Source organism: Ciconia boyciana, chromosome 24 (genome assembly GCF_034638445.1).
Source record: "Ciconia boyciana chromosome 24, ASM3463844v1, whole genome shotgun sequence".
Taxonomy (NCBI): Eukaryota; Metazoa; Chordata; class Aves; order Ciconiiformes; family Ciconiidae; genus Ciconia; species Ciconia boyciana.
In genome coordinates, this window is record NC_132957.1 from 5095462 (window position 1) to 5211942 (window position 116481).

The following is a 116481-nucleotide window of genomic DNA, read 5'->3' on the forward strand; positions in this document are numbered from 1 at the left end:
GGCAAGTGATGGGGTGCGTTGGGTGCTGGCTGCGGGTTTCGGGGTGGGCTCGGTGCAGATGCAACGCTGCTTGCACCCAGGCTGGAGGGTCCATCCAGCTCCGACAGTGCCCGGGAGGCAGACACAGGGATGGAAACATCCCGGGATGGCTCCCTGGCAGGCGAGTGGGCACGGTGAGAGCCCGTCTCCGTGCGGGATGTATATCCCTGTGGTGATGAGCGGCCGGCAGGGCCGGTTCAGCTGCTTCTTGTTACCCCGGACCCCCGCCAAAAGGGAATAGCAAAGCGGGGAAGGGAAAAAGCAGCCGGGGAGCCGGCAGCTCCCGTCCCACCCCACCAGCAATTAGGGATGGCCGGAGCCCAATGTAAATGAGCAGGACTGTGTGCCGGCACATCGGCACGTCCTTCGGTGCTGTTGGGGCCCCCGTGGCGAGGATGGGGCTGCCGTTGGCTTAGCCCCCCCAACAGCATCCCCACATTGGGATGCGTCCCCCCAAAATCCCCACTGGCCCTATGGGGAGGGGGGAGCCGGGGCACGGGCAGCAGGAAGGGGGTGCCGCCACGCTGCACCCCACGAGCACGTCCCGGTGCTGGCCAGGAACAAAAGCTGCTCTGAGCAGCAGCCGGGAGCTGGAAAGCGCCTTGGGAAGCTGCTCGCTTTCTTTCTTTTTTTTAAATAATGGAAAATATAATGACAGTGCCTAAATTAAAATAATAAAAGAAACCAGCCGAAAAGCCAAACCAAAATAGGAGAGAAACCCACGTTTCAGGCTGAAAGGGAACAGGCGCAGGCAAGGGATGAAAGGGAAAAGCAGAGGCGCTGTGCCTGCCCGGGACCCCCCTCTCAGCCCCCCCGAGGGGCTGGGGGGGCCACGCTGCCCGACACCTCCCCGGGGCCAAGCCATGGGGTGAGGGCTGAGCGGGGCACGGAGCATCACCACTGCGGCAGGAGCTGCCCCCGCGTGCCGGCCCCGGCCCCTGGCAGCCCAAAAATGTCCCCCCCTACGTGTCCCCTCCTCGCTGGCTTCGCTCCTTTGCACCACACCCAGCACTGCTGCTTCAGGGGCCGCATCCTGCCCAGGCCTCCAGCCCCAGGGGGTGCAGAGGCATCTCCTCCGCCCCCTGCCCTGAACTGGAGCATCCCTGGGGACCCCAAACCCAGGCATCCCTGGGGGGCCCAAACTGGAGCATCCCCAGGGACCCCAAACCAGAGCATCCTCAGGCATCCAGAGCATCCCCAGGGACCCCAAACTGGAGCATCCCCAGGGACCCCAAACCCTAGCATCTCTGGGGACCCCAAACTGGAGCATCCCTAGGGACCCCAAACCAGAGCATCCCCAGGGACCCCAAACTGGAGCATCCCCAGGGACCCCAAACCCTAGCATCTCTGGGGACCCCAAACTGGAGCATCCCTAGGGACCCCAAACCAGAGCATCCCCAGGGACCCCAAACTGGAGCATCCCCAGGGACCCCAAACCCTAGCATCTCTGGGGACCCCAAACTGGAGCATCCCCAGGGACCCCAAACCAGAGCATCCTCAGGCATCCAGAGCACCAAGCACCCCTGGGGACCCCAAACTGGAGCATCCCTGGGGACCCCAAACCAGAGCATCCCCAGGGACCCCAAAGTAGAGCATCCTCAGGCATCCAGAGCATCCCCAGGGACCCCAAACCACAGCATCCCTGGGGACCCCAAACTGGAGCATCCCTGGGCATCCGGAGCATCGCCGAGCGCCCGGCTGCGGGGGGACACAGGAGGTGCCAGCTCTCCCGTCTCTGCCGTGATGGCAGGGCCGGGTCGGATCCAGCTGCCGAATTCCAGGCCGTCTGGCCAAGAGACGCTGCTCCGCTCCCGGCGCTCCCTCCGGACGACCTGCCGGAGGAGGAAAACAAACGGTCCTCGAACACGGACAAGCGGGAGGCAAGAGACCCCCGGCCCCTCCCAAAGCGGGGGCACCGGGGGCTATCGCTGTGTGTCCCCCCTGGGAAAGGGGCCATTGGAAGCCAGGATTTGGGGGAAAACAGTGGGAAGAGGGAGGGGGCTGCCGGGAGCACTGACACGCGTTCTGAAGCGAGCCCGAGCCAGGACACCACGGGGACGGCCGAGCTCCACCGCGCCGGGGCGGCTTCAGGGCAGCCCTCGACGATGCACATTCCTCTCCCAGTTGCTTTTTAGCTATATTTTTTTGAGTTGCATCTCAATATCTTGCTGTTCAAAGTGAGCTGGTTCTGGAAAAAACATCCATTCCCGTTTTGCAAGCTATTTTTGAAACCTTTGGCCTTCGTTCCTCTTCAGGTTCCAGACCATAAATAATAATAACAACATATTTAAAGCCTTTACACTGACGGCTCACCGAATCTGCCAGAGCCTTTTAATTCTCCAGATGTTGAAAAATCTGACTCAAAAACTTGAAGTTTGGTAAATATTTTGTGTGTTTTTAATTTCACAGCCATTGCTTTTTATATCACATGAAGCAGCAGCATAAAAATACTAAGTGGAACAGCTATTTCTGGAGCTGGGAGGAGGAAAGGTGAGGCGGTGGCCGCTGTCTCCGCATGCCAGGATGCAGCTGGAGCATCCCTGGGGCTGGGTTGCCCGTGCCAGGGCTCTGTGCCGGGGGTGTCGGCTCCCCGGCACAGTCGTGGTGGCAGGGACGGTAGCACTGGCACGGCGCTGGCTGCGGAAACTGTGACAGCAGGACCCCCCGACCCCCTGGCTCCGACCTGGCCCGGGCTGCTCCCGGCAGGCACCACCCTGGGCAGACTGGGATTTATTTGGGTGATCAGCTCTGGTGTCAGGCGCAGTGACATCCCCAGCTGCAGAGTGCCACCCCTACCCCGCATCCCACACTCTGCGTCCAGCATCCCATATCCTGTCTCCCATATTCCATAGCCCATATTCCTGCATCCAGCATCCCACATCCTGCATCCCATATCCTGCATCCCATATCCCATATCCCATATCACATGGCCTGCATCCCATATCCCATATCCCATATCCTATATCCCATATTCCTGCATCCCGTATCCCGCATCCCATATCCTGCATCCCACATCCTGCATCCTATATCCCATATCCCATATCCCATCTCCCATATTCCATATCCCATATTCCTGCATCCCATATCCCAAATCCTGCATCCCATATCCCAAATCCTGCATCCCATATCCTATATCCCACATTCCCACATCCTATATCCCATATCCAGCATCCCGTATCCCAAATCCTGCATCCTATACCTCACATCCTATAGCCCGCCACCCATATCCACATCCTGCACCCCACATCATGGATCCCATACCCAAATAGCACATCCCACATCCCATACCCCACATCCCGCTCCCCCCACCTCCTCCCAGCCCCACACAGCGGCAGGGACAGGACCTGGGCAGGCCCCACTCCCCGTCCCCCCAAGTGTTTCGGGGTCCCTTGGGGCAGCGACGGATCGGCCACGTTGCCTTTGCTCGGGGGACGTTTCCCTGCCGAGAACCACCAGCAGGAAAAACATTAAAAACCCCAGGATTTTAGCACAACTCCTGGAAAAAAAAGAGCGTTTCGAATTTCTCCCCAACAGAAGCCGAGCGGGCGCTGGCTCAGCCCCGCTCCCGGCCTCCCGAAAACCGGCCCGTGCAGTGGCTGGACCGCGATGCTCCCCAAGGCCGGGAGCGGAGGGCTCGCAGCCCTTCCCCACCCTTTAACCTTCCTCCTCCCCTCGCCAGCTCTTCCCCCGCTAAAAACCCTCCCAAACGGCAGCCGAGGAGTGTTCTGGATGGGGACATCCCGTGAAAGCCTGGACCGGAGAGGACATCACGGGGCCAAGCGCTTGCCAGAAGCCGGGGCTGGAGCCTGGCCCCAGCAGAGCCCCTTTGCCCAGCCGGAGCCGGGCAGCCGTGCTGGGCAGAACTGGGCGGGGGGGGCTGTGCTGCAGAAGGGTTTGCAGACTGGTACCGCCTACCCCAGTAACCCCACACCCAGGTACCCCACACCCTGGGTACACCTGTACCCCAAATCCCCCATACCCCTAAATCCCCCACACCCCGAGTACCCCACACCCCAAATCCCCCATACCCCTAAATCCCCCACACCCTGAGTACCCCACACCCCTAAATCGCCCATACCGCTAAATCCCCCACACCCCGAGTACCCCACACCCCAAATCCCCATACCCCTAAATCCCCCACACCCCTAAATCCCCCATACCCTGAGTACCCCACACCCCAAATTCCCCGTACCCCTAAATCCCCCATGCCCCAGTACCCCACACCCCTAAATCCCCCATACCCCTAAATCCCCCATACCCTGAGTACCCCACACCCCTAAATCCCCCATACCCCTAAATCCCCCACACCCCGAGTACCCCACACCCCTAAATCCCCCATACCCCTAAATGCGCCACACGGCGAGTACCCCACACCCCAAATCCCCCATACCCTGAGTACCCCATACCCCAAATCCCCCATACCCCTAAATCCCCCACACCCCGAGTACCCCACACCCCAAATCCCCCATACCCCTAAATCCCCCACACCCCGAGTACCCCACACCCCTAAATCCCCCATACCCCTAAATCCCCCACACCCCGAGTACCCCACACCCCTAAATCCCCCATACCCCTAAATCCCCCATACCCCGAGTACCCCACACCCCTAAATCCCCCATACCCCTAAATCCCCCACACCCCGAGTACCCCACACCCCTAAATCCCCCACACCCCTAAATCCCCCATACCCCGAGTACCCCACCCCTAAATCCCCCATACCCCTAAATCCCCCATACCCTGAGTACCCCACACCCCTAAATCCCCCATACCCCTAAATCCCCCATACCCTGAGTACCCCACACCCCTAAATCCCCCACACCCCTAAATCCCCCATACCCTGAGTACCCCACACCCCTAAATCCCCCATACCCCTAAATCCCCCACACCCCGAGTACCCCACACCCCTAAATCCCCCATACCCCTAAATCCCCCATGCCCCGAGTACCCCACACCCCTAAATCCCCCACACCCCTAAATCCCCCATACCCTGAGTACCCCACACCCCAAATTCCCCGTACCCCTAAATCCCCCACACCCCGAGTACCCCACACCCCTAAATCCCCCATACCCCAAGCTCTCCATGCTCCGGGTACCCCATTTTCACCCCCAGGCCCTCCACACCCCCGTTACCCCCTGCCCTGGGGATGCTCGCCTCTGTCACATCCCCCTCGCCGTGGGCACTGGCCCCACTGCCAGCTCCGTGGCACCCACAGCCCCTCGGCTCTGTCCCCCACTCCCCAGGACACGGGGCCGGGGTCACCCCCTGCAGAAGGCATGTCCCCCGCGGCATCTGCCCCAGCCCTGCCTGTACCAGCCCCGGCGCAGGCAGGGGCACGGCGCAGCCCCGTGAAAGACCCTGGCAGCCCAGTGGCCGTTCAACCCCCCGGGTGCTGCGTGCTCACGAACCATGTGATTTCCTGGGAAGTCTCACTGTTGGAGAAACGAAACAGCTCGGTTTTGGCGCAAACCTCGAGCTCCCTCTCAGCCCCGTGTGTTTTTGCCCAGACAGGGCAGCACAGGCGGGATGGAGGGCTGCCGGCTGCCCCCACGCAAGCGGTGTTGGAAGACATACATGGCCATGGCCCTCGGGGTGGTCGTCGTGGTGCTGGTGGCAACCCTCCCCGCCGTGCTCTGCCAGCTGGCCACGGGCTCCATGATGGTGGGGAACTGCTCGGCGAGGCTGGCACAGCTGGAGGAGGTGGTGGCCATCACCAACCAGTCCCTCGCCGAAGCCCGCGGGCAGTGGGACGGCTGCAGCAAGCAGCTGGTGGGTGCCAGGGTGCTGCTGGCGGGTGGGGGGCCAAGACCCCACGGGAAAACCTGCAGCCCCCAGCCCCAAGTTGGCTGGGTTTGGCTGGCGCGAGGGAGTGCCCGAGCCGGAGCCTCCCACCCTTTCCCTCTGCCTGTGCTCAGGGTGCGCTGGAGGCCAAAGTCTCGGAGCTGGAGCAGGAGCTCGGCAGGGTAACGCAGCTGCAAGGTGAGTCCTGGGCAGGGTGTGGCGTGCAGGGGGTGTGGGCACGGGCAACGGCCCCTGGGCTACCCTGATCCCCGTCCGCTGGGTCACCCTCATCCCCATCCCCTGAGACACCCTGATCCCCTTCCCCTGACACCTTCATCCTCGTCCCTTGAGACACCTTGATCCTTGTCCCCTCGGACATCTTGATCCCCTGTCCCCTGGGACACCCTGTTCCCTGTCCCCTGGGTCACCCTCCTCCCTGTCCCCTGGGACACCCTGATCCCTGTCCCCTGAGACACCTTGATCCCCATCCCCTCGGCCACCCTCATCCCTGTCCCCTGAGACACCCTCATCCCCATCCCCTGGGACACTCTGATCCCTGTCCCCTCAGCCACCCTCATCCCCATCCCCTGGGTCACTCTGACCCCCATCCCCTGAGACATCTTGATCCCCATCCCCTGAGACACCCTGATCCCCGTCCCCTGGGTCACCCTCGTCCCTGTCCCCTGGGACACCCTGATCCCCACCTGCTGTCACCTCCCTGCAGAGGAGAACAAGGCTCTCAAGGCAAAGGTGGCCCAGCAGCAGGAGCAGCTGGAGGACCTGCAGAGCAGCCGGTGAGCCCCCCGCTCCCCCTCGCCACCCCCAGCCCCACGCTCGGTCACCGACTCTCGCTGTCCTCCCCCAGGGACGAGCTCCAGCTGCAGAACTGGCGCCTGGAGAAGCAGCTCCAGGACATGAGGAGCCAGCTCTCGGGTGGGAACAGGCTCCCAGCCATGTCCCTCAGCCTCCTGGCTCTCCTCCTCCCCGGGATGCTCCTCCTGCGAGCCTGAAGCAGCAGGAACATGGGCACCCCCTGATTCTCTGTCCCCCGACGTGGGGCGAGGAGGGACCGTCCCCATCCAGCCCAGCGGGGTCTGGGGGTGGCAGCGGGCACAGTGCCCATTGCAGGAGCCTGGTGCCTGTTCAGCCCGGGACCACCTACGCTTCCCTGTACCCCCCTGCACACTCTGCTTGCCAAACTCCCGGAGACGTCCCTGGGGAGACGATTTCCCTCCGGCCACCAAGGGCTGTGCCCAGGGTGAGGGAGGGGACAGGGCATGGGCATGAGGGGACAGACATGTAGCACTGTGCAGGGCTGCCTCGAGTTGAGGGGCCCGCAGGGATTCCACGGTTAGGTGATTTATAACCAAATCCCAATAAAACCTTGTGAAAATCCAGTGTTTTGTTGCTCCAGCAGTTCTTGGGGACCTGGAGACCCAACTTTGCTGCACGGTGGGGACAAGGGGCTGCTCCAGAAACCCCTTGGGCAGATGGCAGCCTCGGCATCCCCAGCACCCACTGGACCCCAACCGCATCCCCGCTCATCCCCGCAGTTGTGACCCACGGCCGGGCGCGGGGGCAGAGCGTCCTCCCACCTCCAGCACAAACAAAATCTATTCTGGGCTGTGACCTGGGAGAAACCGCAGCCCAAAGCGGTGTTTGGTGAGAAAAAAAACACACGCGGCAATTACAGCAACCCAGGGAGCGACCTGCCCCGGGGACACCGGCACATCCCGGGCAGCCGCCACCGGAGCGGGCGAGCGGCCCTGTGTCCCCCTCCAGCATGGACCCCGCCGTGCCCAAGGCCACCCTGAAGGTGCTGGGACTGTGCGCAGTGCTGCTGGTGCTGGTGGCGGCGGTGACGGTCTCGGTGGCGGTGATGGTGTGGCGCTCAGAGGCGGTGGGGAAACTGCGGGGCTGCCGGGAATGGGCGGCCAACGAGAGCCGGGAGCTGGGGAATCGCTTGGCCGAGCTGGAGCGGGAGCGAGCCCGGCTGCAGCGGGCAGCGGCAGCGGGCGCACGGGCGGAGGATGCTCTGCGGCGGGAGATCACCCAGGCCCGTGGTGACGGCAAGAAGCTCAATGCCAGCCTGGCATCCTGCCGGGAGCGGGCGGTAGGTGCTAGCAGGGATGGGGACGGGGGGGGGGGGTCCTAGGTGCTGGCAGGGATGGGGACAGGGGGGTCCTCGGCCACCCAGCTGCATGCAAGGGGAGAGGGATGCTGGGGCGGAGAGGAGGGTTTCCGCGGGAGCTCAGTAGCCAAGCCCAGGGTGCTGCTTTGTCCCCGGGAGGATCTTGACCAGGCTCGTGGAAAGCCCCAGCGCTGACGGGAAAGTTGCTGCAGACGGGCAACCCCCGGAGAGCAAAGGCCGGGATGCAAAGAGGAGCCGGAAAGCGGGGGAGAGGCAGCCCCGGGAGAGGGGGGGACTGGCAGCACCCTGGGGGTGCACGGCCGCCGTCCTGCATGGGACGCCCCAAAAGGGGAGCCCCGGCTGCTCCCGGTCCCTCGGCACAGCCCCGGTCCCGCTGTCTCCCTGCCCGGGTGCCCATGCCCAGCCAGGGCCAGCTATTCTTAGCCGTGACCGAGCTGCTCCGCACACATATAATTACCCCGTCCCAAAGCAGCAGCGGAGGCCGGAGCCGGTGCGGAGCTGCCGTTTCTCTCCTCCCAGGTATTTTTAGCTGTGGCCCCGGCTGGGAAAGGGCCTGGCCCCAGCGCCGCGGCCGCAGTCCGGAGGAAGAGCCGGGTCCCGCCGCCCCTCCGGGCTCATCCGGCTGAACAATGGCCCGGAGAGGCTGGAAAAGTGCTCTGGCTTCCCAGGGCTGGCGCCGGGAACGGGGCTGGGCTATGCAGCCTCTTGGGGACCCATCTGGGGGGAGCCCTGTCCCCTCCCAGGCACCGGGGATGTCACCCACGGGGAGCTTGAGTGGCGTGGGACTCCCGTGACATCCCCGGTGCACCAGCATCCTCACCAAGCTCAGGCTGAGCCATCCCTCCAGGGAAGAGGGATTTTTCCCCAAAGCCGTGTCCCTACCCCTTCGAGAAACGTGACGGGGGGGCGGGGGAACCTAAGGCCACCAGGAGCATGGGGACAGCTTGGGGACACGGGGAGGTGGTGAGGAGGCCTTCGGCAGCAGATGAAGAGACAGGAGGACACTGCCCACCCCCCGTCCCCACGCCGCCGTGTCCCCTCTCCCCAGGCCACGCTGGAGGCCAACGCGACGGCGCTGGGGGACGAGGTGCTGGCCCTGCGGCGCGAGCGGGCTGAGCTGGCCGGCGGCAAGGCGGCTCTGCAAGGTGAGGTCTGTCTGGACGCCGTATCCCTCCGTCCGTCCCCTGGGAGCAGCGGCACGGAGCGCGGGTCCTCCACCACCCTGTGCAAGGAGCCCACCCGGGGGGGGGGGGGTCCCGCAGCCGCACGCCCTTTGGGGGGCAACGCGTGGTGGGGGAGGCTCGGGTTTGGGGTGCTGGGGTTTGGGGTGCGCGGGTGACCCCACTGTCCCCTTCGTCCCGCAGAGGAGCTGGCGCGGGGCGAGGAGCAGGTGCTGGGGCTGCGGCAGCGGCTGGAGGAGGCGGTGGAGCAGCGGCGAGCGCTGCGGGCGCGGGGGGAGCAGTGCGAGGCCCGGCAGAAAGAGCTCGAGGCCACCCTGTAAGGTCCTTGTCCCCCGCCACGGGCTGGGCACCCCAGAGCATCCAGCCCCACACCCAGCCTCATCCCAACCCTCCATCCCCATCCCTCCCCATGGGGACCCTCCGTCCCCCATCCCGGGGCAGGGAGACCCCCCCCCCCCGACGCGGCTTCGCTCTCACCGCAGGCGGGACTACGCGGCCGAGGTCGACGCGCTGCGGCGGCGGGCGAGGGACCGAGCGACCGGGCGCAGGTGCCCCCCGTCCCGGTACTTTCTGTGGGTGCTCCCTGCCTGCGTGGCTGCGGGGTGGGGGGAGATGGCATCGGGACAGGGAGGGGGCTTCACCGGCGCAGCCAGCCCGGGTGCTCACGGGCACGCTTCCCAGCACGTGCCATCGTCACCGGTGTCCCCAGGGGAGCAGGACTCACTCCCTGCCCTCTCCTCTTTTGCAGGAAGGGCTGAAGCCCTGCAACCTCCCCTTCCCCGACCCCCTCCCTGCCGGGGGCTGGGGGCCGGGCCCCCCCCACCCCGCTGAGCCCATTATTCCCAGTCCCACACGCCCCTTAGCACTGGGACCCAGCAGCGGCTCAGCCCCGGCCGTGTCCGAGCGGAGCCAAGCGCATCCAGATGAACGATGCTGGTGGTCACCAGCTGTCCTGATCCCACCGTGTGTCCCCATCCTGCCGTCTGTCGCGACGCTGCCGTGCGTCCTGATGCCACCGTGTCCTGATGCCACCACGTGTCCTCATCCTGCCACCTATCGCGATGCTGCCACGTGTCCCCATCCTGCTGGGTGGCCTGATGCCACCGCCGCAGCAGGACGGCAGGACCGGAGGGGTCGGTCGTCCAACTTTTGGGCAGAGTTTTAGCTCGACCAAGGGATGGTTTCCCCACCGAGTGCTTGGAGCTGCTCTTTCATCAGCTCCGGGCTTCAGTGCCACCTTCCCAGCGTGCTCCAGAAACTGGGAAGACTGGGAAGGCATTTGGGCAATAAAGGCTGCTCTGCTCACCGGGATGTCTCCCTGTGCCACCAGCCCGGCCGTCCCCCTGTTCCCCTGAGCCCAGCAAGCCCCCCACCAAGCCCAGCTGTCCCCCCAAGCCCACCATCCCCCTGAGCCCAGCCGTCCCCCACCAAGCCCAGCCGTCCCCCCGAGCGCAGCCATCTCCCCCCGAGCCCAGCCATCCCCCACCAAGCCCAGGCGTCCCCCACCGAGCCCAGCCATCTCCCACCGAGCCCAGCCGTCCCTCACCGAGCCCAGCCATCTCCCCCCGAGCCCAGCCATCCCCCCGAGCCCAGCCATCCCCCTGAGCCCAGCCATCCCCAGGGCTTTAACCAGGGCTGCCACCGCGGTGCCCAGCGGCTGCCCCGGCAGGACCCGGCTCTGCCAGGGACCCCGCAGGCACCCCGAGGGGACCCAGCCAGGGACGCTGGGCCGAGGCCGAGAAGCAGGGGGGGGGACGGGACACGGGGATCAGCAGCTGCTGCTCTTTTGCAGTCGCTTCCCAGCATCTTTGATCCACTTTGAAGAAGGTTTCCAGGAAAGTTGCAGATTTTCCTGCCGCCGCCGCCGCGGTATCCTGTGCAGAGGGCAGGCAGGCCATGCACAGGCATCCGGCCTCCCACTGCCGGCGAGCCCCATGGGGGATCACCCCCCGGACCCCCCGGCTCGGGGGGCTGGGGAAGGTGCTGGCAAGCGGCTTTCGAGGTGAAAGTCGGGGGTCCCCAGGCTGTGGAGCCCGTGGGGGGGGGACACGGGACCAACCCTGTTCCCACACCCCAAACCCCGTGGTCCCAGAGCGGAGACCCCAGCCCCGTAGCAGCTTGGGACAGGGAGGGGAACCGGGCAGAGCCATTCCCATGGCCCGACCTCAACGCAGCGCCGGCCCTCGGCATGGGAAGGATTAATTATAGCCAGGAGGTTAATTGGAAAATGGGACGGAGGCAGGGTCTGCAGTGCCGGGGGCAGGGGGGGGACGCCCCGTCGGGGTCCCTGGTGACCCCGGGAGGCTGCGGGGAGCCCTTGGGGTGGGCTGCCAGAGGGAGCATCCGACCAACGAAGCCGCCGGCACGCCAGGGTCCCGGGGTCAAGGGTCTGGCAGAGCCCCGGCAGCGTCCCCGCAGCGGGGCTGGCGAGGGGGGCCGGGGGGGTGACTCACCGTTATTTGCAGCTCAGGAAGGAAACGGCAGTAGCTGAGAATGGATTCGGGACCGACACCATCCCGGCCATCGCAGACACTTCCTGGTCCCCAGGGACCGCGGCGCAGCCAGAAGGCAGGAAACAGCAAGCGGCTCGGGGTCAGCGCCCAGCGTGGCCCCACACCTCGGCCCCCCCAGCCAGCCCCCCACCCCCTCCATCCCGGGCTGGGCATCCTGCAGAGCTGGGGGCATCCCGAGTGCAGCCGGCCCCTCCACCGCAGCCCAGGGCTCCTGCGGGATGGGGACGGGGTGGCAACGGCCGTGGTGGCAACGGCCGTGGTGGCAATGGCCGTGGCCAGGATCCGACCGTGGTCCGGCTCAGCCCAGATGCCCCATCTGTGGTCGCCGGCGCCGAGGGTTGGACGGGCAGCATCCCCCTTCCCTCCAGTCCCTGCCATGGTGCTGCCCACACCCGATGCAACCCCTTTTCCCTGCGCTGAGGAGCCCCTTCCATGTCCCCAAGCCAGCCCTCACCCCCCAGGCTCCCCCCTCAGCCTGGCACAGGGCCCAGGGGACCCCAAACCTGGAGCGGGACGGAGGAGACGGCTGCAAACCCACAGCTCTTTCCATCCGTGCGTGGCTGGGCTGAGCTGCCGTGGCAGCGGCACTGGCACGGGTGGCCGTCCTCGCACAGGGCCAGGGCCACCCGCGCTCCACGTGCTCGGCCGGGGCTTCCTCGGTAGCCTGGGCACCCGGTGGTCCCGCAGGCGGGCAGGCAGAGGTCTGGATTTGCCCCTTGCTCCCCTCCACCGGCTGCTCTCTGCCCAGCAGAGATGTCCCCGGCGGGGGACAGAGATTAGGAGCGGCTCCCCAGGCCCCACGGCAGGATGGGGGCTCTGCGGAGTGCCAGCACCCACGGGTGCCGCAGCCGCAGGTTCCCACCAGTGGCTTCATCCCATGGCCCCACGTCACCCGCCCCAGCCCACTGCCACCCTACCTGGAAGCCAGGGCCTGGCCACATCCTTACCCTGCCCGCGAGCCGCCTGCAAGGTGCAGGAGAGCAGACGTGGAGCATCGGTCCCTGCGTGTCACCCACCTGACGAGCAGCGGGGTCCGGCAGTGCCGTCGCGTGCCACCATCCCACCATGAGGACGTGGCACCAGGACCAACCCGGGGCCCCCAGTGCAGGCGATGGGATCCTCCTCCGTCACCCCACCAGCGAGCGCCGGCAGCCGCAGCCCACCCTGCCTGCCCCCGGGGACTCATTCCCCGGGCATCCCCCGTGCCCGCCGTGCCGGGGGCTATTTCGGGGTGAGAGCTGGTCCCGGGGGAGCGCCGGGCCCCGGCACAGGGAGGGGGAGCAGGGTCCCAGGCTTCGCCCTCATCCATTAGCAACCGGGAACAATAGTTCCCCCGCAAACAGAAGCCGCGTTGTGATAATCTGGCGGGTCCGAGGCATCCGGAGAGGCAGGAAGGAGCCCAGCAGAAGGAAATATTAAATAGAGCAATATAAACACGGCGGCAGGAGTGAGCTCCACCCCGGCGTGGCCCCGTTGAAAGGGGCTGCCGCGGGGTGGGGTGCACAGAGCATCAGCGGGATGGAGAAGAGCAGCTACGCCATGGCCAAGTTTGGTCTGGAAGCCAAGGAGGCGATGCCCAAGCGGGACTGTGGTTTTTACGTGAAGTATATCTTCCTCTTCACCTCCCTCATCCAATTCCTCATCATCCTGGGGCTGGTGCTGTTCATGGTGTACGGCAACGCGCAGGCAGGCACCGACACGCATCTTCGGCTGCTGGAGGAGCAGCTACAGGATCGCTACAACAAGATCATCACCCTCAGCGGGAGGAACATCAACCTGACGCGTACCCTCAACGCCACCCTCAAGGAGAAACAAGGGCTGCAGGCCCTCGCCCAGAAGGTGCAGCGGGACCTGGATAAGTGCAATAGCACCCAGGCTCCCAACTCCATCCCCAAGGTGAGCCCCCCCCTCCCCGGGGAGGGAAGGCGAAGCCCCTCCTGGGTATGGGGGGCAGCGACCCACCCATGGGTGCTGGGGGATGCAAGGAGCCGGGACCTCGCTTCAGCCCTGCAAGCTTCAGCAGGGATGGATGAGAGGGTTTGGGGGGGGCAGATCCCGCTGGTGATGCCGACGTGCCCCCCCAGCCCCGGGGGGCTCTCAGCCCTGGCATCCCAGAGGCAACCGCTGGCCGAGGGGGTTCCAATCTCGCAGCCCCCCCTCCTCATCCTCCCCAGCCCCCCGCCAGCCCCCAGCGCTCTTACTACCACCCGGGGGGAGCGAGGCGATGCCGGGGGGGGGGGGGATGTCCTTGTGGGACGCTCTGAACCCCCCCTCCTCTTCCTCCCCGCACCTCAGCTGCAGGACACGATGAAGATCATCTTCTACCAGAAGACGAAGCTGGACGAGTGCCACATGACCATCAGCCTCATCAACGCCAGCTGCAGCGGTAAGGGACACCCCCCTCCCCGGACCCCCTCTCCCAGCCCCCTGGGGACCCCCAGCACCCTCGGGGACCCGCTGCAGCCTGTGCAGGGGGTCCTCCCCCTCCCCGGACCAGGCAGGGGTTGTGACCCCAAGATGTGGGGTGGGAGTTGGGGGGCAAAACCATGCACCCCAACCCCATGTCGTCGTCCCCCCCCGCAGCCGAGAAGGCGTTGCTGCGGAGCCAAGTGGACCAGACAGCCTTGACCAAGAAGGAGCTGGAGGAAAACTGCCGCAAAGCGGGTGCCACGCTGACCAAAGCCACCCAGGAGCAGGAGAGCTGCCAGCGGGACCTGCTCACCACCAGAGCCGTCTGCGAGTCCACCAAGATGAACCTGGACCTGCAGAAGCACGAGTGCAGCTCCTTGAAGTCCGACGTGAGCTACACCTTCCAGCGCATCAAGGACATGCTCCGACCGTACAGCTGCAACGACGTCCACGACCAGCTCGCCTGGTTGACGCAGCGGGCAGAAGCGCTTTTCCTCTGGCAGCAGGAACGGGAGACCAAATACGTGGGGAAAAGCGTCTGCGACATGAACGTGCTCCAGTGTCGCATCAACTGCTCCGGGGAGAAGCAGGAGTTGGAGAAGCGGCTGCAGGATGTCGAGAAACAGGTCAAGGGTGGCCAGGAGGAGAAGAAGAAGCTGCTGGCGGAGAAGGAGCAGCTCGGGAAGGAGCTGGAGGAGAAGAGCAAAGCTGCCGCGCAGGCTGGGTACTTCAAGGACCAGCTCAACATCTGCATGGGCTCCAAGGTGAGGGAGCCGCTGGGGCATGGGGAGCTCCCCGAGCACCCTCCGCGGCCACGCCGGGAGCACACGAGGCCGGGCACGTGCATCTTGCTTTTGCACACGCAATTTTGCACGTACACCTTCCTTTTGCACACGCAATTTTGCACGTGCACCTTCCTTTTGCACATGCACTTCCGCAAACGCACCTTTTTCGCACGTGCATTTTCTTTTGCAAACACACTCCTGCACACGCGCTCCTGCACGGCCGCGGGTGCACCCCAGGCAGGGACAAGCCACCGCAGCACCCTCGGGCCCCCTTCACCCAGAGGTGAAGCAGCGGTGCCAGCGCTGACCGCCACCGCCCGCTCTCCTCCGCAGATGGACGCCTTCTTCGACATCACGGGCTCGCGGTCGCCGGGGGCCGGCGGGCGGCTGGGACCCTTCACCAGCACCGGCTCCTACGCGGATGTCCTGAGGAACCAGGGCATCTTCGGGAATATGGGTGAGTCCTGGGGGGGGGGGGGGTGCTGTGGGACCAGCCCCCCGGCACGCTGGGGGCCACCGTGTGTCCCCCCGCCGGCACCCAGGCCGGCTCAGGCCCCGCTGCTCCATCCCACCAGGCAAAATCAACACAGAGGAGATCCAGCGGTCGGTGCAGAAGATCATGGAGCAGTACACGTCCATCCTGAAGAACCCCAGGTGAGGGGGGCCGGCTTGGGAGCCCACCGGGCTGGGGCGGGGGGGGGCAGAGGGTGCCGGGGGCCTGATCCTGCCATCTCCGCAGCGGCTAACGGCCGAGCGGCACACGGAAAACAGCGGTGAGGGGCTCGAGGACAAGCCCAGGAGGTGCTTCCCGCAGCATGGACAGCAAACCCCGACCGGGAGCGAGCGGCCGGCACCGCTGCCGTCCTCCCCCCGTCCTGGGGGAGCCGCCAGCACGGCGGGGGCCAGGACCACCCTCCCCTGTCCCCTTCTCCGAGCCCCCGTGCTCTTCCCCTCCCGCACGCTCACCTCCCCTGCGCATGTACCCATACGCTTGGAGCCGGGGCGGTTGGCAGCTGTAAATACAGCCGGCCCTGAGCACTGACACAGCTCGCCACACGTGTGCTCGGATGCCTACGGGGGGAGTGCAGAGGCCACGACTGGGATGGGGAGCGGGAACATCCTGTCCCAGCTTCACGTGCCCCTTTGGGGGGCTGCAATCGCCCCCGCCAGGAAACCCAGCCCCGGCAAACCCTGGCCCCGGGCTTTCCCTGCTGGCTAGCGGGAAGCGCGCGAGGCCAAGCGAGCGGGAAGCCCTTGACCACCGAGCCCCGGCAGCCCCATCCTGCCACGGAGCCCCCTCGGCACGCCGGGGCGTGGGGCCGGGGCACAGCGACGGGCACAGGACGTGCCAAACGCAGTGATTAATCACCAGCTGCCGCTCGCTGATTTATGGCCACACTTCCCACTCCTTCCTGTTGAAAGAGCCTTTCCTGCCTGCCGCTCTGCCCGCACGCCATCCCCTGCCAGCACCTCATCGGCCGCACGTAGTGCACCCATCCCCATCGCCATCCCCAGCCAGCACCCCCAGGTCCCATTCGGGTCCCCCAGGTCCCATTCGGGTCCCCTGAGCCGTGTCCCTCCCGGAATACGTGCGGCCACACGCTCCCGCCACACGCTCCCGCCACCCACCGCTGCCCGAGGATGGGGACGCCGCCGGGTCCCCCTGTCCCTGGAAGCGCACGGTGCCAGGGTGGGATTGGGGTGACGGAGGGACTCCCCCGGGGACCAGCCCGGCTGGGGAACTGGGGGGACCCGCTCGCTGCCAGAGGATTTCCTGGAGTTCCGCTGTAACCGTGGAGCGCCAGGCAATTCCCGAGGCTGGGAGCCCCGGCCGGCAGGCGGGAGAGCAGGGGGCCCCGTGGAGCCCCCCACCTTCGGGGTTGCAGAGCCGAAAGCTGCCAGGTGGGTGCGAAAGCTGGGGGGGATCCCATGGCTCCCCGGGCTGGGGCTGTGCCCTGGGGGGGTGGGGGGTGTCAAGATCCCCACGCTGCGTCCCCGGCGCTGGGGGTGGAATTGGGGCGCCAGGATGGAGCCCATCGGGATGCCGAGCCCTGCGTCCCCCATGCCACGGCGCAGGGGGATGCCCCGGGGGGGGGAAGCCCAGAGTGGCTTTTCCCTTCCAGCCGCTCCAGCTCCTCGTTTGTCCTCCTGGCCAGGAAACGGGGCCTCTCCCAGTGGTTTTTCCCATGTCTGGGGCTCGGGACATGCTCCCCCCCCCCGGCCAGGAAAACAACGCAGCCCCACGGCACCAGGGACCAGGGAGGGGGAAGGATGCCAGAGCCGCCGAAGGCACCACGGTTTAATACCAGCGCGGAGCCAAGAGCTCCCCCGCCCACGGTCCTTCATGCTGGTGGCACTGCGGCTGGGGGACCCCCCCGCCGTGCCCCTCACTTGCCAACGCAGAAGTCCCTGAAGATGATGTCGAGGACGTCCTCGGCGCCCACGTGGCCGGTGATCCGGCCCAGATGCCGCCGCGCCAACCGCAGCTGCTCGGCCGCCAGCCCCAGGTCCCGCCGGCGCTCCCGGCCGTAGCGTGCCAGCGCTGCCACGCAGTCACCCAGGTGGAGGCCGTGCCGGCTCTGCGTCAGGCTGGGCGAGCCTGCCAGGGGGTCTCCGCATCTGGGGGGGGGGGGGAGAAACCAGCCTGGAGCACCCCCCCTCCCCGAGCCGGGACGGGGGGTGTCCGGTGTGTGTCACCCCATGTCCCCCCCACTCACAGCCGCGCCAGCTGCTGTGCCAGCAGCTCCAGGAGGCGGTCGAGCCCCTCGCCCGTCTTGCAGGAGAGGAGGGCGGCGGGGGGCAAGGGGTCCCCCCGGGTGCAGGCGTCACGCAGGGGTCCCCCGTCCCCCCGCAGCAGGTCGGCCTTGTTGAGCACCAGGATGCAGGGGGGGGTGGTGGGGGGCAGCAGGGACCCCAGGGCGGCCCCCAGCCCGGCCGGCTCGGCAGGCACCGCCGCGGCGTCCAGCACGGCCAGCACCAGATCCGCTTGCCGCAGCCTGGGTGCGGGGGGGCAGCAGGGTGGGGCATGGGGCCGCATCCTGCCACCCCCCAGCCAGCCCGGCCCCTGCGGTGGGGGGTACCCCCCGCCCAGCCTCACCGGTCCCGTGCGCGGCTGACCCCCTCCTGCTCAACGGGGTCGGTGGCATCGCGGAGCCCGGCCGTGTCGCTCAGCACCAGGGGGTAACCGCCAACGTTCAGGGCCACCTCCACCACGTCCCGCGTTGTCCCCGCCACCGGCGACACGATGGCTGCCGGACGCTGGCCTGGGTGGGGGGGGGACACGACACGACACAGCGGACGATGCTGGGGACCCCCCTGCCCTTGCGGTGTCGGGGACAGTGGCTGCTGTCCCTGGGGAGGGGGAACCTCGTCCGGGCTGCGAGCAGCCCCCCCGCCACGTCCCACTCACACAGCAGGTTGAGCAGGCTGCTCTTGCCCACGTTGGGGGGGCCGGCGATGACGGCACGGACCCCCCCGCGGAGCAGCTCCCCACGGCGCCCGTCACGCAGGTGGGCACCGATCTCCTGCTCCAGCGCCCGCACGGTGGCATCCACTGCGGGGAGAGAGCAGGGGGACGTGGCGGGGGGACGACGACGACAACAGCGGGGAGGGGGGTGTCCCAGCCCCCATGCCACCCTGCCATCCCTCACCTTGGGACAAGACCTCTTCCTCCACGTTGTCATCCTCACTGAAGTCGATATAGGCTTCAAGGTGGGCGAGAGCCTGGGGACCAGGGGGGGTCAGCGGGGACAACCTGGCCCCACGTCCCCAAGCCACCGTGCGCCAGCAGAGGAACCTGGGTGGCCGGATCCAAGCCCGCGCCCCACCACCCTCACCTGGGTGAGGGTCTCGCTCCAGCGCTGGTAGAGCTGGCCCAGCTCGCCCTCCATCTGCCGCAGCGCCTGCCGCCGCTGGGCCTCCGTCTCTGCCCGGATCAGGTCCCCCAGCCCCTCGGCCGCCGTCAGGTCCAGCTTCCCGCGGCGGAAGGCTCGGCGCGTGAACTCCCCAGGCTCGGCGGGACGCAGCCCGGGCAGGCAACCTGCCAGCCCCGGGGTTAGCCCCCCTCCCCGAGCTGGGGGCACCCTCTGGCAGCACCCCGGGGGGCAGGACCCGAGGGGGGGGCAGGAGGAGGGACGGGGGGAGCCTCACCCAGCGCCCGCAGCACCCCGCTCACCACCGCCGGCCCGCCGTGCACGTGCAGCTCGGCGCAGTCCTCCCCGGTGAAGCTCTGGGGACCTGCAGAGCCGGGGCACAGCTTGGACGGGCACCGGCTGAGCCCACTGCCGCGACCTCGCCCCCGGCCGCATCCAGCACACCCCATCCCTTCCCCTCCCGTGTTAGCATGCGTGCTTCGACCCCGCAAGGGGCTTTTGGGGGGCTCAGGAGAGACCCCCCCTCCCCCCGCTAGCAGCTGTGCCGCAGCTATATAGGATCGGTGCAAAGGGGCCAGCGTTGAGCCGGGACCATCCCCGCTTAGCCGGTTCACAGTGCCGGGGAAGCCAAGAGGGGCTTGGCTTGGCTTGAGCCCTGCCTGTGCCGGGCACCGAGACCCCCACCAAGCACCGAGACCCCTACCAAGCACCGAGACCCCCGCACCAAGCACCGAGACACCTACCAAGCACCGAGACCCCCCCACCAAGCACCGAGACCCGATGCCAACCCCACCTGGGAACCAGACGACGAGGCCGCGGTCCAGGGGCTCTGCGGTGGCGGGGTCACGGATGCGTCGCAGGGCCAGGACACGGGGTGGGGGCAACTCGGGGTGCCCGGTGAGGCTCTGCAGGGCCCCGCGGCTGCCCGGCCCGCTGGTGCGGATGACGGCCACCCCGCATCGCCCGTGTCCCGAGGAGAGGGCGAAGATGGTGTCCCCCCATGCCGCGGAGCACGGGCGCTGCGCCCACCTGCGACAGGGCAGGCAGCCCGGAGAGGGGGTGCAGGGGTGGGGGGTCCCCTATCCACCCCCCCCCAGATGGGGCAGAGAGGGTGCAGGGATGCACAACCCCCCATTCGCCCCCCCGGGACCCCTCCCCGTGCACCCCACAGACCCAAAGGGGCTCCCACTGGGGCTCCCCCTCCCCTCTGCCCCCCAAGATGTTGGGGTGCACCCCCTCCTTCTGCACACCCCCCCGCGCACCCTGCCAGGCCCGGGGCGGGCAGGCAGGCAGGGTGCAGGGGTGCACCCTTCTCCCCCCACAGCTCCCCCTCCTGAAGGTGCAGCCCCCCCCTCCGTGCACACACACCCCCGTGCGCACCCCTCCGCTTTGGGGAGCATCCCCACCCCACCCAAAGGTGCACGCCCCCATGCACACCCTCCCCGTGCAACCCTACCTCCAGGTACTCCCCTTCCCATGCACCCCTCCCCAGCTGCACCCCTCACCCCAGGTGCTCCCCCTCCCCATGCACCCCTCACCCCAGGTGCACCCCTTCCCCATCCGCCACCCTGCACCGGGGCAACTCCAGCCCCAGGCCCACCCCCGCCCGTGCACCCCTCCCCAGGGTCCCACCACCCCAGGGTGCCCCCACCCCGTGGGAACCCCCACCCCGGGGTGCCCCCACCTGCGCCCCGCCGCGCTCAGCGCCCTGCGCAGCGCCATGAGGCCCCGGCGCACACCGCCCACACCCCGCGGCGGCCTCAGCGCAAGGGCCTCGCCCCGCCCATCCGCGCGCGTCGATTGGCCAGTACACCAGCGGGGGGCGGGATTCATGCGGCGGCCCAGTTTTTGATTGGCCAACGGGGCAGCCATGATGCCGGGCCGCCTGAGGGCGTGCAGGAGCCGAGCGTTTCCGCCCGGCGCAGCGTTGCCCTGCCCGGGGCGGCCGCGGGGGTCCCTGCCTGTCGTCCCCCCCCCGGCTCCCTGCCGGTCCCCGCCGGGCGGGCGGGGCTGCAGCCGCCCCCCCTCCACGGTCCTTCCGAGGCACTGCACGCCCGCTCGCCCCGCCCGGGTGCTGCCCCCGCGGGGTGCAGGGTGCGGGGGTTGCAGCGGGGCCCCCCCCGGGGTCCCCCAGGTATTGCGGGGCCACCTTGCGGGTGCGGGGCCGGGCGGGAGCCAGACACCCGCGACCCCTGGCTGCACCCTAAAAATAACCCCCAGCACCACAGCACCCTGAGCTGGGGGGGGCCCCGTGCCCGGAGCAGGGGGGGCAGCACCCACGTCCCCCCATGGCAGAGCCCACCCCTGCTTAGTCCCTGTCCTACCGTCCCCTCTGCACCCACTCGTGTCCCCATCCTTCGGGGGTGGGGGTTCCCTTGCCCCCACTCCAACACGGGCTGTCCAGGAGCGCTTGGGCTTTTTGGGGTCCCCTGCTCACCCTGGGGGGGGGGGGGGTCCCTGCGCTGGGCACCCCCAGACCCCGAGGCGGCTGAGCCCCGGCTCCGCACCCAGCCGAGCTGGAGCTGCTCTTCCCCCAGGGAACACCCACCATGTCCCGGGGGTCTCACCCCCACAGCGGGGACCGGGGCTGACCCCTGGGCTGCAGGGTGGGGGGGTCCCACAAGCCGCCCTCGCCGTGTGCGCCGGGAGGGGCCCACACCCACCCGCGGCCCCGACGTTCCGTGAACCATAGAAATTTTCCCCAAGCAGCGTCACGGCACCGTACCCGCTCCCCATCCCGCTCCCCACCCCTGCCCGGGGCTGGGGGACCCCAACCCTGTCCCCATCCCACCCCCTCCCGCTCAGGGCCCGAGGCTTGGGGGGCCCAACCAGCCGGTGCACAGGGGTTGGGGTGTGGGCAGCCAGCATGATGGGGTTCCCCCCCCTTGCTCTGGGGGTCTCCCTGCACGGTCCCCAAAATCTCCGCTCAGTTTGCAGCAGTTTTGGGTCGGCGGGGGCCTGGGGAGGGCTGCGGGCCGCGGCGGTGGCGGGGGGGGACAGGGAGGGTGGCCGTGCAGACAAAGGCGCTGGAGCAGGGAGGAGCGAGCAGCAGCATGGCCGGGATGCAGGCAGGGATGCAGGCAGGGATGCAGGCAGGGATGCAGGCAGGGGTGCTGGAATCCCTGGGATGCTGGAGACCCATCAATGTCATCTCCTGGGCTAAATCCCTGCGGACCCCCCCAAACCCCCTGACCCCCCCCTCCCATGCTCTGTGGGCCAGGGACGAGGGTCGGAGGAGCTGGAGCAGAGAGCATCGCCTCTGGGGCTGGGGCGGGGGGGGTCTCCCCGGGGGCTTCGGGGTCCTCGGGTGCACGCACCCCACACGCACAGCCCTGCGCACCCCTGCAAGACCCCGGGTGCCCAGGCCAGCCCAGACCCCCTCCCCACGCTGGGGTGCAGAAGCTTTTCCTTGTGCCCCCCCATCCTTGCCCCCCCAGCTCTGAGCAGCTCAGCTTTCCCCTCCCTGCCGGGCAGCTGGGCTCGGCCCAAGCCGGGGACGGTGGCCAGGCCTGGCCTGGGAGAGGTGCCAGCCTGTCCCCCCCCCTCCAGCTGCCGTAACACGGATGCCAGAGGAGGGGACGGCTCCTTGTGTCACCCTTCAACAGCGCTGGCACCCAGCCCCTGCCCCAAAATAGCCACGGGCATGCGTGGAGCTGGGGGGGGGGGGGGGCAAGCGGGACCTGGCAGAGGGGATCCCCCTGCCCCAAGGCCTGTGCTGCCGGGGGGCTCGCGGGGTGCCCCGACCCGGCTGCGCTGCACCCCAGGGCCCTCCAGCCCTGCGGGGGGGGCTTGGGTGGGGGTCCCCCCCCGAGTGACCGGGGGCGGGGGTGTGGGGGGGGGGGCAGAGGAGGGCTCCCGAAAGGTCAGGGAGGCGGCGTGCAGCCCCGCTCAGATTACCGGCCTGTCCCCCCCGCCCCGGGGCTCCAGGGAACAGCGTGCCCGGGGGCTGGGTGCCGTGACGGGGCGGGGGGCGGGGGGATGGGGGCAGCCCCGGGGCGACCAGGGAAGAGGGGGTTGGGATGCAAAGGGCAGCCCGGGGGGGGGGGGGATGACGGGGACGTGGGGCAGCCCCGGGGGGGCGGGGGGGGGGATGCCGGGGCCGGGGCAGGTCCAGCAGCCGGGATGCTCCGTGCCCCCCCTCCCCGGCGGGGTGTGGGGGGGTGGGGGGGCCGTCACCCCGTTCCCCGCAGAACCACCCCACGGGGCGCGGCCGGACACGCGTGGCCGGTGCGACCGGCGCTGGGGAGACGGCGGCCAACCAGACAATTAAAGGGGCCGGGAGCGCGGCGCTCCGCTCCGCCGCCTTTGTCCCTCCTCCCGCCCGGCGGCACCGGCGGCACCGGCGGCACCGGCCCCGAGCCCGGAGCCGCGGCAGCGGCCCCCATGCACCGGCCCCCGCCGCCGAGCCGCCGCGGAGCCCCGCACCATGCCCGAGCCGCCGGTGGCAACGCAGGACGGCGACCGGCCCCGGCGGGCCCCGACCGGCGAGGAGCGAGCGGAACCGGCGGTCCCGACCGGCGTCCTGGGTAAGGTGGGACCGGGCGGGAGCGGCCCCCGCCGCCGGGCTCGGGTCGGGGCTGCGGGCGGCGGCTGCGGGGGGGGGTGGGGTGGGGGGGGGACCGCTCCCTGCGGCTCGATGCGGATGTCGGCGGGGCTCGGCCGGGATGCGGCTCCCCGGCGACGGGGGTCGGGGGGTCCGTGCCCCCGGTGGGGCTCTGAGCACCCCCCCGGGAGGGCTCCGTGCTCCCCCCAGGGCAGGCCCGTGCCCCCCCCCGGGGGTCCCGTCCCTGTGCGCCCCGGGGGGGGGTCTGTGGTCCTCCGGGGATCGGGGCTGTGCGTGTGTGTCCGTCGCCCCCGTCCCCCCCCCCCCGCCCGCGACCGGTCCGTGCCCCCCCGGGATGGGGTCCACGCACAGGTCTGTGTCCCCGAGGACGTGCCAGTGACCTCCCCAGCATCGTGGCCACGCACCCCCTCTGTCACCTCCGGGCCATGCAGCCCCCCGGGAGGGTCCGTTTGCCCCCCCCCTGCCAGGACAGGCCCATGCTCCCCCAGACCAGCTCTGTGTCCCCTGGGGCTGGACTGGGGCAGAGCTGGGCAGCGGGTGCAGGACAGGGGCTTTGGGCTGGGGTCCCCAGGCTGGGGTTGGGGTCCCCCCTGCGTGGCCCTGGTGGCAGGTGACGTCCCCACGGCCATGGCCGGGGCGAGTTGGGGTCCCCAGGGCAAGGCAGCGCAGGCAGGGCCTGCTGCCCGCCGTGCAGCCGAGCGGGACTCCTGCCTGCATGAGGGTGACCCACTTTGTGTCCCCCCGGGACGCGGCCGCCCGTGGCAGGCGGCATTGCCGCTCCCCCAAATGCCTCCTTCCCCGGTGGCCGCGGGCTCCGCTCGGCGGTGGGGCAGTGACGTGCCCGTCCCCGGCACGCTGCAGCTCCGGTGACCTTATCCCGGAAAGCCAAGGTGAGCGGCACGGCCCTGGCGTGCTGGGGGAGCGGGTGGCCGCGGGGATGAGAGGGGACGCAGGGCTGGGATGCTGCGGGGCTCCATCCCCATGCTCCGCTGGCGGACCCCTCGTGCCGGTTTGGTGATGGCAGCGGGCGCCAGGAGGGGGCTGGGGGCCGCTCTCGCTGGCAGCGGGGCGAGAAGGACCCCGTGGCCGGAGCGGGGCGAAGGCAGGGTCGGGCCCCCCCGTGCCCAGCCAGGGTGGGGGGGCAGGAGCGGCGCTGGGGACCCCTCTGTGGCTTGGCCACGTCTTTTCCCATGACCTTGGGCAGGAAAAACCCTCCTGCACCCAGAGCCGAGGCCTCGGGGTGGGCGCCCGCCCCGTGTACCCCCCTGGCATCGCCCCGGTTTGCACGCCGGCGCACACGCGTGTGCAGGCTTTTGCCGGCTGCCTGCACCGCTGCCCGGCCGTGCCCGCCGGCCGGGCCCCCACGGTGCCCCCACCCCGCTGCCCACGCTGCCGGCTGGCTTTCACCGCTCCCGGCAGGGTGTAAATAATTCAGGGTGGGTGAGCTCACCCTGCCGGCATCGGCGAGCTGCCCGGCGAGCACGGCCGAGCCACCGCCACCAGCACCGCGCACCCACCCTGGCACCCCGGCAGCGCTGGGCCCGGGACGCGGGACGTGCCCCGGGGTGCAGGATCGGCCCCGCGCCGGGGGCGGCTGGCTGGCAGCCTGGCGCCGGCCCTGGCTTTCGCCCACGGTGCCAGGACAGGGCGGCCTTTCAGAGCCCGGCACTGCGGCCCCTTCCCGACGGCGGCTCAGGCGATGAGTTTGTCGGGTCTCAGCTTGGCTGGCGGCGGGGGGGGTGGGGGTGGGGGTGTCTGCTCTGCTCCCCCAGTCCAGGGGGGTCCAGGGGTGCCCGGAGCTGGGGTGCATCCCCCGGGACGAGCAGGTTTGGCATTTCCTGTTTTTCGGGGCTGGCAGGTCCCAGTGTGAGCAGCGTTTCCGGAGCCCCGGGACCTTCCCAGCCCTGGGGCAGCCGGAGAGGCCGTGACTTCCCCCGGGCTTCGGTCCACCCGCCCCGTCCTGGCTCTGCCACCCTGGCTTAGGAGGGGAAACTGAGGCAGGGAGGTGGCTGGGCACACTGCCGGTGTGGGGCAGGGAGAAATGGGGTCCCACGGGGGGACCCACCCCAGCACCTTTGGGGAGCCTCATCCTGCCCTCTCTGCCAGCTCCGGGCAGCGTTTTGGGATGCACCCGGTCCCCGTCCGCCCCGAGCGGTGTGATGGTGACGCTGGGCGCGGGGATGGCATGTCCCCGTGGCGTGGGCACCCCACAGCGGGACAGGGGCCGTGTCCCTGCGCTGGCCCCCGCTGGGGGGTGACGAGGGGACCCTGGGGACCGTCCCCATCCCGCCTCGCCGCGGCGGCGCGGGGCCTCCCCGGGTTTCCATGGAGACCGGCTGCTTTTTCGCTCTCCCCATTTTTCCTGCCGTTTCCCATCTCCCGGAGCCGCGGCCTTGCCGGATCCCGGCCCCAGCGAGGGGCTGCGGGCAGAGGTGAGGGGTGGGGGGGCTGCAGGGGGGGACCCCGGGGCATCTCACCGCAGCCGGCGTCCCAGGGGTGCCAGGACACGCTGCCGGCTCCTCCCCAGCAGCTGCCTGGGCCTTTTTGGGCACCCTGAGCTGCTGGAGGAGAAACCCGAGCCGGGGCCGGCGTCACCACAAGTGGGGCCATGACCTGCTGCCATGGCCACTGCTGGGGACAGCCACCGCCGGGGACGTGCCCGCACCCATCCCATGCGCCGGCAGCTGAGTCGTTGGTGCTTCGGGGTCCGGTTCCCAGTGCTGCGGGTGGGGGGGTGCCCCGCGGGGTCCCGCGGCTGCTCACCCTCCCTCTCCCTCCCTCCCTCCGGCAGATAAGCTCTTCGGGAAGCGGCTGCTCCAGGCTGGACGCTACATCATGTCCCACAAAGCCTGGATGAAGACGGTGCCCACGGAGAACTGCGACGTGCTCATGACCTTCCCGGGTAGGGAAATGCCCGGGGTACCCGGGGCGGGGGCCGGGGCTGACAGTGCCGGCGTGGAGCACCGGGATGGCGGCGCGGAGATGGATGCAGCGGGGATGGGGGACGTGGGGAGGGATGGGGACCGGGATGGGCTGTGCTGGGAGACGTGGACACCCTGGTCCCCGCCACGGCGCTGACCGGTGCTGTCCAGACACCACCGACGACCACACGCTGCTCTGGCTCCTGAACCACATCCGCCTCGGCATCCCCGAGCTCATCGTCCAGGTCCGGCACCACAAGCACACCCGTGTCTACGCCTTCTTTGTCACCGCCACCTACGAGAGGTAGGGTCCTGGCCGTGTCCCCAGCCCCTGCCGCGTCCCCCACTGTGTCTCCAGCCACGTCCCCTCTCCCTGTAGTTTGCTGCGTGGGGCCGATGAGATCGGGCTGCGAAAGCCGGTGAAAGCCGAATTCGGTGGAGGCATGCGGAGCTTCTCCTGCGAGGAGGATTACATCTACGAGAACATCGAGAATGAGCTTTACTTCTTCACCTCTCAGGTGGGACGCAGAGGGATGAGGGACATGGGGCAGGGATGCAGGGATGTGGGGCAGGGATGCGGGGATGCAGGGCAGGGATGCAGGGACATGGGGCAGGGAAGGCAGGCCCTCTCCCCCTCCCCAGGTGAAGAAGGGGATCAGGGAGCCCCAGCCCAGCTGGGGACCAAGCCAGCCGTCCCCCAAGCTGGGGACAAGGCGGGTCCGGAGAGGGGACAGGACAGGGGCAGGGGCTGGGGACACGGGTGTGGGGACCCGTGGGACCATCGCCCGGGGCTCAACCCGGCCGCGGTGCTGCAGGAACGGCAAAACATCATCAGGTACTGGCTGGAGAACCTGCGCGCCAAGCAGGGCGAGTCGCTGCACAACATCCACTTCCTCGAGGGACAGCCCATCAGTGAGTACGGCACGGCACGGCACGGCACTGCCACCCCACTGCCCCGCTCCTTCTGCCCAGCCTGCGCCCGAGTCGTGCCGTGGGGACCCTGGAGGACACAAGCCCAGCAACGGTCCCCTGTCACCCCCTGTCCCCATCCCTGGGGCCGTGTGCCGGGTGGGGTGGGTGGGTGCGCGGTAGCTGTGCCGTGCTGCGGCCGGGCAGTGCCGGGGTTGGGCACAGAGCCCTGACGTGCCACGCTCACCCCAAACCCCTCCTCCCTGTTGTCCCAAACCCCACCGTGCCAGGGCCATCTGGGGACACGCGTGGGGGGGCCGGGGCGGGCTGGCAGCGTCGCCGCAGCCCGTCCCTCACCCTGTGCCGCGCGGCGCAGTCCCGGAGCTGGCGGCCCGCGGCGTCATCCAGCAGGTCTTCCCGCTGCACGAGCAGAGGATCCTCAAGCGGCTCATGAAGTCCTGGGTGCAGGCGGTCTGTGAGGCCCAGCCACTCGGTGAGGTGTCGAGGGGGTGGCGTGGGGGGGGGGGGGAGGGGGTCTGGGGGTCCCAGCCCCGCTCACTCCCCCCCGGTGGCCCCCGCAGATGAGATCTGCGACTACTTTGGGGTGAAAATCGCCATGTACTTCGCCTGGCTGGGCTTCTACACCTCGGCCATGGTGTACCCCGCCGTCTTCGGCTCCATCCTCTACACCTTCACCGAGAGCGACCAGGTGAGAGGGGTCGGGAAATGGGGTAAATCCCCGTGTTTGGGGCCATGGCGGGGGGTTTCCATCCCTCCTTGCTCCGGGCTTTCCCTGTGATGCTGTAATTGCATCACAAATTACAAAATTGTAATTTCCCTGTAATACTGTAATTGCTGGGAGCTGGGAGGCTCCCGAGCCCGTGGTGGTGGGGCTGGGGCAGCACCGTGTGGCTCCCCGGGGCTGCGGGGGGGTGTCGGGGGCGGGAGGGGACCGACCCCGGTGCGGTTGGTGCCATCCGTCCCGCAGACCAGCCAGGACATCTGCTGCGTGGTCTTCGCCATCTTCAACGTCATCTGGGCCACCCTCTTCCTCGAGGAGTGGAAGCGCCGTGGGGCCGAGTTCGCCTACAAGTGGGGGACGCTGGACACCCCGGCGGAGTCCATCGAGGAGCCCCGGCCCCAGTTCAGGGTGAGCCCTGGGAGGGGGGGGGTCCCTGGAGCTGGGGTCCGGCTGAGTTCCCCCCCGACCCCGACGAGCCACCGGGCTTGGTGCAGAGAACTGGCATCTTCGTGACACCCACCCACCCCTGCACCCCGAGCGGGTCTGCACTGGGTCCCACCAGCGCTGGGGTCACGGAGGGATCCCGTGGGGCTGCCTGCTGCGGGGAGGGTCATGCGCTGCCGTCCTCCCCCCCCCCATTAGGGCATTAAGAGAATCAGCCCTGTGACCAGCGCGGAGGAGTTTTACTACCCGCCGTGGAAGCGCCTGCTCTTCCAGTGCCTGGTCAGCCTCCCCGTCTGCCTCGCCTGCCTCTCCTTCGTCTTCCTCCTCATGCTGGGCTGCTTCCAGCTCCAGGTGGGTCCTCATCCCGCCCTCGCTGGGCTGCCAGCCCCCTCCACGCTGAGCCCGTCCCCGTGCCCATCCCCGTCCCCGTCCCGGCAGGAGTTTGTGCTGAGCATCCAGGAGCTGCCCCGGATCATCCGTTTCCTCCCCAAAATCGTCCTGGCCGTCATCGTCACCACCTGCGACGAGGTTTACAAGAAGATCGCGTACTGGCTGAACGACATGGGTGCGTGGGGGCGGCACCTGGGGGTGCTCCTGGCAGGGTTGGGTGCTGGGGACCCCCCCGAGCCCCATCCTGAGCCCCCCTCCTCTGCTTTGCAGAGAACTACCGCCTGCAGAGTGCCTACGAGAAACACCTCATCATCAAAATCGTCCTGGTGAGAGGGGACCGGGTGGCTCTGGGGGGGACGGAGGGGACCGGGGGGGTCCCAGCAGCCACCTCGTGCTCACCCCCCTCCCCCTCCCCCAGTTTCAGTTTGTAAATTCATACCTGAGTCTTTTCTACATCGGTTTCTACCTCAAAGACATGGAGCGGCTGAAGGAGGTAAGGGGCTGTGCCCGGGGGCGGTGGGGCTGGCCTGAGCCCCCCTGGCATCGCCCAGATGGACAGACGGATGTCCTCGACCCACCCCTGCCATCGTTCCGTGTCCCCCCCACCCAACCCATGTCCCATGCCCTCCCGGGGGGCCGGTGTCCCCGCATGCCCCCGCCGCGGTCCCTGGCTGCCGCGCTCCCGGCCGGAGGCTGCGCCGGGTCCCCAGCTCCTGCTCCTGCTCACGGTCTCTCTCTGTCTGTCTGTCTGTCTGTTCTTCTGTCCCTTCCACAGCTCCTGCTCATCTTCTCTCTCTCCCAAAGCCTCGTGCGTCAGCTCAAAGAGGCTCTCCTTCCCTTCATCCTCCTCCACCTCCACCTCTCTCTCATCTTCTTTAAGGGCCTCCTGGGCTTTTGCTGGAGACTGGGAGTATCCAAAGTAGGACCGGGGGGGGCCGGGCATCCCCCCGCACCCCACCCCTCGCACCCCACCCCGGGACCCCCACTGCCCCCGGGAGGGACACGGGCAGCCCCAGCCCCGGCTCTGCTCCAGCTGGCGGTGGCAGACGCGACTCCAGCGCTGCTGAGGTCCCACGCCATTAATTGTCACCGATGGGGGGGTCACAGGAGGTGGGGGGACACCGGGCTTGGGTGTCCCGCTCTGCCAGCGTGGGAAGGAGCAGGGACCCCGCGGGGGCAGGCGACGGGGATGCAGGGACACAAGCATACCCCCCCACACGCACCCCGAGTGCTGTCCCCGCCGTCCCCGGGTGACAGCGTGCGCCCCGTGTCCCCGCGCAGATGCTGGCCACGCTGCTCATCACCCGCCAGTTCCTGCAGAACGTCAGGGAGGTGTCGCAGCCCCACCTCTACCGCCGGCTGCGCCGGGGGGACCTCAGCCTCCGCAGCCTCCGCCAGCTCGCCCACACCATCCTCCGCCTGCTTGCCCCCCGCCGCCACCCCCCGGTCCTCCCCGAGGGGTCGCGGGGGGAGAAGAAGTGTCTAAACGGGGGCTGCGGGGTGCCGGAGGAAGAGGAGGAAGAGGAAGAGCGGCGTGAGTCAGACTCGGAGGAGGAGAGCGCCCTGGATTGCGGGTTGAAGCTGAAGAAGGTGAGCTTCATCGAGAAGGCGGAGCGGCGTGGCGGGGAGCCCGGCGGCCCCGAGGACGAGAGCTTCCTCGAGGAGGGCAGCCCCACCATGGTGGAGAAGGGCATGGACCCTGCGTCCGTCTTTGAGCTCTGCGAGGATGAGGAGGAGGCCGAAGGTCCCCCCGGCAGCCCAATCAAGGCGGCAGAGCCGGCGGTGGTCCCGCGGGCCGGCCGGAGGAGACGGGCGGTTGACAGCCGGGAGGAAGAGGAGGGTGAGGAGGAGGGGCGGAGGCGCAACCGGGCGTCGTGGATCGACCCGCCGGAGGAGGACTACTCCACGCAGCTGACGCAGGCGGAGGTGGAGAGCTGCATGAAGAAGTACGAGGTGAGCGGCCCCAAGGGGGGCCCAGGGCCGGGGGGGTGAGGTGTACCCCCCCCCCCAGCCCCCTTGCAATGTGCTCTTCCTCCTCCTCTTCCTCCCCAGGACACCTTCCAGGACTACCAGGAGATGTTCATTCAGTTCGGGTACGTGGTGCTCTTCTCCTCCGCCTTCCCCCTGGCCGCCATGTGCGCCCTGGTGAACAACATCATCGAGATCCGGAGCGACGCCTTCAAGCTGTGCACGGGGCTCCAGCGTCCCTTCGGCCAGCGGGTTGAGAGCATCGGGCAGTGGCAGGTGGGTTGGGGGGTGGTGGGGGGTCCCGGCGGGGGTCCCGGCTGGCCGGGGGCTCATCCCCAGCACTGTGGCTCTTGCAGAAGGTGATGGAGGCCATGGGCGTCCTGGCCATCGTGGTCAACTGCTACCTGATCGCCCAGTGCGGGCAGCTCCAGCGCCTCTTCCCCTGGCTCAGCCCCGAGGGAGCCATCATCTCCGTGGTGGTGCTGGAGGTACGGTGCTTGCGCCGGGGGCTTGCACCCACCGCCCGCTCCACGGCCATCGGTTATTGTAGGGTCTGCCGGTGCGAGACAAGGCGGCGTCTTGGCTCAGCCAGCCAAGGGCTCCCGCAGACCTTCCCCTCCAGGGAGGGGGTCCCAGCCCTAAACCCCCTGCTGCAACCCCAGCGGGTGCTGCCAGGCAATGCAACGGGGCCCAGAATCCCCCAGGCTCTTATTTTAGGGTCTCTCTGGGCCCCCATCCCTTGCGGGGCGCATTTTGGGAGGGGATGGCGGTGCCCGCGGGGCCGGGGTGGGGATGCTCAGCCGGACCCGCATTCCTCCCCCCGCAGCACTTCGCCCTGTTCCTGAAGTACATCATCCAAGTGGCCATCCCCGACATCCCCGCCTGGGTGGCCGAGGAGATGGCCAAGCTGGAGTACCAGCGCCGCGAGGCCTTCAAGGTAGGCGATGCCAGGACGGGACCCTCCTTGGGGCCGAGCATGGAGCTGGGAGCCCCCCATCCCCGGGGCCGGTGGGCTCCCCGAGGTGTCCCCGGGGCTGACGTGCTCCCCGTCGACAGAAGCACGAGCGGCAGGCGCAGCACCACTTCCAGCAGCAGCAGCGGCGCAAGCGGGAGGAGGAGGAGCGGCAGCGGCACGCCGAGTACCAGGCCCGCAAGGAGCGCGAGTCCAGCCGCGACGAGGCCAAGCCCGAGGCCGCCGGGCAGGACCCGGCCCACGAGAAGAGCCAGAGCAAAGGGAAGGGTTCCGGGGGTTCCTCGCACGACAAGCCCAAGCGACCCAGCTCCCTCCTGGCCACCAACAACGTGATGAAGCTGAAGCAGATCATCCCTCTGCAGGGCAAGTTCCTCTCCGGGGGGGCCGGGGCCGGCAGCACAGCCACCGCCAGGTCCCCCCAGTCCCCCACCGGCAGCGAGAACAAACTCCCCGGCTTCCTCAGCTTCAAGTTCCTGAAATCCCCCGAGACTAAGCGGGACGCGGGGACCGAGAAGGTCCAGTCACCCACCAAGCCATTCAATCCCAGCAAGCTCTTCAACTTCGGCAAATCCGAAGGGGCCGGGGGCAACGGTGCCGCGGCCAGTGCCTCCCCCCAGCCCCGGCCCGGCCCCTCGGTGGACACGGGCGAGCGGCCGGTCCCCAGCAAGTCCCATCTCAATGGGGTGCCGGAGGAAGGGGGCCGAGAGGAGCCAGAGAGCCGGGCGGAGGAGGAGAGTGGGGGCTATAAACTCTAACCGGATCTTTTGGGGGAGCGGGAGCGAGCGGGGCTGCCCGCTCCCCTCTTCAGGCAGCCGTGGACATCGTCACCCTCTCGCCTCCCCTCGCCGTCCCCTGCCGCAGGGAGCGCGGGGCCGGGCTGAGCCCGCCGGCTGCCAGCGCTGGCCCCTCGCTCTGCACCGTCCCCCTCTGCCGCGTCCCCTCGCGTCCCTCCAGCCCCTCCGCTGGGACCCGCTGCCGCCCCGGCTCCGGCTCCAGCGGGGTCTGGCCGCGTCCTGCACCGAGGACACCTGCGCCAAGCGCCGTCGGTGTGAGCAGCAGCGGGGTCTGGCCGCAGCTTCGGATGGAGCATCCCAACGGGTTTCCCTCCTGTGCCCCTCCGCACGCTCACAGGTGGGAGATGCCCCGGTCCGGCACTGCGCCACGAGCCCGGGGTCCCGGCCACCGGCACCCACCGCCCCGAGGAGTCGGCACAGGGAGATGCCGCAGTCCAGCCTCAGGAGACGCAGAGGAGCTCGGTGCTGCCAGATCCACCAGGACCAGCCCATCGCTCGGCACCGTGTCTCTGATGGCGGAGGGACGAGACCGCGGTGCTTGCGGGAATGGCGGCAAGAGGAGCCCAATTCACCCGTGCCTACAGCCCCTGCCGTACAGCCATCGCCCGGGGTCCCGCCGGCACCGGGGCCGTGCCCTGCTCCCAGCAGCCTCCGTGTGGATTCCTTCCCAGCGCCGGGACATTTTCCTGCCCGCAGCCCGGACGGCCGGGAGGGAGGGGGGTGAGCAGCGAGCGTCAGCCACCCGGATTCCCATGCATGGGCAACATTTCTTGCACTAAAACCGAAACAAAACCCAACGCAAGTGACTCTCTCCCCTTCTTCGTCGACGGCTCGAGGCGGCGGAGGCGAGAGCTGGCACCGGTGCCACGGTCGGCAGAGCCTGGCCGGGCGCGGGCAGCGGCCCCAGCGACTGCAATGCGAGCCGGGACGGTCCCTTCCCTCTCCGCTTTCTTATTTCGTGGAATTATTTCGCAATAAGGCACTCGCACACGGAGGTCACGCCGGAGCCCGGGAGAAGGAGCGGGGCCGGGGGGGGTGGAAAATGCGAGCTCTCCGCAAGGGCGGGGTGGGGGGGTGGGAGCAGCTTCGCTTCTGCCGGGGCGAAGGTTTTGCCGTCGCTGGGTCTAGTCTTAGTGCTTTAACAGCCGCCATCCTCGCTCCGGCTGCGCGGGGAAGGGGCTGCGACGCGGCTGCTCCTCGCTTTTCAGCGGCTCTGCTCGGTGCTGCTTTGCTTTAAGGGACAGGACGGGGTGGTGGCACCTCAACGCGGTGCCCACGGGTGACCTGGCTGGGGACATCCAGCCCTGCCCGCTCCCTCCTGCCCCTCGCCACCAGCTCTGCGCTCTGCCTGCCAGCCACCAACCATTTCCAAAGCAAGGAGGGGAGAAGTGGGGGGCTGCCAGGAGCCGGGGGGACGCCCGGGGGGCTGCCCCATCACTGTGCCTGGCCCAGGCGGGGTCTGCGCACCCCTCTCTCCCCAAGGCCTGGGCTGTAGAAAACATCAGGTTGTTTTTTTGTCCCGTCCCCCCACCCCGTCTCTTTCCACACATCACGTAATTTTTTTTTTTTTTGGTCTTTGAATCAAGCCATTTTATACAGCAATAAGGGCAGGAGAGGGCAAAAAGGCTTTATCTGCTGCTCCGCTCACCTCTGCTGCTGCCAGAGCAGGAGCCAAGGCATCTGCCCATGCCAAGACGCTCTCCGGGGCCAAGGGCACCGTCCACAGAGCCCACCACCGTGGGCTCCGGGCGCTGCAGCGGGGACAAGACCCCCGTGTCGGCTGGGGACAGCCCTGAGCTCTGCCATCGCCGGGACGGCAGGGCCAGGGCTGGCTCCCCGCGGAGGTCGGGCAGAGCCCTCCCCGGGGCACACGGGGCCGCTGGTCCCCCCTCGCCCTCCCACGCCAGCCGTGCCCGTCTCCCGGGCGCAAGGAGCGGAGGACGCGGGAGAGATTTCTGGGGCGAGGCCAGGGAAAAAGGGAGCGCCGGGAAACCGGGGCACACGGGCCCTCAGAAACCCACCGAGACCAGCAACCGCCGCAGCCGTGCCCTGGAGCAGGAGCAGCAGCGCGGTTAAACGACGGCAGGAGAAGAGACCCCGGCCCTGCCTGGGGTACCGGGTAACCCAAAACACCCCACGCCTGCCTCGGCTCAGCACCCTGCCGCGCCGCTGCCCGGCCCTCGGGGCTCACCCCGCGCCCGGCTGCCCTGCCTGCACGCACCCCGAGAGCGGGCAGGGCTGCGGGCAGAGGCACGGAGCGCTCTCCCCTTTCTCCGTTTCATTTTGTTTCTCTGCTTGGGTTTGGCTGGTCGGGGCCAGCTCTCATCTCTGCCACTGTTGAACATACGCTGGTCTTAAAGGAAATTTCTTTTATCCCATTTCCCTCCTGAGAGTAACAGTCCTGGTACCATCTATTCCTGCACCGCTTGCCGGAGGAGGGGGCAGGGTCCCGCTGCTGCCAGGACCCTGCAAGTCCAGGGCATTTTTAAACATTTCTCTATACAAAGTATTTCTACAAGCAGCCGCCTGTCTGGTATCTCACTCTTCCAGGCAGTTACCGTACAAAGGAGGGAAGAGTTAAGTTGTTTTGGTTTTGTTCTGGTTTTTTTGTTGGGTTTTTTTTTTTTTTCCCCTTGCTGTGTTTTATTTCTTTAGAAATTAAAAGAAATGAAGGGGGTTATTTATTTCTTTTTAATTTATTTTGTCATATTTTTGTAAAACCTGCAGAAATGCAATAAAAATATATTTCAACAAGCCTGAGGCGTGGGCTAAATTATTGCCCGCAGCGGCTTGCGCAGTGCATCTGCTCAGCAGGGGACAAGTCTTGGGTCTCCTGTCCCTGGGGAAGGTGGAAGGGGACGTTAGGGACGCTGTCACCCTTCGCAGTCCTCTAACGCAGGGCAAAGCTCCGAGGCAGCGACACAAGGACAAGCCCCACCAGCGCGGTTCGATGCCAAGCGCCCTCCGGCAGCCGCACCACGGCTCTCACGCATATTGTCAGGTAGAGGAAGAATGAAGAACGTTATAATCCTCTAAATTCTGCAAATTTATTATACACAGTATCAAACATGGAATAGTTTAAAAATAAATGCAAAAAAAAAAAATCCAACGGCCATGACATTCGACTAACAGTGTATTTACAGTCACTCCACGAGGGCAGCCCTTCTGCCAACATGCAGCTTTCAGGAAAAACCACCTCCTCCCAGCCCCACAAGACAATATTTTTGCAAAAGAGGAAAAATTCAAGTTGCAAAGACAGGTTGGAAGTAACACAGACTCACGAGCTCGACGCTGCATTGCAAAAACCACCCTGGGACTGCGTGTGCTGGATGGACCGGAGTAGTTAAAAGCAGTTGCGGACAACAGAAAGCTTTGAGCCGCTCTCAGACGCTCAGCTGTGATGTGCGACCGGCCAAGGTCGGGTTGATTTAACTAAAAACACCCAAGAAAGCCTGTTAACGGCACGCTGGGAGCTGATTAATAAGATATGAATGCGTTTGGAAATCAGCACAACTGTCGCACGGACAATGCAGTGACTCAGCTCTGACCATCCATTCCGATTTCATGCTATTTCTTACAGTAAGGGATTAGTCATCCCATGTCCCTGCATCCCCAAGAGCCATTGCTGAGGAACAAAACAGCTAACCCTGCTCTCCACCGGCTCTCTCCGCTGCCTCGATGCTCCCCAGCCCCTCACCCCTTTTCACACTCGCACACACGTGCTGCTTATCAAAGCAGGGGAGAGTATTTGACCTGTTAGACGGTCCAATATCGTGTGTCTCAAAAAAAAAATAAAAGCACTGTGTGTGTTTAACAGCAACGTCCCAGGGATTACAGCACTGCGATTCACCGAAGAGCAAACAGGGACGAGTCGTTTATGGAGCTGGTAGCAACGAGGCAAAGTGAAACGTTACTGCTAGTCGCTAGCCAAATAAAGTTTGCTTCGGTCACGGAGGCGAGGAAATTAAAAGCAGAGTTATAGCACGAAGAGTACAAATTACCGTCCTCATCGTGCACAAGGCAGCTGTAGGGCAGCTTCGCTTTCCTATGGGGCTGGCGAGCCGAGGAGCGGGGCCGTCTCTCGCCTCCGAATGCTGCCGAGGAGTTGGTTAGGGGAAGGAGCACGAGAGCAGGTGATGACCTGTGGAAAACCTCGTCCGCAACCGCAGCATTCGCAGCAGCAAATGCAGGTCCACGGGCGTGCCTGCTCACCCTATGTCACACCCAACTGATTGAGCCAGCCACCTCCCGTAGGAAAAAAAAAAAATCCCGATTTGAAATAGGGTCAAATCTAAGAGGTGCTGCCCTTCGATCTCGCCAGCTGAATACCGACTTTCAGGTTTACATCAGCAAAACTTGGAACTCTACCACAAAGGGTAAAGCCACCCAGACTCCTCAAAAAGCATTAAGACTGCCAATAAGACTTTTTTTTTTTAAATTCCTAGAACAACCCAATTCTAAAAAAAAAAAAAAAAAAAAATAAAAATCACATGTGATATGAAGCCTTAGTCCTTCATATCTGGGGACACACTAGGAAAGTTTTGCCTTTAAAAACAGAATCTCAGTGTTAAAGAGAATTAGAAAGCTGGTATTTCATTCCCTTGTTCCAGTTAAAGATGTTCTTCCCTGCAGGCCAGGTTCAGCCTTTTCAAAATCTAGAAGATGGGGTTTTTTTTCCCCAGCAGTTAAAAAAAGATGACGTTCTAGAAGTCCTCTCTCCTCCCTGACATTAAACTCTCCAGATGACACACATCTTTCATATAAAATACAACTCAGCTGCCAGCGCACGCATTTCAGGACGAGCTCTGCAAGCCGCCGCTGTGACAGTAAGTCATTTAGTGTAGGCTGGACGCAACCATTAGACCCATAAGTAAGCTGTCAGCTGGCACAGCCAGTCCACCTGGATAGCCTGCTGCTGACTCAGCCTTTTTGGGTGATTACTAGCAGCAAACATCCCAGATCAGCTGTTAGGCGAGACCCCGGGGCTGCATTCTCCACTGTCAGGGCACAGACGTTGTGAACCAGCAGCAGAGAAACCCGAAAGCGCGGTCAGCACGGCATGAAGGTCAGTCTGGGCTTAACCAAAGCCATGATGCAAGAGCCCCTTCTGGGTACAGCAGCCAGCACATCCTCCGTGCTGCTCCCAAAAACACCCTTAGCTGCTCCCAGGTAAATGCAACCCTCTCTTCTTTAAAGAAAAGGATTTCCCACTCTGTTACACATCAAAAAAAAAAAGTAAGACAAAACCTGACACGGAGAGAGATCAGCTGGAACCCCTCTGGTCACGGTCAGTGTGTCGCACAATTCCTCTGCTGCCAGGCTGATGTCATTAATCCAGGAAAACAAATTAGTTTTCCTATTATAGATATGCAGGTCTTTTTTTAAAAAAAAAAAATCTTAAAAACAAAAAATGAAGCTAGTGGTATACAAACAAGCCAGGAAACGGTAAATGGTAACATAGCCAATAGCTGCAGTGTTAGAAAAAATCCGACTCCTGCTTCATCTTTGCCCTTAAGGCCAGTGTCAATGAGCTCACCAAAAAATAAAGCTTTTAAGTTACACCTGTTATAACTCCCTAGTAGAGTGAAAATTTTAAGATTAATGTCCAGCATGTTCAAAATTTGCCTTACAGGAAACAGTCCAAACACCGACAACTGAACTGCTGCATAAGGCACGCACCGGCGAGGGAAGGAAAGCCATTTTCCAGCCGATCCTACTCCAAAGCCAACTTCACAGCCTCACAGAGCTGTCAGTACAACCCCGAACAACTGCGTGCAGGTGGAGTTTACTAACAGCTTGGCACATTTACCAGGATGACAGAAAACAGCGTTCGGGTTAAGCGTGCCCTTTGGATTCATCACAACCCGGCTCAGCAACCAGCTCCCAACAGTCATCGGGACGTGCATCCCAGGCATCCAAACCAGTACGCTGCTGGTGCTTCGTGTTTTGCCAAGGCTAAGAAAACAAGTAATTTTTTGTTTTAAATCACATCTAACATATCTAAATGATTCTAAAAGCCTGTCCTCTTACAGTGAAATGCATCTTAAATGCATCCTCATAGTGAAATGCATCTAAAAACTTCTGCCCACGTTAAATACTCCTGTGGTAAAGAGTTTAAACCCACAACAGCCTCGGTCCAAGCCGAGTCGCAGCCTCAGGCAGATGGGGAGCTGAGCAGCTCCCTTCCTCCCCTCCCGGTCTGGATCTCCATCCTGCCGCTCGCTGTTCTTTATAGCACAACATGGTTTCAGGGCTCGTCAAAAACTTTTGCACGTGCTTGCAAACTCCGTAAGCTCTGCTAACGGTCCTCCACAGCTCGCCAGCTTTGTACAAAAACAAACCTCCCAGCCGCAGGTTGGGCTGCGTTTTTGCACTTCCCGGTGTTTATCGGTTGGAAGGGACCCCGGGAGGTCACCTCCAGCCTCCTGCTCAAAGCGCGGGCAATACTGAACGCGGAGCGGGTTGCTCAGGGCATCGTTCGTTAGGGTCTCGAAAAACTTCCAAGGACAGAAACAGGAAACACCTTGAGAGCTGACCATGCCAACGTTATCTGACCGAACATACTCTGACAAAATAAACTGACCCAGCAAACCCCAGGAGTCAGCCATCGATGCAAATAAACACAGACTTTGCTGCTCCGACACACAGTCATGTGTGAATTCACAGCAGAGGACAAAACATGTTAAAGTCTATCCTTTCTTTCAACATTTTCCCATCTCTAACTCTTACGTGACTATTTTTTGTTACTACTTCTCTAAAAAAAAGAAGTGATCATATGCTATCAAGAATTAACCTAAACAAAACTTAATTTCCCTGCACATTAGTCACTAGTGTATTTTTGTGTTAGAAAAAGGCAGTGCCTAACTTTAGAATGTTCTAAACTTACCCGGCATACATCTAATTGCTCGCATTGGGCACAAGCTTCAGCGCCGTTTAATACAGGACAGACGCCTGCAAACAGGAGTCTGCTGCAAGGAGCTGCCTCTAGACAGACTCATCGTCCCCTAACGTCAAGAAACATGTTTCTGCTACTTGGACTTTTGAGAAAAGATGCACTATTCAACTAAAAAAACCCCAAAATTCTGATCTCTGACAAGTATCTCAAGTTTTCATTAAAAAACCCAAACCTTTAGTATACATTGGTAACAGAAACAATAAAAATACCACTATGCAGACGTATACAAAAACCCCTGAGGGTCGCTAAGTCTCAGTCACTTTGTAACAAGAGAGTTGGAAGTCAGAGGAGCTAGGTATTATACAAACAGTGCAGTCAGCAAAAACCCAGGGTTTGGTTTTGGTTTGGGTTTTTTTTTGTTTTTTAAAACATTTTTGTTGTCGTTTTCAATGCACTAAGGCACCAGGAAGTCACAGTTAGGCAAGTAAGATCTTCCATGCAACATTCAAACCCGATACACTTACCCTTGTGTTAAACAGACGCGAATATAGGATCAAAGTGCAATAGCTTGAGGACAGCACTCTTGGGCCAGGAGCAGCATGGAAAGCGAGCTGGAGAAGGAAGGAGGGAGGAAGGGAGCTCTCGTTTCAGATCGGATGGGATGTAGAAAGACCCACTGCGGGTATCGGAAATCCATACGGCTTGTACACAGCCACCAATGCAAAAAAAAAAACCACAACCAGTTTGACACAAAGTCACGTCCCTTTGAAGACTTGTTTCTCCATCACTTCAGAACTACTTTAAAAAGGCAACTTTCTTTCACCTCCTAAAAATATCTGAAATATTTAAAAGGCTCCCATAACCAACAAGATCATTTTTAAGAGACACGGAGGGAACAAAGACGGGGGTTTACAACAGGAAGGAACTGCCAACTCTCTTTAATAGTACATCACTCTGTCTAGCAGAGAAGTCAGCAAAGCTCAAACCTTGCCATATCAATCAAGAATTATACAGCATTTTACAACTTTAAAGCACTGTACAAACATTACTGCAAGGTTGCAGCTCTCAAGCTTTGCTAAACACACAAATTGGTCACACTTTACCAACCAGCTGCATGTTCGTTTCCTCTTTTGGTTTCTCACAGCTCTTCAAAGGATTCTTCAGTTTCAGCTTCAGATAATCCCTACGAGGCCGGGTGCGAACACGGCATCTTCAGTCAACGTCTTGCACTTTGCACAAAAGCACTTTTTGACAGCGTAACTCTGGGAGAAGTCCTCTTGCAATCGCCAGCAAATCACACGGCAACCCAAGTATATTTTATCTTCACCAACACAGTTGGCATTTTCAGCGACATTCCAGTAATTTGGAGGTTACTGCCATAGCAAAAAGGTAACGTTTTTTGAGGCAGATACAAAGTTCTAAACTACTCAGTGTTAAGTTAAATTCACTCACTGCATCCGAAACTTGGTGCCTAACGTACATTTAAAAATGCAACGCGAGCTGTGCCCTGCTCTTCCTAAGGTTCTGCCTTGCGACATACGGTTGTCAGCAACAGTTTATCTCCCTTCGTGTTCCCTTCGCCCCCAAACCTGAACATGTGGCATCCCCCAGTTGGACAGGGATGCCGTGGAGAAGGGGACAGCAGAAACCCTCAAAGCTCGCAGCCACTCAGAACGAAGCTTATCCAGGATCTCTAGAAAAATGTTCGTGCAATTTCTTGAATTGGTGTTTAGGATTTGTGAACAAGGAAAAAACACAGCTATAAATGCAACAATTTAAACTAACACAGTGTGAAGTCAGCTTCTTACGTTAAAGCAGACAAGACATCATTACTAAGCTACACCTTTCCTGTCCCCTTCGGGTGATGATGCTCATCTCCTTTTAGTCTCTGAACCTCCGAATCCACCTAGACGACTTACAGGTCTCCATTTCGGCTCTTATTGAAGAGTCAGTGAAGGGTTACAGGCAACAGGCACTGAACTGTCACAGTCCAAAAGAGATTGGTCTTCATCAGAGACCATGGAAGCTCACATTTTGATCAACTCCAAGTCCTGGACTCCATTCCAGACATGCCAATATCGCAGGAAAATACAACGTACCATTACTCGGAGCCGGCAGTTGAGACAGAGAACTAGATCTAGTTGCCGAGGTGCTCCCAGGCTTATCCGGCCAAGCGCTGCCTGCAGGGTGCCTACCCAACTCCATTCCATCAGCTCTTGCTTAAATACACTGTTGATCAAATACTCAGAATAGGATAAGAGTATCCTTTTATTCCAACGGAGAAGTTGCACATATCAGTCTGTTCAAGACCAAGAGACGGTTAGAATTTAAGAGCAACAAAAGCAACACACCTTTCACTTGAATTCTCCAGGACCACTGATGCATGAGACAATGTACGCTGCCAAATGACCGTGGCCCTTACAGAACAGGCCAAAAGAATACAACTGATATATCAAGTTGACAAAATGTTTGCTAAGATCAACATAACCCTAAATGACACCCATGATTTTTTTTTTTTTTAGTGCAGTGCCAGTTTCAGAATATTTGTGAAAAATAGTGAGGCCCCACACTTATGGCTGGAGTGGGCACATCCAAAGAAGAGTTAACCACTTGTAATATGTCAACGGGTACATGAATCGGAAAGCCTATACCGCTGAAGGGTTCTGGAATAACCCACGTCTCCCACCCAGGCTCCCATAGCTAGATCTGGTTGATTAGGTAACAGATTCAACAAAACCTGTGAAAGTGACAGTGTATATTTTTAGAAAGGAGGAACTAAGGTTATACTATATCATTTACTGAATTGTTCCACCACTGCTCCGTAAGTTTTACGGCATAAATAAAAAATGGAGAGGGGAAAAAAAAAAAAATAAATACATTGGCTCCTATGAAGTCAGAAGTGGTTTGGGCTGCATAGTGGAGGGGTGAGAGATGGGGGCAAGGGGCAAAATTTACACACTTTGAGACAAAACAGGAAGCGCCTGCAAAGGAGTAGAGGAGAAAGCCAAGAGTTTAAGTGTCCTCATTCATATCCTGGCTGTCTGTCCGAGCGATTTTCCGTGGTGGCGCCGAATTCTCACCTTCTATTTCCACTTGCTCTTGATCTCTCTTCTTTGCTGCATTCTGTTGGGACAGAGAAAGCCACAGTGAAACTCTCCAAAGCCTTAGATTCTGGTGGGAGCTAGTGTCGGTAGAACAAATTCTTGTTTGTAGAAGTTTTTGGATGGAATATAGTGCTGTGATGACCTAACTGACACGCTGGAACAAACACTGAAGAGGATTTTGACCAAAGCCGAAAGGTGCTCCTTCTAGATTGTTCTTCAAATTTGAGGGTGGGACTAAAACTCCAATCATTGATCTCAGCACCTTTTATTCATAGATCTCAAATACTGCATAAACATGAGTAAGATCCTCTTTCCCACTGCTCTGAGTCAGTCCCTGAACTTATCAAAATCTCCCAAAGCCTTCTGTCACATACAAATACTTTCTTTCCAGCTTCAAGGTTCCTTATAATTTTGCTTCTCTCTATGTTCTTCCGCAACCTTCTGCTCTGCCCATGATTACACTCACTGCTTCGACGTCTCCACTCCTAAGCCATCGCCTTGTTCCCAGTACTCCCAACCCAGGTATGCCAGCCTCCTAGTCTCAAACACTAGCTAGAGCACACTAATTGGTGTGTTCCTCCTACAAGAACTCAAATTTTGTACCCAAGGTACTTACACAGCCTCATTAGCGCATTCACATTCTGCACAATCTCATCCGTCTTCTCCTAACAGTCCTGGGAAGCGAGAGCAGCTTTACCCTATCTGTAAAGTAGACGCTGAGGCACAGGGAGACCAATTCGCCAAGGTCACAAGGGAAAACCTTGTGTAAGTGGGAGACGAAACTGCAGTCTCCCAAGTTCTAGACTAAACACTGAGTTAATGTCCCTTAAACTGAAAGGGAAGAAGTAGTTGTGGTTTGGTTTTTTTTTTTAAGTGTTGTGCAGAGACAGAGCCTCCTTACACTATCTGTTGCTGAAGAGCAGTGCGCACTTTCTTTTAATTAATCTTCAATATTTTGATTGTGATCAATATTCACCTCAATTAGCCCGAGTCAGTAAATCAAGACAAAATGTTAATATTAAGAAAACACAACCATACCTTTTTGTCCCACTGCTGATGTAAATAACGCAAAAGTATATTTGTCTTTTCTGTTACTATGACTGCCAAAAAAAGAGAGAGAAACATACTGAGGTCATTTTGAAGATGACTTTTAAAACAGTGCAACAATCACCACATTATTCCACATACTAAGCATGGTCCTTTGTAATAAAAGGACAGCGTGCAGGACACCGATCACTTAATAAGGATAGAGGAAAAGCACAAAACCCAACAACTAGACATAGACTGCTAATCACTGTGGTGACAGTTCAATAATATCACCTGATCTGAAGTTTAAAATAAGGGAGATTATCTGTATGCCAGATTTTTAATATTAGAACAGAATAAAGTTATTAAAAACCTCAAACTTTAGCAGGGCAGACTTACTTTGTTCAGATGGATATTCTCTTGTGGGAAGATATACCGATGGTCTTCTATTCTGTAGAAGAATTAGAACAGTTACAGAACAAAGACAGCAAAAAGGTGATTTTTAACCCAACCACAGCTAAACCAACCAAAAGGCTCTCATTAACGCAGGCTACAAATGCATTGTGATATTCTGCCCTGTTACCTGACACCGTGCAGCTACGGCTTTTTAAAACACACATATAAAGAAGAAGGTCCATTTTTCATGTGTTTTTCAGGGCATAAGACTATTACTAAAGAACGTATATATAAAGAAAGCATCACAGATGTGGTTTGGCTGATGTGATGACACATTCCTCACCAAAGCAGGCAGGAAGTTTGTCTTGCCAATCTCAACTCATGAACTATCAGCTGTGATCATATGTGGGGTTTTTTTTAAGGAAAAAAAATACTCCTTTCAAGTTTATTTCACTCTAGTATCCTTTGAGCCATGCAAGAAATCCTTCCCCCAAAGCACCAGGATGTGGCAATACTTACGGATGCTTTACATACAGAATCCGCATGGAATCTGCTGAAGTTGCTTTTGTTGTAGACCGGTAATCCTTTCAAAAAATCTGCCTAAAAAGACACAGAATACAAACAAAGCAGCAGCTGAGGAATGAAAGAGCGATATTCTGGTTGCTGTTTGCTTTGTGCTGATTCTTGAAGGAGTCGCTCAGGTCTTTCAGATAAACAACTGCAGGAACTGAAGGATGCTGCCAGGTCCCAGCTAGCAAGATGGTTGTCGGATGCTGAACCCCACCCAAAACTGTTTTTGTAAAGTAAGCCAACTCCCAGCTTCTGCATTTGGCTCGTTATATCCCCAAAGTTCAGTAATTCAGTCAGAAAGCTGCTAATTAAATACCTTTTGGCATATAGGTGATTAAAAAGAGGCACGTGTCCAACTGGGTGAGCTCTAACAGAAGGAAGATTTGCATCACACAGATACAAACACCGCTGATGTAGACCAGAATTCACAGTATTTTACCAGCACAAATCACAACATCGCAGGAGAAACTCTGCCACCGCTACGCCGATGTCTGAAGTCCTTGAATATCACACCATATCAAACTAGTTGCTCTTTCACTTTCCCAGTTAACATTCTTTGTCACGGACCAAGGCTGGTTCCACAGGGCAACAAAAGCCTACCCGGCCTCAAAAGCCCAATCCTTATCGCACGCTTATCAGCCTGGCCCAACTTTTTCTTTTTTTTTGAAGGATCACATCCCTACAGGAGTCAAGGCTATTGGTACATTTAAAAAAAAAAAAAATTCCCAAGTTTTGATGGAAGTGGTTAGATCACCACTCACAACAAAACCGTTGATTGCACAGGCCAGCAAAGCTATTTGCTAACAGCCACGGGAACCCTGCAGAGCCCTCCCGGTTTAATTAAGCTGTAGCAGCACGAAACAGGAATTTCCCTCTCCAAAGTGAAAAAGGAGGGCGGGAGGAGAACATTATGGGCTCAGGAGAAAACCGAGCTTACAAGGGTGTTGGAGTCTCTCTACTCACAGCAGAGACAAGGAAGATGCCCAGCAATGTCTTTAAAGTAAAGAGAAAATGGGTAATAAATATAAGATGTACCTGTGCGATGAGCAGAGGAGAGAGAGGCCCTGAGACCAGCTACCTGTATCGTAATGATACTCGCTTAAAGATTCAAAGCCTGTTATACTGAACACTAAAGGATTCTACTCTGGGTCATACATCACCTTGCTTATAAGCAACGTTAAAAGGACAGTAAAGCAGCAGATGAGAAGTCATTTATTTTCAGTGTTAGAAGCAACAAATAAATGGACACCGCTGCTACAAAACTCCTAGGTTGGAAGAGATTGCTTTCATTTAAATAGAAGGCATTATTTTTATTAACACTGCATCTTTAATTCAAAACAAAGAGCTATAATTAGCCAAACCAGAAAATATTATTCATACTTTTGTTCTTAAAAAGAACTCTACTGACATTCTAGCTTCCACATTCAACCCTTCCCATATGCCTGGTTTTAGAAATACTTTTGTTAAAATACTGGACTTGGGGTTCAAACAGCAAATCTCAAATTTCTCTTGCTCATCTTAACCCCCACAGGACCACCATTATTTCCCTGTGCCTTCACTGCCTTCGGTCGTGAGTTCTCCAGGACAGAGTCCATCGCTTGCTCGTCTGCGTAACGTCCGTACCGCAGCTGAGCTCAGGAATTAAGGCAGGATCTTCCGGCTCTGCTATAGCAGAAGCCCTTGGTTTTGGACCGCGCTGTGCTCTCAGCTCACCACTTCCCACTCCTGCCCTGATGGATTTCTCTGTTCATCTGTTCTCACCGACATCCACAGCTGGCACCGATTAACGAACCCATACACTACCCGAGGACTCCCAGGCTGAAGAGGATGAGGAACCCTTTAACGACTTCTGAAGGCACAGCCAGACACAGTTTTCTCCACATAGCCCAGATTTAAGAATTACTGATTATATTACTCAGTTTAAAAGGATTGAGGATCTTTAAAAATATCCTGTTACATTTCAAAGCATCTCACCTTCCCATTGCATTAAATTTGCAGGCTTTTTATGACAAAGTAACCTGTTCTGCTACACCAGCCTAATCCAGAGAGAGACAGACATGTCCTTGATTTCTTGTATTGCAGCAAAAGCCTGACAACTACTTGGCTTTATTATCACTTAGAAGAATGGAAAATAACTGCTCTTATTTAGGAGCACACAACTTCAAGTACCTCTTCAATAAGCTACAGCTCACCCCAAGTTCCTCATGCTTTCCGGCCAGGGATTCCTACTTTCCAGCTTCTTAGGGAAAAAAAAACCCACAACTTTCTTTTTACTTTCCAGCTATTTTCTACTTTCTTTTCTTTTTTCTACTTTTCTTTTTTCTTTTTTTCTTTTTTCTACTTTTCTTTTTTTTTTTCTCTCTTTTCTTTTTTCTACTTTTCTACTTTCCAGGAATCCCTACTTTCCAGCCAGGAATTTGGGCTAGCAGATCCCACGTTTCCCTGGAAAGAGGCTGGGCGAGTGGGATCACAGCTCTCACCCGGGATTCCGCAGTCTTTTAATGGACTTCTACAGCAGGGTGAGTTATGTCCAATAAGTTGCAAAAATACTGTTAAAATTATCAGTCAAAATGCAATTTAAATGGTGGATGTGGTTCCCCCCCCTCCCTCTACAATATGAACAACTGAAGCAGGATATAAACCAGCTAAGTGCAGACTCGCAAGCAGGAAGGTTCCTACACTCGGACAACACCTGGAGACCTCGGCTCTAACAGCCACGAGAGTCCCTGGCTCTCGGCCACCACCTTTCCTTTTCTCAGGCCAGCAGTCACTTGGGTGGACCAGCTCCAGCCCCGCCAGCAGTGCCCACTGCTCAGCCAGAACTTAGCCAGAGCAGAACAACAGGGACACCAAAACGACTGAGCACACAAGACGGACATTTCTCCAACCCAGGCTCCAGCCAGCACGTTAAGCACTCATCGCCAGTTCAACTGAAAAGCCTGGTTGTCAGTGACAGACTGTCCCTCTGATAATCATAATCCTGCTGGATACGCACACATTTCAGCGGCTATCTGCTGATATGATCTGAGAGATCACCAAAAAGGCTCCCTGAGGGGAGTTGCCTGGAGTCGTATTCCTGGATATTCAGAATTAGACAATACTCCAAGTGCAATGATCCTTATCTGCTCCAAGGGCACCAGATAAATAAGCCCCAGCAGGTCACTGCCATGTTTACGCACCTATCGCACAAGGCACACCGAGTCATACCTCCCGTATAATGTCACATGAGGAAACGTTCCCCCTGCATGCCTTCTGCCACTCTTTAACCAAGGAAAACACACCTCGGCCAAGCTAGTGAAGCTGATGGAGCGTCCTGTACGGAAGTGAAAAACCAGCACCTGAACCAAGCAGACGCCTCATTTCCTTTGGGGAAAGGCAAACTCAAAAAAACCACAAAACAAGTGCAATTAAGCAACCTCAGAAGACAATACTTGTTCCTTCTATGATTTGGGAAGTGAGGTAGAGATAAGATGCATCTACTTTTCCTGTGTGAAGAAGGGTGCTCAGCTTCCTAGGAAGACGATAGTCCTCATCTAAAAGCAGAAAGGTAAAAAAAATAAAATATATATATATATATGTGCCTCATTCTCAGCTTTTGAAAGGAACCGCAGTAACAACGCTCAGCAATACGAGGCCCAGCACACAGGTGCTGAAAGCAGGGCTCTGTCCCAGCGTGATGCACGCACACGTGGACACGGGCTAGAGGAAAACCACGAACACAGGCTCGGGAATGGCCACCTGAGCTCTCAGGCACGGTATGCCTGTACACGGAAACCACAGGGACGCCACTGTTGTTCCCCTTAGTTACGGAGCTTGCAGAGGGGCAGAAGGAAAACCCCCTTTCTCTAAAAATTATTACGTCGCTACAAAGGGAGGGAGGGAGACGGAAGCCTCTTGGCTATGACAGCCACCACCAAATACTCAGGCACCAGACCAAGTCCTTGGTGCTGCTTAGGGGGCACAGAAAGGATTGAACAACCTCCACACCTCCCAGCCCTAGGGATGGGGGAGCACCCCACACCTTGGAGGTGCCCCAATTTCCCCCTTCTGCCCCCCAGCCTTGGGGGGTGGAGGAAACACCCCGCACCCTGGCAGTGCCCCAGCTGCTGCCAGCCCCCCATCCCTGAAAGGGGGGGGAAACGCCACAGCCTGGGGAGCCAGCTGCGGTGGGGAACAGCCCGTACCCTGAAGTACCACAGCCCCCCCCAAACACTAGAAGGGAGACCCCCAGCCTGGGGTCTCCCAGCCCCCCCTCATCCCCCCATCCCAAGAGAGGGGGGACGTCCCCAGCTTAGGCTGTCCCTACCCTCCTTAGCCCCCCACCTCCGGGGGTGGGGAGTCCCGCCATCTTGGGGTGCTACAGCCCTCCACCCCTTGGGGTGTGGGACACCCCCGGCTCGGGGCGCAGCAACCCCCCGCACCCCCCCGTCACTAGGGACGCGCAACACCCCCGGCCTGGGGCGCCCCGGCCCCCCGCACCCCCCCGTCCCAGAGGGTGGGGCACACCCTCCCCCGGGGCGCCCAGCCCTCGGCCGGGGCCCCCGCAGCCCCACCGCCCTCCCGCCTGCGCTGAGGCCCCGGGCGGGGACGCCGGAGGGTGCGGGCCCTGCAGGGCCGGAGGCGGCGGCCGCGGGCCTCCCCCCTCCCCGGGCTGGGTGGGGCAGCGGGGGAGGCCGGTGGGGCAGCAGCAGCGGGGCCCCACGGGCCGCGGTCCCCTCACGGCACCGGGCCGGGGTCGCCGCCATTTCGGGCGGGGGGCGCGAGGCACCTACCATCTTCGCCGCCGCCAGCCGTGAGGAGCCGCCCCTCCCCCGCCGCCGCGCCTCAACCCACCCACTACCTCCGCTGCCCGCCCCGCGCGCTCCTATTGGCCCGCGCTGCGCCACTCTCTCCTCCTACTGGGTGCCGCGCCTGTCACTCATCGCGGCGCTGAGGAGCGTGGGGTTAGGTTGAGGCAGGAAATGCCCGCTCGGAAGGCCCGGGGGGGGGGTGGGGGGGGTGGTGCAGGGCGGCAGGACCCGGATGTAGCGCCGGCCGCGGGGCACGCTGGGAGATGTAGTCCGTGCCTCTATTCCCCTTGGCCCTCGTTAATGAAGGCGCTGCTCATTACGCGGCGGGAACGAGGCAGTTCATTAGCAGCGCTGGGAGAACAGCGGCCAGGAGAAGGCAATTCCTCCCCTCCACCCCGTCCCCAGCCCAGGGCTGCAGCCCAGAAGCGGGATCCCGGTCCTGAAGCACCTCAGGGGGATGGAGGAGTGGAGCAGGCAGAGGCGCTGCCGACATGCCCGCTGTTAAACTAAAAACAAAGTTCCCTCCACCCTCAGCCCCAATTCCGTGCTCGTGCCATCCTTCCGAAGACTCCCTAGCAGCCGCGACCCTGTGAACAAGCCAGTTTTCCTCCCCCCATTAGTTTCGCATTAACAATTAGTGCAGGAAGTTCAAGGCGAGTCGCTGGGCTTTAATTACAGCTCGTGTTTTCACAAGTTCATCTCGGAATCACGTACACAAAGCGGCAATAATTTTACAATTTAAAAAGCCCTCGGAGGCCACCCTCACGTCAGCGCGACTCCTCGCACGCTCCCGACATGAGAGGGACGTGCCGCTCGTCGCGGTCTCCCTCGGCACGGAGCGGGTCACTCCAATGCTGTGGCAGCTCTAGGGCTCGATTCTGGCTCGTTCCACACCAAATCGACCTCGCGGGCAGAGCCCTCAGTGGCTCAGAGACTTCCTGCCCTTCAGCATACGCCGGAGGATAACCTCAATGCCGGCCGGCGTGCTGATGCGCTTGATCCAGCCGTGGGTCCGTTTGCGCTTGCGGTTGTTCGGCTGATACTCGTTCCCACGCGCTTTTGTGCGGATCTGCTGGTGGTTCCAGGAAGACGCGGGGCTGGGGCAGACACCCACGGCCTTGAAGGGGAGATGGCTTCGGAGAGGCAGCTCCAGGGAACCCGAGAGGAGCGAGGCTGTTCGGAACTGGAAAGGGCAGGTTGCAGCTTGCTGCGGTAGAAAAAATCTTGGGGAAAAGGTAAAAAAAAAAAAACAAAAACACCAAAACGGGAGAAGTGAGAAGAGAAAGCCTGGCGCTGCCGCTGACAGGAAAATAAAGGGCTTTTCTTCAGCAGTGAGGGACGGGGCTGCCCCTGCCGTGTCTCTCCCCCAGCCCAGGGCCCGCTCGCCCCCCCCCCCCGGGGGTAACACCACACCCCGCCCGCCCTCAGCCCTCCCGGGAAGGCGGCGGCCGCCGTTACCTGCCGCCAACAGCCCGCGGCCAGAGGCGGCCCAGCCCCGCCATCTCCCTCAGCCCCTCCTGGCAACACCGCCCTCCTAACAACACCGCTCCCTATTGGCTCCCTCCGCCCGGCCAATGACGGCCGGCGGGGAATGCGCATGCGTAGGAGGAAGTACCTCCCACGTACTGCCCGCAAAGGCCGATGGGCTTTGTAGTCCTGGAGAGGAGCGGGCCCGCCGCGCTGTTACCATGGCAACGGCCGCGGGGTACGGCCTGGGCCCCCCGGGCTTGCGAAGCGCCAAGGCCTGCTGCGGCGGGGAGGGCTCGTCCCTGTCACAGGCCGCTAACGGAGCAAAAGCCGCCTCTAAAGGTTAATTTATTCCTTGCCAGGACGGTCCTGCCGGCCCCAGCTCCGGGGTTCGGGCCCCTCCGGGGCAGGAGGGCCAGGCCAGGGCCAGGGCCCTGCCGCCAGAGGGGGCCCGCGCCGCCGCCCTCCCTGCCCGGCCTCCTCGCCCGTGAGGGGTGTGCTCTGGCTGCCCCCAAAATTGTCACGACAAGCAGCATGGAGCACCGGCATCCATTTTTGGAAGCCCCGCCAGGCACCGTGGCGGGCCTGGCAGAGGGTACACTGGTGCTGGGACCGGCACTGGACTCTCTGATCGCCGTTGTCCTCCAACGTATATATATGTAGGTAGAGCAGCAGCATGGAGGATGTGCCAAGGCACCGACAGAGAGGTTCGGCCTCTGCCCGTTCCTGAGTAGGCAAATGTGATTATCTGTGTTTTACAGAGCAGGAAAATGAAGTGCAGGAGGAGGAGGAAGAGGAGGAGGAGGAGGGCCAGCTGAGGGGTCAGCGGGTGAGTCACTGGTAACCCGGGGACCTCAGTCATCCTCGCTGTCTGCTCTGATCATTGAAAAGATCCTTCAGATTGCTTTGCTGGAGGCAAGCCCAGCCTTATCGCCAAGAGCAGGCACCAGCTCTGGGGTTTTTCTGCACCGGTTTGCTGTGTTCCCACCAGAAGTCAGCCCGTCGGGGTGAGGGGATGCGACGGCAGCCCTCCCGAACCCATGGCTGTGAAAATAAACCCAAGAGACATTTGCGATTTTATGTTTGTCCTCCCGGCCCCTGAGGTCTGCACGTTCACGCTTTGGGTCACCCGTGCGGAGGTCCGACACGCTCGTGGCGCTGACACGCTTGTGGCCTTTGGGAAGCTGCAAATACCAGAATGGTGAGGAAATGGGAAAAGGTAAAAAAGGACTCGGTAACTCATCCCACTGGAAGGGGCAAAAAACCAGGGCGAGTCCTCCCGCTCCCCCGGCTCCTGGCAGGCTCCCACGGGCGGGCGGCGGGGCTGCGCTGGGTCTTGCTTTGACTGGCAAGTCTCCTTGTCTGTCACACCGAGAGCCCTCCTCTTTAGGAGGGATTTAAGGGGCTTTCTATGGCTATAGACTACAAGGACAAATAGCACCCCCAAACCCCAGAGCTCAGTTATGAAGCTGTTCATGGGGAGAAGATGGAAGGAGAGATTTCGGTCTAAAGCAGATGAGCTGAGCTGAAGGCATTGCTCCATCCTTCCCACCAAACAGGCAAAAAAATGTAATCGGAGGAGCTGAAAAGCTGAGCAGCCTGCCAGCGCTGGCACCCTGCATCCTTCACAGGCTCCCACCACCTCGGGCATCTCTTCCTCTCCCCCTTTGCCTCCTGCAAGATTTAAACCTTTCATTTGCAACCTCGACTCCTGACAATCCTTGTCGATAAATGAGGTGAGCATCCTCTTCTGTCTCTCTCCCTTTGTGCGGAGGACTCGGAGCGCAAGCTGCGATGTAGGGCTGAAGCGGAGGGGAGGAAGGTGCTCTGCACGGGGAGCAAAATGGCCAAAAGATGTGGTTTTTTGAAGCTGACAATGCGAAGGGATTTGAGAGGCGTCGGATGGGTTTGCGGGGAGAGAAGGGGAGACGGTAGCCTCGCAGCGGCACGGCATTGCTTGTGCTTAAATAACCCTGTTATATTGAGCATGCTTTGAGCGCGGGGTGATAAAAAGCTGCCCGGCGATAAAACTTAAGGGATGGCTTCTGTTGTGATGCAATTGCAGTAAATGATTGCTGGCTCTGCCCGAAGACCTGCTGTTGCTATGTGCGTGTCAAATCTGCTTGGATTTTCGGTTGGAGACCGAGGGGGCACCTGCACGCATTGCTGCCCGGCGGAGGGGGCAGGGTTTTCTCCTTCTCCTGCCTCCTTGCAATGGTTTCTTCCAGCTTGCTGCTGGAAGACGGTTAGCTGCCGGAGGAATCCAGCCGGCTTTTCTGCGGCTATGCGGTGGGACCGGGGGGCGATCCTCCCCCTGGAAATCCAGGAGATTTGGGAAACGGAGGGAGTTAAGCGGGATTTTGGGTTTTGCGGAGGTCAGACACAGGTTACTCCGTTGTGCATTGCATAATCTTTTGTTTCTCAAGGTCTTCTTCCTTCCTAAAGAGAGACGTGTGGCAGGCAGCCAGCCGCGGCTCCAGGCTGCCGTATGTCTTACAGACGCTCTGCTTTCCCTGCCGTGCCGTTTCTTGACTGAATGCGATTTGTCTGCGTCCTGCGGGGCCCTCAGCAAAGTCCTGCTGCCCGCAGATGGGGACCGGTCCTCCCCCTCCTGGGAGGCTGCATCCCTGCCTGTGCTGAGGATTTCAGGGCTGCCTCCTTGGTTTTCTATTTGTACGACTGATAAAGCCTTCCTCTGACTACTTACTCCTGACTGTCCTGATAACGCTGCTATAATTGTATCAGGATGGGGAAGCCAGGCCTAACAATAAATCCAGGTGCTTGCCACCAGCTGAAGCGGCTTTTTCACATTCCCCCAGAGGGAAATTTACTTTGCAGGACCGAGACGAAGCGGCATAAATGTTTTCTTGTGTGTATCTGAGATCGGTGCTTAAACAGTCGTTCTCTTTATGTGTTTCTCAATGCTGCAGTTTCACCACTTTGCAGAGAGTGAATGACTGGGGGAGGCTGGGAAGAGCATAATAATATTTGCCCATTCCTCAGGAGTGTCGTGTGTCATCATTAATACTCGCGAGCCCCGGAGGGAAGGGATTAGAGCTGAACAAATTATTATGGCAGGTCAGATTCTGGCTGCAGCACATCTCACGCTGCTCTCTGGCACCTCTCCTCTGAGGATTTGCAAGGAATTAGCAGATATCGAGTCCCTGCTACTCCCTGCGAGGGTCCAGGGCTCTGTGCAGGGAGGGGGACGGAGGTGCTGAGCGGTGATGGGACTCGCTGGGTTATGCGGAGGTTCGTGGCTGTCGGCTCCGGCACTGAATCCCGCTCGCGCTGCCCCTGCGGTAAACGATGCTCTTGGCTCGCTTATTGGGACCAAATGTTTACCAGGACTTCTCTTGGCAGGCACAGGCCCTAGGGGCTGTCACGGAGAAACGCACCGTCCTTTCTCCTGCCCATAATTCAAGGTCTCCCCAGCGGGGATGGGACAGGAGGAGGAGATTTTTGTCATTCCCAACACCCTGGAGGTTTGGGACAGCGGGTATCCCCAGCAACCCAGTGGGGACGGGATCACTGCAGGAGGCAGGAGCAGGAGGCTGTCTGGAGCAGGGGAGACCCTCTTCTCTGCAGGGATGGCAAGGGAAGAGCCAACTTGGCTGGCCCGGCCCAGAGTGGCTACGCCATGTCCACGCCATGCTGTCGCATCCCTGGGGCAGACATGGTGCGAGCGCTGCCCTGATACACCACCCCACGGGCTCTGTGTCAGCCCCACCGGCTGCGTGTCAGCCCCACCGGCTGCGTGTCAGCCCCGCTGGCTGCGTGTCAGCCCCACAGGCTCTGTGTCAGCCCCACAGGCTGCGTGTCAGCCCCACGGGCTCTGTGTCAGCCTCACCGGCTGCGTGTCAGCCCCACCGACTGTGTGTCAGCCCCACAGGCTCTGTGTCAGCCTCACCGGCTGCGTGTCAGCCCCACCGACTGTGTGTCAGCCCCATGGGCTCTGTGTCAGCCCCACAGGCTCTGTGTCAGCCTCACCGGCTGCGTGTCAGCCCCACCGACTGTGTGTCAGCCCCACCGACTGTGTGTCAGCCCCACCGGCTGCATGTCAGCCCCGCTGGCTGCGTGTCAGCCCCACAGGCTGCATGTCAGCCCCACAGGCTCTGTGTCAGCCTCACCGGCTGCGTGTCAGCCCCACCGACTGTGTGTCAGCCCCACGGGCTCTGTGTCAGCCCCACAGGCTCTGTGTCAGCCTCACCGGCTGCGTGTCAGCCCCACCGACTGTGTGTCAGCCCCACGGGCTCTGTGTCAGCCCCACCGGCTGCGTGTCAGCCCCGTGTGGCTGCCTGTCACGTTACTCTGTCGGGCTTTCCACCCTCCATCCTGCCACATCGCATCTCGTCCCATTTTTCTCCAGCTGTGACATGGTGCCGTCAAGTTGTATAAAATCTGAGGCGCTGCAGCCCAAAGTAGGTCAGTAAGTTGTTTTTTCCCAGCTGGGTTATTCACTGCAGCAGCCGGGAGGGTGAAGCCGGAGAACTCCGCATGGGTGCTCTGGGACAAGGTCTGGACCTGGGCAATAAATCATCTGCCCGGAATTAATCCCCAGCATCCCTCGAGCATCCCCTCTCTGCTGGGAGCGGTTTCCTGGGGGTAGCTGTGATTTTAGGGGGGACCAGGATGTGGGTATCAGCTTGGGGCGATGCCGTCCGCTATCCCAAGCTCGTGCCGTGTCCTCGGCCTCGTGGGACACGTGGGTTGATGGCAGGTTCACACCGCGCCTGACTCATTGTTGTGCCTGGCCTTATGTAACCGGTGCCGAAATCTCGCTCTCCGCCGGGGGCGACGATGGAAGGTAGCTGGGATGGAGGGGGGGAAAGCAGCTCATCGCCATGGTTACCAGCATCTTTGCAAAGTTCTTCGCATCCATCTGGTTTCATTTTTCAGCCTTTTCATCTTGCAGAAGGAACATCCCTTGATGTTTCTGGCTGTATCAGCCGCGGCAGACGGCGTGGTGGGTTAGAGAAGGCACGTGGGAGGTGGGAGACGGGCGCGCTTTGCCTCCCGGCCCCTGAGATGAAGCCTGACAGCGAGTCAAGTCGCTTAACCTCCTGTTCCTCCATTTCCCACCTAGCACGGCTCGACCGGGATGTGCTCTCTGATGGGATTCGGGTGGCGTTTTCTCAGTCTGATAGCCAGCAGGGAATGCCACGTCCCGGACCACAAGCTCCAGCCTGGGCGTATCTGAGCAGAGGCATCTCAGCTTGGGGAGCCAGGCCCTGTCCTGCTGAATAGCCCCTCTCTTGCAGCGGGATCCGGGCTCGTACCCAGAGCCGATGAGGCTGGAGGGCGGCTCCGTGGCCTGAGCCTGGGCTCCTGGATCTGCCTGCAGAGCTCCTGACTGCCAGAGCCTTCCAGCAAATCAATTCTGGAAATGAACAGGATGGACTGATTGAGTTAATCCTGAGAAGTTAATCAATGTCGAGGTGGTTTGGCCACAACTCCTGTTTATCATCCACACAGAGATCATTAGTACCTTGTGAAATGGAGGCGCAGCGCAAAGCCAGGCTTTATGGAAATCAGAGGCGGAATCATGTCCAGGTCCCACAGGCTGAGCCCGGGGGAACCGTACCCAGCGCAGGTGCAGGATGTGGCCTGCCAGCCGTGGGCAGAGCTTGCGGAGAGCTCGCGGTCGTGCTCACGGGGACTGCGAGACTCAGGGTCTGCCTGGTTTCCCCTCTCCCCCTGGGTTTTCCGCCTGCCCCATCTCTCTGTTCAGCATTACCAGCTCAGGGCTGCTCGAGGATCAAGAACAACCCAAGCCTGGCACCAACCTGGTGCTCGAAAGCACGGCGAGAGCAGCGGTGTGTCCGCCCCAGCGCAGAGGCGGCCGGGCATCTTCCAGCCAGGGCTCCAGCCACTCTGGTACCCAGCTCCTCGGGCTCATCACCCATCTGGAAGCGTGGCTCAGCAGAGCAGACCAGCCCCTTGCCAGCCAGGTCTGGATTTAGCTTATCCTTCCCAGGGCTCTAAGACCTCCTGCTCTTGCTCATCAGCTTGGATGGGTCTGTTCCCAGAGCAGCGAAGGGAGCCCAGCGGGTGACACAGCTATTTAGCACGGCGCTCGGCCAGCCTGCCGAGCTGGGGACTGCGGGAAAGCTCTCAGTGTCGTAGGACCTGAGCTGCATCCTGCATGGATGTGCTTGGGTCCAGAAGAGAGATCACCAACACGAGCCCTGAGCCTCATCCTGCACGGATGTGCCCGTGTCCAGAAGAGAGATCGCCGATGCAAGCCTGGGTACCAAACCGCAGAGGGCTGGGACTGCCATGCCCCGCATCGAGGGGAGCCCTCGGGCAGCTCCCCGGCCAGCGGCAAGGAGAAGGAGCACCCAGGACCGGCTTTGCTGCATTTCCAGTCCCTACAATTCAGCACCCAGAGCCTTGCACGGCCTTTGCGTGGGAGTCGGGCCACCGTCCCCGACAGAGCCGGGCGAGAATCAAACGCTGGCTGCTGTCCCGAGAGCTGGCAGCGCTCCTCGGATAAGCAGCTCCAGCTTTGCCAAGGGAACCGTTACCCGGATCGCTTGCCTGGAGCAAACAGGCTGTTTTTTTTTTCCCAGGGAAACCCATGAGCCATGTGTTGGGCTGGGGCCGGAGCATGCGGGCTCCCTGCCGGCCAGCAGCTCTCGGCAGAGCCCATCCAGTCCCCGGGAGCTCACGGGGGCCAGGCTGGGCATGTTGGGGTCCGTGGGGGTCTCTGAGGAGGGCTTGGCTTCCCCAAATGCAGTGAATGATAAAAGCTGCGGCGAGGGAGGCCTGCGTTCCCAGCCTGCCTCTGCCCCTTGCTTTGTTTTGCACGGTCTGCCAGCAAAGCGCCCGTAATCCTGCCGGGTGCACTTGAAGGGGTCGTTCGGGGAGCTAAGGGGGCTGCTCCTGACAGCGTCGCTGGGATTTAGACATTAAATTCCCGCCTGGGAACACGCTTTTCCTTCTCCTCGCCTCCACGGAGGTCATGGTCGGTACCCGCAGCCACCGGTGCCCCCTCCCGCAGGGACAGCCCCTCTGTGCAGTGCCCGCTCCGGCTCTCTTTGCCCATTGGCATCAATAATTCACCATGTTTAGCTTCATCAATAATAAACGTGCGTCAGGCTGCCAGCCAGGGGAGGCAGGGACTTCCCCAGCCCCCTCCGTAGCCACCCTCAGCACCACCAGGACGGCATCAGGCTCTGGTCCTGGCCCCGATGTCCCCGGTGCCACCAGCCTCTCCTACCTCGCATCTGCCTTTGCTCAGGTCTGGCTTCGCTCTCGGCCGGGCTCGGTGGTCCCAGCGTCTGCAGCCCCCTCCCAAAGCCACCTGAGCGCACCTGGAACAGCAAATGTCAAGGAATGAGCTTTGGGGACAGCAAGGACAGGGCCACGTCCCCCCAGCCTGCGTGGTGCCGGGTGGGGATGTGGGGAGGGGGTTTCCCACCCCCCAAGTGGGCGCTGGGTCACTGCCCCCCCAGTTCTCTTACCGTATTATTTTCAGCCTTGCTTTGCGGAGTGACTTTAATTAAAACTTTAATCTCCCATCCCTTTAATTTCCATCTCTCACTGCTTGTATTGGTGGTTTAGACTAGAGATACACATATAAATTGGTATAAATAATGCATTTTCATAGCTGAATCTTTCCTTAGCTCCATATTTGGTGCCAGAAATAGCATTTTCATTTCAAACAGGCTTTTCTTTGCGTGTTCCTTCCCTCGGCCAGAGCAGATCCCTTCTTGGAGGCCTGTGGCTACGTGCCGGGGACTGCGTGGATTTGCAGCCGCTCGAGTTCATCTCTGCTGGGCCAGCGTAGGTCGCATCAGCTCAGTGACAGGGACGTGGCCCAGACAAAGCTGGACGGGGAGTGCTGGGCCCATTTGCAGGGGGCTGAGGAGGGCTGTGCATTTGGGGAGCACCACGTTCCCCCCCTGATGCATCCCTGGAGGCACGTTCTGCCCTCGCTCGTGCTGCTGCGGCTTTGCCCGGGGCTGGCAGCAAAGCAGGAGGCGACGGGGCTTTCGCTGGTCCCCTGTGCCGCAGCCAGGACCCCCAGCAGGTCCCCACTGGGTGCTGGAGCTGGTGACTAACCCCCCTTCTCCTGCCCCCCCCCTTGTCTTCTTTGCAGGGAGCATAATGCTGAACAGCATCACCGATGGGCTCCTCTGCTGCCTGATGGGCAAGACAACGAACGCCGTGGGGCCACTGGACAGCGTTGAGTCCAGCAACGGCTACAGCTTCATGGAGGTGAAGCCGGGGAGGATCCTGCGGGTCAGGCACAGCATGCCCAACCGCCCGGCCCTGGATGGGCCTGAGGAGACCCAGCCCGGGGGGCCGGAGCGGGGCACGGTGCACTGCAAACGCAAGATCACCGTCTACCGCAACGGGCAACTGGTGATCGAGAACCTGGGGGATGCCGTCCGCTCCGAGATCCTGCACTGCCAGAACAGCTCGGGGGAACCCAACAGCACCGTGGAGCTGGAGCTCTCCGACCTGGCCGGCCAAGCTCCTGCCCAGGGTCCCGCCAGCACGCCGGGATGCAGCACACGGGAAGCAGCCGCTGCCCCCGGCAAGCGTCGGAAGCGTAAACCCAAGAAAGTCGTCAACATCGACTGCAAGAAGCAGATCACGAGCTGCAAAGGGACGCACAGCGACGTGGTCCTCTTCTTCATCCACGGCGTGGGTGGCTCGCTGGACATCTGGAAGGAGCAGCTGGACTTCTTTACCAAGCTGGGCTACGAAGTGGTGGCTCCCGACCTGGCCGGCCACGGCTGCAGCTCGGCTCCCCAAATTGCTGCCGCGTACACCTTCTACGCGCTGGCGGAGGACATGAGGGCCGTCTTCAAGCGTTACGCGAAGAAGAGGAATATCTTGATAGGACACTCGTACGGGTAAGGGACCGGGCGGTCGCAGGAGGGAAGGGATGGATTCATCCCCACCCCGACCTCTCCTTGGCAGCGAATGCCTAACAGATCCTGCGCTTCAGGGTCTGAGAAGCAGAGGAGGGGTGTGGGGTTTCCTGTTCCGGGTTTACCCCTCAGCTCTGATCTCCTACATCCTCTTGGTGTGTGTCCCTGGGTCCAGCTAATCCCAGAGCCCGTCCTCCAGCAGGGAAGCTGGCAGAGCACAGCCTATAAATAGAGTAAGCCCAAGAAAGTCAATTAGATGGAGACTAAGCGGTGCAGAGAGCAAGGCTGGGAGGAGAGGGAGCCGGAGCCGGGCTCCGAGCTGGGTAGGATTAGATCAGAAGGACAAGGCTGGTCCAGGCTAGCAGGCACCCAAGCGGGTCCCAGCACCCTGCTTTGCTCTGCACAGGAGCGAAACCCCGAGGTCAGCCCCTCTGCCCGGGCTCTGCAGGTTTGACTGGGGTGACCCTGCCCCAGAAAGGGGACGCTCGAGTCAAACGAGAGGGTGTAGCCTCGGCTGCAGCCATGGATCCCTGGGATCTGTCTTTGGATGCAGCATCCTCCGGTGCCACGGGGTTGGAGCATGGCCCCCATGTCTGTCTCTCCCCACAGGGTGTCCTTCTGCACCTTCCTCGCCCACGAGTACCCAGACCTGGTCCATAAGGTGATCATGATCAACGGAGGGGGCCCGACGGCGCTGGAGCCCAGCCTCTGCTCCATCTTCAACATGCCCACCTGTGTGCTGCACTGCCTGTCCCCGTGCCTGGCCTGGAGCTTCCTCAAGTGAGTGGCCGTCCCAGCACCGCGGCGCTGGGGAGGGTTGCCCCTGGCCAAGCTGGCTTCCAGCCACCACGGGCAGGGACACCACGTCCTGCCAGCAGCATCCCCCGCGCTCCTGTGCCCCCGATGCCGAGGCGCTCGGCCGGCACCACGCTGGGCTAACCCGCTGGCTGTGCCGGCTCCGTCCCGCAGGGCTGGCTTTGCTCGCCAAGGTGCCAAAGAGAAGCAGCTGCTGAAGGAAGGCAACGCCTTCAACGTGTCCTCCTTCGTGCTGCGCGCCATGATGAGCGGGCAGTACTGGCCGGAGGGTGACGAGGTTTACCACGCGGAACTGGCCGTGCCCGTGCTCCTGGTCCATGGCATGCACGACAAGTTCGTCCCAGTGGAGGAGGACCAGCGAATGGCTGAGGTAGGGGACCGAGCGGGGCTGGGGGGTGGACGAGGGCTGGGGTCTGCCTGCCAGCACGCGGCGACACAGGCAGGGCGCTCGTCCCGGTGCTGACGCCTGCTGCTGCCGCCATCTCCCTCCAGATCCTGCTGATCGCCTTCCTGAAAGTGATCGATGAGGGCAGCCACATGGTGATGATGGAGTGTCCCGAGACGGTGAACACGCTGCTCCACGAGTTCGTCCTGTGGGAGCCCGAGACGCCAGCTGGGGACGGGCAAGGGGAGAAGAAATAAGGTGGCGGGACGCGGTGACCGGGCTGCTCCGATGGGAGAGATGTTTCGGAGCGAAGAGGGGTTTGCGAGAGCGGAGGGGTGCGGCGGAGGCTGCCCTCGCCGGGAGCTCAGCCGATTTTCTTTCCCGGCCGCATCGGAGGCTGGTGGCGGAGTGCGGAGGCTCCCCTGGGTAGGGGTGCGTGGGGCCGGCAGCAGGAACATGGCAGACCTGGTCCCTGTCCCCTCGGGGATGGCATGGCAGCCACTGGAGCGTCTTCATCCTGTTTCTTTGTAGTATTATTTTCCTCACGCAGTGACCCCCCCCGGGGACAGAGAGGAGGCGGCTGCGGGGAGACTGGTCCCACCTGCAGCAAAACGGGAAGAACTCGGAGGGGTTCCTCCAGGGAGAGCGTGTCGGCTCCGGCACCTTCCTGGCCAGGGCCGGAGGAGCTGAGCTGGGATTGCTTTAAGGGGAAGCCAAAGGCTCCGCAGCCTCAGCAGCGGGGTTTGCCTCTCTGAGCCCTGCAGCGCCTCGCTCAAGCTGTCTGTGGGGCCGGGAGGATGGGACCACCATTATTGCCAGCAGCCGTGCACGCGGCGTCCAGCGGCTCCTGCCTGGCACTGGCGAGGGTCTGCCTGCGCAGCTCGTCTCTGCCTGCACAGATCGTCTCTGGCCTGGCCAGGAGATGAGGACGAGGAGGTGACCCGCTCCCGTGGGCACGGCCGGAAGGACCGTCAGCTCCCCCGCCGTGGTGGGGCTGGCGTGGCTGCGGTGGGGAGGACAACGCCAAACCTGAGCTCTCCCACGGTCCCCAGTGCCACCGTCCGTGCAGTCATGTCCCCAGCCACCATCGCTTTAGGTACCGCAGCGCTGGCTTCCGCAGAGCCCTCCGCTTCCCTCCCGCTGCCACATCCTCGAGATGCTCAGAGCCATCGCCGCCACGCAGCAACTCCTGCAGCGTCCGATCTGCTCACCCTTCCCGGCTTCCAGCTCCTCCACGACTCCGGGACCCACCACCCGCTCCCGGACCACATCCTTGCCGGGAATCACACCCGTCCCTCGTGCACCGGGGGACCAGCAATACACCATCGCGTTGCCACCGTGTCCGTCCTTGCCGACGGCTCCTGTACGGATCCGCAGGGTCTCGGAGCAACATGGGAGCAACGAAGCAAACCGCAACTGTCTGATCGCTCGTTACCTGCTGACGCCATTCTGTACATAACCCACCGGTCCCATCATCTCCTTCCCTCTGCACTTCACATCCCGCTGCTAGGAGCCAGGCAGGACCGAGAAGGTACATGAGAAGTGTCCAGCGGGGACCCGGGTGCCATCGCAGGGTCCGGGGGCTCCCGGCCGCGCTGGGATGGGTGGGAGCCCGAGCGAGCCGGGAGGATGCTGTGCTCGGGGGACGGCCCCGGCCTCCCCGCTACCCCAAAGAGCGGAGCCTCTCCCTGCTTTGTTTCCCTCCTATTTCCCCCCATCTAAACCAAAGAAACAACCAGTCCCACGGAAACCTCACCCTCGGCCCACGTCCCACCCGGCCCCACCTTGCCCCGAACGGGGCCGGCACCGCACCGAGGCACCCCAGGTCAGCTCGAGGGGCTCCTGGCTGGGGCAGGGCTGCTCCGACCAGAGCTGGCACCCACCTGCAATGCACCTTCCCCGAGGCTGAGCCCACCTTCCTCCCCAAACCGAGCGATGTAGAAGAGGAAGGGTCCTTTGAAGCTGGCCCCGGCGTGATGGGGACCCCGTGTGATGAGTGTCCCCAGGCGGACCCCCTCCGTCCCAGCACCAGGGCAGAGCTGCCCCTCTGCCAGCGCCTACCCCTGCCCGCTGCTGCCACGACCTGTCTCATAATGAGAATTTTAACGACCCTGGATTCAGATTGTTTCCACGAGCTTTCCCCTGCAACACCCCTCCCACCTCATCCCGGCCAGGGGAGACCCCGCAGCACGGCCGGGCTCTGCAACAAGGGTACCCAGAAATACAACCGTACCCCAAAACACGGCTCTGCCCCCGCCGCAACCCCCCAGCCAGCTCCAGGCAACTGCTGGTGCCCGGCTGCGGGCCACGGCTTTTCGACCTCCGTTTGCCACAGTCTGTGTCGCTTGTACCCACATCGCTTGTGCTAAGGCCAAGGCAAACCGCGCACCGTAACCCCGCCGCCGAGCCACGCGCCGTGTTAGTGCCATTTCATACAGTAAAGCCGTGTTATATTCTCAGCCGCGTCCGACTCGATGATGGGGAGAGATGCGGCGGGCACGGGGGGCTGTCCTAGGAGCACGGCGGAGCAGGGAAGCAAAGCCAGAAATCACACGCAGCTTGGATTTCTTAGCAAAAAAAAGAAAAAAAAAAAACAAAAAATAGACCTGCAGCGATTTATTTATCACCCTCTAGGGAAATAGAAAAGTAGAAAAATAGAAAAATTCTCGCCAGTGTTCACGACATAAAACCTGCACCCGGAGTACAGCCGCCTCCTCGGATAGGAAGCAGGGGGTGTCCCCCAGCACCCCAGGGTGCTCAGCGCCCGCCCTGGATGTCCGCTGGCCGGAGCTGCCGCTCGCCCTCAGCCAGGAAGATGCGCATGGCCCTGTGCAGCATGTGGACGCCCAGGCGCCGGCGCCGCTCCGCCGGCCAGCTCGCTGCCACGCCGTAGCAGTTCCCCTTCCTCTGGTTGGTGACGGTCTGCAGCCCTGCAGGGACGGGGTCAGCACCCACGGCCCCTCTGCTTCCCACCAGCACCCACAGTGATGGAGGCAGCCCCACGTCCCCCACCAGCACCCGCTCCCAGGCAGCTTTTCCCGCAGGAGATGGGTGTTTGGGGGATTTGTGCCCAGACCCTGCGCTGGCAACCGGGGACCTCAAAGTCCCTGTGTGCCCCAGGATGGGCTGCAGCCCCCCTCTGCGTCCCCATGGCTCCTGCATGGGGTGGGAGAGAGGGATGCGGGGGGTCGGACCGGCGGCAGAACCGATGCCGAGAGCCGCGGCAGGCGCAGCGGGCCAGGGCAGCACCATCTCCCCCCCGCCGGCCCCGCTCACCCAGAGCCTCCACGAGGCAGCTCTCCCGCGTGTAAGCCTCCGCCGGGACGGTGCTCTGGAAGCAGTGCACGGAGATGACGCCCTGCCCGCTCGCCCAGATCTCCAGGATGCGCCGCACCTTGGGGCAGCCCTGCGGGACAGTGGGCACCGTCACCACGGCCTCGAGCCCCTCGGTGCAGCCCCCCGTGCCCACCACCATGGCCTCAAGCCTCTCACTGCAGCCCCCCACGCCCATCACCACAGCCCCAGCCCCTCACTGCAGCCCCCCACGCCCATCACCACGGCCCCGAGCCCCTCGGTGCAGCCCCCGTGCCCATCACCATGGCCTTGAGCCCCTTGGTGCAGCCCCCCACGCCCATCACCATGGCCCTGAGCCCCTCGGTGCAGCCCCCCGTGCCCATCACCATGGCCTTGAGCCCCTTGGTGCAGCCCCCCACGCCCATCACCATGGCCTTGAGCCCCTCACTGCAGCCCCCCACGCCCATCACCATGGCCCTGAGCCCCTCACTGCAGCCCCCACGCCCATCACCATGGCCCCGAGCCCCTCGGTGCAGCCCCCGTGCCCACCACCATGGCCTCAAGCCTCTCACTGCAGCCCCCCACGCCCATCACCATGGCCCCGAGCCCCTCGGTGCAGCCCCCGTGCCCATCACCATGGCCCTGAGCCCCTCACTGCAGCCCCCCACACCCATCACCACGGCCCCAGCCCCTCACTGCAGCCCCCCACCCCCACCACCCTGGCCCCGAGCCCCTCGGTGCAGCCCCCGTGCCCATCACCATGGCCCCAGGCCCCCCCAGCCCATCCCACCTTCTGTGTCCTGGCGCGGTGCTGGCTCAGCGCCTCGGCGAGGTGGCAGTACGGCCGGGCGCGTGTCCCCTTGCCCACGTAGAAGATGGCTTTGACGAAGGTCCTGAAGCACTCGGCTGGGCTCAGGCGGCGGCAGCGGAGCGGCAGGTTCTGGGTGGTCCTGGGGGTGCAAACCCCCAGATTCGGGGCTTGATGCCTCCCAGGGGTCCCCGCTCGGATCCCCCCAGCTCAGGGGACGCGCGGGGCAGTGGCGTGGCCCTACCTGGGGTCGAGCAGGAGGTAGTTGAAGCTGGACTTGACCAGCCCTTCCCTCCACCGCCGGCTCCGGTCAGGGCGGTCGAACTGCCGGGCCAGTGCCAGCTCATCCTGGGCACAGTCAGGGACGTCGCCAGTCCGCAGCGCGGCCACCAGCTCGGGGCTGTGCCCTGGGGCGGCCGTGCCAGCGCCGGGGAGCACCGTTAGCCCCCACGCCAGCACTGCGGGGACCAGCCAGCCAAGCCGGGGGAGGGGATCCCCAGGACTCACCTGCCGGCCTCCCCCGGGGTCCCCTCGCCAGCTCCTCCAGCCGCCGCAGGTACAGCCGCCTGGTGAGCTCCGTGATGGGTCCCGGGTCATCCCCCAGCGCCCGCAGCCGCCGACGCAGAGCTTCGTCCGAGAGGGGCCACGGTGGTGCCGTGCATACTTGCCCGTCCTGGACTGCGGTGTCCTCAGGGCTGGTGGTGGCCTCTGTGCCGGGGCTGTGCTGCTCGGTGGGTGCCTGTCCCCGCTCCTCGTCCTTGAGATGCTCCTTGGAGCAGCGGGTGCTGCAGCTGGCGGGCGAGAGCGGCACGGCCGGGCTCCCCGGTTCCACCGCGGTGCTGCCTGGCAGCTGCGGGGCCAGGAGGTGGCTGAAGCTCCCGTGGGGCCGCAGGGGCTGGTGTGTCCCCAAGGACGAGGGGTCCTGCCACCCAGAACCATCCTCCGGCACCCTGGGGCTGGGGCTGCCAACAGCACAGGGGGAGCCCCGAGCATCTGATGGGGAGTCCTGGGGGTGCCCGTGGTCCCCAGGGCACAGCAGGACCGTGGGGCTGGAGCCGGGGGAGCTGTCGGTCCCCAGGGGGGAGCTGGGCTGGCTGGGGGCTCCGGGGAGGATCTCGGTGTCATCCAAAGAGCCCGTCCCCTCTCTGTCCCCTCTGGACACATCCTCACTCCACGGGGTGATGCAGTGGCCCAAGGTGGTGGCAGGGTCCCTGGGGACACCCCGGGGTGCTCCAAGCCTGGGGGGTCTCTGGGGCATCTCCAGCATCTCGTTGAAGAGGGAGGAGGAAGAGGAGGCCTTGAGCCGTGCTGCAGAGGCCTTGAGACGGCTCTTGGTCCTCGGGGTGACATGACGGTGCCTGGGGGGCTCTGGGTCCTGGGGGGTGGCATCCCCAGCAGCAAGGCTGGCCGGGCTGCAGGGGGGGGAGCCCCGGAGGCTGCACCCCTGGAGCCGTGCAAGCAGCTCCCCTACACTGCCCACCTCTGAGCCATCCTCGCAGTGAGGGGCTGCCCTCGAGCCCCCCCCCAAATCCTCACCCTGCACCCATTCTGCATTTGGGGGGCTGGTGGGGGGCAGCTCCCAGGCGGTAGCTCGGGTTGGGGAGGGGGCTTCGCCCAGCCCCAGCCCCCCGGCTGCCCTGGGCGGGGGGCGCTGGTGGTGCCGAGCCCCCGGGCACCCCCCGGCCTCGCTGGGCTCCAGGGTCTCCACGGCACTGACGAAGCACTCACTGGCACCGCTGCTGTCCCCAGGGCTGCTCCGGTCCCGGTCCCCAGCTCCTGCCTTGAGCACCGTCGTCCCCAGGTCGGGGACAGCCGGGGCCGCGACGCCCAGCCCTGCCCAGCCCGTTGGTGGTCCCTGGGGGACACCGGGATGGTGCTGAGCCTCGGCACCCGGGATGTCACCGTCCCCGGGGCTCCAGCACGCCACGGAGCAGCTGCTCAGGCCACTGCGGAGCAGGGGAGCCACGGGGGATGCCCCGTGTCCCCCTGGGACCCTGCTGCAACGCTGGGGCTGGGGGGAGCCCAGGGACCCACCAGGACCAAAATCCCGCTGGGGAGAGGGGCCGGGGCTGTCCCCAGCGCCGGGCTGGGGGAGAGCCCAGGGGGGACCCCCCATCTTCCCCCCCCCAGTCCGGCTCTGGGGTCCCTCCCCGAGCTCGTCCCCGGCCGAGAGCAGCGTGCTGGAGGCGAGGGGCTGCGGGGGGAGAGCTGGGTCCCCGGGGTCCATGTGGGGCCATGGGGCAAGGGAGGGGATGGCAAGGGAGAGTGGGGGGTCCCCCGAACTGCAGCCACCCCCCAGCTCCGGCTCCTGCAGCAGGGACCTGCGGGTGCTGCTCAGGGGCCCGGCCTCGGAGCCGTCCTCGGGGAGCCCGGAGAAGACGCTGCCTTCGATGCCGTCCTCGGTCAGGAAGGAGGGGGAGCGCCTGGGCCCCCCCAGGTCTGGGGGCAGAGAGGGGAGTCAGCATCCAGCCCAAACTTGGGGTGGGGGGCTGGATCAGCACCCCCCAACACCAGCCCCGGCCAAGGGGGCACCCTGGGGACCTCACCCTCTGCGGGGGGCCAGCCCCGGGCACGCTGCAAGTCCGGCAGGATCCGCACGCACGCATGGTTGCCCTGCTCCAGCACCAGGTCGATGCCTCGTTTCCCATCCTGCGGGGAGGGGACGCTGCTGTCACCCCCGCCAGGGCCACCATGGGGTGACACAGCCCCGCCAGGCGCCCACTGCTCACCCACCCCACCGATAATGAGGGTCCCAGCACAGGCAGCACCTCCAAGATGCCGTCCCCGTCCCCAAAGCTGTCTCCGCTAACCTGGTCTCGGAACTCCGGGTCCCTCCCTTTCTTCAGGAGCTTGGGGGGCCTGCGGCACCCCCAGGACGCGGTGACGCGCAGCAGCATCAGCTCCTCGGCGGACCTGGAGCGGGGAGCAGGGCTTCACCCCCAGCCCGCTGTGCACCCCCAGCTCGGCCAGCAGGTCAGGGCCGTGGCCAGCAGGTCAGGGTCACGGCCATCCCCTGGGCGTCATGCAAGTGCCACCAGCCCCGCAGCCGGGTGCTCCAGCATCGTGGCGGGGGGGGACGATGACACTGCGTGGCCCCGGCCGTTACGTGGCATTGGGGTCCCCACCGTGTCCCAGCAGCAGCCCCAGGCAGCGCCCACCCGCTCTCTGCCAGTGGGTGGGTGGATGGATGGGGGTGACCCCCTCCAGGTTGGGGTGGGGTGGGGGGTGGGCCCCCAGGGCCTGCACCGCAGCCGGGCACGGTCAGCGTGGGGGGCCAGCCAGCAGCCCCCCCAGGCATCACCCCCCCGGCTCAGAGCCACACACTGGGGCACCCAAACTTGGACCCCGCCAGCGTGAGGAGACCCCTCTGCCAGCCCCCCGCCCCGCAACGCACCCACTGCTGCCCAAAGCAGCGAATGCCCCCCCGGCGCACCCCAGTCCGTGCAAGGACCCCAGCGCCGTGCGTGCACCGGCCCCCCCGGTGCAGTGCCAGGGCCCCCTCCCCAGTGCAATCCCCCGGGGCAGTGCATACAGGGGTACCCCTAAACAAACACCCCCACCCCACCCCCCGAGTTGCAGCACGTGCAACGCGCCCCCGCCCGGTGCAACGCCGGTAGTGCAGAGTCCCCGCCCGTGCAAAGCCCCCCGCGCCGGTGCAAGGCCGAGCCCCGGGGCAATGCCCGCCCCCCGCTGCAATGTCCCTGTCCCCGTCCACGTCCCCCGCCCCAACGGTGCAATGTCCCCGTGTCCCGTCCCCCGGTGCAACGTCCCCGTCCCCTCGCCGGTGCAACGTCCCTGTCCCGGTCCCCGTCCCCCCCGGTGCAACGTCCCCATACTCTCCCCTCCCCGGTGCAACGTCCCCGTCCCCGGTGTCCCCCCCGGTGCAATGTCCCCATACTCCCCTCCCCGGTGCAACGTCCCCGTCCCCGGTGTCCGTCCCCCCCCGGTGCAACGTCCCTGTTCCCCCGTGCACTGTCCCAGTGTCCCCTTACAGCTCGCGCCGCCCCGCGCCGCTCACACCGCCCCGCGCACGCGCACTGCGCCCCGCCCGTTCGAACCCCACCGCGCACAGCGGCCCCGCCGCTCATTGGCTGACGAGGCGGCCAATAGGAGCCGGCCGAGGGCAGCCACGACCGCCCCACCAGGTGTGATGGCAGCTGGAGGGGCGGGGCCGCACCGCCCAATGCCCCGCCCACGACCTCCAGCACCGCCCAGTGCCCCGCCCACGACCTCCAGCACCGCCCAGTGTCCTGCACCGGTATTGCCCAGTGCCACCAGTAACCTGCACCGGGGCTCCCAGTGCCTCCCAGTGCCCTGCACCAGCATGGCCCAGTGCCTCCCAGTACCCTGCACCAGGGCTCCCAGTGTCCTGCACCGGCATTGCCCAGTGCCACCCAGTGCCCTGCACCAGGGCTCCCAGTAACCTGCACCAGCGCCTCCCAGTGCCCTGCACCGGCATTGCCCAGTGCCACCCAGTGCCCTGCACCAGGGCTCCCAGTGCCTCCCAGTGCCCTGCACCAGCATTGCTCAGTGCCTCCCAGTGCCCTGCACCAGGGCTCCCAGTGCCCTGCACCAGCATGGCCCAGTGCCTCCCAGTACCCTGCACCAGGGCTCCCAGTGTCCTGCACCGGCATTGCCCAGTACCCTGCACCAGGGCTTCCCAGTGCCTCCCAGTGCCCTGCACCAGCACCTCCCAGTGCCCTGCACCAGCATTGCCCAGTGCCACCCAGTGCCCTGCACCAGGGCTCCCAGTAACCTGCACCAGCGCCTCCCAGTGCCCTGCACCAGCATTGCTCAGTGCCTCCCAGTGCCCTGCACCAGTGCCCTGCACCAGGGCTCCCAGTGCCCTGCACCGGCATTGCCCAGTGCCACCCAGTGCCCTGCACCGGCATTGCCCAGTGCCTCCCAGTGCCCTGCACCGGCATTGCCCAGTGCCACCCAGTGCCCTGCACCAGGGCTCCCAGTGCCTCCCAGTGCCCTGCACCAGGGCCTCCCGGTGCCTCCCAGTACCCTGCACCAGGGCCTCCCACCACTGCCCCACCGTTAGCGGCGAGAGCCCCGGGGCTGCCCGGGCACCCAGCCGCCCCTCGGGGTCCCCGTGCCAGCAGCACCAGGCCCAGGCCCCCCCGTCCCCACGGGGAGCACGGGGGGCCCAGGGGGTGACGCCACCCCAACACCCCCCGGGTTCCCCATCCCGGCGCAGGAGCCGCAGCATCGGCACGACACCTGCTCAGGAAAAACGCGTCTCTCTCTTTCCCCCGTCCCCGGTCACGCCGTAGGGCCGTTCGCGGCAGCCCTTTACCAGCCGCCCCCGGCTCTCCGCCGGCCGCCCCGGCTCAGACGGTGGCCTCGATTTCGGGGGGCTCGTCCTCCTCCAGCAGCCCGTACGCCGCGTGGGTCTGGAAGGGTCGCTGCAGCGGGTGCGCCAGCAGCTTGGCCATGCAGTTGTGCAGCTCCACGGCCGGCCCCGTCAGCGACACCTCGTACTTGTAGTTGGTGCCTTTGGTGTCCAGGCTGCTGAAGAAGCCGTACATCTCCTGGCGGAGGGGACACACGGGGACGGGGAGTGCTGGCACGGGGTGACACGGCCCCCAGCTGCGGCGGGGGGGGACGACGACGACGACACCCCGTCCCATATTTACCTTCCAGCTCGTCTCGTCGTCCTTCTCCTCCGCCCCGTTGTGGATGTAAACCACGTCGAAGAAGAAGTAGGGGCACTGCAGCATCTTCTGCGGGACGAGAAGAAGCCGGGAATGGCGCCGGGAGGCTCTTCCACACGCCGGGACGGACCCGGAGCCGCTGAGCTCACCCCATGGAGGGGAGGACACACGGGGGGGGGACCCTACCTTCATGTGCTCCGACATGGAGAACTGGGGCTGGCAGCCCGGGCGGCCGAACACCAGGATGGTCCGGACCACGTAGGGTGGTGGGATGGTCTGCACGTTCTCTGTCACCGGCAGCTCAATCTTCTGCTGGCTGCGCCGGGAGGACAGAGGCGGCTCAGGGACCCCCGCGCCGCGGGCAGGGCTGCCTGTGGCTCGGGGCTGCCTGTGGCTCGGGGACCGTCCCCGCCTCCTTAAAACTTAAGGACAGCGTGCCAGCTCTGGGCTGGGGCTGGGAAAGCAGCACGCACCCCGGGAGCCGTTTGGGTTAAAGGCTCGCGGGGTTTTTACAGCGAAGCAGAAAATTTGGAGCCAGGCGGGAGCCCCGACCCCCCCCGTCCCCCCCCAGCCGTACTCACATCAGGTTGAAGAGCCCTTCCAGATCTGCAGCCCCAGGTAAGGACTGATCCCGGCACACAGACCCCTGCCCGCCCCGGGGGACGTCCCACACCCAGACCCAGCGGCTGGACACCGGGATGGGGAGAAAACACCAATAAATGGGTGCTTGGCGGGTCTGGAGGGTGCGGCGTTAAACCCTGCCTTGGGGGATTCAGGGGCTCTCAAACGCCGACACCGCTCTGTGCCGCAGCCGGCTCGGCTGTGCCGGGGATGCCAGCGAGGCCGCGGATCTGCTGCCATCTGCAGGCGATGGGCCTGGGGGGGTCCCCGCTGATGCTCGAGGGACCCTGTTCGCACCCAAGGGACCCCATTTGCACCCAAGGGACCCTGAAGGGTCCCGGCCCCCCGTCCCAGCCCCACAGGCGGTGGGATACTGAATGACTTGCAGACGACGGTCTCCAGGTCGTAGAGGCAGCTGCAGACCTCGCGGGGGTCCGAGGTGAACCCTGAGAGCTGAGAGGAGCCAGGGTGAGGGGGGCACGGAGCCGTCCCCGTCCCTGTCCCCTGTCCCCACTCACCCACGTGGCGTCGTTATTCACCACCACCAGCGCGAACTCGTGGCACTTGTCGATCTTGTGCTTCGTCCTCACGAACATCTCGATCATCTTCTGGGAGATGTTCAGCGCGTTGGTCTTGGATCTGCCGCAGAGGCTGGAGCTCAGCGGGGACCAGCGTCACCCCGGGCCCCAACTGCACCGGTCCCCGTGCCGGCTGGGGACGGCAGAGCCGGGGTCCCCGGGGCCAGCCCAGCCGGGAGCAGCCCCCCAGCACTCACCCGTTAAAGGACTCCAGTTTGGGCAGAGCCATCTCCTCCGCCAGGTCCAGGCAGATGATCTGCAGGAGGGAGCCGTGGCTTGAGCCCCCCGCAGCCCCTCACCCTGGCATCGGGGCTGCGTGCCCCCTACCCCCCGCAGACACTCACCACCTTCTCGGGGCAGTTCACCCGTGGCGTCTTGACCTGGAACTCGGTGGGGGGTGCAGGGCCAGGCCAGGCGGTGCCGTCGGGCGCAGCCGTGCCCTGCGGACTGTCGTCGGCGCTGGCCGCCTCGCCCTCCCCCTCGCTGCGGTTGCCCACACTGGCCTGGGTGCTCAGCGCCCGGTCCTCGGCCCCCTCGGGGTTGGAGCGGGTCCTGGGCCGCGGCTCCGTCGCCTTCTCCTCCTCCTCCTCGGCAGCGCTGCCCAGCTCCGACGTGTCCATCACGCAGCCACGCTCCATGGCGGCTCCGGCGGTGCTGGGGACCGATGCCGGGTGGCTGCGGGGTGTCAACCTGCGTCCCCCAGACCCCCCTGCTCTGTGCACCCCCTGCCCCACGTACCCCCCCTCACTCTGTGCTCACATACCCCCTGCCCCACGCACCGCCCCGCTCCGTGCACCCTTTACTCACAAACCCCTGGACCCCCCACCCTCTGCACCCCTGCTCATGTTCCCCCTGCCCCATGCACCCCCCTGCTCCGTGCACCCCTTGCTCACGAACCCCCTAGACCCCCCCACTCCGTGCATCCCCTTTTCACGTTCCCCTGCCCCACGCACCCCCAGCCCCATGCACCCCTGGACCCCCCACTCTGTGCACCCCTGTTCACGTTCCCCTGCCCCACGCACACCCCCACTCTGTGCACTCCCCTGCTCCGTGCACCCCTTGCTCATGTACCCCTGGACCCCCCTGCTCTCTGCACCCCCTGCTCATGTACCCCTGCCCTGTGCACCCCTGCTCCGTGCACCCCTGCCCCACCCCCCTTGCTCCACGCACCCGTTGCTCACGAACCCCCTGGACACCCCCCGCTCACATTCCCCCTGCCCCACGCACCCCCCTGCTCCGTGCACCCCTGCCCCACGCACCCCCACTCTGTGCACCCCCACTCTGTGCACCCCTTGCTCGCATCCCCCTGCCCCACGCACCCCCGCACCCCCGCACCCCCTGCCCACGTACCCGCGCCCCATGCACCCTCCTGAACCCCTCCCCTGGCTCCGCGCACCCGCTGTTCGCGCACCCCCGACCCGCGCACCCCGCGGCACCCCCCGGCGCGCGCTCACCCGCTCCCGGCCGCACGAGCCCCGCCCGGTACCGCCCGGAAGCGGCGTACGCGCGGGGGCTGCTGGGATTTGTAGTTCCCCGGGGTCCCGACGGGCACGTGGGCGCAGGAGGGCACCCCGGCACCCCGAGTGCCCGTGCACTGCACCCCAAACACCCACGCACCGCCTCCTGCACCCTAAGCACCTATACGGAGCTTTCTGCACCCACACGCCGCCTCCTGCACCCCAAATATCCCTGCACGCCCTCCTGCACCCACGCACTGCCCCTGCACCCCAAATATCCCTGCACGCCCTCCTGCACCCACACGCCGCCCCCTGCACCCCAAATATCCCTGCACGCCCTCCTGCACCCACACGCCCCCCCTGCACCCCAAATATCCCTGCACGCCCTCCTGCACCCTAAGCACCTATACGGAGCTTTCTGCACCCACACGCCGCCCCTGCACCCCAAATATCCCTGCACGCCCTCCTGCACCCTAAGCACCTATACGGAGCTTTCTGCACCCACACACCACCCCCTGCACCCCAAATATCCCTGCACGCCCTCCTGCACCCACACGCCGCCCCTGCACCCCAAATATCCCTGCACGCCCTCCTGCACCCACGCTCTGCCCCTGCACCCCAAATATCCCTGCACGCCCTCCTGCACCCACATGCCGCCCCCTGCACCCCAAATATCCCTGCACGCCCTCCTGCACCCACGCGCCGCCCCCTGCACCCCAAATATCCCTGCACGCCCTCCTGCACCCACGCACTGCCCCTGCACCCCAAATATGCCTGCACGCCCTCCTGCACCCACGCGCCGCCCCTGCACCCCAAATATCCCTGCACGCCCTCCTGCACCCATGCGCCGCCCCTGCACCCCAAATATCCCTGCACGCCCTCCTGCACCCACGCACTGCCCCTGCACCCCAAATATCCCTGCACGCCCTCCTGCACCCACGCACTGCCCCTGCACCCCAAATATCCCTGCACGCCCTCCTGCACCCTAAGCACCTATACGGAGCTTTCTGCACCCACACGCCGCCCCCTGCACCCCAAATATCCCTGCACGCCCTCCTGCACCCACGCGCCGCCCCCCTGCACCCTAAATACCCCTGCAGCACCCTTTGCACCCCAGACACCGCCCCCCAGCACCCAAGCACCCATGCGCTGCCCACAGCACCCCTGGGCTGGCTCCCTCCTGGCCCTGCGCACCCCAGCACCCCGTGCGAAGCTTCCTAGCACCCCAAAATGCTCATGCACACCCCTGGCACCCCCAGTCTCCGGGGGGTGCTCAAGAATGCAAAGCCGGGTGCACCCTCCCAGCCGGGGGCGAGGGAGCCTGGGGCACACGGGGAGGGTCCAGCGTGGGGCCAGGGTGCTGTGGGGCAGAGCAGGGAGGGACGGCGTTGGGGGGCAGAGCCCCCCGAGACGGCTGCACCGCCTGCCCGGGCACGGGGCAGCGCAACGGTTAAGCGCAGGAGGCTGCGCCGGGGCTGCCGAGGAAGAGGAAATCTCGGCAGGAACAAGGACAGGGAAAGGCCCAGGGCAGGGGCCAGCGGCACAGCCGGAACGTGCCAGAACGTGCCGGGACGTGCCGGGAGCCTCGGCCGTGGAACCGGGACGAGCCCCGGGGACAGGCGCTGGCTGGCGTGGCGCGGCACGGGCAGGAGGCGGCCGGGATGGAGAAGGCAAGCGGGGTGTCCCGTGGGGTGGGCGCTGCCGGGGGCTGGTCCCACGTGGCCGAGGGCTTCCTCGTGCCCGCCACGGGCAACCCTCGGCCACGGGCACCCCTGGCCCTGGGGCCAGGCTCCGGTACGCGAGGGTGTGGCAGCACCAGGTCCTGCCCTGCCCCGGCTCCGGAGAGTGGGGCAAGGCGATGCGGCCAGTCGGCTGGTGGCCAAAACTCATCCGTCCCCGTCCCCATCCCGGCAAATCCCGGTGGGTGTCCCCTGGTGCCGGCCGGGGCCGGGCCGGGCCGACACCCTTGGTCCCCGCAGCCCTCACCGGGTGAGGAGGAGGATGAGGACGAAGAGAAGGAGGAGGATGAGGATGATGATGAGGACATGGCGGGGGACACGGAGGGCATCCTGCACTATGAGGAGCGCATTGCCGGGCTGCTGGCAACGGTGGCCCGGCTGCACCGGAGAGCCGAGCAGCTGCAGCGCCACACGGGCAGGTACCGGCACATGGCGGCCGTGGGGCACCGGGGGCTGCCACCGCCTGGCCCCCTCCACCTCTGGCCTTCGCCACCCCACAGGGAGGATGAGGAGGGCTGGGAGGGCACCGCCAGCCTCCCCGCTGCCAGCCCGCAGCCCCGGCACGTCGACGGCACGCTGGACACTGCCGCCAGTCTGGAAGGTGGGTGCAGCGTGCCGTGCCGTGCCGTGCCGTGCCGTGCCATGCCGTGCCGTGCCGTGCCGTGCCGTGCCAGCAGCTCGCTGCCTGCTGCAGGGACCTGACCCCGGCCGCGCTCCCTCTCCCCAGCCCACGGCCCCGACCTCTTTGCGGACCTGCAGCACGCCGTGAGCTCGCTGGAGCGCGCCGTCTTCTCCCGGCACCGGTGGGCACCGGCGCAGCCTGTGCCCGGTGAGGAGTGGGCGCGGGCGGCCAAGGTGAGCCACAGTGGCATGGTCAGCCCAGATGCCAAGGGGATGGGCACTGGTTGACCGGTCCTGTATCCCCAGAGCCTGGAGGAGTTGGACCGGACACCGGGCTGTGCCGGGAGGGTGACACGCCAGGGCCCGGAGGAGGGAGCGGGCAAGGGGCTGCCGGTGGAGGAGACGGCGGTGGTGGCGGCTGCGGCGAGGAACGCGGCGCTGCGGGCGGCCCTGGGGCGCCGGGATGAGGAGCTGAGCCGGGCCACGGCCTCGCTGCGGGCACTGCGCGGGGAGCGGGACCGGCTGCAGCGGAAGGTGGGTGCCGGGGGCATGGCAAGGGGGGGGGCACTGCCCTGGTTCAGCCTTCGGGGTGCCACCGGAGCGGCCCCCGGGGCTCAGCCCGGTGCTCGGCGCAGGTCTGGGACCTGCGGGAGGCTCTGTCCAGGCTGGAGGAACCGGGGGGCTCTGGCAGCGACGCCCCCAGGCTCGGCAGCCCCCCGGGGCAGGGGGAGCCCCGACTGCCCCAGGTGAGTGTGGGGCCACGGTGGGCTGCGGCTGCGGCATGGGGGGGGCTCAGCGGGTGGGATCCTGCCCCGGTGCCGGGCTCTGCCTGTCCCCTCCACAGGACCTGCCCCAGTGCAGCGACGGCGCTCAGCTCCACGGCGCTCAGCCCCACGGCGTGCAGCCCCACAGCCCCCTCTCCCCCCAGCCCTCGGAGGGTGCCGGCCGGGAGCAGGAGCAGCGGGTGCAACAGTTGCAGGGGTAAGTTCCCCCCCGCCCCGGGCCCCAGGGGCTGCCGAGCCCTCGCTGGTGGGGAAACTGAGGCACGGCGCCGGGTCCCGGCTGTGCGGTTAACCATGGGTGCCGGCGGTGCCCAGGTGCCTGGGGCGGCTGCAGGAGGTGAACCGGGAGCTGGTGGCCGCGTTGCAGGAGTGCAAGAGCCACGCGGAGCGGCTCAGCATGGTGCTGGGCCAGCACGAGTCCCGCAGCACCGCCCTGCGCCTGGCCCTGCGCTGCAGGTGGGGACGGGACGGGACGGGGGGGGGGACACAGAGCCTGCGGTGCCACGCTGAGCCCCTCTCCCTGCAGCGAGCGCTGCGGGGGGGCCTACGCCGCCCTCCTCGACCTGACGCGGGCGAAGGTGGGCAGGGAGGAGGATGGTGCCTGCAGCGGTGAGTGCCAGGCCGGGGGGCTGCGGGGTGCGGGGGGTGCCGGGGGTGCTGGGGAGCAATCGGGGGGATGCCGGGGGACGCACGAGGGATGCTGGGAGATATCGGGGGATGCAGGGGGGATGCCGGGGGATATCGGGGGGATGCAGGGAGGATGTAGGAGGGACGCAGGTACCGGAGGGGTATCAGGAGGATGTTGGGGGGATGCAGGGAGGATGCGGGCAGATATCGGGGGGACGCGGGAAGGATGCTGGGGAACCCCAGTCCCCAGCACAGCCCCTGTGGGCACAGACTGGACAAGGACACCTCCTGACTGCTGCCTGCCCCGTGCCTAGGAGCCGCAGGGGGGCAGGGATGGGGGTCCAGCCCCACGCCGACAGAGGGGCCGCAGCTCCCGGGCCGAGCAGAGCGGGATGGCCCGGAGGAGAGCGGGGACAGCGGCTCCCCCGGGGTGCAGAGGTACTGGGGGAGGAGGGGGGGGGGCAGGATGCTGGGCCATGGCTGAGCTGTGCCCCGGGTGGCACCGTGCTCCCGTGCCCACCCCAGCCGCGTCCCCGTCCCCGCAGCGCCCCGGCACCCCACGGGATGGAGGAGGGGGCCCTGCGCGAGCACATTCGCCGGCTGCGCGCGGAGCAGGCGGCTGTGGAGGCGTCTCTGCACGACGCCCCGGTGCCCGCCCGTGCCGGCACCCACTGCGGCGAGGACGCCCGAGCCCGGGCTGAGCGGGTGCTGCAGGATGCCAGGGCTCTCCTGCCCGGCTGGAGGCGGCCGGAGAAAGCGGAGCTGCTGCAGGACTTGGCAATGCTCAAGGTGAGATGTGGGGGGGACGGTGGGGCTGGACCCCCAGCTCTCCATGGGGTCCAGGCTTTGAGCAGAGCAGCTGGGAGAAGGGCAAGGGGTGATGCACGGCGGGAGGGAGCAGAGCTGGGGGGGGGGGGGGGGTTTGGGGCCGTGCCTCAGTTTCCCCCACCTGGCGGTGATGCCGCTGCCCTGCCAGGAGGCCATGGCCGACCTGAAGATGCGGCTGCAGCTTGCGGAGAGGGAGAAGCGGGGCCTGGAGTTGCTGGCAGCTGGGCAGGGGCCACGGGAGGCCGCGCTGCGCCTGGTGCTCCAGCACCTGGAGCGGGAGCGGGACGGGGGGCCCGGCCGCCCCCCTCCCAGCCCTCCCAGCAGCTCCAGCAGCAGCGAGGAGGTAAGGATCGCTCTGACCTCCCCACGAGGACCCTCCCTGGGGCGTGGGGTCTCCCCAGGGATGGGACCCACAGCCAGCCTCCGCAGGATGCCCAAACCAGCCGGGTGGGAGCGGCAGCTCCCCGGCACCCTCCGGACCCGGAGAGGATGGGGGAAGAGCTGCTCCGCGTCCTGGCCCGGTAAGAGACCTCACCGGCGTGCCACGGCGCTGCCACGGGGAGCCGTGCCGGCTCTGGGCAGCGTGTCGGTCTGGCTGCCATGCGGGTGTCCCCAGGGTGGAGGAGCTGCGTGCCCGGGCGCAGGCCCTGGTGCTGTCCCTGGAGCAGAGCAGTGCCGCCAGCCGCGCGCAGCAGGCGCAGTGCGTCACCGTCACCGCAGACTTCTTCCACGCTCACAGGTGGGCAGGAGGCACCCGCTTCCCCGCTGGGCAAGGCGGTGGGTGCAACGTCCCCTCGCGCACCCCGAAAACACGGTGCCTTCCTGCATGTCCTGGTTGCGCATCCCCCCTGCGTGCCCCAGATGCATGGTCCCTTCCTGCACACCCCAAAACCGCGGTTCCCTCTTGCACACCCCAAAATCGCCATCCCTTCTTGCATACCCCAAAAACGCTGTCCCATATTGCACATCCCCAGTGTGTGGTCCCTCCCTGCACACCCCAAAAACATGGTCCCTCCCCGCATACCCCCAATGCGTGGTCCCTACCTGCACACCCCAAAATTGCAATCCCTTCCTGCGTACCCCAAAACTCTGGTCCCTTCCTGCATACCCCAAAAGCGTGGTCCCTTCCTGCACACCCCAAAAACACCGCCCCACATTGCACACCCCAAAAACGCGGTCCCGTCTTGCACATCCCTTCTTGCACACCCCAAAAGCGCGGTCCCGTCTTGCACGCCCCCGCTGCGCCGTCCCCTCCTGCACACCCCGAGAGCGTGGTCCCTTCCCGCAAACCCCAAAACCATGGTCCCTCCTGCCTGCTCGGTCCCCTCGGTCCCCTCGGTGCCGTGCCGCGATGCTGAGCGTGGCACCCGCAGCGCGCTGGCCCTGGCGTACCGGGGTGCCCGGCGGAAGCAGGCAGCCCAGCTGCGGCGGCTGGAGGTGCAGGCAGGTGCCCTGCGCAGGCAGCACGCCCGGCGGGCGCAGGCGCTGGCCCACAGGCTGCAGACCCTGGAGCAGGGGTCGGCCGGCAGCGAGACCTGCATCTAGGGACCCCCCCGTCACCCCCAAGACCCCCATCCGCCCCGTGCCGGGAGGCGCCTGCTGTATCCCCAGGGAGAATAAACCACTGATGCTCGTGGCTTGGCCAGCCCCACCGTGGTTCGGGTTTGGGGGGCTTTGGGCTCAGGAGGGGGGGGGGGCTCAGGCAGCCGGACCCCCAGCTCAGCTCATCCCAGCAGGGCTGGGAACAAAGGCCGTCCCCTCCCCGCCGCCCTCGCTATCTCCCGGCGCAGATGAAGCCATTTCGTTATCCCTGATGTGGGATCAAAGGTGATGGCGGTGGCCGTGGCGGCTGGGGCCCCATGCATATTCAGGAGGGAAGAGGAGCAGTGACCCCGCGCCGGGGGCATCCTTGCCGTGCGGGGAGGGGGGGGGGGCCGGCAGCGAGGCCGTGCTGGGGGGGCTGCCACGGGGAGCGCGGGGCTAAATCCGGCATCCCAAACCCCGGCACGATGGGGCATTTGGATAGTGGGAGCTGGGCTGAGCGTGGGTCTCCAGTGGGAGGATGCGCAGGGCTGTGGGGCAGCCCAGGGCTCAACACGCTGCAGGGTGGAAGGGAAACTGAGGCACGGAGCTATATATAGGCTAAAATGAGGCCTGCATCTCCCCGGAGAGATCCTGCAGCAGAGTTCAAGGCTCAGCGGATCAATATCCAGAGCCGTGGTGATGGAGAGGGCAGAGAGAGGGATGCAGGGCAGGGCTGCAGGGCGGTGAGGACGCAGGGCGGCGAGGATGCAGGGCTGCAAGGATGCAGGGGTGCAGGGCTGCGAGGGTGCAGGGGTGCAGGGCTGCGAGGATGCAGGGATGCAGGGCTGCGAGGGTGCAGGGGTGCAGGGCTGCGAGGATGCAGGGATGCAGGGCGGTGAGGATGCAGGGCGGCGAGGATGCAGGGGTGCAGGGATGTGAGGATGCAGGGGTGCAGGGCTGTGAGGATGCAGGGATGCAGGGCGGTGAGGATGCAGGGCGGCGAGGATGCAGGGGTGCAGGGCGGTGAGGATGCAGGGGTGCAGGGCTGCGAGGATGCAGGGATGCAGGGCGGTGAGGATGCAGGGCGGCGAGGATGCAGGGGTGCAGGGCGGTGAGGATGCAGGGGTGCAGGGGTGCAGCTCAATCCCCCGAGCTGCCCGTGCCCTCCGCCCCTGCCACCTCACCGCCAGCCAGGAGCCCTCCGAAACGGGGGCAGCCCTGTGTCCCCGGAGCCGGCGGGGCTGGAGCAAAGGAGAACTTCCCGGAGCCCTGGGGAGCAGCCCCGGCACAAAATGGGAGCAGCAGTGCCATGGAGCCCAGCCCTCGCAGCCGCCCGCTGATCGGTGCAGCAGGCGCTGCCGTGTGCCCGGCACGGAGGGCCAAGTGCCCGCGCCGAGGCACCGGCAGCCGACGCAGATACCGGAGCAGGGGGGGCTGCCTGTGCTGCCTGCTCCCAACCCCTGCCCCTGCCTGCATCCCCTGTGCCTGGCTCTGGCAGGGACCACGGCTCGGCTCGGTCCGTCCCGGCTTGTGGGGGGGTCCCCGGGGCCAGCGGGGGCCGGTGGCGGTGGCGTGGAGGGGCTGACCTGCAGGTTGAAGGTCAGGGCTCTGTGCTCAGACCCCTTTTCAGATTCAAATGGGTTCCTGGGGGCTTTGTGCGGGGTCAGGCTTCACCGAGAGCCGCATGAAAGGGCCAGGGCAGCCGCAGCGGCTTCAACCCTGGGTGCCGGGAGGAGGAGGGGTCCCCCCCGCCACATCCCACTGACCCCAGGGCCAGACCAGGTCCCCCCAGGAGCACGAGTGGGGACAGGGTGCCCGAGGCTGCGGTGTCCCCACCGTGCCCGGGCAGCTGCGGGGGCTCAGGGCAGGCCTCGGTGGCCTCAGCTCCCCATTCCTGCCGCTGCGCCGGGCCCAGCCACGCCACCTGCCTTGGCACACCCTGAGCCTCTGCCAAGGACAAAGCGTGCCGTGAGCTTGGGGAGTGGAGCCGGGGGCCCCTGGTACCGTGCTGCCGGCCAGGCTGCCGGCACGGCTTGGCACAGCATGGCACGGTGCAGCGTGGCACGGCACAGCATGGCGCGGCGCAGCGTGGCACAGCATGGCACAGTGCAGCATGGTATGGCGTGGCGTGGCGCAGCACGGCATGGTGCAGCACGGTACAGCACGGCGCGGTGCGGCATGGCACAGCACGGCACGGTGCAGCGTGGCACGGTGCAGCACGGCACAGCATGTCATGGTGCAGCATGGCACGGCATGGCACAGTGCAGCACGGCACGGCGTGGCACGGTGCAGCACGGCACGGCGTGGCACGGTGCAACGCGGCACTGTGCAGCACTGCGGCCGAGAGCGGCAGGACCCCCCTGCTCTGCCCGCTGCTCACCCCCACATGCCCCCAGAAACCTGCAGCTCCCCAGGGAGGGCTCCACGTGCCGGTTCATGATGTGCAAGATGCCGCCATTCTGACCCGCTCCCTGCCTCAGTTTCCCCTCTGTGGAGCACCATGAGCTGCTGGGAAACCAAGAGACCGCAGCAAAACCCCTCAGCACCCTTGGGTAGCTGGGCCCGGTGTGGGACTGCACCCTGTTCCCTGGGAGAGCGGGTCCCAGGGGGCTGCGAAACACCATCCCGGTGGGGGCCAGGCTGTGCCGGGGGGGGGCACGGGGCCAAAGGCAGCGGGGAGAAGCCGGGAGTGATGGGAGCAGGGCGGCGGGACGGGAGGGAGCGTCTGGCCAGGGGGGGGGCGTGGGTGCGGGATCTGATATCCCCGGAATGCAGGGCAGGGAGCTGATCGCTCTGGCGGGGGGAGGAAAAGGGGGGGGAACCGGGGGTAAGGGGGGGCTGGGGGCAACGGGGGTCGGGTCTCCCTCAGCCTCTCTGCAGGGCTGGGGGCAAAACTGCGGCATCGGGGAGGGGGGGGGCAACCGCTGTGCCGTGGGGGGCACGTGGGGGAGCGAGAGCCCGTGTGCGTGCGTGTGCGGTGACCCCGCTGCCGTTTGCACACGCGTGTGCACCCCCGTGCGTGGGGCTGCGTGTCCCATGCACACGCGTGTGCACTCGGTGGAGGCGTGTTCGCTCCACGGGCGTATGATGGGTGCTCCCTATGCCGTGCCGGCGTGTGCGTACCCCGGGGCAGCCGTGGGGTGCAGGGCCATGCCGTGGGGCAGCCGTGGGGCACAGAGGTGTGGGACAGCCCTGCCCAAAGAGCCGAGGAGCCCACGGCACAGCCGGCCCCGGCCTCCCTTTGTCCCTCGCCTGCTGCGGCATGGCCGTGCGAGGTCACACGCTCCCACGGCTGCTGCCAGAGGGTTGGGACCTGGGACCCCCCCCCAGCCATGAGGACCCCTTCGCCCCCCCCCCGCCAGCTCCAGGGCAGCTCACGCCTGCCCTCCCCTCCCACCGCACGCACGCACGCACATGCCCGCACGCCCGCCAGCAGGGTCCAGCCCCAGGAATGCAGCACCCTCGGCCCCACGGCAAACAAGGGGGCTCTGGAAGCTGCTCCAGGGCAGAGCGGGGCCAGATCCTGCCCGACAGCTGAAAATCAGGGAATTGACCTAAACCGTGCAGTGGGCACAGCCCCGCATCAGGGTGCGGGTCCCCATGGGGGTACGCGGGGGCTTGGGGGAGATGGACAGACAGACAGACGGATGGGGTGGTATCTAAGGCCCCGGGAAGCACCACGGCCGGCAGCTCCCGCGTGGGTTTGGGAACGGGCACAGCTGCCCCGCAGCCCCGAGTGCTGCTTAACCGGGATGCCGGTAACCGAGTCGGGGCTGGTGGTGCCGGCATCTGGCTCTCTGGTGCTGCTGGTGCCCAGCTCTCCAGTGGTGATGGCACCCAAATCTCAGGTGCTGCTGTCGCCCAGCTCTCCATCGGTGCTGTCACCCAGCTCTCCATCGGTGCTGGCACCCAGATCTCCATCGGTGCTGGCACCCAGCTCTCCCTTGGTGCAGGCACCCAGCTCTCTGGTGGCACGGCCACGAACCTGCACGTTTTGGCAAGAGTTGCTCAATCGTTCCCCAGCCCAAAGGCTGCGGGGGAGCGGGGGGACACCGCTGCCACCCGTCCGCATGCTGCAGCCGGATCTGACACCGAGCCTGGAAACCTCCCCAAGCCCAGCGGGCGCCTCTGCCATGCCGGACCCTTTCCGGGGGCGTCGGGGCGGCACGAAACGCGCCGGCAGCTCCCGGCTCCCGGGGGCCCTTTTGTGCGGCGGAGTCAGCAGAGCAGCGCGAGGAAAGAGGAATTCCTCCGGAGATCAAACGCCTTCACCAACTGGACACCGACGTCAAAACAAACCCGGCTCCCACCGCGGGGCCAGGAGCCGCGCGGGGGAGAAGATCCAATTTCCTCCTTTGTTCCTGGATTATTATTTTTTGCAGGGGGCGAGGAGGCGGGGGAGCGGCAGGGAAAGGGCCATAAATCATGGCCTGACAGAAGAGAAAGGAGAAACGGGGCCGGCTGCAGGTGGGGGTGACCCCCCCCCTGCCCAGACTGGGACCCCCCCAGCCTGGCCCCTTCCCGGCCGGCTCTGCCGGGCGTTGCTCCCCGACCGCGGCAGCCCTGCGGTGTTGGCCCCAGCGCACAGCCCTTGCCGGGCACCTCGGCGTGGCCGTGTTAGCAGGTACCTGGTGAGCAGAGATCCCTCCAGACAGGAGGAAATGGAGGTTTTATTTATGGCCGGAGCTGTAATCCATCTACCTCTGCTGCACCCCAGCTCCGGGCTCGGTGCTTTGCTGGGGTTTTTTATATCCAGCCCGCTTTGCTTTGCTTTGCTTTTCCCTTAACCCCAAAGGAGACGCCGGCCCCGGCGCGTGGGTTGGGAACGCCAAGGATGGCGGCACGAGGAGCCGCGAAGGTCCTGGCAGCGCTCGGTCCAAGCCCGTCCCCGCAGCGTGGGCGTCGCTGGCCACCCCACTCGGCATCAGCATCCTCACCCGGCCCGAGCTGGGACCGCGGCGTGGGGTCCCCCATTGGGACAGGCCTGCCCGGAGGGCACGCTGGGGGGGACAGGGGTGCGTGGGGGGCACCCAGCCCGCCCACGCCCTGGCTCCGCACCCTGCCCGCCGGACTTTGTCCCCAAAGTCAAGGTGAAAGGCGCACTGCCGGGAGACGCCGGGGCCATCGCAGCACGGCCAGAAGGAGAGTTTGGCCCCCGGGTGAAAGGCGAAGGCAGGGTGATATTGCGGGGCTGCTCCCGGGTCAAGCACCTTTCCGCACAGTTTATTTCTTCGTTAATGATTAACAGGGCGGCAGCAGGCAGGCGCTGCGCACCCACAGCCGGCACCCCAGCCCGCCCCTTCTTGCAGGGCCGACTGACGAGCTCTTACGGGTCCGACTCGATTAACCACATTACAAACAGATTTTACGGGGCCGCAGGCAGACAGTCCCCGGCCTCATCCAGCCCTTCGCCCCGTCCCAGGGGCCGCGCGGAGCGGTGGTACTCGAGGGACCCCGGGTGCCACAGGAGCACCCCACGGCACGGCCCCGGCCCTCGTGCCCCGCACGAGACAGGGAACCGCGGCCTCGTGCTGTTTGCCGTAATTAAAGATCCCGCTGGGGCCGTCGGCAAGACGAGGGGATTGCCGATGCCGGCAGCTTGGCCACGGGCCAGGCGTGGGGAATCGCTTCCCATCCTCCCGCCACGGTCCCCGCAGCCCCGAACGGTGTCGCACCGCACCGCGAGGCGGTGGCCGAGCTCTGCCCCGTGCGTGGCGGGGCTGCAACGGGGCTCGGTCCCCGTCCCCGAGGGGACCCCGGTGCTTGGCGGTGAATCTGCCCGTTGCCGCACCCCGCAGCTTAGAGGTCACTTGCTGGGGGACAAGGACCGCAGCCGTGACCGCAGCCCATGGCGTGTGGCACGGCCCTGCACGCCGGGCTCCCGGTGCAGCCCCGGTCCGGGCAAGGTGCCGAGCGCTCCCGGGGCCAGCGAAGGGCTCTGGTCCCCAAAGGACATCGGGCGGGCCGGGAGGGGGGGGGGGGCCACCTCCAGCCACCTCCGCTAGCCAAACCGCCTGCTCCATCGCGGCGGCCAGGCCACGCCATCGCCCTGCCCGTACCCGGTACCGCACCGGGGCCGTGCCCGCCTCCGCCACAACCGGTACCACCGGCCCGCGGAGCCTGCCGAGCCCAGCCCCGGCTACCGACCCGCCCTGCCCGCTCCGCTGCGGTGCGGCGGGGCTGCCTGCCCGGCCCCCCCCTCCTCTCCCCTCCCCTCCCCGGTTGCGCCGGGGCCGGGGCCGGGGCCGGGGCAGGACCCGGCGGGCGGCGAGCGGAAGGGGAGGAGGACGGGGAGGAGCATCCAGGGCGGCCACCGCGGCAGCGGCTGAACTTTGCTCTTTCGCGGGAGGCGGGGAGAGCCCCGGGGCTCGGCGGAGCGGGTCCCGCCGGACCCGGACCCGGACCGGGCTGCATGCAGCGGCGGCGGCGGCAGGGCCCGTAGGGGCGAGGGCGGGCCGGGGCAGCGCCGCCTCCTCCTCCTCCTCCTTCTTCTCCTCCTCCTCCTCCTTCCCTGCCGGTGCCGCGGAGCGGAGGAGCCACCGGGGGCGGGCAGCGGCGGCCCCCGCATGCGGCCGAGCCCCGGGGCGGCCGCCGCGCCCGGAGCCGCCGCGCCCCGCGGGGGGATGCGCCGCGCCGCGCCCCGCTCCCGCCGCCGCAAAGTTTCCGCGGGGCCCCCCCGTTAACGGGGGAGGAGGGAGGGAACCCTGGGATAGGGGGGTGGAAAGGAAAAAAAAAAAAAAAAAAAACCCTAAAAATCCCAAACCGGCCGCCATCCCCCAAAAACTTGCTCAACTCGTTCCGGGAGGCGCCGGGCGCCGCGTACCGGGCGCCGCTCCATGCGGCGGCGGGGCCGGCGCTGAGCCCCGGGGCCGCGGAGCCATGGCCATGGTGGCCGGCGGCTGGGGCGAGCCCAACGGCGGCGGCGGCGAGGAGGCGGCGTCCCCGGCGGGCGGCGGCAGCGACGCGGAGCACGGCGAGGAGGAGCGGGCCGGGGCCCCGGTGGACTGCGTGGTGTGCGGGGACAAGTCCAGCGGGAAACACTACGGGGTCTTCACCTGCGAGGGCTGCAAGAGCTTCTTCAAGCGCAGCATCCGCAGGAACCTCAGCTACACCTGCAGGTAGGGGCTGGGGGAGCGGCGGGGGGGCGGGGGGGGCTCGGCGGGGACCCCCGGGGTGGCAGAGCCCTGGCACGGTTGCGGCTCTCGAGGGTGGCCCCCGGCGCGTGGCTCTGCGGTGGCCCCCGTGCTGGCCCTGCCGTGGCTGCAGCACTAAAGGGGGGGGGCCCCGATGCGGCTGCACGGTGGCCCCCGGTGCAGCGCGGGGGTCCCTCCGCGCTCTGCGCCCCACAGCAGCAGCCCCTCTGCCCGGTGCATCCCCAGCCCCCGGAGGGATGGCTGCCCCGTCCCCTGGGCCGTGGGGCACAGCCGGTGTCCGGGTCCTCGTCATCGCCCGGCTCTGCTCCGGCATTAATTGCCGTTCCAGGCTAATGCCTGAAAACGTGCGGTGGCTGTGAGTCACTTCGGTCACGGCCTCTCTACCCGGAGAAAGCACCAGTGCGGCAGCGAGTATAATTTTAACCGGAGGTGTCAAGAGCCCGGCATGCTGCGGGCGCCGAGCTTTCACGCTGCTCCGGTGAGATGCCGGGGAGAGGGGCTGCAGCCCCCGCCGGCCCCCGCGCTCGGGCCGGTGCTGCAGCAGATCCGGGCCCGGCAGCGAGGACTGGGATCCGACCCCTGCGAAGTTTGGAGCTGCAAATAACTCTGGAGTTTCTGTTGGGCTCGAAACGAGCATCGAGTTGGCTGGCGCGCGTGGGGGACCCCCGGCTCTGGGCTGTTCCCGGGGAGGTAAATGTGTATATAGGGGCTCACTCGCAGGTCTGGATCTACGCGCAAGCACTTCCAGCGGCGTCTGCTAACCCAGCGAGGGTGCTGCGAGGATGGCACCCGCATCCCAGCCGTGGGCGCCCCACGGGCGAGCTGGGAGAGGGGCACCCCACCTCCGCACCCCGCTTTCTCCCCGCCCAAGGGGGGCCGGCTGCTTTGAGCTTCGTCTCGTGGTGCTGAGACGCCGCGGAAGGGAAGGGGCAGTGCTGCTCCTGCGGCGGGAGCCGTCTCCGAGCCGCCTTGCTCTCGTTTGGGCGGCCTAGATTCGTCCTCCCCCGTGCGCAGCATCTCCTCTCCTGGCAGCTCCCGGCACCGGCGCTGCCGGGTCCTGGCTGACGTCAGCCGAGCCGCTCGTGGCCGTGGAGCTGCCGGCGTGGGGCAGGGTTCAGTTCCCGTTGCCCCTGGTCCTGCAGCGTCCTCCCCATCGCCTGCCGTGGATGCAGCGTGTGCGGCTGCAGCGTGCGCATCATCCCTGGCCCTGCCTCAGTTTCCCCATCTGATCAGCAGGATCCGATCAGCAGACTCGGCCGAGTGGCTGCTCGGGATTAATGATTTGAAGATGGGGAATACATATGGCTTTTGAGAAATTCCAGTTTCCTGGAACAAAGGAAAGGCCAAATCAGGGCTCCCCGGGAGAGGGAAGGGCTCTGCGTCCCAGATGCCGCTTTGGTGCGGGGGCGATGGAGGGGCTACGAGCATCCCAGATTTTATCCTGGGCTTGTCACTGGTATCTGGGCACCTACTGCAGGTGTTTGGGGTTCTTTTCCCCCCGTTTTTGCTGGGAAGTGGTTTGGTGCAATAGAAAAACGTTGGTTTTCCAAGTAGGGAGTAAAGTGTCGGAGGGGCTGGGAACAATGCTCCCCCGGCAGCCCTGGCATCTGCTTTGTTCGAGGAGTCAAAAGCAGCATCAAGCCAAGATTGCTCTAATTTGAATATTAAAAGTGAGTTGGATTCAGTTTAGTTCTTGCACTAAATAATTACATGTTCTAATTACATAATTAGCACAGTATACGCCTTTTGTATTCTCACAGTTTCCCAGGTCGCTGCAGCCTATCAGTTGGGAAACTTGCTATGAGCCGCTGGCGGGAGCTGAGATGATTTTTGGGTTTTCCTGGTGCTGGGGACGGTGCCTTGGGGCCACGGTGAGGGTCAGCCAGGCCCCCGCCGGGAGGTTCGGCTGCGGTGCCGGGAGCTTTGCCCCTGCCGCGGCGCAGGCAGCTGATGAAGATGTAATCTGACGTTTTGATTAGCTATCGCTTCTCCGCTGGAATAACTTTTTATCAGCAACACGTTTTAAAATGTGCTAAGCGCACTGGTGATGTTCGGGGTGAATTAATTCCGGTTTGAGCGCGGCGGGAATCCCTGCCTGCCTCGCCTCTGGAGTCGTGTAGGGATGAGGAGATTCGTGTCAGGATTCCCAGGCAGAGCCGAGCTGCTGCCGGACGCCGGCGCGACCCAGCCCTGCCTGCGCTTTCCTGGCTGCTGCTTTATATGCCTTAATTTATCGTTGTTTTGCTCATAACCCCCTTCTTCCCCGTTTGTCGCCACAGCCTTCGGGTGGGATACGAGCGCCCAGTGTCACCCGTGCCCCGCTGCATCGCTCGGCTGTGTGGGGACCGTGAGCGCGAGTGGCCCCTGGGAATCGGGGCTGGGGGGTTTGGACGCTAATGATGCCGCAGCCTGTCCCAGCGTGTCGCTCCCCGCCATGCCGCGGGAGCAGAGGTCGGCGGCTGGCTTTGGCGGTGGTCGGTACCCTGGCTGCATGGTGCAGGGGCTGCCCAGTGCCCGCGGCTCCTTGCCCGGGGCAGGACCCGTGTGCCATTACCCCCTTTGCAGGCTCCGAGGTTGCTCGGGGGCAAAGCATCCCTCCGGCCAGTGCAGACCCCACGCCAGGGCCGGGGGCACCTGCACCGCTGCTCCAGAGCCACCGGCTTTTGCTTTGCCACGCTCGCAGGGTCCGGTTGAGGCCAGACCGGAGCACGGAGTGGCCCTGCCACCGCCGAGGGGGACGCCTGCAAGCGCTCTGTGCCCGAGGGGTTGCGGGCTCAGCATTGCGGGGGCAGCCCCGGACCCCGTAGGAAATAGTTGAAATTCCTCGCACGGCTGGCGGCGAGGCCGGGGGCTGCTCCGTCGCTTCCCCCCTCCGCGTGCCGGGACACAGGGCATCGCTCCCCGGCACCCATCCCTCCGCGTCCCCGAGGATGGGAGCCCCGCATCCCAGGGGTCTCTCCGGCTTTCCTACAGCCCTGGGCATCGCTGGCAACACGAACTGGCAGCCCCTGCTGTAGGAAATCGCTGTTTCCATAGCATCTGAGTGCCGCCTGGGAGTGCCGGTGTCTGTACGCCGGGGGCCGGCGTGGCACGGCCGCGGCCGGTGCGGAGGTGGCCAAGGCTTTGCCCGAGGGTGGCGGGGAGGTGGGTGGCGGAGCAGCTCGGTGGGACGCAGGGACCCCCGGCGGCATCGTGTCGCTCCTCCCCGCCACCTCATCTGCCCGGTCCTGCCCTCAGGTCCAACCGCGACTGCCAGATCGACCAGCACCACCGCAACCAATGCCAGTATTGCCGCCTGAAGAAGTGTTTCCGCGTGGGGATGAGGAAGGAAGGTAATGCCAACACCGTGGGGACGGGGATGGTTCCTGAGGGGTCCCGGTGAACCCCACTACTGCAGCGTGGGGCTGCTGCAGTGCCAGCTGAGGGCTGCCGGTGCCCGCTCTGCTCCGGCTGCGGCCGGGCGCGCTCCCACCTCTCCTGGAACCCTGTTTGCAGCAAAAACCCCCATTTGCCCCCCCCCCCCCTTTTTTTTTTTCCTCCTTGAATTGCCCTCGGTGCCGGCAGTGCAGGTGGTGTTTGTTTGGAAAAGCTGGAGCCTTGAGCTGATAAGGTGACACACCTGGAGCCGGGACAGCCCTGGTGCCCCAGGCGCGGTGGAGGTCGGCTGGGACGGGCTCCCGGCGCGGCCAGAGCCGTGCCAATCCTCGGGCGGCTTTCTGCTCGCTCCCCATCACCCAGGAGGTGCGAACCCCAAATGCTTTCCCAGGCTGCTGCAAATGGGACCAAGGGTTTAGCCCAAAGCAGAGCCGGGATCTCAAATCCCCGCGGGCAGGATGGGGCCGTGCCAAGGCACACACGGGGGATGGAGATGGTGGGGCTCGGCGTGGGCTCTGCCGCGGTGCCGGGGCTGCTCAGCGGCAGGTGGCATTAATGTGAGGAGCAAGGGGGGAAGGATACTGGAAGCAGGACAGTAATTCCCTCTTTTCCAGAGGAGTCAAGATGGCATTATTGCCACTTAGCATGATTTAGAGCTCTCATTTAAGTGGCTCATGAACAGCCCATAAATTAATTACTAGGGACTGAGCAAATAGTGGGTGCTAATGGGAGAGGGGGGGAGCTGAAAAATGGCTCTCCCTGAATGCAATTAGGAGGGGGAGTGCCCCAGGGTTAACGATGCTTCCAAGATGGACGTTTTATTTGCAAATAAACGATTGCCGCCATGTGATGACCTTGGGTAGCAATCGCCCTGCTCCGCTGCAGCCGGCGGGGGGGGGCTCTGGTGCCGGCAAGGCACCCGGTCTGGCACGGCACGGCCGGAGCTGCGGCTGCTCCTGCGCCGGGTCCTTGCAGAGGAGGAGGTGGCATGGATGCTGGCCCAGCCCGGCTGCTGGTCGGAGGCCATGGCCAAGCCGTGGCGTCGGCAGCCTGGGAGCTGCTGGTGAATCACCGGGATGCTAAATAGATTAGTGTAGCTCTCGCAGGCATCTCGCCGGCGGGCGCAGCGGGTGGCACACACCAACCCGCTCTCCCCGAGCGCCTGAAAGCCACCCATTGTTCCCCTGGGGTGGCAGGATCCGGCCCTGCCGGGGATGCCAGGATGCTGGGTGGGTGTGGGGAGCATCCCCATCCTTCCTCACCCTGCATGGGGCAGAAGGAGCCCCAAGTGCCCCCCCGGGAGCGGGATGGGGGATGCAGCAGGATACAGAAGCAGGCAGACACCACTTCTCCTCTCCCCCCCCCCCCCCAGCCGTGCAGCGGGGCCGGATCCCCCCCACCCACTCCAGCACCAGCCCCAACACCATGCCCAGCGGGGAGTACTTCAACGGGCAGCCGGTGTCGGAGCTCATCTCGCAGCTGCTGCGGGCCGAGCCCTACCCCGCCGCCCGCTACGGCTCGCAGTACGCGCAGCAGGGCAGCGTCATGGGCATCGACAACATCTGCGAGCTGGCCGCCCGCCTCCTCTTCAGCACGGTGGAATGGGCCCGGAACATCCCCTTCTTCCCCGAGCTGCCCGTCTCCGACCAAGTAGCCCTGCTACGGCTCAGCTGGAGCGAGCTCTTCGTCCTCAACGCGGCGCAGTCAGCGTTGCCGCTGCACATGGCCCCGCTGCTGGCTGCCGCCGGCTTCCACGCCTCCCCTATGTCAGCGGACCGCGTCGTCTCCTTCATGGACCAGATCCGCATCTTTCAGGATCAGGTGGAGAAGCTCAACCGGCTCCAGGTGGACTCGGCTGAGTACAGCTGCCTCAAAGCCATCGCGCTCTTCACGCCGGGTAGGTTGGTGCCACGACCGGGCTCTGTCCCCATGTCTGCCCCATGGAGCCCATGAGCCCCCCAGGGAGCATCTGCCCCCCGTTTCCCTGGGGGTTTGGGGTCCAGAGAGCATTGTGTGGCTCCTGGGGGGAGGATGGGGGGGGTGGCAGAGGTTCCTTGTGTCGTGGTGCTTCTCCACCATGGTTTGCAGCATCCCAGCTCGTCCGTCTGGGCTGAGCTTCCCCAGGACGATGGGAATGAGACCTGGAGTAACACAAATACCCGCCACGCACCGGGGGGGTCTCGGGGAGCCCTGTCCCTCGGTCCGTCCATGCTCATCTCATGCTGCAGAAACGCCTGGTCCTTCCTGGTGGGGACAAGCCTGCAGCAGCCCTTTGCAGCCGGAGCGGTCCAAGCCACGGTCTTGCACCGTGCTGCGGTGCTGCAGCCGGCTGCATCCCTAATTCGGCAAGGAGAGCAGCCAGGCAGGAGCATGGTCGGCTGGGGAGAGAGGGGCGGGGGGCTCCAACCACTGACCCCTCTCCATCCCATCCTTCTCGCAGATGCCTGCGGCCTCTCGGACCCGGCACACGTGGAGAGCTTGCAGGAGAAGGCGCAGGTGGCCCTCACCGAGTACGTGCGCTCGCAGTACCCGTCACAGCCCCAGCGCTTCGGCCGGCTCCTGCTGCGGCTGCCGGCTCTCCGAGCCGTGCCGGCCGCCCTCATCTCCCAGCTCTTCTTCATGAGGCTGGTGGGGAAGACGCCCATCGAAACACTAATCAGGGACATGCTGCTGTCCGGGAGCACCTTCAACTGGCCCTACGGGACGGGGCAGTAGGGGACAGAGCCTCTCCCCCCAGGGACACCCCGGGGACCCCCAGCAGCTGGACCTGGATTCCCTCCAGCGCCCTGAGACGGTGCCGTCCCCGGGGAGCCCCAGACTGTGCCGGCTCCCAGCCCCCCAGCTGTCTCATAGCTCGTCCGTCTGCCACAGCTCCCCCCAAAAGCAGCGGGGTTGCGGCGTTGTCCTCCTGAACCTGAAGGTACTGGCCATGCTGCTGCTGTCGGACACCGAACTCTTCCGAACCCCCATGAAGCGGAGCTCCCTGGCCCCCCAGGTCTCCCCCGGGGACCTTGGAGCATCCCCCGGGGCTGGTCCCTTGCTCTGCCCCTGTTTCGGAGCCGGGCTGGAGCCTGGGGAGGGGGACGCTGTCCTCTGGCTGCCCCTCCAAATCTGAATTTCAGATGGCAGGAGGCTCGGGGAGGTGGGACCTGCTGGGCTGGGGCGTGGGGGGCTGCCAGCTGCCCAGAGCCATCCTTTGGGGGGTCCTGCTGTGGGACCCCCTGCCTTTGCCCTCCCCCCCCCAGCCCTGGCAATCGTGGAAAAAGGGTCATTTTAAAGCCCCTTTGTGCCCTGCCCAGGGGCTGCCCCTGCCTGGCCGGGCCGTATCCAGCCTTAAGGACTGAAGTGCCAAGCTTGGAGCAGCCCCTTTTTGGGGACCGGGCTTGTCCAGGCCGGGTCCCAGCCCCCTCCCTGCACTTTCCACTGAAGCATCTCCGCTGTCGGGGCACGGGGGGGTACAGGGGAGGGGATGGGGGTACACGGGCAGGAGGCCGGGGCCGTGCACCATGCAGGGTGCAAACCGAACGGTCCTTTTTGGGTGCATCCAGCCCAGCCCTTCCCTGCTGCCTCGCTTGGTGCTGTGACCGCCCCCCCCCGGGGCTGGATCCAGCACCCACCACCCTCCCCACACTGGGGAAGACGGGTGCCAGCATCCCCCTGCCCATGCTCGCTATGTTCCTGTGCCTCACTATTTTTTTTTTTTTTTAAGCCAGGTTTTGGGGGAGAGGAAGACTTTGGCGGGGACCAAAATCTGGCTGGAAAGGGGTGATGCTGCTCGGGGGGGGGGGTCCTTGTCCCCAGGGCTGAGCTGTGCCAGAGGAAGGTACACATGGTGGGGCAGAGCCACCTCGGAGGGATTGGGGGACGCCTCGTGGCCTCCGATCCCGTGCCCATGGGACTGCCAGCATGGGATCGGAGGCCACAGGGTATCCATGTGTCCCCCCCCAAGGCTCTGCTTCTCAGGGGTATCCACCGTGCAAACAGACAGAGGCAGGATTAGCCGGGGATTTGTCATTTAGATTGATTCACTGAAAAATATAATCCTTGTTCAATGATACTAAACAAATTAACTGAAGTCAATAAAAGATGTTTCTTACAACGCCGGGGATTTGCTATGAGTGGGGAAAGGGGCTTATCCTGCAGCGATGCTGAAGCCCACCCTGGGGCGATGGGGGGGAGATGAAGCCGAGTGGGAGATATAGTCCCAAAAAATTAAGCCCCTATAAGGCACCTAAAACTGGATGGTTTTTGGAAACCCTGGGGATTTTGGGGGGGTCCTGCGTGATGTTCTTCAGGGCAGGGGTCCCTCACGAATAAATCCTGTGGTCTGCTGGGGAAGAACTGGATCGGCAGCATGAAGGGGAGCAGGAGCCAGCACAGAGGTTTGTACTTGGTCTTTGGGGAGCAAAGTGGGGAATTTGGGGTTCCCCTCCAAGGTGAGGGGTTTGGGGGTCCCCCAAGGTGTGATTTTTTTGGGGGGTTCCTCCCATCTTGAAGGGGCTGGGAGGGGGGTGCTGTGTTTGCCCCGCGTGGGTGGGATGCTGATGTGTCTGGGCAGCATCGGTCCCCGTCCCATGGCTGGTTCAGCCTGGGGGGGGATGACGTGGGGGGGGGTCCCGGGTCTGGGCAGGATCCATGTGGCACCACGGGGATGTCGGCTCCACCGGGGACCGGGAAGTGCCGTGGCCGTGCCAGGGCGGCCGTGGCTGGGGACAACCCCGTGTCCAGCCTGGGCCACCCGCCCGCCGGAGGTACCGCTCCCATGCACAGCCCCATCGTGGCCCTTTTCACTCCGGTACCGATTTAAAATCAATAGATACACAGCTTATTTATTTTTTAAAAAAAGTTTACACAGTTTCAGCCAGTTCCGTATAAAATATCACCCCAGCCTAGGGCTGTCCCCCAAAAGGCAGCCCCGGGGGACGCAGGGCTCTGCCCGGGCGGCACATCCCTGCCAGCACTGGGCCACAGCCACGTTTTGGTACCTTGACCCCGGTGCCGGCAGGGGCAGCCGGGGGGCTGCAGACCCTCCCCAAACATATTTACAGCAGCGGGAGGGAACCCGCAGCCCCCCGCACGCAGGACGGGGAGGCACAGGGGGGCACGCAGAGGAGGGGACGGGGAGCCTCGCTCCGGCAGCCGCCTCCGGCCCTGGACCCTTGGCACTGACATCGCAGGGGGGCTTTGAATCTTGGCTTTGGGGTTTTGGGGTTTTTTTTATACAAACAAAGGTCCAAAATGCACCAAAGTCTTTGGAGGGGAGCGGGCAGCCCCTCGTGCCTGTCCTGCCACCGTGGGGGGTGGGGGGGCACGCAGGCTACCCCCGCACCTTGTCGTAGTCGCTCACCATCCGCTTGATGTGGAAGAGTTTGTTGCGCAGGGTTTTGGTCTCCAGTTTCTTCGTCTGGTAGTCTGGGCTCTGAAAGGCAGCGAAGGATCGGCCTCAGCTGCGTGGGCTGCGGGGAGGGGGCTGCAGCCGGGGGCCAGGGGCACGGTTTCCACCCCCACCCCCCGGCGGCATCGCACCAACCCAGCCCCGCTTTAGCCGGGAACAGAGAGCGGCCACGCTCCGCACACTCACCCGCTTTAGGTCCTTCAGCCTGTTGTACTCCTCCGCGACATCCTGCGAAGGGAAGGGGTGGCGGGAGGGGTCACAACTAGGGGCCATGAGGGTGGGTGCTGCATGGGGACAAGCAGTGACCTGCGCCCCGCAGAATCCCTGATGCCCCCCAGCATCCCAAGGCCCCCCAGCATCCATCCCCAGTGTCCCCCAGCATCCCAAGGCCCCCCAGCATCCATCCCCCGTGCCCCCCAGCATCCATCCCCCGTGCCCCCCAGCATCCATCCCCCCTGCCCCCCAGCATCCCAAGGCCCCCCAGCATCCATCCCCAGTGTCCCCCAGCATCCCAAGGCCCCCAGCATCCATCCCCCGTGCCCCCCAGCATCCCAAGGCCCCCCAACATCCATCCCTGATGCCCCGCTGTGTCCTGGTGGCCCCATGACATGCCCACGGTCCCCGGAGAGCCCTGACCTGGTACTGGGGACTGTCCTCGGAGATGCTGTCGAGCTGTTTGCTGAGCTGGTTGAGGCGGTCGTTGACGCCGTCCATCTCAGCGCAGAGCTGCTTGTAGCGCTTCAAGTCTGTGTCGAACTCCTGCTTGTACTTCTGGCGGGTGCCATCCGAGGCGATGGGGGGGTAGAGGCTGCGGGAGAGGGGCACAGTCAGGCCCCGGACGGGCGGCTCTGGGTGCAGGGGGGCTCCCAGGGGTTCCCCCTCACCTGGCCCACTGGTCCTGGTCCCGCTCATCGCCGGACTCCACGGCCGTGGTGTAGTCGGTCTCGTACTGCGACTCGTCCAGCTCGGGGTTGCGCCGGCGCCGGCGGCCGCGGCGAGCAGGGGGCTTGGTGGGCTGCTCCCGTGCCTTCTCCTCCGCTGGGCTGGGGCTGACCGCCCGGTCCGGTTGGTCACTGCGAGGGACGTGGGGACATCAGCCAGCTCAGCACAGGGTGGGATGAGCGCCCAGGGTTCCCCCCTTGCCCCCTTCTACCCCCTGCCCGGCCACTCACCCCCGGCTACTGTAGGTCCCGGAGGGGTAGTAGCCATTCTGCGGGGGGTAGCTGTAGGAGGGTGGGCTGTAGGGCGGCGCGGCGATGGGGCTTGTCGGCTTCTCCGAGTAGGCAAGCGTGGCCGTCTCGTCCTGCACGCTGGCCCCGTCCGCCACGTTCTTCACCTGGAGCAGGGAGAGGTGCTCAGCCACGTGCCTGGACAGCGGGGACACTCGCCCGCCCTCGAGCGGGGCACGGCCCGCGGCCCCAGGCACACGGGGACGCCGGTCTCCATCCCACACGGCCGGAGAAACCCCAGAGCAGCCGCAGCAATCCTGCCTGGAGTCGCAGCGGGGACGGGCAGGGACGGGGACGCTGCAGCCGGGCATCCCCCATGGCTACGGAGAGCGGAGGGTGGGCAAGGGATGGGGGAGCCCCCACGAGCGGGCAGAGCAGCGTTTGGGGAGGGGGAAGGCTGCCGGACGTGCCCCGGAGAAAAGCCCACGGATCCCAGTGCTGCAGCAGGTAATGCCACCCTGCACGGAGTCACTGAGGGGGGGGGGCCCATCGGGGGGCGGCACAGATGGACACGCAGCTCCGGGGGCTCCTGGCACCCTGCTCCGCACCCCCAGGGTGATACCCCCCATCCCTCCCCCAGGCTTTGCCAGGGGCGGCACGCTTGCCCCTCCCAGCATTGGCCCCCCTGACCCTCGGCTGCTGCCCCGGCACGGCCAGGGCTCCTCAAGGAGGACGTGGGGCTGGAGGGACAGACGTCCGTCCGTCCCTCCCTCCCTCCCCCTTCCTTCCTGGCCTTTGTGGGTTGTTTGTACCGGAAGCCGGTCCCTGCCCGGGACGGTGGCCCTGGGGACGGCAGCTGCGAGCTCCAGCCGGCGAAGCCGCTTCCTCCGGCACTTTCCCCCCGACTAACGAAGACACCCTTAATTGGGGGCCACTCCCAGCCCCGCTCTGCCTGACGGGGCCACCAGGTGAGACGGCCACCGGTGGCCCCCAGCGTGGGGACAGCCATGTCCCCGTGCCGCGCCAGGACAGAGGCAGCGGCGCCTGGCGGCTGACGCCCGTTCAAAGGTCACCGGTTTAATCTCGATCCCGACCATAAACAGGGAACGAGATGTCCCAGGAGGGTTTCACACCCCGGTACCTCCCCACCGCTGCATCCCCACCGCGTGGGGACGTGTTACCGGTGGGTGACCCCCACCCAGCTGGGACGGTGGCAGCCGGCAGAGCGGGGACCCCTCAAGGGGCAAGTGAGGGCGAGGGGGAGCCCGGGTGCATGGGGTCCTGCCCCCCAGCCGGCCCGGCCCCCAGCGGGCCAGGAAATGCTTTACAAGGGAGGGACTTTTAACAAAAAATAAATAAACCAGAACAAAGGTATTTCTGCAAAATGAAAAATAAATATTAGGCTAACAGAGCGAGGCGTGGGGACACGCACAAAGCGGAGCCGAGCTTTCTGGGGCTTGAGAGCAACCGTTGTGCTCGACTCTGGGATTGCATTGAAGGTTTGAGATAAAGCACGATAAAACACGATAAACACCCCCACTCCGGGCTCCGGTGGGGAGCCCAGTGCCCGAGCACCTCCCGGCTGCCCCCGTCTCACAGGGATGGGGACGAGGATGGGACGGGGACGGTGACAGGGACGCAGCCCCTGCCCACTGTCCCAGCTCCCCCGGGGGCCTGGGCAGCCCCTCCTCGGCCAGGGCACGGCAGCACCCCGAGAGCCGTGCTCCGGGGCGGATTTCAAAGGCTCCTTTCCCCGTGGGATGCTGCAGAATTCCCGCACCCTCCCTGGGCACCAGCTCCTGCGGTGACACCGGCTCAGAGAGCTGCAGAGCGAGGACAGGACGGAGCACGTCCCGGCACGCAGCGGGGCCAGGCTGGGACCAGCATCTCCCCGGGTCTACGGGGGCTGAGAAGCAGCGGGGTGCTCCCCAGCAACCCCCACCCAAGGGACACGGGCTCATTCGAAGCCCGAACGGTGCCGGTTTGGTTGCTGCGAAGCCCCTGGCTCCCTCCGCAGCAGTGGGGTGGCACGGCCCCGCAGAGCCGAGTTAATCATTGCCGACACCGAAACCAAACGGAGTCGACGGGCAGCGTCTCATGGCCGGCATCCCCGAGCGCGGGGCGAGCAAAGGGGAGAGGACCCGGAGCCTCGGCGCTCCTGGCACCCAGCCCATCTGATCCCACCCTGTTTGTCTTTCAGGGAGTTTGCGACCAACTCGCCCGGCCCGGCACCCCGTGCAAAGCCTCGCGGTGCCAGGGAATGGTACAGGCTGGGAAAAACCACGGCGCCTAAACAGAGTGATGGGGAGGGACCCGGCAAACACCGGGCACAGCGTCGCACCGGCAGCGATAACGCTGCACCCCGGGAGCTGCTTGCTGCGGTGTGCAAACACACCGGGACCAGGCATCAGGGTGGCACAAGCCGGGCAAGAAAGAGGCTCCTGGCACAGAGTTGTGGCTGGGCTGGGAAAGGGGAATGGCGCAGGCTCGGCACAGCCCCGGTGCCGGGAGGAGCCCCGGGGTCCCCATGCAGCCCCTCCGCTCGCCCCGGCACATCCCAACCCAGTGCTGCCTCGGGCACGTTCAGCTGATAAAGGGCAGGCAGGGAGGATGCTTGGGGGAGGCGGTGGAAGACCCCCCCCCAGCCCCGGGTACCCACCGGGACCCCCAGCCCACGCTCGGACTCACCCACTCCTCGACGTTGGGACCCTCCTGGACCACCGGCACCTTGTCCCAGTAGATGTTTGGTTTCCCGTACTTCCAGATCTTGCTCCTCGTCTTGTGAGCGAAGAAGCAGATGAGGCAGAGCAGAATGACGATGAGGAACCCGCAGACGATGGCCACGGCCTGGAGGGGCAGAGGGAGGGGGCTCTCAGGGTAGGGGTCCCGCAGGGATGCAAAGACCCCATCCCAGCCAAGCTGGTGGGGTCTGGTGACCCCACACCTCCCTCGGGCTGAGCGGGAATTGCTCCCCTCATCCCAAACATTCCCAACATTGGACCCCTCACCACGGCGGGGGGAGAGGGACAGGGTCCCCCCGTGCCCGGGTAGCCGGGGTGGAGCCCATCAGGGGTTTGAGAGCTTTTGGGGCCAACTCAAGCAATGGAAAGGGGAGGGAATGTTGATTTTCCCACGGGGACAGGACAAGTTTGGGGCTCGGGGAGCAGCGGGGAGCTGGCACCCTCCGGCATCTCCGTGCAGCACCCCGGCCGCGCTGCCAGCTAGGGCCACGGGCCGGCTCCTGCACGGCAGAGCCAGGTCCCTGCCCAAATGGCTTCCCATGAGCCAGATCCCTGGAGCTGCACTGAAATTGGGGCCGGGTGAGGACGGATTAGGCCACGCTCGGCCTTTGCATGGAGCGAGAGCAGCGTGGGTGCCGTGGCTCTCCCCCCCCAACCCCCGCTCCGGGCGCAGGAATGCGGCACGGCCAGCCCAGCCGGATGGGAACCGGCAGCACCAGTCCCAGCCTATGTGCCACGCAAGGATCCCCGCCAGCCCCAGCCGAAACCGGGGCTGATGGACTTTGTTTTGAAGGTTCTCGCTGCCCCACTGACCTGCCGGGCTCCCGAGCTGGGCTGGCAGCATCGTGGGTGCTCGGGGAGAGCTGGCACCCAGCTGGCACCCGGACCCCGCGCCCATACCAGCACCTCAGCCCCAAGCACAGCCCACCTCTGCCCCAACCTTGTTCAAATACTTTTACGACCGGCAAGACCAAAGTACCAGATACCGGGTCTGCACCGGGACGACAGCCCATCCCCTCCCCGAAACTGCCCGGCGCAGGCAGCTCACTCCGGTTCCTCCCGCAGCCCCAGCTCGCGCCAGCAAACAGCCGGGCTGGGATCCGGCACCAGCAGCCACCCCCTGCCCTCCGCAACCGCGAAACGGCGACCGGTACCACCAAAAACATTAAAGACGGAGGGGAAAACCCCGGCTGGCCGGGGACCCGGTGCCGCACGCCCGTCCGACGGGCAGGATGCGTGGTCGCCAATGCTCTCCCTCCCGTCCTGCCCTCAGCTCAGCATCACGTTTGAAGCAGAGCAAGGGTTTTGCGCTGCCGGTTTGGCGCAAAGAGGGGGGGTCTGGCTGGAGCTGGGGTGCACCCTCACCTCCTGGGGGTCCACGGTGCAGTAGTGGTAGAGGTACTGGTTCAGGTAGGTGCCGCTGCTGTATATTTGGCTGCACATGGTCAGCAAGGGGTTGTAGTAGTAGCTGCCGGTCATCTGCGCCTGGGGGTTGACCCCCATGATGTAGACGATGGAGGCGATGAGCATGAGGAAGGCCAGCACGGCGCAGACCACGATGACCACCAGGTAGAAGCGACGGGAGCGGGAGCCGCTCGATTTGCTGACGCTGGCGACAAAAAGCCCCAGCTGGGCCAGGAAGCAGAGCACGGCCATGGCGATCATGAAGCCGTTGGCCGCCCGCGGGTTGGTGACCCCGCCGTAGTAGCCCCCGTAACCGTAGCCGTAGCCATAGTTCAGCCCGCTGCCGTAGTAGCCGGAACCATAGAAGCCCCCCAACCCGTTGCCGTAAGCCCCCCCGAAGCCGTAGCCGTACTCCCAGGCGAGGGTGGAGGCCACGCAGGCGAAGATGGCGATGCAGAGCAGGATGACGATGGCCTCCAGGATCCTCACCACGCCGGGCGGGGAGGTCCACTTGTAGAAGTGCTGCGGCACGTCCTCGATGTAGTAGGAACCCGGTGGGGGCGAGCGGGCGCCGTAGTCGTAGCCGTAATCACCCGTGGGGGGCTCGTAGCCCGTGGGGGGGCCGTAGCCCGTAGGGGGGCCGTCGTAGGACTTCTTGCTGAACATGGTGGTGGAGAGCCTGGCGGGGAGATGGACGGAGTCGTTGGAGCTGGTCCCACACCGGGAGGTGCCGGCACCGGCGCCGCGGCCGTGTGAGGCGGCGCTGCCGGGTTTCTACGTCTCCGCACGCCCGGCAGGGACTTTGGTCCCCCGTCACCAGTCTGATGGCACCGTCAACAACCGCCCGCCCGTGCCCAACGCCACGCCACCAGAGTCACTGCCGCTCACGGGGAAACTGAGGCACGGGGAGAAGTGACTCACCAAGCATCTCGCAGCAAAGTTGCCAGGTCGCACCCCAGCCCTGCCCCACGCACGAGACCCTGCCACGCCGGCCCCGGCCCCTCCCGGCCCACCCGACCGCGGCCGCCAGACACCACCAGAATGCATTGGATTGTTTAAATTCTAATTAAAACAGAAAAGCTCTTACCCAAGGCTAGCGCTAACCCCGAGGGTTCCTCCGTAAGCAGATCTGGCTGGATTAAAGAAAAAGAAGAATAATAATAATAATACAAGGCAAATCATTAGCAACACCCCAGTGAAAAGTGGCAAATTGGTTTTCAAAAATTTGGTTTTTTCAAAATCGATGCAGAGACACCCCCCCCTGGCGCGGAGACCCCCCGATGTGACGACCCCCCGGCCCGCAGCGGGGGGAAACCTGAACCCTCGGGGGAAACCCAACCCGGCCGCCCGCTCCCGGCAGTGCCAAGGCTCAGCGGGCAGGATCAGGCCCCAGGGGTGGGGTGGGGGGTTTGGCACCCCTTAACCCACAGCAAGGCTGGGCAACGGGAACCTGGGGTGCAGCCGCGGTCCCGGAGGTGCCCCCGGGGGTGCCCGAGCCAAACCCCCCCCTGCCCCCCCACTTCAGGGAGTCCCGACCTCCCCCCGTAAACCCCCAAACCCACCGATCCCGGCCGGGTTAACCCCTGGGGCCGCGGTCTGACCCCCCCGCCCCACCGGGGACCCCCGCCCGAGACCCCCCCCCACCCCACCGGGGACCCCTCCCGGAGCGGGGCTGGGGGGTCTCGGGCTCCCGGAGCCGTAACCGGGGCGTAGCGACCTGGGGCACCCCGGTGCCGGCGGGGAGGACAGGAGACGGGGGGCTCCGGGGGTCCCCACCCCGCTGCGGGGGCACCGGGTGGCCAAAGCGACCCCCGGCCCCGCTGCCCCGGGAGGAGCTGCCGCCTCTCGCCTTCCACCTGCCGGGGCTGCGGCTCCGGGAGCCCCGGTGCCGGTGGGAGCCCCGGTGGGGACCCCGGTACCGGTGGAGACCCCGGTGCCGCGGGGGACTCCGGTGAGGACCCCGGTACGGTGGGGATCCCGGTGTCGGTGCCGGCGGGGATCCCGGTGGGGACGCCGGTGAGGTCCCCGGTACCGGTGGGGATCCCGGTGGAGACCGCGGTGCGCGCAGGGGCGGCGGGGAAGGACGGACCCCCCCGCAGTGGGTAGTGGGGAGCGGGGACCCCCGGTGCCTCCTCCCGTACCGGGAGCTCTCTACCCTCCCGGTGCCGGTACCGGGGGGGTCCCGTCCGCCGTGGAGCCACTCACCTGCCCGCGCCTCCGCCTCTTTGTTCACCTTAAAATGGCAGCCGGGACCGGCGGCACGGCGGCGGCCGGGCGCTGCTGGAGACCGGCCCCGGCCCGGCCCCGGTTTCCGCCTCCGGGGAGGGGTGGGATGGCGGAGGGGGGGGGGGAACCCCGGGGGCCGGCCCCGCTCCCGGCTCCGTCCCGGCGCCTCGGGGGGAGCTTGGACGGGATGAAATAGGGGGGAGCCCGGGGGGGGGGGGAACCTCCGGGTGGGGCCTCACAGCCCCCGGGGGTCCCTCAGCGCTTTGGGGTCGGGGCTCTGCTCTGCCCTGCCCCCTCCCCGGCCCACCCCGTTGTTTTCCCGAAGGACGGGAGGGTCCCATGGGTGCTGGGGTGGGATGGGTCCCCCAGGATGCACATTAAGATCCCCCCCGAAAACATCACTGTGTTTTATTAAAACCAGTTCTGGCCACTTCTGCAGCTGCCCCCGCTGCCCCCGGGTGGGGGGGGGCTGCTCCCCAATTCACACGGGGTGAAGGGGGGGCACAGCCGGGGCCTGCACCCACAGCACAGGCAGCACCCACCCAGCACCCAGGGCCACGAGGCTCCCCGGGGCACAGAGCACCCAGAGCACCCCAAAATCAGCCGCACGAGGAGCCTGTGGGTTCGCTCTCCATGCCCGTGGGTGGGTGCAACGGCTGGGCGGGCACCGGGTGCACCCCCCGCAGCATCGCCACCCCCTCCCCAGCACCCAGTCCCTGGGGTCCCCCCTGGGATCATCATCCCACGGCATCGGCACGGGCCGGCGCGCAGGCTCAGAAGTAGACGGTGCTGTCACGGGCGTCGCGGTCGTACTCCTGGATCCGCGCCTTGATGTGCGTCAGCTTCTTCTTCAGGTACTCGCAGCGCTGCTGCTTCTCCAGGAAGGCCAGATCCTGCCGGCCGGACCGTGCTCAGCCCGGAGGAACCCTTGCCCCAGCACCGAGGCCCTGTCGGTGCCCTGGGGACCCCCCCCAAGCATTGGGGAGGGGGGAGAGGTACGGTGGGGAGGCCGTGGGCTCGCCACACCCGGGCTCCCCCGCACGGGGAGCAGATCTTGAGCCCTTCCCTTTCTCACCCTCTTCTTCCTCACATACTTTGGGACAGACGTGGGCCACCCTGCTCCCATGCTGCAGGGCAGAAAGACACGTCCCGGAGCCCCGGGGGCTCAGCCTGGCCGAGCACGGCCCTAACGAGGCAGCTAACGAGCCCAGGGGGCACAGAGGTAGCCAGCCTTCCCGCAGCGCCGCGCGGTGAAAACCTCGCCCAGGGCGTAGCTGAGAAATGCCACCGCTGGTTAATTTTCCAGCAGCTGCCGGGTGCCTTCGAGCGCAGCTCGCACCCCTCAGCTGCAGGAGCCTGGGTGTCCGCACGTGTCCCCCCCACCCGCTGCAGCCCCTCAGGCTCATCCCCAGTCCCCGCAGAGACCAGCCAACTCATCACACCCAACACCGCTCGCAAAATATACGGTGCCCGCAACCGGCACCCACTGAGGGACCCACCGTCCTACTCGTGGCATGCCGGGGCGGCCGGCCCATCGCTGCCTCCAGCTCGCCGAGCCTCTGCCATGCGGCACGGACCTCCCCGAGCAGCTCCGTGTACTCCGCCAGCTGGTCCTGGAAGACGCCCTTGTAGCCCTCCCGCTGCCGGGGACTCCGGATCGCCGGGTACTTTCTGCACCGCCACGACGCCAGGAGGCTCAGGGTGCGGGAGGGAGAGCCCAGGCGCTGCAGGACCCTCTCGGTTGGGTATCGTGGGTCCCCAGGGCTCTGTGACACCCCGTTCCCGTGGTTGTCCCCATGGGAGTCACTTACACCACATAGTCCGGGACAGCGCGTGGCCGGGGCGCCGGCCTGGGGGGGACGGACCCGGCCCCCGGCTTCTCCTTGGCTGCGGCAGGGGGGACCCTCCCCGGGGGTCTCCCCAGTGGCATCACCTCGTCCTCGAAGGTGACGCGCCTGGCTCGGGCTGGTGGAGGCTTCAGGACACAAGGGAGGGGCGTGAGGCTGCGCGGCCATCGTACCATACCGGGGGGGGGGGGTACGACCACCCTGGGCTGTCGCCACTCCCGGTGACGGCAGGACTCCGGGGGACCTCCCGGTGCTTCCGAGCCACCTCGCATCTCCGCAGCGGGAGGGACAGGAGGCTGCCGGCCTGGCAGAGCAGCACCATGAGGAAGCCGAGAGCGGCTGCCTGCGCCCCGGCCAGGCGGCAGATGCTGGCGAGGAGGGGGCCGTGGCACAGCCCCAGGATGGCGGCGAGCAGCCAGGCCAGGCCGGCCACCCCCAGCCCCCCCAGCACCCGCAGCAGCCTCGGCCAGGACTTCACGGAGGCGAAGCGGGGCCAAACACCTCCCGCCCAGCCCGGGGGCTCAGCACCCCCGTGCCCAGCTCCGTACCCGGCAGCCCTGGCTCTCCAGCGGGGCAGGTGGGCTCAGCCATCGGCTCCCAGCGGCTTTGGGGTGATGGGGGTCCCCTGGGTGCATCCAGCGGCTGCTCCGCTTCCCTGCCTCCGGGCTGAGTCCCGCTGGAGGAGAAGCCTCAAGATGAGCAGGGGTGGGCGGGAGCAAACCCCGCAGCAAGCTGACACGGGTCACGGCGTTACCAGCCCTTTTCGTGTGCCTCAGTTTCCCCCGCAGGGCACACTTGCAGCCCAGCCCTGAGCCGCCTTCCCTCCCCGTTGCTTGCCGGGGATTTACGAGCGGCCACTGACACGAGGACCCATCAGCGAGCTCCGACCGTGTCCCACGGATGTCACCTCCCCTGCTGTGAGCTCCTCCAACCTGTCCAAGCGCTGCCACCCCATCCCGGCCTGTGGGCGAGCGGGAAAGCACCCGCTGGTGGTCCCAGCACCCAGACCGGGCAGGAGCAGGGAACTGCTGGAGCCCCTCTGGGCTGGAGGAGGGGAAGGGTCCCCGCTGCATCGCCGCCGGATGTCCCCACCACCACCAAGGACCCTGTGGATGCTGCTGGACTCGTGTCAAGCAGCCCCGCCGTGTCGCCCCTGAGCTCCGCGTCCCCCCCCGTCCCCACGCAGGACAGCGTCCGGCCCCCGAGCCCCCGCCGCCAGCATTACCTGCCCGTCTCATGGCGGGACGCGGCCCCAGGGCTCACCGTGACACCCTCGGCCGCCGTTTGCCACCGCCGCTGCCCGCGGCAGGCACCGGCGGTTAAAGATTAACAGCAACGCGCCACCCCAAAGCGTTGGCATGAGGCCCCGCATGGGCAGGATCCGGCCCCTGCCCACCCCAGCCTTCCACCGGGCTACGGCACAGCCTCCACCCTGCCCGGTGCCCACCGAGGGCCGCATCCTGCACCCGCCTTCTGCGGGGCCCCGGCACCGTGCCACGGTTTTGGCTTTGCAAAGGGTTACGCCTGAGCAGCACCAAAATCCTGGGGCTCCGTACGGGGAGCCCGGGGCATCCTCAGCCCCATCACCCCCCATCCGCTGCTATGAGCCCCCCCAAACCTGCCCCAGCGCCGGCAAGCGGAGGGCTGCAAGCTCCCAGCCCTCTCAGTGCACCCCCCGGGGGGTTTGGAGCCCCCAAGCCAGCCCCATCCTCCCCCCCGTCCCCCCCGGGACCCCATCCCACCCCTCCCATGGGGCAGGGGTCCCGCTGCCGCGAGCAGAGAGCGACGCATCCAGTTCAGCCTCCTTTAATGTGCGCCTCAGCCCCCTGCCCCCCCCCGTGCCGAGGGTCCCGGCTGGGGAGTGGGACCGGTCCCCAGGGGTCCGGGGCCGTGGGGGTCCCGGGGGAGGGTCCTTGCCCACCCCGCTGGCAGGGGGCTGGGCTGAATATTGCATCCAGGAATCTCACAGCACTTTACAATGGTTGGTACCGTTGTGTCCCCCCCCCCCCTCCCACCCCACCCCCCATTTTACAGATGGGGGAAACTGAGGCACAGAGAGGTGACATGACTTCGCCAAGGTCACTTCGTGGCAGAGCCAGGAACATAGCCCCCCGCCAGATCCCCCCTAAATCCTCAACGCCGGGGGCTCAGCCCTGCTCTCCCCACGGGGGTCGGCCCCCCCCCCCCCCCGCACCCTCCAGGCAAGACCCCACGCATCCCCTCACCCTGTCCCCAACCTCCACCCCCCCACCCGGAGGGGCAGCCCCCAGCCCCCCCAACACTCAGGGCTCCTGGCTTCTCCCCCCTCCTCTTCCCCCCAGCTCCTGCCCCCCAGGGCTGCTCCATCCCCCCAGGGCTGCTCCATCCCCCCCAGGGCTGCTCCATCCCCCTGCGCACAGCGGCTCCTGCATCCCCCCCCCCTCCCCTCCAAAGCCCTCCTGGAGGTCGGGGCTCACCTCCCACCCAGCCGGGGGGGGGCATGGGAGGGCCCGGGGGGGGGCTCCAGCCTCACGCCAGCACAGTGAACGCAGGAAATTTATACAGGGCTTTACAGAACAAAGCTACTGAAATCAGCCACACGATGGCCAGACATAAGAGGGGCCCCAGCTCCCCCCCACCCCATCACCCGCTGTCCGAGGAGGTTGGGGGGGCGGTGGAAGGGGACCTGGGGGGTCGAGTAGGGGTGCAAGGGGCCGTGGCGGAGCAGAGACGGGGGGTCCAGCTCCCCAGGAGCTCGCGCTGCTGCTGCCCCAGGGCTTGGCTGACCAGCCCCGGCAGCGCCAGCAGGCTCAGCCCCAGCGCCTCCATCTTGCTCTCCAGGGCGCCCAGCCGCTTCTCCAGGTCCTCGTTACGCTCCTGCAGCTCCGAGACCATGTCGTACATGATGTTCTGGGTCTGATGGGAATTGGGGGATAGGCCGGGGGGGGGGGGGGGTGTCTCAGCACCGGGAACCCCTGCAGCGGGGTTCTCCCCGGCCCCCCCACCCCAGCACCGCTCACCTTCGCCAGGTCCACCAACGTGTTGGCCTGGTCGTTCAGCTTCCGCTGCTCCATCTTCACGCTCCTCAACCTGGAGAGACATGGGGGAGCAGGGTCAAGGTCAGCAACACCCCCATGCAGCCCCCCCCCCAGCACCCTGGCATGCAGTCCCCCACCCCACAAGCACAGCATCTGCCCCTCCATCCTTGCCCCAGACAGCCCTGGGGGGGGGGGGGGGGGCTGCGTCACCGTGTCCCCCCCCCCATTTTGCAGCGACGAGCCCATGCACACGGGAGCAGACGGAGGAGAGGAGCAGCCCCGCGGGGCAACTTACTTCTGAGCTCTGCAGGGATGGGGCAGAACAGAGACAAAACACAACAGCAGGTTTAATACCACCACGAAGAGCGCAGGGACACGACAGCAGCCGCAGCACGGCCCACCCCCCCCGTCTCAGTGTCCCCCCTCCTCCCAAGCCGGGTGCCCCTCGGTTCCCCCCCCCAAAGCAGGAGGCACCCGGGGGCTCGCAGCCCCCAGCCCTGCTCCCTGATGCGGGTGAAGCCGGACAGCAGACACAGTCACACCGAGCCTCATCGACCGGGTACCCCCGGGGATCATCCCAGCATCATGGGGATCCTCACCCGCCGGGAAAGCATCCCCGCAGCAGGGACGGGGACAGGGGACAGGGGACAGGGACCACCTGGCTCCCAACCCGGGGGTCCAGGCAGCACGGGCGCAGAAGGGGAGGAAGCACCCGGCTCTCCTTCCGGAACCACGATGGGAAAAACCTCCTCGTAGGAAGCAGGTAAAGGTTTGGCACTTACTGATGGATGGCTTGGAGGAACTTACGCTGGTGTTTCCGAACTTTGGCATGGTCGATCTTCTTCACCAGCTTGGTGTGTTTGTAGATGAGCCACGTTTCCCTGAGTACGTTGGCAGCAGCATTTTTCACCTGGAAGCAACGGAGCACCGGGGTCAGGGATGGAGATGGCTGGGCCTGCACCCGTGTCTGACGGGGCTGGGGAGGGGGGCGGCACGGGGTGGGGTGGGGGGTGTCTTACCCGCTTCGTTAGCTGCGTATCCATCATGAAGTTGTGCACGTGTTTCTCCGCTTTGGTGAGCTCTAGCTTTCTGGCAACGACGGCGACAACCAGAGCGGTGCAGCCGGCACCCTACAGGCACAGAACCCCGCGGTGAGGGCAGCGGCAGGAGCGGGGGGCACAGAAGCCCCCCCCGCCCCCGCCTGCCCCCCGCAGGCACTCACCATGATGCCGGTGAGCAGACACACGCCCTTCCCGCAGTAGGTGTGCGGCACCATGTCCCCGTAGCCGATGGAGAGGAAGGTGATGGAGATCAGCCACATGGCCCCCAAGAAGTTGCTGGTCACCTCCTGCTTGTCATGGTACCTGCCCGGGGCCGAGCGCAGCCGCTGTCACCGTGCGGTCCCGGTCTCGCCACGTGCCCCACCACGGTGCCACCGGCTTTGCCACACGATTTTTAGACGCTTTCCCATCCGGCGGCTACAGCCGGGAGAGTCCCCAAGCTCCCAGCTACACTGCTGGCACACAGGGGCCCAAAAAAGCTGGGGACACCCTGGGGACACTCTGGGGACACCAGGCATGGCCATTCCGGACACAGGCACCAGGGAGGTAAGCCCCGGCGTGGCTGTGACCCCCAGGAGTGGGGCTGGCTTGGGGGGGCTGCTGGATGAGGATAACGAGGTGACGGGCGCGGAGCAGCAGCCCCCACGCACGAATGGCAGCGACCTCCATCCTCCAGATGCTCCCCCAGAGATCTCAAAGCACAGGACGCGGGTGTCACCGCCGGACATCCCATCTCTGCAGAGTGGGGGACGGTTGCACGGATCCGGCCGGAGCAGAGCACCCCTCACTCCACGAGCCCCCGGGGGGCTACCACAGCAAGCCACCCCCCAGGCAAGCCCAGGGCTACGAAGGGCCCTGAGGCCACCGCAGGCGTCACTGCGGGGGGAACGGGGGACACTGTGCTTTGAGATTTCGTGGCCAGCGTCGACGCCACGAATGCAGACGGCTGTGCCCCCCGACCCCTCCCCGAGAGACCCCCAGGCACGGCCCCCACCACTTGCCGGGACGAGCCCGGCCGGGAGGCACGGAGCAGTGGGGCCGGGCACTGGGTGCGGCCAAGCCAGGCAGCAGGAGAGGGGCATGCGGGGAGCAGCGGGGAGCCGGGAAAACCGGGTGCCGGGGGTGAGAAAAGGGAAGGGAGGAGATGGGAGCAAGCCGGGGTGGACTCAAGCGTGCGGCGAGGAATTTAGGATTGCTGCGTCCCTCCACCCGGCCCCCTGGGCACAGCCGCGCAGTTTGGGCTTGGAACCTCAGTCGGCACCGAGGGATGTAGCGGGGCAATGCCAAGGGGGGCACCTGCACCCCGGGGTGGGCCGGCAGCGAGGGCTGAGCCCATCCCCAAAGGGCCGGCAGCCCAAGGACGTCACCCCATGACGATGCTCCCTGGGACAGCGGGGGCTGCGATGCTCCCCGCTCCTCTCCGTCCTCCCAAGGAGCACCCAGGACTCCTTCAACGCACCCGAACTACGCACGCTAAGGAGGGGAAACGCCGAGCAACAGCAACAGCCAGAGCCGAGCAAAAGCCCTTTGGAGACTCAGCCGAAGCCTCCAGTTAGAAACAACAAGGATCCAGCGGCTCCTTCCCAGCTGCTCCGGCTCAGCTCCGCTCCTTGCCGGGGTTTCCCCCTCCGGGGCCACCCCAGGACCCGCAGCGATTCCTGCAGCGAGCCCACCGCTCCGAGAGCGCCCCGAGAGCCGGGGCAGAAGGACCCGTGCTCCGGCTCCCCGCACGCTGCGATGGGACCCCCGGCTCGTGCTCGTGGCCGGGCTGGGCACCGTGGCCGCCCTGGCTGGGGGGCACGGGGGGGATGGAAAGCAGCTGCTGAGGTTCCAAGTGGAAAAGGGTTCCAGCCCCTTTCCATGACCGTGGCCTCTTTGCTCTGGCCTGGGTGGTCCCCCCGGCCCCCCCAGCCTTGCTCCCCCCTCCCGCCGGCTGCAGCTAATCCTAAATTCTGGGTAGCACAAGCCTGGGGTGGGGGGGACGTCCCGTGCAGGACGCGCTGTCGGTCCCTGGGGTGACTCACAGTTTGTCCCTGCGAGCAGCAGAGCGGTCAGGGAGGGAAAACAAGAGCAGTTAATGCGCGTCCCGGGGGAGCGGCTGAGAAGGGGCGAGCACGGGCAGGGCACCGGCGCGGGCATCCCGGCCCCGGCATCCCGGCAGGCGCAGCTGAGGAGCACGGGCCACATCCTGCGCAAGGGCTCGGTCCCCTCTGTGAGACCCCCAGCTCCTCCTGGCCAGACCCGCCAGCAGAGAGGGGGTCCTGCCACATCCCGGGGGGGCCACGGAGGGGCTTGGGAGAGGTCTGGGGACAGCCCGGGGGTCCGGCCGCCCCCACCTCGCCTCAGCAAGCGGTTTTGGTTTGGCAAAACCATCGTGGCCACCACCCGGGGCACAAGGGTCCTGCTGGGGACGCTCTGCCTGGAGAGCGGGGACCTCTTCTCCAAGGGGCCTCTTCTCTCCCGCCGGCCCCCCCGGGGTCCGCACCGTGTGTCCTCAGCTGCACCCCAGCCCCGCACCCCCACCCAAGAGCTCCGGGGAGAGCACCCCACGCACCTCTCGCAGACGCGGACCGTCCAGGCTGCGATGATCCAGGAGGAGATGCTGAAGACCAGGAGGACGGTGCCGGGGCAGATAGTCATGAGGGTCTTCATGACGAAGCGGGTGTTGAAGTTGATTTTGTTGAGGGCACCGATGCTGCGGGAGGAGGCGTCGGTGAAGAGCTTGCTGTGCAGCAGCATGACGCGCCCGATCAGGTACAGCCGCAGGAACATGGGGATCGAGAGGATGATGTCCACGTCGGCGTCGGCCACCGAGGCGGCGTAGGTGAAGGCCAACCGCGCCGTCCAGGTGAAGAGGTACTGGCCGGGGATGGGGTGGATGGCGCAGACGATCAGCTCCAGGGCGATGAAGAAGATGCGCTCGTAGGTCATGGCGATGCGCCAGTCGTCGGCGCCGTTATCCACCATGAAGAGCTGCGGGGGGACAAAGGGGGGGTGGTGGGGGGTGGGACCCCCCGGGGGTGGCGCGGCCCTGGTGAGCACCCACCGGCGGGTGCCCCTCACCTGGATCTCCCTGGCGTGGTACATGACGATGAGCCCCAGGAGGATGACGGTCGAGAGGCTGATAAGGCATTTCAGTGCAAACGAATACGACGACTCCTGCGAGGGGTGCGGGCAGCGTGAGCCCGGCCGGACCCCACCCCGACACCCCCCCCGCGCTCCCTACCTTGGTGTAGACCCCCCAGGACAGCTCCGTCTCCGTGACCATGACCACGATGCCGAACATCCCGAAGATGAGGGCGTAATCGCTGAGGCGCTTCCGCTTCTCGAAGAGGGCTCGCCGGTGCCCCAGCTTGTACCCGATGTTCTGGTTCCTCCGGGGTCCTCGTCCCCGTTCCTCGGTCGCATCCTGCCCCGGGGCCACCGTCGGGCCGGGATCCGGACCCCTGGGCTGCTCCGGCCGTGAGACCACCACCTCGAGGCTGGGGGGCCGGCGGGCCCGCAGCGGCTGGCTCTCACCCTCCAGTGGGTGCAGGGTGCAGGCAGAGGCGCTCAGGGGGCCCCGGGGCCGTGCCACCCCCCCATTGTACCGGCAGCCGCTCATGGCTCTGGCGGGGAGGGGGCCGGGCGATCCCGCATGGCTCAGCGGCGCGGGGGCGACCTGCGGGAGAGGGGACGGTGGTCGGGCGGGGGGCACGTGGGTGGGGGGTCCCCGGGGAACCGGCACCCGCATCCTCGCCCTGCCCGGCACCCGGCGACGCCTGACGGGGCACGTGGCACCCATGTGCCGGCCTCGACCCCGGCGGGGACGTGTCCTGCCCACGGGGGACGTGTCCTGCCCACGGGGGACCTGCCGCCGCCCCCCCCCCCGCCCGGGGCTCGGTGCCGCCGCAGCCCGGCCGCCCCCTCTGCAGCCCCCCCGGGATGGCAGCGAGGGCAGGACGGGTCCGGCCCCGTGGTGCCCCCGGTGCCGGCCCCTGCCCGCGGCCCCGGGACGGCTCCGCTCACCGGCTGTAGCTGCGCGTCCCCGCCGCCCCCCGACGTCCCCGCCGTGCCCGGGGCTCCCGGTGCCGGGACGCCCGGCGGGTTCGGCTCAACCCCACCCCGGGCCCGGCCCTGCCCTGCCCTGCCCGGCCCTGCCCTGCCGGGCCCTGCCCGCTACCTGCCGCCGGGCCGGGCCGGGGCCGGGGCCGGGCCCGCGCCGCCGCCGCCGCCGCTGCCGCCGCAGCCCGGCTCGGTCCCGGGGGCGCGCGGCGGCGGGACCGGAGCGCTCGGGGGCGGGGCGGAGGCGGAGCGGGGCGCCTGATTGGCGGAGACCGCCCACGCCCCCCGTGACGAGCGCCACGCCACGCCCTTCTCCACGCCCCCGAGCGCTGGCCACGCCCCCTCAGCGCCCCCGCCCCCTCCGTGCGCCCCCAGACCCCCCTGCTGCCCCCGCACCCCCGCACCAACCCTGCCCCCCACGGCCGTCACCCCCGCCCCCCGCCCCCCCAAGCCCCCTCCACGCCCCCCACGCCCCCTCCCCGCCCGGCCCCCCGTGCACACCCTTCACCCCCCAATGACACCCCCAGCGCCCCCCGTACACGCCCCCGCCCCACCCCCACCCCTCCCGCCTCACTGCGCTGGTCCCCTGCCCCCAAACCCCTCCTCCCCATGCACCCCCGGCACCCCCATTCCCCCTCCACCCTCCCCACGGCCCCGAGCGCGCTGCCTCCAGCATCCCCAGCACCCCCAGTACCTCCCCCCCCCCAGTGCACACCCCCAGCACCCCCATGACCCCCCCGATACCGCAGCAGCTCCCTGCACCCGCGGCCCTGCCCACCCCAGCCCCCCGCACCCCTCTACCTGCTCGGGCTCCCCCGGGCCGGCCGGGGGGGGACTCGGGGCGTTAGGGGCTGCGGGGCCGGGGCTTGGCACAGGGGGTCCGGGGGGCCGGGTGCCATGGGCTTCCCTCCACGCCTGGCCAGAGAGGAGACGCGGCATTAGCGGGGTCCCCAAACCCCCCCAGCCGCAGTGCCAGGGACCCCCAGAGCCACCGCACCCGGCCGAAGGTCCTGCCCTGGCACCGTCACCCGGGGGGGGGGTCACCCTGTCCCATGTCCCCCCCGTGCACCCCCTGCCTTGGGGGGCAGCGGCAGGGCCGTGGGCAGCAGCGGGGCCGCAGGCAAGGGGGGGGCTGCCGATGCTGCACCGAGCCCCGCCGTGGCAGCCAGGGTGGGCGAGCGGGGGCTCGGCAAGCAGAACCGCGGGTTTTGGGTGGGGGTTTGTCACCAGGCCATCAGGGGAACGCAGGGCAGGGCCGGAGGGGCACCGGGGGTCCGCGGGGAGAGCCCCCGACCCTGCGGCCTCCGGCTGCGGGGCCAGGGCTGGGCTGCAACGGGGGAGACGACAGCCCGAGTGGTTCCCCCAGCCCCGCTGCACGGGTGGCCCCACAGAGCCAGCGCAGCCCCCCGGCACGAGCAGCCCCATCGCACGGGGGGTCCCATGGCAGCGAGCACAGACCCCCACTGCAGAAACAGCCCCGTTGCAGCCAGCACGCACCCCCAGCACAGACCCCCAGCACGGACCCCCAGCACCGGCGGCCCCGTTGCACAAACGGCCCCATCGCACGATGGGCTGCGTTGCACAAACGGCCCCGTCGCAGCCAGCACGGACCCCCAGCACGGACCCCCAGCACGGACCCCCAGCACCGGCGGCCCCGTTGCACGACAGGCCTCAAAATCGCCACGCGGAGCCCACGGTGCCAACGGCACCGGCAATGCCGTCCCGGTCGGAGGGCCAGGCCGGGGCAGGTCGTTGCAGGGCTCCTTGCACGGGGGAGCTGGGGGGTCCCCCAGCCTCTCCCCCAGCCCAGCAGCAGGGCTGTGCCCCCGGGGGGAGGGAGGGGGGGGCAGCTCCCCGGATTTCAGGCCTCCGAGCGCCCGAGCCCTGCTGCAGCCCATCCCGGCTAAAACCCCCAACAATCGGCACCGGTACCCCCATTGCAACCGCCGCCACCGTGCCCGCGTCCCTCCCGGCACAGGGACACCCGGGAAGGGGCTGCCGCCAGCAGCATCCCCCCACGCGTGGGGGGCAGAGCAGGGCGTTGGGTCCCTTTCCCCGTCCCCCGAGGGACGCAGCGGAGCCAGGGAAGATGCTTTCCTGCTACCTACGGGAGCAGAGGCTGCGTGGCCGGGCTCCAGCACCCAGCTGCTCCCCGGTGTGTATCCGGGGCCGCTGGCTCCCCTCCAGAGCCAGATCATTTTCTCTCCATTCTGCCAAATTTATTGCAGGAAAATGGGCTCCGATTTCTTTTTAATACTTGGTTGGGGAGAAAAATACGCAGCGGGCAGGGCGGAGGGGAAGCGGTTTCCCAGGGCTGCCGGCCCCAGGCCCCCTTCATCGCAGAGGTGCCGGAGATGCCGGAGGCGTGCCGGGGCCTGGCAAACTTTTTGGCATCTCGAATGGGGTCTGTGAAACTGTCCCCAGAGCCCTCCCAGATGGATGACAGTAAATATTTTATTAACCATCGCTCCGTGGTCGTTTCACTAATAGCTTCTATCAATGGCAACGTAAATGGGCCTTATTAAATCTTCTCCCTGTCAGGACATCGATAGGGACGCCTCTGGCAGGATTCAGCGCTCAGAGGGTTGATTAAAACTGCGAAGCCCTGAGGGGTCCCTGTCCCCTGCCCCCATGGGGACACCGTGGCCGCTGGCTGCATCCCCAAGGATGCTCGGGCGGGATGCGCAGCGCGGGGGCACCGAGCGTGGTCCTTCACGGCCCCATGGCGGGGACGAGGACACGGCAGGTCCCCCCCGGCCGGGGCTGCTGGCCACAGCCGCCGTACGTCCTTGAGCGACGGCCCCGAGCGTCCCCGCTCTCGGCAGCTCCCACACCGGGAGGTTGGCGGCGATGCAGCAGCAGGACGCCCACCGCCGCAGCCCCGGTGTCTCGGCACGGCCGCAGGGTGCTGCCACCACCCCCGCAGCAACGCTCCGGGCTGGGACACGGGGACCCGCGAGGTCTCGTCTCCCCGGTGGGGTGCGGGGGTCCCCGGAGAGAGGCGGGGGGGTCTGCCCTGGGTGGGCACGGGATGTCACGGGCTTTAAAGAGGAGCTGGCTGGGGAAGGACCCTCGGCTGGGGAGGGATGGGGACGATGGGGACCGGGCGAAGGGGTCCCAAGGGGGACCTCGGCTGCGGCAGCACCCCTTTGCCCCTGCCCGAAGGAGGGACGTGGACGGGGGGGACATGGTTTAACCCCCACAGGGCCGGGCTGCAGCAGCCCCCGGTGCCCTGGGGGGGGTTGTAGGGTGCCAGCGGGACCCCCTGCTCCCCCCCGTGCCCCGGAGCAGCGATTCTGCCTGGGAGCAACTGCAGAGGAGGAGGGTGCGGCTAAAAATAGAGGCGGGCAGCCGAAAGGCTCCCGGCTGGTGATTTATTTATTACCCGCTCTCTAATTCCTGCCTGGGAATCGCGGTCCCGGGGAGGGCGGGGCAGGAATTTGGGGGAGCTGCGGTTGCTGCCGGGGCCATGCCTGCAGGCCCCACACCAGCAGCCGGGCAGTACGGCCACGGTGCCGCTGCCGTACCGGGGAGCAAGGGGCCGGGGAACCGGGGAACCCCCCCTGCCTTGGTGCAGGGGATGGGGTGCTTGGGGTGGCGGGACCCGTGCCGTGCCCCCCAACCGGGGCTGCAGCGGCTCCCCACCAGCTGGCACGGGGGTTCGGGGCTTGCCGGGTGCACGAAAGGCGTCAGACCCCTTGCAGCCCCCCCCGTCCCCCCAAATCCCCCGCAGTGGCTCC

General features: G+C 65.3%; 12 protein-coding genes across 23 annotated transcripts; 5 read left to right on the top strand and 7 right to left on the bottom strand.

Annotated features, from left to right (window-relative positions):
• Positions 1-13182: 13182 nt before the first annotated feature.
• On the top strand, positions 13183-15717 carry PLVAP (plasmalemma vesicle associated protein). Its single transcript, XM_072845883.1, has 6 exons — positions 13183-13560; positions 13960-14050; positions 14248-14837; positions 15192-15315; positions 15434-15512; positions 15598-15717. The coding sequence occupies exons 1-6, from the start codon at positions 13183-13185 to the stop codon at positions 15602-15604; spliced, it is 1269 nt and encodes a 422-aa protein (XP_072701984.1). The 3' UTR covers positions 15605-15717.
• Positions 15718-17043: 1326 nt separating this feature from the next.
• GTPBP3 (GTP binding protein 3, mitochondrial) lies at positions 17044-20497 on the bottom strand. Of its 2 annotated transcripts, XM_072845294.1 has the most exons (9): positions 20415-20497; positions 19524-19759; positions 19008-19094; positions 18695-18897; positions 18509-18581; positions 18268-18411; positions 17956-18121; positions 17576-17854; positions 17048-17477 (listed from the first exon to the last, which is right to left on the bottom strand). In XM_072845294.1, the coding sequence occupies exons 1-9, from the start codon at positions 20450-20452 to the stop codon at positions 17246-17248; spliced, it is 1458 nt and encodes a 485-aa protein (XP_072701395.1). In that variant the 5' UTR covers positions 20453-20497; the 3' UTR covers positions 17048-17245. The 2 variants fall into 2 exon arrangements, with proteins under 2 accessions (XP_072701396.1, XP_072701395.1); XM_072845295.1 differs by lacking the exon at positions 17576-17854 and having other exon boundaries at positions 17044-17477.
• A 2453-nt stretch (positions 20498-22950) lies between these two features.
• Positions 22951-33476, top strand: ANO8 (anoctamin 8). Of its 2 annotated transcripts, XM_072845678.1 has the most exons (18): positions 22951-23256; positions 26086-26196; positions 26387-26519; positions 26595-26733; positions 27031-27127; positions 27501-27617; positions 27706-27833; positions 28113-28274; positions 28509-28661; positions 28749-28875; positions 28971-29026; positions 29119-29193; positions 29982-30290; positions 30417-30653; positions 30753-30944; positions 31025-31156; positions 31495-31605; positions 31725-33476. In XM_072845678.1, exons 1-18 carry the CDS (start codon positions 23157-23159, stop codon positions 32394-32396), a joined length of 3051 nt encoding a protein of 1016 aa, XP_072701779.1. In that variant the 5' UTR covers positions 22951-23156; the 3' UTR covers positions 32397-33476. The 2 variants fall into 2 exon arrangements, with proteins under 2 accessions (XP_072701779.1, XP_072701778.1); XM_072845677.1 differs by having other exon boundaries at positions 22952-23256; positions 29982-30653.
• Positions 33477-40252: 6776 nt separating this feature from the next.
• Positions 40253-49249, bottom strand: DDA1 (DET1 and DDB1 associated 1). Of its 2 annotated transcripts, XM_072845141.1 has the most exons (6): positions 49199-49249; positions 44376-44456; positions 43860-43911; positions 43473-43534; positions 42411-42453; positions 40253-41629 (listed from the first exon to the last, which is right to left on the bottom strand). In XM_072845141.1, exons 1-6 carry the CDS (start codon positions 49199-49201, stop codon positions 41625-41627), a joined length of 246 nt encoding a protein of 81 aa, XP_072701242.1. In that variant the 5' UTR covers positions 49202-49249; the 3' UTR covers positions 40253-41624. The 2 variants fall into 2 exon arrangements, with proteins under 2 accessions (XP_072701242.1, XP_072701241.1); XM_072845140.1 differs by having other exon boundaries at positions 40253-42453.
• Positions 49250-49863: 614 nt separating this feature from the next.
• Positions 49864-50763, bottom strand: MRPL34 (mitochondrial ribosomal protein L34). Its single transcript, XM_072845364.1, has 2 exons — positions 50675-50763; positions 49864-50439 (listed from the first exon to the last, which is right to left on the bottom strand). Exons 1-2 carry the CDS (start codon positions 50716-50718, stop codon positions 50136-50138), a joined length of 348 nt encoding a protein of 115 aa, XP_072701465.1. The 5' UTR covers positions 50719-50763; the 3' UTR covers positions 49864-50135.
• A 427-nt stretch (positions 50764-51190) lies between these two features.
• On the top strand, positions 51191-63324 carry ABHD8 (abhydrolase domain containing 8). 2 transcript variants are annotated; one of them, XM_072845796.1, is made up of 5 exons: positions 51191-51884; positions 58788-59550; positions 60178-60348; positions 60538-60754; positions 60877-63324. In XM_072845796.1, the coding sequence occupies exons 2-5, from the start codon at positions 58796-58798 to the stop codon at positions 61024-61026; spliced, it is 1293 nt and encodes a 430-aa protein (XP_072701897.1). In that variant the 5' UTR covers positions 51191-51884; positions 58788-58795; the 3' UTR covers positions 61027-63324. The 2 variants fall into 2 exon arrangements, with proteins under 2 accessions (XP_072701897.1, XP_072701896.1); XM_072845795.1 differs by lacking the exon at positions 51191-51884 and adding an exon at positions 52069-52419.
• Positions 63325-63399: 75 nt separating this feature from the next.
• On the bottom strand, positions 63400-68884 carry ANKLE1 (ankyrin repeat and LEM domain containing 1). The gene is made up of 8 exons (XM_072845773.1): positions 68864-68884; positions 67682-67784; positions 67418-67520; positions 65379-67310; positions 65116-65278; positions 64854-65013; positions 64046-64175; positions 63400-63699 (listed from the first exon to the last, which is right to left on the bottom strand). The coding sequence occupies exons 2-8, from the start codon at positions 67766-67768 to the stop codon at positions 63527-63529; spliced, it is 2748 nt and encodes a 915-aa protein (XP_072701874.1). The 5' UTR covers positions 67769-67784; positions 68864-68884; the 3' UTR covers positions 63400-63526.
• Positions 68885-70101: 1217 nt separating this feature from the next.
• BABAM1 (BRISC and BRCA1 A complex member 1) lies at positions 70102-73224 on the bottom strand. Of its 5 annotated transcripts, none has more exons than XM_072845259.1 (9): positions 73185-73224; positions 72075-72384; positions 71928-71986; positions 71671-71791; positions 71527-71605; positions 71113-71137; positions 70718-70847; positions 70514-70600; positions 70102-70408 (listed from the first exon to the last, which is right to left on the bottom strand). In XM_072845259.1, exons 2-9 carry the CDS (start codon positions 72366-72368, stop codon positions 70208-70210), a joined length of 996 nt encoding a protein of 331 aa, XP_072701360.1. In that variant the 5' UTR covers positions 72369-72384; positions 73185-73224; the 3' UTR covers positions 70102-70207. The 5 variants fall into 5 exon arrangements, with proteins under 5 accessions (XP_072701360.1, XP_072701359.1, XP_072701361.1 ...); XM_072845258.1 differs by having other exon boundaries at positions 72075-72405; positions 73185-73222; XM_072845260.1 differs by lacking the exon at positions 73185-73224 and adding an exon at positions 73142-73179.
• Positions 73225-75232: 2008 nt separating this feature from the next.
• Positions 75233-85111, top strand: USHBP1 (USH1 protein network component harmonin binding protein 1). The gene is made up of 14 exons (XM_072845884.1): positions 75233-75527; positions 75654-75781; positions 75854-76081; positions 76183-76293; positions 76392-76528; positions 76645-76785; positions 76856-76938; positions 77271-77394; positions 77502-77745; positions 77933-78127; positions 78214-78305; positions 78401-78523; positions 79267-79385; positions 85107-85111. Exons 1-14 carry the CDS (start codon positions 75233-75235, stop codon positions 85109-85111), a joined length of 2025 nt encoding a protein of 674 aa, XP_072701985.1.
• Positions 85112-85602: 491 nt separating this feature from the next.
• NR2F6 (nuclear receptor subfamily 2 group F member 6) lies at positions 85603-93936 on the top strand. Its single transcript, XM_072845257.1, has 4 exons — positions 85603-86426; positions 89700-89794; positions 91210-91734; positions 92278-93936. The coding sequence occupies exons 1-4, from the start codon at positions 86188-86190 to the stop codon at positions 92550-92552; spliced, it is 1134 nt and encodes a 377-aa protein (XP_072701358.1). The 5' UTR covers positions 85603-86187; the 3' UTR covers positions 92553-93936.
• Positions 93937-94655: 719 nt separating this feature from the next.
• On the bottom strand, positions 94656-102877 carry OCLN (occludin). 2 transcript variants are annotated; one of them, XM_072845256.1, is made up of 10 exons: positions 102752-102877; positions 101634-101679; positions 100959-101225; positions 100508-100751; positions 99090-99248; positions 96405-96568; positions 96117-96305; positions 95869-96040; positions 95419-95460; positions 94656-95256 (listed from the first exon to the last, which is right to left on the bottom strand). In XM_072845256.1, exons 3-10 carry the CDS (start codon positions 101210-101212, stop codon positions 95155-95157), a joined length of 1326 nt encoding a protein of 441 aa, XP_072701357.1. In that variant the 5' UTR covers positions 101213-101225; positions 101634-101679; positions 102752-102877; the 3' UTR covers positions 94656-95154. The 2 variants fall into 2 exon arrangements, with proteins under 2 accessions (XP_072701357.1, XP_072701356.1); XM_072845255.1 differs by having other exon boundaries at positions 100508-101225.
• A 4116-nt stretch (positions 102878-106993) lies between these two features.
• On the bottom strand, positions 106994-112919 carry KCNN1 (potassium calcium-activated channel subfamily N member 1). 3 transcript variants are annotated; one of them, XM_072845252.1, is made up of 9 exons: positions 112860-112919; positions 111924-112358; positions 111761-111856; positions 111252-111670; positions 108859-109000; positions 108656-108766; positions 108419-108546; positions 107619-107688; positions 106994-107514 (listed from the first exon to the last, which is right to left on the bottom strand). In XM_072845252.1, exons 2-9 carry the CDS (start codon positions 112299-112301, stop codon positions 107242-107244), a joined length of 1617 nt encoding a protein of 538 aa, XP_072701353.1. In that variant the 5' UTR covers positions 112302-112358; positions 112860-112919; the 3' UTR covers positions 106994-107241. The 3 variants fall into 3 exon arrangements, with proteins under 3 accessions (XP_072701353.1, XP_072701354.1, XP_072701352.1); XM_072845253.1 differs by having other exon boundaries at positions 111252-111556; positions 112706-112916; XM_072845251.1 differs by having other exon boundaries at positions 112706-112916.
• Between the last annotated feature and the right edge of the window lie 3562 nt (positions 112920-116481).

Coding starts and splice junctions, on each gene's coding strand:
- ANO8 (XM_072845677.1), top strand. CDS start 23,157: ATGCCCGAGCCGCCGGTGGCAACGCAGGACGGCGACCGGCCCCGGCGG. Junction 26,520..26,594: donor GTCACCGCCACCTACGAGAG/GTAGGGTCCTGG, acceptor CTCTCCCTGTAG/TTTGCTGCGTGGGGCCGATG. Junction 28,876..28,970: donor GTACTGGCTGAACGACATGG/GTGCGTGGGGGC, acceptor TCTGCTTTGCAG/AGAACTACCGCCTGCAGAGT.
- USHBP1 (XM_072845884.1), top strand. CDS start 75,233: ATGGCGGGGGACACGGAGGGCATCCTGCACTATGAGGAGCGCATTGCC. Junction 76,082..76,182: donor GGGACCGGCTGCAGCGGAAG/GTGGGTGCCGGG, acceptor TGCTCGGCGCAG/GTCTGGGACCTGCGGGAGGC. Junction 77,746..77,932: donor AGGACTTGGCAATGCTCAAG/GTGAGATGTGGG, acceptor CTGCCCTGCCAG/GAGGCCATGGCCGACCTGAA.
- NR2F6 (XM_072845257.1), top strand. CDS start 86,188: ATGGCCATGGTGGCCGGCGGCTGGGGCGAGCCCAACGGCGGCGGCGGC. Junction 86,427..89,699: donor AACCTCAGCTACACCTGCAG/GTAGGGGCTGGG, acceptor TCCTGCCCTCAG/GTCCAACCGCGACTGCCAGA. Junction 91,735..92,277: donor CATCGCGCTCTTCACGCCGG/GTAGGTTGGTGC, acceptor TCCTTCTCGCAG/ATGCCTGCGGCCTCTCGGAC.
- OCLN (XM_072845255.1), bottom strand. CDS start 101,212: ATGTTCAGCAAGAAGTCCTACGACGGCCCCCCTACGGGCTACGGCCCC. Junction 96,569..99,089: donor GTCCCAACGTCGAGGAGTGG/GTGAGTCCGAGC, acceptor TCCCTGCTCCAG/GTGAAGAACGTGGCGGACGG. Junction 95,257..95,418: donor GGCTGAAGGACCTAAAGCGG/GTGAGTGTGCGG, acceptor GCTGCCTTTCAG/AGCCCAGACTACCAGACGAA.
- GTPBP3 (XM_072845294.1), bottom strand. CDS start 20,452: ATGGCGCTGCGCAGGGCGCTGAGCGCGGCGGGGCGCAG. Junction 19,760..20,414: donor CTGAGCGCGGCGGGGCGCAG/GTGGGGGCACCC, acceptor GCCCTGTCGCAG/GTGGGCGCAGCGCCCGTGCT. Junction 18,122..18,267: donor CAGCCTGCTCAACCTGCTGT/GTGAGTGGGACG, acceptor CCCCCCACCCAG/GCCAGCGTCCGGCAGCCATC.
- DDA1 (XM_072845140.1), bottom strand. Junction 43,912..44,375: donor ATTCTGTATGTAAAGCATCC/GTAAGTATTGCC, acceptor ATTCTTCTACAG/AATAGAAGACCATCGGTATA. Junction 43,535..43,859: donor AGAATATCCATCTGAACAAA/GTAAGTCTGCCC, acceptor TTTTTTTGGCAG/TCATAGTAACAGAAAAGACA.
- ABHD8 (XM_072845796.1), top strand. CDS start 58,796: ATGCTGAACAGCATCACCGATGGGCTCCTCTGCTGCCTGATGGGCAAG. Junction 59,551..60,177: donor TTGATAGGACACTCGTACGG/GTAAGGGACCGG, acceptor CTCTCCCCACAG/GGTGTCCTTCTGCACCTTCC. Junction 60,755..60,876: donor AGGACCAGCGAATGGCTGAG/GTAGGGGACCGA, acceptor ATCTCCCTCCAG/ATCCTGCTGATCGCCTTCCT.
- ANKLE1 (XM_072845773.1), bottom strand. CDS start 67,768: ATGCTGCTGCGCGTCACCGCGTCCTGGGGGTGCCGCAGGCCCCCCAAG. Junction 67,311..67,417: donor GGGCTGGCCCCCCGCAGAGG/GTGAGGTCCCCA, acceptor CTCTGCCCCCAG/ACCTGGGGGGGCCCAGGCGC. Junction 64,176..64,853: donor ACCGCGCCAGGACACAGAAG/GTGGGATGGGCT, acceptor ACTGTCCCGCAG/GGCTGCCCCAAGGTGCGGCG.
- BABAM1 (XM_072845259.1), bottom strand. CDS start 72,368: ATGGAGCGTGGCTGCGTGATGGACACGTCGGAGCTGGGCAGCGCTGCC. Junction 71,987..72,074: donor TGAACTGCCCCGAGAAGGTG/GTGAGTGTCTGC, acceptor TCCCTCCTGCAG/ATCATCTGCCTGGACCTGGC. Junction 71,792..71,927: donor AAACTGGAGTCCTTTAACGG/GTGAGTGCTGGG, acceptor CCTCTGCGGCAG/ATCCAAGACCAACGCGCTGA.
- KCNN1 (XM_072845252.1), bottom strand. CDS start 112,301: ATGAGCGGCTGCCGGTACAATGGGGGGGTGGCACGGCCCCGGGGCCCC. Junction 111,857..111,923: donor CCTGGGGGGTCTACACCAAG/GTAGGGAGCGCG, acceptor CACCCCTCGCAG/GAGTCGTCGTATTCGTTTGC. Junction 108,767..108,858: donor GTCTGCTCACCGGCATCATG/GTGAGTGCCTGC, acceptor CTGTGCCTGTAG/GGTGCCGGCTGCACCGCTCT.
- MRPL34 (XM_072845364.1), bottom strand. CDS start 50,718: ATGGCGGGGCTGGGCCGCCTCTGGCCGCGGGCTGTTGGCGGCAG. Junction 50,440..50,674: donor CCGCGGGCTGTTGGCGGCAG/GTAACGGCGGCC, acceptor CTTTTCCCCAAG/ATTTTTTCTACCGCAGCAAG.
- PLVAP (XM_072845883.1), top strand. CDS start 13,183: ATGGAGAAGAGCAGCTACGCCATGGCCAAGTTTGGTCTGGAAGCCAAG. Junction 14,838..15,191: donor ACATCTGCATGGGCTCCAAG/GTGAGGGAGCCG, acceptor TCTCCTCCGCAG/ATGGACGCCTTCTTCGACAT. Junction 15,316..15,433: donor GGGCATCTTCGGGAATATGG/GTGAGTCCTGGG, acceptor CCATCCCACCAG/GCAAAATCAACACAGAGGAG.